This window comes from Hydra vulgaris, chromosome 04 (genome assembly GCF_038396675.1).
Source record: "Hydra vulgaris chromosome 04, alternate assembly HydraT2T_AEP".
Classification (NCBI taxonomy): Eukaryota; Metazoa; Cnidaria; class Hydrozoa; order Anthoathecata; family Hydridae; genus Hydra; species Hydra vulgaris.
The window spans coordinates 49,378,081-49,522,259 of record NC_088923.1 but is presented as its reverse complement, the minus strand read 5'-3'; the positions used below and the strand labels follow the sequence as shown (position 1 = coordinate 49,522,259).

General features: G+C 28.7%; 3 protein-coding genes and 1 long non-coding RNA gene across 10 annotated transcripts; all 4 read right to left on the bottom strand.

Annotated features, from left to right (window-relative positions):
* Positions 1-13,371: 13,371 nt before the first annotated feature.
* LOC136079481 (uncharacterized) lies at positions 13,372-14,034 on the bottom strand. Its single transcript, XM_065795220.1, has one exon. The coding sequence runs from the start codon at positions 14,032-14,034 to the stop codon at positions 13,372-13,374; it is 663 nt and encodes a 220-aa protein (XP_065651292.1).
* A 17,482-nt stretch (positions 14,035-31,516) lies between these two features.
* On the bottom strand, positions 31,517-109,748 carry LOC101235772 (nuclear receptor coactivator 7). Of its 7 annotated transcripts, none has more exons than XM_065796548.1 (16): positions 109,627-109,748; positions 109,206-109,270; positions 108,923-109,030; positions 82,505-82,642; positions 81,201-81,293; positions 72,884-73,071; positions 71,887-72,671; positions 69,450-69,621; positions 62,415-62,499; positions 56,445-56,486; positions 40,963-41,039; positions 40,235-40,301; positions 36,960-37,112; positions 35,977-36,075; positions 35,825-35,898; positions 31,517-32,260 (listed from the first exon to the last, which is right to left on the bottom strand). In XM_065796548.1, exons 2-16 carry the CDS (start codon positions 109,242-109,244, stop codon positions 32,125-32,127), a joined length of 2,256 nt encoding a protein of 751 aa, XP_065652620.1. In that variant the 5' UTR covers positions 109,245-109,270; positions 109,627-109,748; the 3' UTR covers positions 31,517-32,124. The 7 variants fall into 7 exon arrangements, with proteins under 7 accessions (XP_065652620.1, XP_065652621.1, XP_065652622.1 ...); XM_065796549.1 differs by having other exon boundaries at positions 109,206-109,271; positions 109,635-109,702; XM_065796550.1 differs by lacking the exon at positions 109,627-109,748 and adding an exon at positions 109,468-109,596.
* Positions 109,749-113,473: 3,725 nt separating this feature from the next.
* Positions 113,474-124,402, bottom strand: LOC136079883 (uncharacterized). Its single transcript, XR_010638304.1, has 2 exons — positions 124,268-124,402; positions 113,474-113,907 (listed from the first exon to the last, which is right to left on the bottom strand). It is a non-coding gene; the product is annotated as an uncharacterized LOC136079883 (long non-coding RNA).
* Positions 124,403-127,223: 2,821 nt separating this feature from the next.
* Positions 127,224-132,141, bottom strand: LOC136079480 (uncharacterized). The gene is made up of 2 exons (XM_065795219.1): positions 131,760-132,141; positions 127,224-128,116 (listed from the first exon to the last, which is right to left on the bottom strand). The coding sequence occupies exons 1-2, from the start codon at positions 132,139-132,141 to the stop codon at positions 127,224-127,226; spliced, it is 1,275 nt and encodes a 424-aa protein (XP_065651291.1).
* Between the last annotated feature and the right edge of the window lie 12,038 nt (positions 132,142-144,179).

The window sequence follows — 144,179 nt, the reverse complement described above, 5'->3', positions numbered from 1 at the left end:
GTTGACATCATTGCTTTCGAATCCTAAAAGTACGACCGCGGGTATAATTATTATTGTTAATTTCAAAAAAACAAGTTTTTTTCTATGCAAACCAAATTATGCATAATTTTGAAACATATGACTAAATCATGTTTTAAACGTCTGAGTTCCAGAGAATCCAAATTAAGCAACTGTAAACGGCTAGAATAGCTTAAACAACTAATATCAGCATTTTTTTTTGTGAATCGTTTTTGAATATTTTCAATAGATTTAATTAACATAGTTTGGTGTGGCGACCAAACTAGAGAGCAATATTCAATAATTGGTCTTATATAAGTGGTAAATACACGTACTAATATAATAGGATTGCGAGTTTTAAAGCATTTTAAGATTAGGTATGCTCTAGTATTTGCTACATGAATGACTCTGGCAATGTGTTTTTTGTAGTTTAAAAAAAAATACAATTGAGAAATCAAGCTTTTAAGTTTAAAAACATTGTATTCATTAAAAATTTCCTTAAACATAAGAGTTTTCTCCCTCTTTTTCTTTCTTCTTATCAATGTAACCCTTTCGGATACATCTCCTTTGCGTTCTAGATATTTTTTGCTTAGAAATTGAATTTTTAATCGTGTTCTTTACTCTCGATATGTCCTTCTTCCACGAGCCATAGATCATAAAACTTCCGGACAAGAGCTGCAAATAATTGAAAATTCTTGTGAAACCATCTTAATAATTTATTACAGCTGAAGCAACACCCAGATCTAGTTTCTTTTTAGTAACAAAATTTTTTTTGGACACTTTTTCAAATTGTCTGGTCGAAAGCTTCAATTGGATTTTGTGTTGCGCCATCCAGACATCTTGACAACAAATCATCTGACCGTAGTACCGAGAATGTGTCTTTAAGAATATTTTTAATAGCAAGAGGCAGATTAATTGATGGCTTATAATTTTTGTCATTCTGCCAATACTTGCACCAGCTTTTCTTTGCACGTGGACAAAATTGGTGTCTCTCTTTGCTGTTGCTTAAATTCGAGCAATGCCACAATACAGCCAAAACAGATTTTTCATGTTGCACAAGGCTATATTACGGTCTCCACTTCATGCTGCTAAGGTATTTTGCTTAATGCTCATGCCATAAAAGTTTTGCATTTTATTAATGATCTTGTCTGTCAACCTTCTTTTCCCTGATATAATCTTTCCATCATTTAACTTTTTACCCTTTAAGTCACATCGAATTTAACGTAGCCGAGTGCCAAGGCGTTTTTGAACATGACCAACGCACTCTATCTTTACTTGGACAAGATCATCTCCGTATGGCTTTGCCTTTACAACATTTTTATAGAATTCAGTATCTCCATCTCCTATATAATAAGAATAACGCACATTGTACTTTGCCAATGATTCTGTAAAAAATGATAAAGCTGCTGACTCCATGGCACCTGATTACTGAAAGTGGTTGAGGTCACAAACATGTGTATTCAAAAACTTTCCATAACCGCTTTTATTGCTCTTACTTTGCCACAAAGCACACCCACGACAAAACTTTGAAAATACTTAGTAACCAACAACTTTACGGTTAGTTTTTACAACAGCAGTGCATACATCATTTAGAGATGAATGACCACTGAACCGTCAATTCCGATTTGTATATCAACAATATCATTTTCAGCTGCAGTTGGAAAATCTTTGTTTCTAACCTCTGTCACAGCATCCTTCATGCTATCACAAGAAGCAGCTTCATAAAATTTTGATAGGTCAGAGTTTATTTCATTATACGAGAACAAACTCTTTGGTGGGGCATATTCAAAATAGATGCAAATACTTTCATTGCCTCGTAACCTTATCCAATTTATTTAAAGGCCATAACAATTCTCACATTAATTTCTTGAGATTTTACTCCTCTGGTATCTCTATCAGGCATACTAAATGCTCGTGATGAATTAAAGAAGTATGTCCAGTCACAAATTGCACATTTAATACAAAATTTTATTGAAAATCCCTTTGCTTTTTCATCAAGATATTCAAGTGCGATTTCCTTAGAATTAAATTCACCAGAGGATCCCATGCTACAAATTAAATCTTTAAATATTGAGAAATAAAAAAAAAAAAAAAGAAGAATTTGTCGTATTTAATTAAGGGTTGATCAGCTTTATCTATAGAAATGCTTAACTTTGTTGAACTAGCACATGGCAATATATTATTCCATCATTGTTTGTATCTTTTTCAGGCTGTTCAAAAAAACTTCAATTTTTTTCTTAGTATATCTATTACCTTAAAATATTCGATTAACTTTTCTTTTTTTTAAATTTTTATTCTTTGCCATAATAACTTTTTTTTAACAATTTTAAACTACCTCTATACATAACAAATAATATCAAAACATACTACTTTGCTTTACAACTCTGGTTCAAAAGTTTAGTTAATTATGCAGACCAAAGAAAATAAATAATTATTTAAATCTAGTTTTTAGGTTAATATATCTATAAAAATTGTTGGTTGCTATGCGCATCACTAAGTAAATTTTTTAACTCTTATCAACTAAAACAATTTTTTTACATTTCTTTATTTTTAAACCCATATCATGTTATATATTGTTGAAAAGCCAATTAAATTTCACGCCAAGTTGGCTAATAAACTGAAAAATACATTTTTTCACAAAAATTGCTTTTTTTTTTACCTGATAACCACCTTAATCTTATTGTTTACTGATTCAAAAATAAAATTATCATCGTAAATTCCATGTTCATCGTCTTTTGAATCACTTCCATTTTCTTTCAAGATACATGCACAACGTGTCGAATACATGTATGCGATACGTTATACATGTATCTTGGTGCACCAAGATGAATTGCATGATTAAAGCAAAACTGATCAACAATGTCCGTTAATTGCATGAGCTTCTTGTTGATAGCTGCGCCATCCTGAGTAGAACCTGTTACACCTCTTTTCATACAGACACCAAATGAATTCAAACGATCCAATTATTTAATTTTTTGAAAAATTATTTTCAAAAAATTAAATAATTGAAGACATAAGTGGATGAAGGCGTTATGTCGCAAAAATACAAAATTCCACTTTTTAAATTTTATATTAATATTCACAATTAAATATTAAATACACAAATACACAAAAAACATAAAAATTGGTTACTATATCCCTCCATAAATATTAACATATCTTTGCTATATAAAAATATCTAGAACAATATGTGTTCAAAACTTTAACTCCTGATATCTCAGTTCCATATTGGTGTAACATAACACCTTCATCCACTTATGTCTTCAATTGATAGAAACATCGTGAATTATTTTTATTACTTACCTATATGTTAATGTTTTGTTGAAAAAAAATATAAATTAAAAATATCCTTATGTTTTTTTAAGGAATAAAAATCTCTAATATAAAGAATAAGACATCCTATTTGAGTATTTGAATACTTTATTATCAAATAAATTTGCGTGTTTTAATTGATATTCGAACTTTTTTTTTTTGGAATACGTAACGGCATAATAAAAAGGATAGTTGATAGACCTCATTGTGACCAGCTATGTAAAAGCATTTTACTTGTCAAAACTGTAAACATTTGTTACATTTTAAAAAGTCTGTGAGTCTTATGCAAATTAAGGTTGACCAGTACCTTAAGCTACTATTTGAATAGATGGTATTCATCACTAGCTAATTTATGGAACTTAAGTTGCTGATTTTGCTTGAATGATTACCGTAGATAATTTCATTAACATTTTTTACGGGGTTTTTGTTTCAGTTTTTTTTTTAATACAGAAAGAGAAGAACAATTTTTCAGCTATTTAACAAAGTGTTCCATAAATAAGAACCTCTTATGGCAATAGAAAATTTGGTAGCCAAATAATGCATTTTAGGTTGCTCATAACTGTACTTTGAAAACCTTGTAGGTACATGTGATTAACTTTATTGAAAAGTGTACTAAATATTTTAGCTGGTATTTTATTATGAAGTTTGTACACAAAAATAAGAACTTGATAAAAGTTTAACTAAAAAACATTGAGTGTGTGATGATTTTTAAATAGTTCACTCCTAAAAACTTCAATGATGACTCTCTAATTATTTTAGAGTTGTCAATAAAAAGACCAGGAAGTTTTAATGGAATGTTTTCTTTATCGTGAAGTCTATAAAAAAACATACTTAGTTTTATTTAAATTTAAGAACAATTTGTTAGCCTCAAACCTTAAATCCGCTAGATTTAAAAACTCATTGTTTACTATTTTAGATAAAGGTTGATATCTCCATTAGAGTAAAATATATTCTTGTCATCTGCAAATAGAACTAAGTCTAAATTGTTTAAAAACTTATGGAAATTGTTTACATAAATAAAAAATAAAGGAGGATCCAGAATTGAACCATGGGAAACACTGCAATTTATAGCCACGTAGGAAGATTTTCCTTCTTCCTTCCTGCATTGTTTTCTATTATTTAGATAACTTTTGAGCCAGTCTAAATATGTGCTTTTAATACCATAACTTTCGAGTGTTTTTATAAGAATATGGTCTATGTTTTTATAAGAATGGTCTACTGAAAGCTTTTATGTTTTATAGATTTTAAGATCTATAAAAAATCCAAGGGTAAACTTATTTTCGTCAAATGCTTAAAATATATTACGAACAATATTAATAATGATATGATCAGCTGAATTACCAGGCTAAAATCCATATTGTTTATAGGGTGTCCCTAAAAACAACTTTTTTGAAAAAAATCTTCTCCCACCCCTTAAATGTGTTCTATATAATACGAAAACACTAGGTTTAAATTTTTTTTGAAAAAAACATATTTATAGAGGTCCCCCAAGACCCTTTAATATTTAACGGGTCCCTAATATTTTCAAAAAAAAAGTTTCTCAAAAATAAATTAACCTGGTACTCAAATGAAGCGCAATTATATAAAAATTTCAAAAATATTATTCATTTTGAAAAATAAATTTGAAGTTTAAACTTATTTATCACAATTATCATGAAAAATTCACTTATTTCATTTTTTGCTAAAAAACAAGATTTTTACGTAGTAAAACCTAAAATAACTTTATTATTTCAAAATGAATGTTATTTTTGAAATTTTTATATAATTTCGCTTCATTTGAGTACCAGGTTGACCTATTTTCGAGAAACTTTTTTTTTTTAAATATTAGGGACCCGTTAAATATTAAAGGGTTTTGGGGGACCTCTAAAAATATTTTTTATTCAACAAAATTTTAAACCTAGTGTTTTTGTATTATATAGAACACATTTAAAGGGTGGGAGCAGATTTTTTTCAAAAAAATTGTTTTTAGGGCCACCCTAATTGTTTATTATATAAAATATTATTTGTATTTAGAAAATTCAAAATCCGATTATACATAATTTGCTCTAAGATTTCAGAGTACCAAGTTTTGAAATTGGTCTGTAATTTTCAGGATTAGAAATGTCTCCTGATTTGAAAATAGGTATGACCCTCACAATTTTAAGTTTCTCAGGATAAACACCTTGTTTTAAAGATTAAAAAATATGTAAATGAGGGGTTGTTAAGTATTTTAACGATTTTTTAATTAAATTACTACTAATATTATCAACTCCCACACTTGTTTTGTTTTGAAAGATTAATTGCATTTTAGAGTTCCATCTCAGTAATTGCATAATTAACCATATTAGAGGTCCTATTATGAGTTAGATATGTCTTAAAGTTTACTTCAGTGGGTTTTTTTTTTTACGCTAAAGTGGAGCCTACACTGACAAAATATCGATTAAATTTTCGGCAATTAAAGATTTATTTGTTATAAATTTATTATTAGTAATTAAATTTATAGGAAAATTATTTCTGTAAGTGTGTTTTGTATTAATTACTTCCTTAATAATGTTCTGAGTATTTTGTCGATCATGTTTATGGTTTTTTAATTGCTCGGTGTAGTAGTGTTTATATATATATATATATATATATATATATATATATATATATATATATATATATATATATATATATATATATATACATATATATATATATATATATATATATATATATATATATATATATATATATATATATATATATATATATATATACATATAAACATATAAAACATATGTTTTTTGCCTAATGATTTACCAAAACTTTATATTGATGAAGTAGAAATAAAAAAAGATTCCGGTTTAAAATTCCAAGGTATTTATCTTGACGAAAATATGACATGGAAAACTCATATTGATTATATATCAACAAAAGTTGCAAAAAGTATTGTAATCCTCTATAAGGCCAGAAATTATTTAAATAAAAATAATTTAAAACAACTATACTACTCATTTATTCATAGCTATATAAACTATGCAAATATTGCCTGGGGAAGGACAGGTAAAAGTAAATTACAATGTCTTTACCACCATCAGAAACATGCAATGCGAAAAATACGTTTTTTAAATCGTTTTTCAAATACAAAACCTTTATTCAAAGATATGAATGTATTAAACGTTTTTGAACTTAACTTATACTTTATGTTTTACGGTTTGTTGTATGAACAACCCTTTATTACATATTTTTGAAGATACCTTTAAAATAAAGAATAAATATAGTTTGCGAAATAATAACTATTTAAAAGAACCCTTTTGTCAAACAAAGTTTAATCAATTTTGTATCGATTATCAAGCACCTATTCTCTGGAATAAAATTGTCCTAACTTTGATTCATCTATCTCTTTTTCTGTTTTTAAAAACAGATTAAAGAATATTATTTTTTCAACGGATAATATATTGAAATATTATTTTGAGATATTGTTTAACGATTTATTATTTCAAATGTTTTGGATTGTTATTTTGTTATAAACTTGTATTATTTTATATTATATTTAAATTGTAATTTTTATATGGTTCTGGCGAAAAGATCGTTATTATCATCTTCCAGATTCCAAGTTTATATATTTTTATATTTCATGTAAATCACGACATGTAAATAATGTAAACTAAAACTAAAACTTAAAAACTTAAACAATCTAATGTCATTTGAATAAATTCTCATGGTTCTTTCTTTTGTTTTAATTTTACAACCAGTTTTCTTTTATCTTTACTACAATGCTGTCCACAGTCCATAATTTTTGTTTAAATCAAATAAAATTTATCAATTAATAAGGATATTTTATTGAATTAACGCTAATAATAACCTTCATTAAATGTCAATTAAGTTCATTAAACAAAAAGCTGGTTTCAATAAATTCACGGCAAATATCAGATATGTAATTTTAACTAAACAGACCTAAATATAAACTGTTGGAATTCATAAAAAATTATAGTTTATTTTATAGGGTAACCCACAGTATTTTATAGGGTAACCCTCAGTAATTTTATAGGGTAACCCTCAGTAATTTTATAGGGTAACCCTTAGTAATTTGAATAAGGCTACCAATGTTATAACTCACGATGCTACCAATAAATATTATAATTTCCCTGTTAAACATTTCTACAACAATTATGTCAAAATTATTGGTTTGTTGTATATTAATAACAAATTAATATTCAAAATTTATTTTAGAAAGAATGACAAAGAGTGTTGTCTAAAGACATTATTACTACTTGTAAAACAAATTTATATGCATTGAAAATCAAAAGTTCAGACGCCGTAAATTTTATTCAAAAGATTATATTGATCAAAGTACGCTATTTTCTTATGTATTTTGTGCACTTTAAATTTTCAGGAAAAAATAATTAAAATTTTTTTTTATTGCTGTCTTAACTCAAACTCTTTTTTTTTACTCGATTTTGCGGCATTTCCTTCCATAATCTATCTATATAGTCAGTCGATGTATGTACTAAAGCCCCCACAGGTACCTATTGCAGTAAAGCGTCACTAGTGTGTATTCAATGCTGCATTCATATATGTAGTATTACCAATACTATATTATATCTTATTTCAATAATGTAATAACTTTATAAGTCTTAGGAAATATCAGAGTCTTATTTTGGAACTTTTTCACACTTTTAATTTGTATTGAAGTAAAAAAAAAAAGACAAGAAAAATAAGAATTTTCTTTTCCCTGGAAAAATGAAGCTGTTAAAAACCTACAATGTGGGCAAAAAGTTTTGGAAATGCATCCGATCTATAATTCGCTTCTCGAATTCGCAAATAAAAAATGGAAAGAGACAATATTAAACCTGAATACACTTTCCTTTAGAAACACTTGGAAACAACGTTTTAGTTGTCGTTGACTCATAATAATCGTTTAAAGAAATAATAGAGTATTAAAGAGTTAAAAAAAAATCTGAGTACTTGAATAAGAAATAGACAAAGCATTTATGCAAAAATAATGCGACTAAAATTTGTGTAAACAATTTCAAAACCTTGTTTATTATTACTATATATTATTGTTATTTTAGAATATTAACTTAAATTGAATGGTAACAAATATTTGACTTTTATGAGTCAAAACTGATTATTTATTTTAGGGAATGAAGAGGTAATTCACAGTTTAATATTTGTAAAAAGATCTAATAGTATGATTAAAGAAAGCGATTTGAATTTTTTTTGCTCTATTTAAAGGAAACCTTTTTTAATTTAAATTTTATAATTAATCCTTATTTTAACATTTATAACTAAACTTCAACTTTAACTGTTGCCTTCAATTTTATGAAACGGAATTTTTTACATTACATAAAAATAGAGATTAATTGTTTTAATGTTATTTTAATGACATTAATTATTTTCATGGTACTAACATTGAGAGTTAAAGCCGGAATGCCGTTCCGTGTTAGCCAATTTACGAAAACGTTGTTCCGCTTTCTTTTAGTTTTCTCAACACCGTTCCACCGTCACATTGCGATAAAGACTTTCAAAAACAAAATCAGAAATTTTAAATATTAAAGTATTAATGAATTTCTAGCCGTGAAAGGATACTAGTTAAACTCATTATCATGTTAAACAACCTGACTTAAGTTTTCCTACAAATAATTTTTTAAAAAATCTGTTTAACAATGTATTTATTGTATTAAATGTTTACTGTTTGTTTAGTATTAGAAAATGGCAGCGGATGTCATCTTTTTATTTTCTTATTTTTTTAAAGTATCTTTAATTCTTTATTAAAATTGTACCCTGTTAGAGCCTTTATGCAAAAATAAGCTTAAGCAATTCAAAATTACTTATCGTGCACCTCACATCTGGAATAAGTTTTTACTAATTCATTTAAAAAAATTGATTTAAAAAACTAAAAGAGTACTTTAAAGTATAAAAATTTCTGATTTTTTCTAAATTTATTCTCTGCAAGTTCCTTAAATAACTTAATATATATAATAAAATTTAATATATATAATTAAATTTCAGGGCAGTTTTACAGTGAAGTTTATTTATTATTTTATTTATTTATATATTCACAATTAACGAATCTTAGTTATGTAATTACGAAGTTGTATTATTGAGAAACAATAAATAAACTTGAAATAAAATAAATAATTTCAAAAAAATAATTTCAACAATATTCAGCGATTTAATTTCTGACATTTTTTTTTCTTTCATTCAGTGATAAAAAAACAAACAAAACAAATACAATTAATCTATTTATAGTTTGATTAACACCAGGCCCCTCTATGCAAACGAAAAAGAAAACACAGACGCTACAGACAAATTAACAAGTGTGTCTCTAAAAGTTACTTTGTCATGCTGTCTTTGAAAACATTGATTGATGGAGCGTTCACTGCTGCTTGAGAAAGCGCATTCCATGGAACAACAACTCCATTCGAAAAAAGTTGTCGTTCTTTACAGTTTCGTACTTGGTTTTACTCTTTAAAAGTTTTTTAGGTACAAAAAACTGACAAGTTCGAGTTGTCGCTTGATTTTAAATTGCTCGATACGGTCTGCTCTTTTAAGGCGTTTTTCAAGTATTGTTAGACCGAGCCGTTGGAGTCGATTTTCATAGGACAGGTGTTTAACAGATGATACTATTTTTGTTGCTCGATATTGGACTTGCTCGAGGATAGCAATGTCGGACTTAAGATGCGGTGACCAGGCTTGCACAGCAAACTCAAGGTTGGAGCGAATGTAAATAAGATACAGTGTGCGCCATAAATAAAAACTGCGACTGCAAAATGCTTTTTTGAATCGCCCTAGCATTTTATTTGCTATTGATTCGGTTGACTCTAATCACATCAAGGTCTTTGTCCACTCGAAATGCGGTTAACTTTAATTACACCAAGGTTTTCGAGTGGACAACGCGTACCGTCAACGTTAGCCATGGTGTATTCGTGTGTCGACTTGTTATATGCGCGGCCAACATGCATTACTTTGCGATTCTCTATGTTGAAATGCATGAGCCAAATATGTGACCATTCCATTTCTCTGTCAATTTCAGCTCGGAGAGTTATGCTGTTCGAGTCATTTTTAATTATGACAATAATTTTACTGTCATCAGCATGTAGTTTCGAATGATGAGTGATGCTGTCTTGTAGATCATTAATGAAGGTTACGAAGAGCAATGGACCCAAGACCAAGTCTTGAGGCACGCCACTAATAACCGCTTACCATTCAGATTTGATGTCGTTGATGACCACTTTTTAACTTTGGCTGCGTAACCAAGCTGAGATCCAGTCTATGAGTGCGCTTTGAATGCCGTAAGCTCTTATCTTATGAAGGTGGCGTTTATGCGGCACTTTGTCAAAACGCCTTCGTTTTCAAAGTCTGTTTATAAGTCGTCTACAGCGTGGCTGCAATGAATCGTTTCCGTCATGATGTCCCGTGTTTCTAACAGGTTTGAGACGCAACCACAGTGTTGCTAATGGCTTAATTTGGAGTAAATAAACCATTAGTAACACAGTGTTCCATTATGCTTGTTTGAAAAATACTTCCCATCATTTTGCATGAAAGGGATGTAAACAAGATCGGCTGGTAGTTTGATGCATTTAATTTACTCCCCTTCTTGAAAATACAAGTTGCATTCAATTTTCTTCACAAATCGGGAACTTCACCAGCCGTGAATGAGCACTTGTAGATAGGCAAAATTTACTGCACATTTATTAAGAACCCGTGGATGTAAGCCGTCGTAGCCGGTTGACTTTCTTTTATCAAGATGGTTAAGGCACTTTTGTGTTATATCTATAGAAACACTTGCTTGGTCAACGACACAAATTGCTTCAGTACAAATTTCAAAAGCTAAGATTGAGCATATGTTGCCGGTATCGGTGTTTTTAGCAATGTAATAGTGTTCCTGATGCTCTGTTTGCTTTGTACATGTGCATGTAAGCGTATAGGGTTGCTCTCAGACTCCTTTGCAAATTTTCTTTGTAGTTGTGGCTGGCAGATTTTACCATTTTTGTAACGTTTTTCAATGCGGTGAAATGTGATTTTTTGAGTAATTTGTGCGTATCGCAACCTGCATTAATGTATTTGGCCCAAGAGGCGCGTTTAGCCTTGACCGCCTTAATAAGATCTGGTATTTTGCAATAAGATCTGTTATTGATCTGCTCCTGTTTCTCAGTGATGGGAGTAGTTGTTGATGGGATGTGTAGTTTGATGGCTTTTTATACACGTTTACTAGGAGCTGGTAATTATTGTTTGAATTTAGACCAGTAAATTCTGACTCCCATTTAACAGCTGCAATGTGCACAGGTATCGCTGCATAGTTTGCTTGACTCCAAATAAATAGAGATCGTAGCGGAAAAGTAGGTGAGTTGTCAACAACAGCCTTCAACAGCGAATGGATCTACAATAAAGCAGAGTTACCTTTTTTAACAAAGATAGCACGGTCTGAATTATTTGTTATGATCAGATCAAGCGTGCTAGTGAGCTTGACGTATCAACTACTACAGTACGTTGGAAATGTGACAAGCTAAGTTAGGTGACACTCATCAAGGCAATTTTGGAACTTGATATTACTTTGACGCTTATCTCTCACGTGTGCAACTGTTACAATGCCACCGTTAACTTTGATAGTCTCATAAGATGTATGACTAAAATTGAAATCGCCATATAGTATCATTGCCAAACAGTTAATATTAGGCAGTATCTGCTGAGTGGCCGTGATCAATGTAATACACTGAGTAAGAACCTGATCATTAAGGTTGTGAAGACAATATAAGCAGCCGAGGAAAAATAATTTTTAACCAATTTTTATTTTTCGCCAGATTTGCTTAATTGATGTTGAGTTGAGCTTAGTAGAATTAACTTTGTTGACTATACTTTGTCGCCTTTTGTGTAAATGGCAACTCGGCCGCCCCTATTTTCTCTGTCTTTGGGATGTGGTTGGTAGAGTATATAGAAATGACTGATAAATCTGTGAACCAAGTTTCCGCAAAAACTATGACGTGTGGCTAATTAGATTTAGGCAGAGCAGATAGTCTGGCCAAGAGCTCTTGTGTAACTAGCGTAGTCAGCCAGAGGTCTAGCTTGGATGCAAATTCGTAGCACTGATTGAACGTTGACATTGATCCAACTGATGCGATCCTTCGATGTATAATATTCTGAAACAAGTTATCTAGAATGTTAGCAGCGGCGAGATTGTCGTTTCTTGAGCTGGGTGCGTGTAGCGTTGAACTCAGTTGAGGCAAGTACAACCGCCTCGATCATTAGAGCAATACCGTTTTGGTAACTCCTCATGAAAGTAGTTTTTAAATTCTTTATTTCTTCGATTGTTGATAGCGTTGACAAGTTTTCAAATTTTCAATTTAATTTAGTTGAATTAAAATTGAAACTATTTTAGATATTTTATATATAAACAATACTTCAATATATTTACATATAATAATAAATTTATCCATTTATAATTACTAATAATTATAATTACTAATAATAAGTAATTTGGTTTGTCAAACCTTAAAAATAAAGCATATTGTGATGAAACTTAATCTGAAAGCAAATAACAGATTGAAGAAAAAAAGTTGAACGCAACTAACAATATTTGAAAAACTTAAGAAAAGAAAAAATTGAACAAAATATGGGGTAGACCGAGGTCAAATGTATCAATTTAACTTTGAGCTAAAATTACCAAGAGGCTATTCAACATACACAAAAAGCAAATGTGTATTTGTATAGCTAATATATTCAGCTATTAAATGAATGTAATATGACGGATTTCAAAACATTACCAACTGATAAATAAAACAAAATTCACAAAATGGGAAAGTGACACAACCGTGCCGGACCCCGGGGTGGTCATGACCTTTTCACGGTTTTTCATTCTGATTTTTTCCTTTTCTGTTATATCTGTGTACACAGCCGACTTTCTTTTCTTTTTTCCTCTTGTGCTTTCCTTTCTAGGTGGAGCTTTCAAGAATGAGCGAACGCTTTCAGGATTAAAAACTGTTGACTTGGACGGTATTGGATCATCTGCAAAATTTTGTAGCCTGTTTTCTGACAATGGTGTCTCTTCTGGCATTTGTCTTTCGTTTATCAATGGACTGTCTTCTGTAACTGGTCTGTTTATAGAATTGGTCTATCTTCTGGCATTAGTCTGTCCGTAACAAATGATGGCGCAAAATCTAAGTCTGTAGAAACTTGTCTATTATATGGATAAATACCGGCACACCTAAACCCAGCATGAATATTAGTAGACGTGAATGCTATTGGTAAAGCCGTTTGAACAATAGATGGTATGTTATGTATGGTCATGGTTTTACCTGGATTATTTCGCATCCAAGCATCACTGGTGGAGTAAACAGCTTTTTTAAATGGGCCATATACAGAACGGTCCAAAGGCTGAAATTTGTGTGAGCAATGAGGTGAGAAAGATAAAACTACTATTCCATTTTCACTACAATAATTTAATGCCCGAATTGATATATGTGACGAATGATTATCCAAATGGAGGAGAATTTTTCTGTCTTTTGATGACGATGTGTACTTTTGAAAGTGTTTAAAAAATATCAGGAATTCATCTTCCTGCATCCAGCCACTGCTGTTGCCAGCGCCAATACTTCCCACTGGACCGTCTCTGACAAAATGATCCTGATATCTAATCCGAGAAAATACAAACATAGGGAGTTTATAATTTTCTAAATCATTCACTGCACATGCAACGGTAACCAGATTTCCATGTTCGGCAGAAGTTATGGCGCCAACCTGATGAGATCCTCTTTTCGTCATAATTTTATATGGTTTCTGCATCGTCGTAACACCGGTTTCATCTACGTTGTATATGTCTATTGGTTCAAATTTGTGTTTGTCTAAAAACTTTTCTTAATTTTCAAAAAATAAATTCACATTTGCTTCATTGAAGTTTGTAGTCCTTGCTAAGTTAGTTGGTTGGGTGCATTTTATTAACAATTCCGGGTGTCGTCTCATGAAACCGTTGAACCAATCTTTCTCTGCGCATTTGTTATTTTTCCATTGTAACGGCATATTGAGCTCATATATAGATGCCATTTCATATGCCAGTCTTCTTATTTCTTGCGGCGAAAATCCGTAATATATATCAGCTGCCTTCATTATATATTTCTTCATAAAAATTTCGTGGTCAGCAGTAAAAACTTTGTTCCATGCTTGGTAACCAACATTTACAGGTTCGTTTAATGTTTTTCTTTTTAATATATACATTCGTAATGACGCATACCACAAACCATGTTTTTGTGCAGCTTTTCTATTAGAAACTCCCTCTTTGACTACATCATTGTAGGCAGATTCGTACGAAGATTGGGTTTGGCTACCCCTATCTGTTCTTTTTATGCGGTTTCGGGGCATCCTGAAGTAGAAAAAATCCATATTAGTTTATAACAATGAATTTAATATGTTTTTCAATAAGTTTTTTTTGACATTTTCTGTGCTCTTGTCAACATTTGTTAATTATTATATAAAAAAAAACTTAAAGTATGAAACCTGTATACTTTGTTACCTACAAGTAAAATACAGAGGTACAAACCACTACGAACATAAAAAATATTTATTTTATCAGTTTGAATGCAAATAAACCATAAAAAATATTAAAAATAATATCCTGGGGTTGGTTGTATCGGTTCAATTGACCCGGGATTTTGTGTCGTTCATTGATTCAACCGCCCCGATAGGTTAATTTTCGTTTGGCATTGTATTTTTTTTTATTTAATCGTGGTAAAGATAATCTAAATTCACATATATTACGTAAAAATAACTATATTTTAAAATTACCAAACAGAATGTACTCATTAAAAGATGACATAGTACTTCGTATGTAGTTTATTTATTGTCTGATAGCTGAAAACGATCTTTCACACGCAAAAGAGGTTACAGGCAATGTTCCTAGAATGCAAAAACAAACTCTTAAATGTGCAAATTGATTGTTAGGAAGACTTTTAAAAGTACTTGAAATATTATCTGGTCAGCAAATTTTTTCTTGAACCCAATAGCTTTTCCACAAATCAAGTTCTGCGCCTAAAGAAATTGCACATGGCAAATCTGTTGAATAAAAGTTTACAAAAGATTGAAACTTAATTTTCCAGTCAATCTTCTTAGAAACATAAGACATCATTTTATTTGGAATAATAACCAAACTATCATAAGCAACCAAAGCATTATCACTAAATCTGTTATTATCTTTGAATAGGAGGTGATCGATAAGTGGTATGGTTAACGATTTCTTGAAATAATCTAAAGTCGAACAAGAAGGAACATTATTTCTAAATATTTGACAACTTGATACTCTTGGTTTAACTTCTGCAACATCAACTTTAAAAGCAAGACAAAGAATTGTATCATACCACTTTATGTGAGAATCATCTTTTAGATTTCAAAGTGTAAACATACAACTTTTTAAAACTGAAATAGAACTTAAATCATCACAAACGCCAATAGATTTATCTGCAATGGTAGAAATAGGTGGTTCTTGATTGGTGTTGTATTTATCTGTAAACATAGTAATTGTTAACTGTTTAGCACAATTACTAACTTTTTTACATAAAAATTTACGCTTCAAGCATTTCTCATCTGGAGCAAAAACTAGAGGTACATAATGATTGTGTTTATATAAAAGTGGAGGATTTGATCCTTTAAAAACAATAAATTCAGAACATCTGATGATGCAGATAAAATACAAGGTTCAATTTTAAGATTAAACATAAGTTTATATTTTAGGAGAGAACCAATTGTTCTGTAGTAACACTGAACTTGTTTAAAACACACAGTTGAAAGAGCAAGAACGCAGAGGAAACCAGACCATACGAATTCCTGACATATATGTAATGCTTCTTCCTCAATAAGATCATTTTTTAGTTTTCCTGAGTCTACAGAATGTGTGGACACAGACACTGCTAACAAACTATCTATTGATAAAAACTCATTTGGATACTTGAAGCACAAGCTGACAAACGATGGATGATTACTGTAAAATGAGGGATTTAAATATAAATCAATTGCTGTCAGAATTCGACAAATAGAACTAAATAGACAATTACCAGTGGATTCAGATCTGTAAAAAAAAAATGAATAAAGCTTTTTAATACACAGTAAAAAAGATCCAACACCAAGCCTAATGTAAAATAAAATTTTATTCAAGTATTTATATGTTTGTTAAAAAAAAAGCAAATCAATTAGATCAAAGCAAAAGATAAAAAAATGGTTTGCTTATGCTGACTTTCTAAAAGCAATTAGTTTGTTTATGCGACACAATGGTCGCAAAAAGTGACCAACGGAGCCGTCCAGTTACGTAGACCTGGGAGATGTGAAAATAGAAGTAGATTGTAGATGATATCATTGAGTGAGAATCATAAATGAATGTAAAGACTATTCTGCAGGAGGAATAAAATGTTAGGTCTCTGGGATAGGGTGAACAATAACTCACGCTCTAGTCATCCTAAACAAATGATGAAACAATGTTTAGTCTATGACTAAACAAGTCAATATAGATCCGCTGGTTTATACACGGCAACCATGGCTAAAGTTATCGCACCATACAAAAACAATAAAATAAAATAAGTAGATAACAAAATAATAAGATAAATGATCAAAAATGATAGTACGGGCAATATAAAAAGAAAAAATAGGCTAATAAATGTGCTACTATTTATGGCCTAATAAATATGCTACTATTTATACTCTAGATAATAAACTGAAAACTGATAATCACCTGTGTGAGATAAAAGTATATAAATGTCGTTAATGTAACAAATTCATAATATAAAGCTCACAAAGCGCTATAATACGTGGGTGTAAGAGGTAAAAAAATGTTGGTGCCATAGTAACCAATCAGAATTAAGTAGTGGATAATGGTGATCCCCCTCCTCAGGAATGCACTGCGATCACCAATGACGTTTCGGAGAGCCTGAGACCTGCACTAACGCCACTCGTCAGGGGCGTGTCCTTGCAACAGATCTCAATCAATCAATCAATATATTCTGAATTACACGATTTTACAATTCAAGGATGTTTACAAATAGTATAACTACTAATGATGCGTAAACACCTAATAATAATGAATAATAACATAAGAATAATAATATATTATTATAGTTATTTTTAACGTTAACAATAATAATAACGTTAAAAATAATAATAAAAATGCTATTAATAACATTAAAAATAATGGTATTAATAAAAATAATGATATTAATAAAAATAAAGGTAATAATAATAATAAATATTGCAATATAACAGGACTACACTACAAAAGCCAAAAATCCCAATCCCTATCCCAGTTTTTAATACAGCTCCAACATTCTTAGAGATCTCATGAGGGTGGTAAGGGATGCGCGTGGTGTGAATATAAGCAAATATGTTAATACATATAAATATCATGTACACTTACATTAGAAAAGACAAACGTGTACACATGCATGAATGCGTATGTATAAAAATAAACAATTTAATGTATAGAAATAACACAAAGCAAATAGAAAATAGAAATTAATATGAGTAACTTACCGTTTCGTTTATGGCTGAATTGTGTCTTATAAATATAATAAGTAAATATCACTAATAATCATCGAAACTAAGAATGTTTGTCGTTAGTATAAAAGTAGTTAGTAGAAAACATGGTAGAAAATCTGGTGACTCCAACAGTATAAGAAATATAAATCTTGCCTGATAAGTAGAGACAAAAGCTATCACACAAAACAGACTCAGATAAATTAAAAAATGATTAGCCAGAGATTAAAATAAAAAAAATACAGACATAATCAGTAGGCATAGAATAGTGAAAAAATAAACAGATGAGACAATAAATGCGATTTATTATTAATAGCTTATAACCACTGAAAAACGTAACGTTTAAAAACAATATTGTTGACAAAACGAACGTTAGTGAACACTGTATAGTGCAAACCGCAACAAACTAACTTTGCGACGTCAGATCAAGAAAACTAGATAAAAACAAAAAAGAAACAAAAAGCCTTATGAGATTGTGATATGTCTAAACTTATCTAGTGGTATAGTTCAGTACATACGAACCAAGAATACATTTGTTATAAAAATACGCTAATACGTAATTTTTGTGAAAATTTTTTTTTGCGCGTTATGCTTCTCACAAATATGCGGTCTCATTCACACGTAATAACACAAATCTGAATAAATATACAAGGATAAGGTCAAAAAAAGATTATGAACAAAAGTATATAATAAAGAACAAATATTTGATAAACTGATTTTAGAGACTGTTGATGTCTACAGGTGTGATGGTGTAGTGCATTAGTATGTATCGTTTGATCGTCTCGTCTGGTCTCGTTATGTTTTTGTTCACTTTCAAATCGGGTGAATAGAAAGCTAAACACACTCACTCCTTGCGCTTATGGGCTAGCACATCAGAGTCAGACGTCAGACCTACAGAATGGATTTCAATTGATCGAGTGCACACATTAGTCACCGTAGGCCACAAGCCATCACTCTTAGTCAAAAGAGCTACCGCCCCGTGCTGGTGTGGAATGATGTGCTATGGAGTGAGATTTTTATTGTGGGTCTTGTGGAATTTTTATTGATGGTGTAGTGCATTGAACACTCAAGGGGTGTTCAATGCACTACACCATCACACCTGTAGACATCAACAGTCTCTAAAATCAGTATATCAAATATTTGTTCTTTGTTGCATATGTTCAACACTCAGAGTGACTAGAGCGTTAGTTGTTCCTCGCCATACCCCCTTATCGTCAATTCTTCGTTTTTCTACTTCACAAAAGTCTTGCCACACATTTTATATTTTCTTATGATTTTTATTTTTTATTCAATGACACCATCTACAATCTGTTCTTATTTTCACATCTCCCAGGTCTACGTAACTGGACGGCTCCGTTGGTCACTTTTTGCGATCTTTGTGTCGCATAAACAAGCAATTTTAAGTCAAATTTATTATTATTTTTTTTAATGTTATTATTATTATTATTATTACTGTTATGATTATAATTGTTATTATTATCATTATTATTATTATTACTATTGTTGTAGTTGATATAAAGAATGAATTTTTGCTATTATTTTTTCTTTTACTTTTTTGAAATAAATAGAGAAATGCTTACTTCAACGCCATAGTTTTCCTTGAGTTCTGCGGAATGTCACACTCGACAGAAATATTTCACTTTATTGACTTTTGAACAGTCAATAAGTCATAAAGATCTGGTTTGTGAAGGAAATTAATCTGTAACGACAATTCGGAATAAACAGTTTGTAGATTTTCAATACAACCGTTCTCAATTAATTTTCTTACAGACAGTAAAGAAATGCAAGGCATGCTAAGAAAATGTTTTAATTTAGTCAGTTAAAAGTTTCTTTTAAAATCTGCAATCGACAAAAACAAACAATCGATTAACGTTAACTAACAAGTTAGGCGCAAGTTAATCGATTAACGATTAACTTGCGCCTAACTTGGCCTAACTTTCAAAATTCTGACAGTTTAGCTAGCAAATATTCATAAAATTCTAGTTTTTATGAACAAAATTAATAAAGAAACAATACCAATTACCTTCACAACATCATTTACCAAATTTTTTATAGACATCTTACCAACAGGTCAAACTTGTATTGCATTCTTGCCCCATTAATATAAATATATACCCAGTGTATTTGATAGGTATATATATATATATATATATATATATATATATATATATATATATATATATATATATATATATATATATATATATATATATATGTATATATATATATATATATATATATATATATATATATATATATATATATATATATATATATACATATATACCCAGCAAACATTGTTTTAACGGATTTGTAGTAAACCTATATAGGCATATTAAGCGGTTCATTGGAGTTTTGCTCATCGGTTACTTGGTAGACCGAGGGGCAGACACTATAAACAGCCAGCCGATAACTTTCCAACATGTTAATAGAAGCTAGCTGTCGGCTAGTCGTCTTTGTCGGCTGCCACTAATGGTCCACTAAGTAATCGATGAGCAAAACTACAGTGGACCACTAAAAATACCTATATAGGTACACTGAAATTTCGTTATAGAATATTTGCTGGGTAGCGAAGCTCGCAACATATTTCACTCGATCAATAAAGAAGGAGGCGTGAACTTCCTAGTTAAATGTTCTTCCGCGTTGCTTTGTGACAAGACCGTTAGGTCTTCTTAGGGCATCTAAAACAAAAAATTAAAAAAAATATATATATTGTTTACGCTGATATTTTTTTTTGAAGTCTTTTAGAAGTTTAAGTAAATTAGCAAGGTTGTATAAATTATATATACTATATAAATTGTCTGATTGAGCAGCACTAATAGTTATATATAAACCTGTATTAGCCAGATTGCAATCAAATAATTTAGGAGTACAATAGTACTTATATTTATTATTATTGTCTTTCAGAAATATTCTTAAGTATTATCTTCAATCATAATGTCCTATAAGAAAAGAGCTTCCTCTACTGAAAGAAACAAGATAATCTGGATGAAGCCACATAGAAAATGAAGAACTGTTTTACTAGAAGAACAATCACTGGAAGATAATAGCAGGATACAACTCAAAATCGAAATTGGTAATTGCTATCTGCTTTTTAACGTATCCATTAAAGGAAGGCGAGAACGCATGAAGCAAATTGAGAAAGACATCACAAGTTTATGGCAAAAGAAATTATTCACATTTATTAATTCAAGTTGTTCAAGCCAAACTCGATCAAGAGTTGAAGACAATAAATATGTAAAACAAAGAAAATATGATCAATTAAATGAAGTTTTTGACAACACAAAAAAGATGGTGAGTCAAACTACAGCAGTGTTTCACAACGTAGGGCGCACGCCCACCGGTGGAGCGTGCGCCCCACGTTGGGAAACACTGCTGTAGTTTGACTCATTATCTCACTTGCCCACTCACCAAAAAATATTAGTGGGCAATTCGATTGAACGGGGGCAATTAAAAAAAGAGGACTTTTTCAGTCTAAATTTAACCACATCGAATCTCTAGGAAATGTCCATTATGAAGTGCATCATGCAAAATTTTGTTCGCTGGAATGCATTCGGAAAACTAAGATTTGCTTCGGCAAACTAGGATTCGGAAAACTAATTCGGAAAACTAGGATTTGATTAGGAAAACTAGAATTTGGACTGGGATTATCAGTTGCTGGTATCGTTCTGTCAATGTGCGTTACCGTTAATTTGAAATAAAAGTAGTGCTCTGCTTATAAAAGCAGAGCTGTGCTTACTAGAAATAAAAGCAGTAGTTCGAATTTATCGTTGTTTTCAAATTTTTAATACACTTTATAAATAAATATAAGTGATATTTAAATATAATTGGTAAGTAAATAATTGTAAATATATTTAATTGATTATTTAGAATTTAGATGCCTCATAGAAAAATAAAGAAATATGTAATGATTGTTATAAAAGAAATTTCCTCTGGACAATAATTTCAAACGCTAGTTCAGAATAACCATTATAGATTGCGGAATAAGCAATTTCCTTTGGAGAATTGGACGAAAACTTATTGCGAAAGTATTTCCTTGAGAGACTAATTCGACACGAGGAATTTTTACTTAAAAGTCATAGCGCTAAACATAAAAAAAGTTAGAATAACAAGTCGAGAAGACAACACACAGTTTATATATAACTAGTTGTTTATAGTTTAATATTCAAATATATATAAATAAATAGAAATAGAAATATTCAAATATTTATAAATAGAAATAAATGTATACAAAAACCAACGTGGATTCTAATTCTAATTCTAACAAGTCCTGCTTGTCTAAGACGTCGTTTCGTAGTGGTTAATGAAATAGATTTTGAATGACTCCTATTAAAGCCTGAAGTTATTTCCGGGGCCGTAAGTCTTCGATTCCTTTTACTCATCAATATTATACTATTATCTTCTGCTTTTGTTGTTTTCCGTGGTCTACCAGATCTTTTTTTGTCTTCAAAAATGCCTGTTTCTTTCCATCGTTTGATGGTATCTTGTACAGTACTTCTGGCAACTTTTAATTTTTTGCAAATTTTACAAACTGAATAACTTTCTTTATGTAATGTAATTATTTCAGAACGTTTTGCAACCGTTAAAGAAAGTTTCTTACCCATATTTTTAGTTAAATAGTCGAATTATAAAATTTTAAAATTTTTTTCAAGATTTTTTAATGTAACCATCATTAATACCAAATGAAAACTAAACAAAACTAAATATTCTTAATCATTTTAGTCGGCTATCATTATATTATAAATATTTACTTCATGTTTCAACAAATAAATAACTTTAACAAGACCAAACTCTTAAGAGTAATGTAACGCTATATATCAAGTTAAAATAAACAATTAAAAAAAAAAACTTACTTATTTAAGTTTGAGGTCAGTAATACCCAATTACTGACCTCAAACTTACATAAACACTTAAAATTAGTAAGTTTAAGTATTATAAATTAATTTTATTGGTTAATTTAATGATACAGGATAGACTTTAGCTTTTTATATAAAAATATCAAGTGTCCGGAAACTTTTGGCCTGCAGTGTATATAGTACTCTAAAAAGTTACTTAAATGCGAATAAAATACCGATGAAAAATATAACGTCCTGTGCTGCTGATGGTGCTCCTAATAAGATGGGCAAAAAAAATGGTTGCTTAAAACTGATGAAAGATGAAAATCCTGATATGCTTCTTGTGCACTGTGTTATTCACAGGGAAAACTTGGTAGCTAAAAAATCTTTCTCCTGTTCTAAATAAAATAATAAACTTGGTTTTAAAATGCATTAATTTTATTAAAGCAAGTGCAAAACAAGAGCGCATTTTAAAATTATTTTGTGAAAAAAACAACGAAGCCCATACGAGACTTTAACTTCACTCTGAGGTAAGATGGCTTTCGAAAGGGAACTGTTTAAAAAGATTTATGGAACTGTTTGATACTCTTAGTGATTTTTTAAGCAACAAAACTGAAATTCAATATCTGTTAACAACTGATTCTAAGGCATATTTGAGTTATTTAACCGATATTTTTGAAAAACTAAATATATTGAATAAACATTGGCTGCATCCAACTTGGTTGATGCAGCCAATGTTAGTTAATTTATCTCATATTTCAAATATGCAGTACCAAGAAGAATTAGCAGAAATGCAGAACGACGAGTTAGTTAAAACTTTATTTAACATAAAAGGATCGATGGCATGGTTTTTTGAAGAGACCAAAATTAAATATCCAAGCACAACAGAATGTGCAAGAAAACTATTATTACCGCTTCCTTCTTCATATTTAGCTGAATGCGGATTTAACATAATGCCATAACTAATTTGTTACTTAAAAAAAGAAATCGTTTGGCTATAACACAACGGGGAGATCTAAGAATGAAGCTAAAAAAATTGGAACCCAATATAAAATCTCTTTGTAACCAGCATCAAGCACAAAGATCTCACTAAATTTCATTTATTTTAGACATAAATACCTGATGTATTTTATTTTATTTACTTATATATTGCTTACTAGATTTTGTTTACTTTAATTTTTTTGTTTATTAAATAACTTTTTGTGATTTCTTCCTGCAGTATATCATTTATGGTACTTTTGAAAAATTTATTGTATTAAAAATTATTCATATGTAGCATGGGGGAACATTTTAAGTTTTATGAGCTTTGGTGGAGCATGGCACTAAAAAGGTTGGGAAACACTGATCTACAGTAAGGACAAAAAGGTTGTACCATCTTCAAATTGAAAGCAAAGGACACATCCATTTAAAAAAATAAAAATGTCTTTGAACTGCAACAACAGTAACGGCAACAGCAACAAAGTTAACTTCCAATTCCGATTCTGAAACAAAATACCAAGAATCTGAAGATTCAGAAGAACAGCCCACGAGTACCAGCAAGAGCTACAGCAATTCCAATACTGCAACCAAATCAGTAACATTATCAAAGTTATCAACTAGCAAAGCAGAAACCATTTGTCGACAGTTACCTCAAGATGGGATTGTCACCACCACAGTCTGCTGTATTCAGATTAACAAATAAAGAAGCTGTTAAACTTAAAAAAGAAATAAAGAAAAAATATATTTAGAAAACTGTTCACTGCACTTTTATGGTAAACGTTTTAGTCACCAAGAACATCAAGTGTTAGTGTTGAAGAATAAACAAAGAGAAGATAAGTTACAAGCACTAGATTTACCAGACTTAAAAGCAGACACTGTTGTTAAAGGTACAACAGCTATCTTCGATGAATACAATTTATATAAAAGTATAAAGGTGATTGTAGAGGACACTACGAACTTAAAATGAACGAAGGAGTGGAATTGTCAGTTATAAAAACGTTTTACTGGGGGAAAAAAAATAGGAAGAACCACATTTCATTGGTTGTCAATATCATGTTCTTGACCGAATCCTTCGCATAGTAATGAATAAAGAACTTAGAGGAAACAAATTATTGCCCAATATCGAATATCCGTTCATCTTGAAACAATTCAGGAAGAATTTCAAGAATGGTAAAAAAGTGGTTACTGAAACAGCAAAATTACATGATGATATGAAATTTCTATTTCATTTAACTTGGATTTTTTCCTAAAGTGAAGTTCCAGAAAGTAACTAAATTAAATAGTGCAAGATGAAATTCCCGAGCTCTTTTGGAAATTATCCTACTAGTAGAGAGACTCCCTACTCATCATTGGTAGATTCTTCTCTTACAGATGGGCAAACCATTGGTTTACTGACTAAATATACAATGCAGATGATTATCAGAAGCTTTGTAGCAGCTTGCACGATCACGAAGACGTTTTAAACTCAGTGAAAAAGTTTGCAAACAGAAACCATCAAGACTTGAAAATCCCAAAGAAAATCAGTGAGCAGAACAAGCATTCTAGTCTCTGTAAGATCTTTTTGACATCTGTAAATAGAAAGAGAACCTCTAGCTAAGATTTATTTTGTCTAACAAAGCATAAGAATTGTATATTACGTTTTAAGTACTACATATAAAAACTTCACAACATTTTTTTGATGTATACAGTAGCTTTTCATACTTGTTAAATTGCTACTTAAGTTTGCAATTTTATATTTATTTGTAATTTAAAGTGTTATGATGTAGCAATAAACTGTTGAATGCTTAAAAACTACATAATATATCTCTAATTAAAATAATAAAAAATAACAATCATAAAATTGTTTGGTAAATTCGAATTTTTGGTTCTAAGTTCGAAGTTTTTCAACAAGAATATCAGACTAATGCTTTTTTCATAAATTTTTTTCAAATGTTTTATATTAGGATTCCTGAATTTTCAAAGATGCTCTTAAAAAAAGTAAATTTCTAAATTTTAAACTAAAGTTTTACCCTGAAAAAAAAAAAATACAAAAAAGCGAAGTTGAACTAGAAATGTAACTTGGTTCAGCCCCCCTCCCACCCATATAGCAAAAATTTTACCACAAACAAAAGTGTTTTTAAAATTGGTCTATAAACACTTCTCGCTATCTAATAAATTACATAAAATTTTTGATCGAAATAAAATTAAAGTTAGCTAAAGTTGCACAAAAAATATGGGAAGAATTATAAATGATTGCAATAATGCTTTGCTAAATAATAAAAAAATCCTGAACGAAAAAAAATAACAGAAAATTGTCCAATGAGTGGAAAGTGCTTATCAAAAAACGTGGTAAATAAATGTGTTGTTTCCTCTACGAATGTACCTGATAAACAATATATTGGTTTAACAGAGGGTGAATGGAAAATATGTTTTGTCAACCATAAACAATACATGACCATGCTGTCAAAATACTTTTGAGAATTAAAAGATAAAAATATTTATAATTTTATATTGAATTGGCTTATCCTTAAAACAGCAATATTTCCAAACTTTTTGACACACACACACACACACACACACACACACTTTGACACACACACTTTGTAACACACACTTTGATACACACACTTTGATACACACACTTTGATACACACACTTTGTGGCACACACTTTGAAACACACACTTTATGACACACTTTGTGACACACACTTTGTGATACACACTTTGATACACACTTTGAGAACAATTAAAAAACTTTTAATTCAGTTAAAAAGTTCGTATTTAATGTCATAGTGTTGCAATATAACCTATAGTTCTGGTAGTAGACTGTAGTAGAACGGTAGTCAAATGCTTTTTCAAAATCAATATAGATTGCTTCCACTACCTTTTACATAGTTGACGTTATCTATATATGGCAGAGCTCCATTTGTTTAATGTTGCCAATATTTGTATGCATGTGAGTCTGTGATTTAAAAACTCAAACTGATGATGTAAAATAAAATTATTTTTTAATGGTTATTATACTTTTAACAATAATTCCAAAACTTTGCAAACAATAATAATTGATTCCAAAACAATAAAGGTTATGGAAATATGTCTGTACTTGGTTGATAGAGAAGAGCTTCCTTTCTTAAGAATTGGACTAATTATAGCTGATTTATAGCATTTGTGTTGTTAATATTAGTCTGCTTTTAACATGTACCGAAATTCAAAATTATAAAAGGAAGAAAATTACATATATTACCAATGACCATATTACAATAAAAACATTTAATCGATATCGTTGACACATTTAGAAATCACGACTTGATCCTAAAGATCCAGTCATGTTTTACTTTTAGCAACGCAATATTAAGTGAAAGTGAAGTTTTTTTACTTTTGCAATATTTTAGCTTCGCCAGCAAGATTCCAAATAGAATAGAGATTAAAAGTACATATTCACGTGATTATATGACCAAAGATGTGTCATGATGAAAAGTGGCTTAGCTATAACAAGCAACAGTACATAAAAATTCTCCGTATGTACATAGTAATTTTCATCAATGAACATCATAAAAGGGAGATTTTTTGATCTAGCTTATTATTATTATACAAACAACCTCACCAATTTCCTGGAGTTGCAAAATATAACTTTTGTACCAAAGTTTAAAAATCTTCCAAAATAACATAGTTATTTTGGAAGACTTTTAAACCTCAAGTATGTTATTATTATTCAAAAATAACATAGTACATACACTGATTACTTATTAAGACTTACAGTTTTCCAAATGGAACCATTTTGAAAACTGTAAACCATTCCGTCTTCGCCTGTTCCATTATTCTCTCAACGTGAAACGTTTAGATAATTATTTTGAAAACTGTCGTGAATTTATAATTGTCGGGATCGAAGACTCGAAAAAAAGATTAACTTTCGATGATCATTTTTTTGACATCTGCGTAGGTACTTACGGACTAGTCAAAATGTAGCTTTATAAAAACTTTCTGCTCTTTCAAAACGTTTTCCAAATTTACAAACGCAGTACACTTTGGCCCAGCTGCATTCTTTTTTACGTGAATGAATACTTGCGGTTTATTAACAGGCCAGACTTAAGCATTTCTGATGGCGATAAAGAGGTTTTAAGTATTGAAAATTTAACTAAAAATGCCAAAAATATAATTTTAAGTTGTTGTTATCGCCCACCAAATGGCGTAATTGAGGATTTTAATGCCTTTTTACATAATGATATAATTAAAAAAAATTCACATGAAAAGAAATTAAACTACATAATTGGTGATTTTAATTTAAACTGTTTTGAATACCACACTAATACGAACATTAAAAAGTTTTACAATGACATTTTCGAAATTGGAGCGATACCGTTAATAAACAAACCTACCAGAATATCATCAACATCAGCCTCTATATTAGATAATAAAATTACAACTGACGTTTTTAACTTATCTTTAAAAAAAGGTATAATTAAAAGTGACGTCTCTGATCACTTTCCCATTTTTTTCTCCTTAAACACAAACATCAAAAAAATTCTACACCATAATAAACCTTTCATCAAACGTTTTTTTACGGAAGCGAATTACTCTGCTTTTAAGGAACAATTATCTTTACTTCATTGGAAACATATAGATTCTAATGATGCTAATTTAGCTTATAATTCGTTTTTAAAAACATTTTTTGAAATTTATGATATTAATTTTTCTAAACATAAAATACTAAAAAAAAAAAAATATTTCACGCCACCATGGATTACAAAAGATTTCAGAAAAAGTTCTAAAGTTAAGCAAAAGTTGTATATAAAGTATTTAAAAACGAGAACATTAGAAAGTAAAACAATTTATAAGAATTACGCTAAAAAATTTGAAATGCAAAGAAAAAATTTAAAAAAAAGATACTAGATAAATTTACTAGAAAAATATAAAGATAATTCAAAGCAAACATTTAATAGAAATTACAGGCAGTAAGAAATTGAAAGCTAGCTCTTTACCTAAAGCTATTAAAATTGATAATAAAATATTTGATGATTCAGGAGTGGTAGCTAATAAAATGAATGAATTCTTTACTTCAGTTGGACCAAATTTAGCAAAACAAATTTCAAACATAAACAAAACAATAAACAGATGTAGTTTTCTTTTAATATCTTATCTAAATTCTTTTGAATTGTCTTTTGATGAATTTGATAGAGCTTTTAAAATGCTAAAGTTAAATAGAGCAGTCGGTCCTGATGATATTAATGGAAACATTGTCATTGATTCATATGATATCATAAAAAATATCCTTTTTAAAATATTTAAATGTTCAATTCAACAAGGAATTCTTCCTGATGAATTAAAAATAGCTAGAGTTTCACCAACATTTAAAGGTGGAGACTTACTTAATGTTAGTAATTACCGTCCAATATCTGTTCTCTCTGTTTTCTCAAAGATTATAGAGAGAATTCTTTATAATAAAATTTTTAATCATCTTTCTCAAAATAATATCCTATACAAAAATCAATATGGGTTTAAAAAAAATAACTCCACTGAACACGCTATACTCCAAATAACACAATATATTTCTGAATCATTTGAAAGTTCCAAATTTACTTTAGGCATTTTTATTGAGTCGTCTAAAGCCTTTGATACGATAGATCATAAAATTCTTTTTAAAAAACTTAAATATTATGGAATCTCTGGCAATGTTTTGAAGCTTTTAAAAAGTTATTTAAGTAATAGAAAGCAATTTGTTCACTATGACATATCATCGAAATCAAACTTGTTAGATGTAACATGCGGAGTTCCTCAAGGGTCTGTCCTAGGACCTCTCCTATTTCTAATTTAATGACAATTATGTTTGCTGACGACACGAATTTTTTTCTATCTCATAGTAACATAATTACCCTATTTCAAAGTATGAACATAGAATTAATTAAAATTTCAGAATGGTTTAAATTAAATAAGCTTTTTCTTAAGATTGAAAAAACAAAATGGTCTCTTTTTCATCCATACTACAAAAAACATCTTCTACCAAGTGAATTGCCTGCTCTTTCAAATTAAAAGAGTAACGGCTACAAATTTTTTAGGGGTTTTTATTGATGAAAATCTGACATGGAAAAAACACATTGAAAACTTATCCTCTAAAATTTCCAAAAGTATAGGAATACTATTTAAAATAAGAAGCATGCTAAATAAACATACTTTAATTCAGCTTTACCACTCTTTTATTCATTGCCATCTAAACTATGCTAATGCGGCTTGGGGTAGTGTAAGTAAAACTAAATTAGAACCACTTTATCGCCAACAGAAACATGTTGCACGACTTATTAATTTTAAACATCGATTTTATCATGCTAAGCCTCTTTTAAACGAAATGAATATTCTTAATATATATCAACTTAATATTTTTAATGTATTGTGTTTTATGTTTAAATGTAAGTCTCGCACATCTCCAATTTCTTTTCACAATTTATATTCTTTAAAAGTTAAAAATAAATACAATTTGCGTAATGAAAATTTTATTCTTCAACCAGATTTCAAAACTAACTTTGGTAAATTTTGTATTTCATTTAGAGGAGCATTTTTATGGAACAAAATAGTGTTAAAACTTTTTGATTTCTCTCATGAATGGAACTTTTTCTTATTTAAAAGAAAATGAAAGCAATTCTTTTCTCAGTTGAAAACATTCTGATATATTTTTAAGTTTGTTTTGTTTTTTATTAATACTCTTAGGAAATATTTTATCGTAATTTATATATACGAAATCTTTTATCTTAACTTATATATATATATATATATATATATATATATATATATATATATATATATATATATATATATATATATATATATATATATAAACGTATATATGTATGTGTATTTGTGCGTATTATTTGTATGTGTATATATATATTGATGTGTAAGTATATTTATTTACATGTTTGTATGTTTAAATATGTATAAATAATTATATTTGTATTTATGTGTGAATATTTGTCTATGAATTATTAAAGGATTATTTATTATTTAAAATCTGTTTAGCCGGTTCTCGATGACAAGATCTTATGATCTTCTGCGAGTATCCGCGTTCTTGTTGTAACGTTAACAAAATTGTAATTCTGACTATACGTATTTTATTCATTCTTATATTGTAAAACTTATTTTGAATAAATAAAAAGAACAAAAAAAAAAAAAAAAAAAGCTGCAGTCTGAGGGATCTAAGTTTGAACAGAAGCATCTGGCGTGGATACCAAGTTTGCTCTAAATGCATTGATGGTTAAATTTTTTTGGAACAAAGTCATTTTTGTCAAGATTTCCTAAATTACGGTGCAATCTGCGTTGGCCTTCTATTTTCTTTTCCTGTAAGTAATGCTAACTGCTGAAAGAAAGTTAACTCAATTAAAAGTCACAAAGACCGATAAAAAAAAAACCTTTTGAAAAGTGTTTTGAAAGTCAAATCAAATGCTTTGGTAGGGCATAAAATGATTTTTACGCGATTGTGAGAGATTGCCTTATGTTTGAACTTTTACCCCGGAAATATCATTTTAAGTTAAGTGTTATTTTATATTAAATATGCGCATTTTATTTTGACATTTTAATTTTTTGGTGTTTCCAAAAAAAAAAGTAAGAACTTTTACATGATTTTGGGCAAAAAACGCACAACCTAAGACAAAATAGAAAATTTTGATCTTATTTTTTGTAAGATATTTTTTAAGATTTTTAGAATCTTATACTATAAACCTGAAAAGTAGAAACTTAGTGATTTCTATTTTTTTCAACGTGGAAGCACTGATCACAGCTATCGTAACTAGCAAATCAGTCACCAAAGATAAAACAGGTAAAAGAATATCTTATATGGCATATACTACGATATCGATATTTATTTAGTTAAGCAATTACTGATTAATAACTAATAAGTATAACAATGAATTATATTAATCTTTTCAAAATTTATTTAAAAATCAAAAAACAAAAAAAAAACTTAAAAATTTATTCAAATTAAATTTTAACAATTTATTTATTAACAATTTTTAGATGAGTATTTTTGACATCATGAAAAAAGAAAAAAAATGCTCAAAAATTGGTCTTCATAAAACATCTTAGAGCATAGTAGAGCAGTTTAATTGTTAAAAAATTTCAAACAACTTTAACAGAAGTTTAACAGTTAACAAATGTAAAATCGTTTTAATCTCATAAAGAATTGAAGTTGTAAAAAAAAATTTTTTTTATTGTTAAAACAATTTTTATAGATAACAATTATACGATATAAAAAATATTCTACACGATGTATATATATATATATATAGTATTAGAAATAAAATCTATAGAATTTATATATATATATATATATATATATATATATATATATATATATATATATATATATATATATATATATATATATATATTAAGAAGTATTAAGAATATTATGAAATAGTTTAAAAACTGTTTCAAGTTCATAAAAATACTCAAAAGTTATTTTTCAAAGTCAAGTTGCCCACCAATCGGAAACGTAATAATAAATAGTTCCTTATTAAGAAATGTCATGAAAAAACATTCAACCACATAACACTTTCGGTTTTATTATATCATCCCCCAAGCTTCTAGTCCAGCACACTTAAAGTCTTCATTACCAGATAAAGTCAAATTATCAAACGTTCGACAGGAATGAGATCGTCCTCTGTCAAGATCTTCATCAAGCCATAACCCAAAAATACCACTAAAAATATGTTATATATTTACATTTTAATTGACATCTTTAAAGAGTTTTCCATAATAGAAGATTTTTATTTAGTTAAACCTTTAATAGTCTACTATTTAGTCAAAAAAAAATTTGACCAAATAAATTCCAAATCAAATAAAAATAAACCGTCAAAAACTTTCGCAGTTTGATCACAAAAAAATAAAAAGGAAAAAACTTATTTCTTCATTTTTTTGCAATATACTTATTTTTGTTTTAACTATTGAAAAACGAAACTTTAGTATTAATGGTAACTTTAGTATTAATGGTAACTTTAGTATTAATGGTAACTTTAGTATTAATGGTAACTTTAGTATTAATGGTACAATGATGTGAAACAAAATATAATTTTTTTATTACGCGATCTAAGCGTGTTCTATAATAAAACGCAAAAAACTGATTGATTGAATATAACTCACAAAATAATTATAAGTCCAGGATAAATAATAAAAATCTGCAATTTCAGATTGCGCATTCTTAAACAAAAAACAGAACTAGAACTCAATAATTTCAAATGAGAACATCTACTTTGACCGAACTTTCATCATTTCAAATGAGAGCATCAACTTTGACCGAACTTTCAATACCATCTCATAAGTTCGGTCGCTATATTAATCCTAATAACGTATCACGTCAAAGATAATGAAACCTAGTTTGTAAATGTTGCTTTATTGTTTAATGGTGATATAATTTCAGGTAATACCAATATTCAAGGAGGGCATTGTCTCAGGCTCTAAAAAAAAGTCTTTTAGGGCGTCAAAGAAAACAACAAGGAGTACATAACGAAAGCCTTACATAAGGAGTACATAACGAAAGCCTTTTTAAGTATAAAAATTATAATTTTTAATATTTATTATAATTAGTCAACTATCTTATGACTTTACCCTTTATCACTTTTTTTTTTTAGATCCCCAAAGATATCCTTACGGACTTATCGCAGAGCACCGTGGACTTTCGCTACACCACTGGTTAATAAGATTAAAAAGATATTTTTCAATTAGGCTAAAAAGAATTTTTCAATTAACATAAAAAATGCTAATTTGCTTTTAATAAGTTTTTTATATTTAATGACAATTCTTGCACATAACGTCGACCAAAGTAGAATAGCAAGATCCACAAACCAATCGTCTCAGGATTCGCAACGCATCCATAATTGTTGTTGAGCCCCCAAAAAATGTCATAAGCTTTACATTTTTTAATTCAAAGAACCATCAGATTTGTAGTGTTGACATATAGAAGTTGCTTTAGGTTCTAATATAGTTGGAATTTTGATTAATTCCACTCGTTGCCGTTTCTGTTAATTAATAGTAGGTTTCTTAAACAAACCAGCTTCCATTGCCAAACGTTTTTGAGTCGTATTTGAATTAGCCTCCTGTTTTTTTTATCTCACGCAAAACCTTTCTAGCTAGTATTTTGTTCTTCTTATTTTGTGCCATTATTTTCTTATTTGTAAGTTCTATCAGCTTCCTTAGAAGTCATAATGTAACTTTTCAAGAGGCCCATGTTTTAATTAGAAACATTTAGCTTTGACTCTGATACGGATGCTTTGGGCATGCCAGCATGTAAAGCATTTAAAATTGATGTCTTTAAGTGCTCATAAGCAGTTGTGCAGCATGTTAAAGGAGGCCTTTGTTTTAATGAGCTCGAAGAAGTTTGTGTACTTGGAGTTCTATACTTTTGTATACTTAACGGAATTTCTGGAATTGCGGTTACTGGTATAAGCAGTGTTGGTAAGGCTTTAGTACTTTGTGCAAAAATTGATTCAATAGATAATTTTTTATTTAATTAGTTATTTTTTACCAACACAACAGAAAAATACCTATTGCTATTAAAAATCCAGCTAGATTGCGTTACACCATAGGTAACACCGTTTTGCCCGTCCTGAGAAACCATTTGGACATTAACTTAAAATATACCTTATAATTGACTGGTAAAATTTATTTCAAAACAGGTTAATCTTAAAATTATAAACAAATTTTTTATTCAAATAAAATTCCATGGCAAGTATCCATTATAAAAATGTCAAAATTAACTGGTAAATTTACAGGTAAAGTTCCCTGTAAATTTATGCAATCGCAACACAAGTTCATATTCACAAAGTCAAATTTTTCACAAATAAACATTTTACAACAATCTTGCTATTTATCTCTTTCGCTGTTTATCCATGAACGACCGAAGTTAGAGTATTTCAAAATTTTACTAATTTTCCTTAAAAAAAGTAGTTTATATTCAAAAATTATTATTATTATTTTTTGGAATTATAATTAATATGGTGATTCTTAATATTACTAAGATTAAACTTGATCATTTATTTGAAAACTTTGCTTATTTTAGATTTTATGAGTATAGTAATAAGAAATATTATTAGAGAAAAAAAAGTTTGTGCAATTTGAGTTTCGAATGCCTTTCTTATATTTTTTCTTAAATGACTGAAGTTATATGGTGACCGAACTTAAGCGATTTTACAGTACACACACACACACACACACACACACACACACACACACACACACACACACACACACACACACACACACACACACACACACACACACACACACATATATACAACCTAACCCCCAATACAAAAAAACTTGTAAAATCGCAGGCAAAAATTTCAAATATTGTATGGTTAATTTATAGATATTGCAACGTATAAAATATAAAACATATAATCAGATGTTACTACATGAGCTAATTAAAAAAAAAAATATTATTTCTAAATAATTCACAATATTTAAATTTCAAATTGTTGCATAAAATTAGAGTGCAAAAGAATATTATACGTAATAATATTATTAAGATATTTAACAATATTATAACGACAAAAGCAAATACAACTCATATGGTATAACATAAAATATCATATATAATAAATATAATATATAAATATAATATATAAATAAATACAATATATAAATAAATATAATATATAAATAAACATAATATATAAATAAATATAATATATAAATATAATATATGATTAAAAAGTGTTGAGACTAAAATAAACATCAAAATACATTAGAAATTTTACATCAATATTTAAAACATTTTTTATCATTATTTCAATTTAAGTAGAAGTTAATACAAATCTTTCATGATGGACAATGCAAAGATATCTAGTATGTTGTGCATTAGATGGAAATGTGTGAGGTAAGAGGTATTGCTCTTGATTTGCAATTTGCAATGGTCTTTGGATTATCTGATGTATTTTACCTCTCAGTATTGTTATATTGACTTTGTTTTACAAAAATATTTTAAATAAATTTTTAATTTGTATTTTAAAGCTAATTTACAGAATAAAACTATTAGTTAATTACAGCTAATTTACAGGAATAGTTTAAATAACAAATGAAACTTTTTATGTAATATTATTACTACATACTATTACTACTTTAGCATAACAATTTTTAGAATAGCAGATAATAAACATGATGCATCATGGGGTTTATACAACTAAAATTTACGCACCAACTTTATACAACTAACTTTCACATGCAAAAATATAAATAAATAAAAAAAAAGCAAATAAAAAAAACATACTCGCCACCACCAATAACAAAACTATTTTTTGAGCCTTTTATAAAAAAGTTATTTTTTCCAGACCACTTGTAAATCTAAAACAAATATTTTTTGTCAGTTAAAATTTTTTTTACACAAAAACTAATAAAATAATAATAATAACAAAAAAAAACCTTTAGTTTTCCATCTTTAAAAGAAAACAACATTGATTCTCCATTGCCGTAAAATCCATCACTAATTTTTGGAGGTTCTGACAAAAATGAACCAAATACCTGTATGTAATTGATTATTTTTAAAATAAAAAAACGTGCAAAAACAACACATGTGCAAAATACAAACTTTCAATTTAAATAACAACAACAAATATTTTTGACACATTTATTCAAATTTGACACATTTTTATTTGTGATTAAAACTTTTAACTTTTATGATTCTAATAATTATATCAGTTGCTGACTCAGCATCTTTCAAATTATTGACAGCATCTTTCAAATTGTTGACAGCATCTTTCAAATTATTGACAGCATATTTCAAATTATTGACAGCATCTTTCATATTATAGACAGCATCTTTCAAATTATTGACAGCATCTTTCAAATTATTGACAGCATCTTTCAAATTATTGACAGCATCTTTCAAATTATTGACAGCATCTTTCAAATCGTTGACAGCATCTTTAACAATCACATCAGTTATTGACAGCATCTTTGAAAAACATCTTTTGTAAAAATGATTGTTGTCAGGAATCATTTAAAAGTTTTTTATAATCAACTTTTTAAAACATTTCTTATAAGATTTGTTGTTGGAAACAACTTTTTAAATATTTCTTGTTGCATCAGCTTTTTAAAACATTGACAGTTGTTTTATTTCTTTTTTAAATCAGGTATTTTATTTTCTCAACTTAGGTCATAATGCCAAACCACTCTCATTGGTTTTTTTTATTTATGGCTCACTTAACTATCAATTTAACTCCAAGCAATAAACTTTTCAAACTCCAATCAACTTTTATTAAAAATAAAAATTAAATATACATTGATTAAAAATTTATTTTTATGGCTGGTTTTTATCATTTCATACTTAGTTTTTTAGTATTTTACAAACAAATGAAAAACAAACAAAAATTAATATATAATGAAGCAAAAAAAAAAAAAATTACCACATCTTTTTCATCTTTTATTATAATGAGAGCTGGAGATTCATATGACTGAAAATTTCTGTATAAAGTTAGCAAACTAATTCCGTGAACTGATGTACTATAAACAAGTTCCCAAGAATGACCTACTGCTCGTGAAGGAAGTCTACGGTATAGCTAAATAAACAACATATAAATATTAATATTAATATACTATTGATAGTATTATTTATTATAATAAGATACATTATTATGATTACATAAAAGAACTTATTTTTTGGTACTAAAAAAACAGAAATTAAATTGCAATCTGGAAATTAAAATTGAATTTCAGTCTGGAAGACAAAATTGTGCAATGTGCAGTGTCAGTGCACATTGCAAAGTCAGTGCACATTGCACAAAATACCTAAAAGATTGTGCATTGATATCTTTATGAAATATTTAAGGTATTTTAAACTTTTTAAATGTTTTATTTATTATCAACATAATTTTTATTAGTCATTATTACCTAATATATAAATTGTTATTACTCTCATTAATTCTCTTTATCTCACCCCCTCACTCTTAAATATACCCGATCAAAGACTATTATTTGAATATTGTCTTGGAATTTCTAAAGGATTTGTCAATCCCATATTTTTTAGAAGAAAAATTGATCCACCAAACAACAAAAGATGGTTGACTTGAGCAATTCGAATCATGGTTTTGTGTACTCATACTGAAGCACCAAGTCTAGATCATGTAAGGCTTGTGAATTTTATTGTACAAATGTATGCATACATTTGGTTTCTTATCAAAAGGAAGCAAGGTGAGGAAATACAAAATATTTGTTTTTAAAATCTAAAAAAAAATTCATATTGTCTAATGCCTTAGAACATTTTATATTGTATACTTAGAGATGAAGATTGTAACATAAAGGAACAGGCATTACTAGTCATTAAAAAACTCAAGATAAGTAAAGATAAAGAATGCCGTGTTACAAATATTGCTAATGTTGACATAAACTTTCAAGCAACTTCTTGGACAGAATTAATTGACTTAAAGAAAAGCAGTGAACCGGTATCAACAATATGGTTGAAGGATGACAAAATCGATGCACTAATTGCAACTAAAGAAGTTCCAAACCTTCCTGAATTTCCTTCTCACGCGCAGAGCATAGAACATGCTGTCAAATTAGTTACAGAGGCTAGTCACCAAGTATATGGCAGGAAGCTTGTCATAAATATATTTTGACTAAACTAAAATCCACGGAAATTCAACCATATTTTGAAACTAAAAATGACTTTGTGGTTTTTAATAAATTATTTTGCATTTAATGTTAATAAAACATCTTTATATGAATGTACTTGCTTTTACTTTTTTGAATGCGACGAATATAAAAGTGTGTTTAGGATTTAGGATCAATGCAGTCAAAATTAAATTGTGCAATTTATTAATCTTTTATTCATATCTGGTAATTAATAATTATTTACATCTAGGATAATCTTGAGGTCAAAATTACTCAAGTTGTTTGTAAACACTTTCAAGACCTATATAACTATAATTATCTAAATCTACTAGTATATAGTTATATAAAGTTTTCAATTAATTGTACTTTAAAAAACTAAACATGACTTACATAAGTAAACTTTGTATATACAGTTTAGTTTTATAAGTAATTTTAAGTTTGCTGTTTAAAACTTGATTGTACTTTATATTAATAGATGTGCGTTAAAATGAGGTATAAAAACTAGCTATTTAAATGTTTAAATGCGTATATTGCTTATATACCATTATATTAAATAAAATTTTTATAATTTATTATCAATTTATTTGTCCATTTCATAATGAATAAATTTACTTGAAAAAATAAACTTTTGACTGGTTTGATTTTTTTATTAATTGATTTTTTTAAATTGCAGAAAAACCTGAAAATTAAGAAAAATAGCATTTTTTTTGCATTTTTTCAAAGTCGATTTTTTATTTTAGATTTTTTTCATGAGCTCATATTTTACCCTGTTGAACTTAATTCCAAGTTACTAAAGTTGAATTTCCAAAAAAATGAAAATCACTCCACCCTAATATGCAAACAAAAAATTGATTAACCTATAAATGTAAAATGCTTTTCAAAAAAATTATTTATAATTTATTTAAAGGCATCATTTCCTCAATATATAAAACTGATAAATTAATTTATCAATATTATTTATACAATATATGTATAAATAATATTGATAATATTATTTATAATATATATGTTTTAAGAAATCTTGCCTCATTTATGGAGCAGTAAAAAAGGGTGGAACAAAACTGTATTTATATCTTGTATTTTAAACAAACAGCTGTTGTTTTTTTAAATATTATTAACTTTATACGCATAACATTGTTTCATGCTATGTATTGCTCGTTGGTGGGATGGGTGGGCAGGGTAATATACTACATCTACAAATAGAAGATGTAAATGTATTTATAAATAAATTTTTATTGCTTTCTTTATCAAATCTTGTTTGTAAAAATATATTTTTTTTAAAAATACAAGGTTTTTTTCTTTTTTTTTAATCGTAGGCTTTGTAAATAAATTTTGTTAAAAAGATATATATTTTGTTTCTTTTTGTTAATATTTTTTATTTTAATTATTGTAAATTTCGTTTTGTTAACAATTAATATTTTCTTTTAATTTAAATCTTTGTAAATAAATTTTGTAAAAAGATATACATTTTGTTTCTTTTTGTTAACATTTTAATAATTGTATATAAATTTTATTGGAAAGATTTATATTTTGTATAGTTTTGGTAACAATTAAACTTTCTTTTAATTTAAATCTTAGCAAACAAATTTTTTTGAAAAGATATATACTATTTTACTTTGCATTTTTTTTTAACTTGCCGTTTCTCCTTAAACCCTTAAAGTTATAGGAGAAGTAAGGGGAATAATTGCCCCCGTAATGTTTGGATTAATGCTATATAAAAATAAAATTGAAATGTGTTTTTTTAACAGTTTATTTCAATAACCACATTATTAGGCTTTAAATTGATGTAATTAAGAAAAAATTTGAACAGTTTTTGAAAATGTTATTTCACAACAATTACACTTAGTGAAAAAAACGGTTTTATCCCCATTGTGAGGCACAACCGCACCCTCACAAATATTCGTTGGGGGTACACTTTTCTTGGGACATTTTTTTTACAATTGTCACAGCTTAGATTATTTTTTTGATTTTGTTGCATGTTTGCATACTGTGTAGGCATTCCTTGTATTTACAATCTGAGTTTTCTCATTCGATATACTCTTAGTTTAATATTTAATCAAAAATTCATTACCTCATAAGATTGTCTTTTGGATAACAAAGCTGAGTTTTCAAATAACTCCAAATCTTCATCTGCATCACTAAACACACAAATGGTGGAACATATAATATATACTTAAATATAATAATATAACTTCAATTTTTATATTTAAGGTTAAAACAAATTAAAACAGTTTTAGAGAGTTTCATCTTTTAAGTTTTTAAACTTTTTAAACTTTACAAACTTTTTATTTTAAAACAAATACTTTTGATAGTACTTGTACTGTTAAATTCTGGAGAAAAAAAAAGACCTAAAACATTTAAAAAAAAATCATTTTCTTACATTTAAAAAAAAGCCGATTTGCAACTAGAAATAAAAATCAATGAAATAAAAACGTAGACAATTTCCTGCTTGATTATTTTTGAACCTTGCATGAAACATAGTTTTAACTATTTAAAAAAGGTTTGAGACTTCTCTTATTGACAAGGAAGAATAGATGGCATGTAAGAATTTAAAGATTTTATTTCTATATTTTCTTGATGATTAGTTACTTTCAGTTTTTTCCACTTTGCAATCAAAGAAAAACAAAATAAAATTTAAAATGTTAAACATTTGAACCAATAAAAAACCATTGTAACAATGGTGACTATTTATAACTTTTAAATTAAAAAGCTGTTTGTCTACATGGTTTTTACCTAGTTTGAAATTTAATAAATATTGTATATGTAAAATATTTAAAACAAAAAGAAAAAATTTCTCACCTTCTTGTTATACTTCCTAAACTGGCTATGCTTCCACTTTTGCTGCTTCTGTTAGATTCATCAGCCATTAACAAATTCTATAAATATGTATATATATATGTTAGAGTATTTTACAAAAGGTGTGCTCAATGCTCTTTAGGAACAGAGCAGTAATGAATTAGTAAGAAAATCATTTATCCTTTTTGCTGATGATTCTTCTGAATGTAATATGTATAATATTTGTATATAAAATTAATTAAGTTTTTTTTTAACCCAACTGAAGATGACTATAAAATAGTCGAATATATATATATATATATATATATATATATATATATATATATATATATATATATATATATATATATATATATATATAAATTAGTAGAAGTTTAAATTTTTTTAAGTTTTGTGATAATGTTTTCTGTTGATGATAACAAGTAAAAATTAATAAATGCCACCCCCCCCTCCTGTATTAAGCACCTAAGAGTTTCTACATTAAAACTCATAGGCAATAAGAGGGAGGGGGGAGGAGGTGAGAGGGAGTCAGGAAAAAGATAGTAGTTTTAGGTGTCCGACCTCTGTATTTAATTAAAGATAAAAAGTCAATTTAAAGTTATAAAGTGTTAATCGTTAACTCAAAGCCAAGATAAATTATTTTCCGTCTTAATTAATAGACTAAATATATATATATAGTAAAGTAAATAAATGGTAGGTATGAAACAGACCTAAAGTAACCCATTTTACGGATCCAGAAAGCTAGTAAAATGATTATTCTAAGATTCAAAAACAAAACAAAAAAGATCACAGAAATGAACACCACTCTCAATTTTCAGCAATGTGAAACAATTCTTGAAACTATAGCTATAATAAATTATTTTTTTAAATTTTAATTCCCTCCTAACAAGGCTGCAAATCCCTACTAACAAGGCTGCAAATAACCACCATTATCTAGGGAGTTACTAGAAAACAAAGAATAGAGTTAAAGAGTAAAGAAACAGTTGCCAGAAGATTTAAAAAGTTGTAGGCTGTATGAGTCAGGAAAACATGAAGATAGGAGAGATTTCCAAAAAAAACTAGATTAATAAAAGTTTTTCGGAGCATGCAGAAACAAATACAGTAAAAGGATGTGACTTTGCTAAATGACAAGTCAAGCAAGAATGTTTTTTAGTTGATGGAATAGCTTCTTTGAGCAGCAAAGATAATATTTGAGATAATGAGATGGAATAGCTCCTTTGAACAGCAATCGTGATTGCTGTTCAAAGGAGCTATTCCATCTAATTATTATCTCATTATTATGCTGTAAAAAAGAGAAAGAGATAAACATTTTGATGATGGGAGAGAGGCTAAAGTTTGGCAGATAGAGCAGGTCCAACTATGTTTACAACGCTTTATAAGACCTTGTCTAAAAGAAAAAGAGCATCATTAGAAGAACCAGCCCAAATGACAACAGTATTTCATACAGAGACAAATAAAAGATTGGTAGAGGTAGAGAATGGAGGCAGGAGTAAGATAATGGCAAGCACGATAAAGAAAAGCAACCTTTGCAGATGCTAACTTTGTAACCGATTGTATATATAATTTCTATGAGAGGTCAGTAGTGAAAGATAATCCAAGAAAACACGAAGAAAAAGACCCAGTGAGAGGGTTGCCATAATTATATAGAAAGTTGATTCCTATATCATTAATGATATAGGATTCAACTTCCTATATCATTAACGTTAAGTTCATTAATGAGTTGTCTGCAAATAGAGCCAAATAAATGTAAGTTTGTCAACAATAGAACCATGAGATACCCCAGAAGTTACTGAAAATGAATAAGAGTGTTTACCTTTAAAGATGACTTTAATAAAGTGGTTAGAAAGAGATGATTTGATAATCTCAAAAACTTTCCCAGATACTATATAAAGCAAACTTATGGAGAAGATCAGCATGCCAAACTTTATTGAAAGCTTAAGATATGTCAAGAACAAAAGCCCTTGCCTTGCCGCCTCCATATAATGCACAATAGTATCTTTTGGTCACAGCAGTTAGCAAGTCAGCCGTAGAACGAAAAAATCAAAAACTGTATTGAGTGTCTGATAGCAAAATATTTGAGTTAAGATGAAATGATAAAAATTTGTTGATCAAAGACCTTGCTAATAATAGTGAGGAGACTGATTAGATAATAGCTGGAAGAGTTGGAATGTTCTCCAGAGTTTTTAAATATTGGAACCACAGATACCATTTTTCCGCATGCAGAAAAACAAGTTTTACTCAAGCACTTATTAAATTATTTTGAAATAATTGAAAAGAGTTCTGGAGAACACTAATGTAAGACTATGACAGCTGTTTGGATCACAAGGAGTAGAAAAGTTTAATTGAGATATGACTTTAGCAACGGGAACTGGAGTGATGTGGATGTCTAACAATGAGATAACCTATTTAATTGGAATGGCAGGAAGATTATGGCCATAAGATTCAAGATTCAAATGAGATGGAATGTTAAACTTATCTTTGTTAATGACACTGTTAAAGATTTTTTAAAAGTCTATAAAGCCTAATCTTCAAGATTGAGATTTAATTAACTGAGAATAATACACCTAAGCATTAGACTGTACTTTTTTACATTTCTTCCAATAATAAAAAGTTTGTTTACAAAAGTATAATAATCATAATAATTATTTTATTTATCTTGACTAAAATTATTTTATTTATAAAACTAATTATAATCATTATTTTCTTTAGAAAGAAATGATTAGACGCACAAGAAGGTAAAAACCATGGAGTAGAATGAGGCTTGACTTAAATCCAACAAGAAGGAATAAAAGCTCCAATACCTGTCTGGGTCCAGGAGGTTATGTAGGAAGTCCAATTATCAGCAGAGAGAGAGAAAAGACATCAACCAAATAACCATTACAAAGAAAATTACAAAAAAAATCCCAGTCAGCTTTAGAATAGTAGTACTCTCGAGTCCATAATACAAGGGGGTGGGAATAAAAGGAGGAGGAGGGGGCTTTTAGTCCAGATTTAATAAACAGAAAGAGGTTGTGGGGGAAGAGGGAAAAAGGGAAAGGGGATTTAATAAAGGTAGGGGGGGGGGGGGATTTTTTTATGTTATGATGTAAGTATTTTTTATAAAAAATTTCAGTTTATAAATCCAAACTAATATTTTTTAAAAAACATGCATAAAACTATTTAAATTTAGTGTGGCTTGCAGTCAAATGCGCATTTTATAACAGCTGTTTTATAATAATTTCAATAGGATTTAACAAGTTTTGTACTTTGGTGAAAAATAAAAAGCTCATTTTTGATAAATCGGGATTTACTTGGTTAGTGATTTTTAAAGCCTGTTTACACGGAAAAATTTTGTTTTTATCGGTGACTGTAATAAATTTTTTCTAATTTTTTTTTTTTTTTTAATTGTAAGTAAAAATTAATAAACGGGGGGAAGGGGAGGGGTCTAAATAAGCTCAGGGTGGGTGGGAAAATTTTTCCAAAAATTATTAAACGCTCCCCCTCCTTCCTTGTATTTGGGACTTGAGAGTAAGTAGTCCGATAAAGAAGTACAAGAAGTATAAGATTTCATTGAAAGAGGTCATTTCATGGTCGAAACCACCTAAAGGAGAACAAGGAGAAACCGAAGTCGAGCTAGAGTCTGAGACAAGACACAAATCAAGGAGTGAACGTAAGTGATTAGGGTTGTCTGGAAAAATGTCACAAAGTTGACTATTAGAGTAAGAAATAGAGAAATACAGAAGTTATGGGCTTTTGTGCCAGCAGGGATAGTGTTGTTAGAGCCAAGCCATTCAGTGTGATAAGCATTATATGTAATGAGTCACCAATAATAACAATATTGGCAGAGGGTAAAGAAAAAAGGGCATGATCAACTTGATCAGAAATTACATCTAAAAGAGTGCAGTCTTGAGAAGAAGGAGAACAATAAATAACAAACAGAAAGGTGATAGAGTGCAGAGGTGCTAATTGGAAGCACATAAAAGAATGTTCATAGGATTTAAACCAGATTTCTCAAAAAATTGGTGAATTGATGCTTAAGTATACAGCCAAGCCAATCACATGACTATTGGAGTCTTTTGCAAATAAAACGGTAGTACCCATCAAAACAGAGATCAGAAGAGGCAAGAGCTGAATTTAAATTAGTCTCACAAATAGCAAGCAATTCTGGTGAATTTTGAAAGAGGTAAGATTCAACTGATGAAAAGCTACTCTGAAGACCACAAACATGTGTAAAAAATATGTTGTACCCTCATTAGGAGATAACAGGAAGAGTCGCATAGCCACTATCAAGGAGGCAAAAGTAAAAATCTATAAATTACAAAATTTATAAAATACAAGCTAAAGCTTGTATTTTATAGATTTTTGTAGATTCTGCTGGTCAACAGAATACTTCTGCTTAGGGGTAAGCAGAAGTAAAATATTGCCTAGAAGGCCTTCAACAAGAATTATTTAACATTTCTATTTAACATAACTTTTTTTTTACATTTAAGTAACCTTTAACATTTAAGCAACTTTTAATTGGCAAGTAAATCTTAAAACAGTTAAATACATGCAGATGTACATTTAATTTAAAAACCACAAAAATTATGACAAGTAAGTTTTTTTTAATTAATAATTTTAATTAATGATGTTTTCGTGTTTTTAACTTTATATAACGTTTTTAAATATATATTTCTTTTTTTTTTGTCGATGGGTTACTCTTAAAACCCATCAAAAAGACTATTAATATATTATTATAAAATCCAGACCGGAATTAAATTTAAATATAAAATCCGGACCAGAATTGTTAGCTGTATGGAAATAACTATTATTAATAGCTTAACAAAAATAAGCTATCAAAAAAACAAGAATAAGCCGATGAAGGTATACTTTTAAGTCCTCTAACTGTGAACTTTTGTCTTTTAGAAAATGGACCGGAGGCATTTCAACCAAAAGGAAAAGACATGTACAGAGAAAAAAACACAGTGAGTGAGAGGACCAAGGAGAATGAAACCTGAAAAGAAGACAATTGGAGCAAGGTAAGGGTATATACACCCTTCTATCAGTAATTTCTGAACATTTTACTCACATGAAATGTACACTCTAAAAACAATTTGTTAGAAAAAGCAAAGGATTTCTTTTTTCCGTTAAATTAACAAAGTAATTCATAACCAAATCACAAAATTAACGGAGTAAATCAAACTATTAACGAATTCTTCAAAATTTCATTAATTCAACGGATTAAATATTCAAATCTGTTGAAAAACAACTGAACTTTTTGTTAAAAAGGGTTTCTATATGAAATTTTGAAGTGCTTTTTCTGTAGATTATATTTTTAAGTCTTGTTTGTTTGATTTAGATTTGTCAATATTTTTGTTCTATATTATAGTTCTTTATTTATAAATGATAAAGTTTTAAAAGGCATTTTTTTTTAAACCACATTTAAGTTGTAGATAAAGGTTTGTTGCAGTAAGTTTAATTTGCCATTTTTTAAATAGCTTCACATTTCGACTAAATGCGAAACTATTTAAAAAAAGCGTAATTTAAATTGTGTTTATCAATTTGTTTTTTTTACTAAATTTTAGTAGAGAAAGCAAACGGATAAACACATTTTAAATCACACTCTGTTATTTGTAATTTCGAAGGTTGTTAAACTTATTTTAAATTTATATATATATATTTTTAATTTTATTTTATATGATAAACTAAAGGGTTAGTTGAACAATTATTTCTATAATTAAGACAATATGACTTGTATATATTCTTGTGTAATTTTCTATTTTAAACATGACATGTAGTAACTTACAGTATAAATTTAAATCAGTTGTAAAATTAAAAATGTTAACATTTCTTTTGATGCCATTAAAAGACCCATCAATGATGGGTATTATCATTTAGGTTAGTTGCAGCTATGTTTACACAGAGCTAGTTTATATAAGTTTTTATAATTTTCAATTTTAGACACGTGGCATGCAATATTACGCTGTAAGTTTCATCAGTTGTAAAATGTTTACTTGCATTTTTTTATGGGTGTTTATTTAGGGTAGTTATAGCAAAGTTTATATAGGGATTGTTTTAGTTTGTATATTTAAGTTTGTATTCACTTTTATGATTTGCTATTTTAGACATGTGTGATGCTATATCACACTGTAAGTTTAAATTATTTGTAAAACTATTTGTATAGAACTTGCTACTTTAGACATGGTTCATTCAGGCATGAGGTATCAAACTTAAATGTTTACTTGCATATATTTTAATGGGTATATTTATTTAGACTAGTTGCAGCCAGTTTACATATAATTTGTTTATATGCTTTTATAATTGACTATTTTATAAGTGTGGCATGCAATATCACACTGTAAGTTTCATCCTTTGTAAAATGTTTACTTGCATTTTTTTATGGGTATTTATTTAGGCTAGTTACAGCAAAGTTTATATATGGATTGTTATAGTTTGTATATTTAAGTCTGTATATGCTTTTATAATTTTAGACACGTGTCATGCTATATCACACAGTAAGTTGCAAAACTCTTTTTTTTTTCTTGCAATTTTTTTATGTTAGTTTATTTATTGGTTACAAATAAGTTTATATATTGCTTGTTTATATTTGTATATAACTTGCTACTTTAGACATGTGGCATTCAGGCATTAGGTATCAAATTTAAATTCTAATATTATACTTTTAACATGTTTATTATTACTAAATAAAATTCAATTTAATACATTGAAATGCAGAACTAATAAAATAACATAATTTTTATTAGCAATTTAGAAATAAAGAACTAGCAACAAATGTTTCTTACAGGGTTATAAGTAAAAATTTATTACCATTTTGTATTATGGTATATCATTTATATTCAATATTTTCTTTATTGTATTTTAAGGTTTGTTTATCTTTAAATAACCGACAACAGGTTGCTGGAATTGAAATGTGCACACACATGAATTTACAACAGTATTAAAAATTGAAATCTAGAATAGTAACAATTGTATACATGTCTGTGTTTTTTATATAAATGTTTTTTGACCTTGAATATAATAACTGTATTATTTAAATATATATTAAGAAACTTTTTATAAATTTTATAATTTTATTTAAATCTTTTAATTTTTGTTGTAATTGAAAGTTTCTATATTGAATTAAATTATTATAAATATTTAATTAGTTTCCAATTAAAAGGTTAAAAAGTTTTTAGAGCTTGCTAAAAAATCTCTCCAGATCAAGTTAGTTTGTATAAGTAGTACTGCTTGTATCAGATGTTGAATATCATAATAAAATAATCTTTATACTAAAAATAAGGGCTATTTTGTAATGAAACCTCAGTTTTATCTGGCTTAATTCCTTTCTAATTTTAATAAAGGGAATAATAAATTATGCAATATGATGACATAGTAAATTCTTTATTTTACCAAAACAGCAAAAGCTGCCCAGCGTAATAATATCGTTATTTTAAAGAATTCTTTGTTGCACGAATGGAATAAATCCGCAATTTCAACGGACTAATATCGACGAACTTCAATCCGTTAAAATTTTACTCCGTTAACATAACGGAAAACCCGTTGGTGCAATAGAACCAGATGCAGTTCATTGTATATAACGGATTTTTTCTTAGAGTGTACACTTATGCAGAATAAGATTTTAAATATGATAAAAACACAAGAACTGAATATTCCATTTTTTGTTTAGAGTCATCCTTTTCTGATGAGCCCACAATTGGAGTCTTAATTGTGTTTATATATATATTTTTTAATTTTTTCTTTGAACATCTTCGCTTCCAACAAGGCTGCAAGACACCACTAATTAGAGTTGGAAGTTACTGGAAGAGAAAAGATGAAGATTGTAGAGTCAGATAACAATTGACAGACAACTTAAAGGATTGCATATTATATGAATCAGGAAAGCAAAATGAAGGAAGCGAATTCCAAAGGACTGATGTTTGAGGAAAAAAACTAGACAAATAAGGCTTTTTGGAAATAGAGAATAGAATCAAGGGTAAGAAAGTGTCGAGCTCAATATAGAGATGCAACCTTAGAAGATGCTAATTTTGCAACAGACTCGATATAAGATTTCCAAGAAATATCAGAAGTAAGAGTTAATCCTAGAAGATGAAGGGTAAATGACTATAAATATAAATAATTTAGATCTTCCTATATTTATGAACAGTAATGATCGAGTACGTTACCGTTCATAAATATAGGAAGATCTAAATTATTGCGGTATCGATTGGCTGAAAAAATTTGGGTTTTATCTGAATTAAAGTTCACCAGCCACTATGAGCCCCATGCAGTAGCAGAAGTGAGATCCTTTTCAAGCTCTAATACCCGCTCCAAGCAATCAGAGAGTGTTGGGTTCTTATCGCGACAAGAATAAATGATAGTATCATCAGCGAACAATGCCATCTTAGATGTTAGAATATATAAAGATCGTTAATGTGAATTAAAAAGAGTATAGGGCCAAGGAATGAACCTTGAGGAAACCCTAAAGATACAGAATAAGAAGAAGAGTGCTGTCCATTAAGGAAAACTTTTATACTACGATTGGAAAGGAAGGATTCAATAATCTTAAAGATTTTACCAAATAAACCTTAACAAGAAAGCTTATGGAAAAGACCAGCATGCCAAACTTTATCAAAACATTTAGAAATGTCAAGAGCAATGACCTTAACCTCTCCACCTTTATCTAATGCACGATAAAACCTATTGGTTATTACTATTAGCAAATCAGCTGTAGTATGAGAAGATCGAACTCCATATTGATAATCAGAAAGTAAATTATTAGATTCAAGATAAGAGATTAGGTGTTTGTTAATAAAGATTCAAAAACCTTGCTTACAATAGGAAGAAGACTAATGGGACGGAAGTTAGACAAATCGGATCGCTCTCCAGAATTTTTGAAAATAGGGATAACAGATGCCACCTTCGAGCTGGCTGGAAAACAAGACTCTGATAAGCACTAGTTGAATAGTTTTGAAAGTAGAGACGACAACTCCGGAGAACACTTCTGCAAAACTATAACAGGTATATTGTCCGGGCCACAAGCTGTAGAAGAGTCTAAGCAGGAAACCACTTTAGATACAGAAAATGGAGTGATACGAATGTCAAGCAATGGATCAACCTGTTTGTTGGCAATATCAAAAAGTTTTTAGCAAACAATTCAGCTTTGTCTTAAGGTGGAATTACAGATTTGCCCTTATTATTGATACTATTAGAGATTTTCCAGAAGTCACGAGAGACTAATTTTTGAGATGAGATACGAGATTTCATGACCTGAGAATAGCGGGCTTTTTCATTAGACAAAACCTTTTTACAATGGTTTCTAGCAGTAATAAACAGACGTTTGTTTTCTGGAGAATAGTTTTGTTGATAGATATGGAAGTAACAGTTTCGATTGGCAATTGCAGCAGCACAATGCGAGGAAAACTTTAAAGAAGAGTGAGGCTTGACCTGGAATTGTAGAGAGGGAATAAAAGATTCCATGCCAGCCTGAATCTACAAAGTTATGTAAGAAGTGCATTTGTCAACAGGAAGACGAAAGATTTCTAACCAAGGGCCATCACGAAGAAAATCATGAAAAGAGTCCCAGTCAGCTTTAAGGTAGTTGTAAGAGGTACAATGATAAGGGGATTCTGATGATGAAGAAGAATGAGATAATAGTTTTAAAGAGATCAAACTGTGATCAGAAGCACCTAAGGGTGAATGTGGAGAAACTAAGCACTGACTAGGATCAGAAACAAGTTGTTGGAAAGTTGACTATTTGAGTTAGGGATTGAGAAAGGCAAAAACTGTGGGCTTTAATGCCTGCAAAGTTACTGACACTAGAGCCAAGCTATTCAGAGAGATAAGACTCAACAGAAGAAAAGTTACTTCGAAGACCACGAATATTAGTGAATGATAGGTTAAGAGAACTTGGTGATGATGATGGCTTTTTGTGCTTTATAGTTTTTGGTACTTTATTCATTTTTAAATTTGTTAAAGAACTTGACTCAAAGCATAGATAGTACTTAGTACACTGTTTAATAGCCCAAGCAATTGCCTCATTACTATTAATAAATACTAAGCTGTAACAAAGGGCTCCAAGTGTGGCCTTGGTAATGCACACCAAAAGTACAAGCAGTAACACCATCCATGCGCAACATGGCTCTGTTAATACTTTGATATTTTTCAGCTGTTGATGGGATCGCCTCTCTGAGGGAAACCTGACTACCAGCCGGCCTCAGAACCATAAAACTGAGTTTTAGAGCTATACCCTCATTATGAGATAATAGAATGAGTTGGCTAAAAACAGAGACATAAGCAAAACCCATGCATTGAGTCAAGAAGATCCAGCATTCAACATCCTAAACTGGAAACAATGTATTAAAAATACATCTGCGCCAGCCTAATAGATGAAGAAGGGGTGCGAGGCTGGTCAGCAGATAGAATCTGTTTACCCCTTAAGTTTTGCCTAGGAGGCCTTCTACAAGACAGTAGCCTTAAGGCAGGGGGTGTTTTAAGTCGGAGTTGACATCTCCTAGCCAATGCCTAAAAAAGCGTATCCTACAAGGCAGCAGGACATGAAGCAGATTGTACTGTTTAAAGATTATTATACTTTTATTAGCATTAGTCAACATTAAATATGGAAAGTTTGATTACAAAGCCAGTAAAGACTTACTTGACATATTTAATAAATTCATTTTTAATTGAAAATAAATATTAACATTTTATTGTATGAAAAATGTTTCAATGAATATTAAAACAATTAAATTTTTAACTAATTTTATCAAATTTATGGATAGATATAATACATGGATATATATATATATATATATATATATATATATATATATATATATATATATATATATACACACATATTTATGTATATATATACACATATTTATGTGTATGTGAATATAGTATATATATGTAAATATAGTATATATATGTATATATGTGTGTATATATATGTGTATATATATGTATATATGTGTGTATATATATATATATATATATATATATATATATATATATATATATATATATATATATATATATATATATATATATATATATATATATATATATATATATATTTATATACAGTATGCAACAAAAGTGTTTACTTGTTTTTGAAAAATATTCTTTTTTAAAATAAATGATTGAAATACATGTTTATATATCAATATATATATAAAAAAATAAAGGTAATTCATTGTAGTTTCATGTTTTGAGCCTGAATTTAAATGAATGAGAAGTGTTTATAGCAAATTATTTATTGAAACATAATGTCAGATGTAAACAGTTTTGTCGCGATTTATGCTATTATTAATTTTAATGCGAAATTAATACTTTGTGGCTATATTTTTAATTTGTTTAAATAAAACATATCTCAATTAGTAATAAACGGTTTATTTAAGCTTAAAATTCGTAATGTAAACAACAGAAAAATTATAATTGAAAGAATGAAGAAAGTGTTGAAAGAAATTGAAAATTTAGCTGTTCAGGAGCTTAAATCAGGATTGTCTCTTCGTGAGATAGGACGAGAAATTAATATATCTTATTGTTTAGTCTATAAAACTAAGAAGCGAAACGATATAGAGGAGAAATGCAACAAAAATGGACGCAAGAAAATTTTCACTACTCGAGATCAGAGAACAATTTCTAGATTAATCATGACAAATAAAGCAAAATCAGCACACGATGTAAAGAAACAATTAAATAATGCTCAAGGTACAGTGGTAAGTACTTGAACAGTGCAGAGAGAACTCAAGAGAATTGGATTCAAGGCAAAAAAGAAGATCAAGAAACCACTACTAACACCGAAACATCGTAAACAACGATTGGAATTTGCAAAGAAGTATGAAAACTAGACTTTTGCTGAGTGGAATAAGGTGATTTGGACAGACGAAAGCAAGATTAACTTGATTGGCTTTGATGGCATTCCATATATATGGAAAAAAGCTGGAGAAGGAATTTCTGATCGTGACTTTATTCCAACAGTAAAATATGGCGGCGGAGAGTTGTTGTTTTGGGGATGTTTCTCTTCGTCCGATCTTAACCTGATCGAGAATCTTTGGTCTATTGTGAAGAATCAAGTTTATAATTATGAAACAAGAGCAGCCAGTCAACAAGAATTATGGGAACGAGTTGAGTATGTTTGGAGTTTGATAACTGTTGAAGAATGCAAGAAGTTGATTGGTAGCATGCCTGCGAGAATTGCAGCAGTCATTAGAAGTCGTGGAGGCTACACAAAGTATTAATTTTGCATTAAAATTAATAATAGCATAAATCGCGACAAAACTGTTTACATCTGACATTTTGTTTCAATAAATAATTTGCTATTAACACTTCTCATTCATTTAAATTCAGGCTCAAAACATGAAACTACAATGAATTACCTTTATTTTGGTATATATATATTGATATATAAACATGTATTTCAATCATTTATTTTAAAAAAGAATATTTTTCAAAAACATGTAAACACTTTTGACGCATACTATATATATATGTGTGTATATATATATATATATATATATATATATATATATATATATATATATATATATATATATATATATATATATATATATATATATATATATATATATATATATATATATATATATATATATATATATATATATATATACAGTAGCGTCCAAAAGTAATTGGACAAACACTTTTTTGGTTATCTTTTTTCATTGAGTTAACATTTTTAAATGAAATTTTGCATAAGCAGGTTAAATTATACTACAATTATGAAAAAGAAATTTAAATCTAATTTTGGGAGTAATTACTCAAAATCTTAATAAAAGAATTGAAATGATTGGCTCAAAGTAATTGGACAAACTAAATATGATGTTTAAAAAAAAAACTTTCTCAACAAAGAATAAATTTTTCAGCATTTTTTATGAAGATTTCTGTTAAATAATATATGTAATGTTACATAGTGTTATATTCTGTTACATAATGCATATAATCTGTGCATAAATAATTAATTAAAACATCAATTGGTATTTCCTCCCAAGTGCGCTTAATCAACTCAAACAAATCATGCTGATTAGATGGTTTCCAAACACCAATTTTTCTCTATATGTCCCCAAAGATATTCGATTGGGTTCAGGTCCAGAGATTGTGACAGCCATTCCAAGATATAAACTTTTTGAGCCAAAAATTCTGTGACTAGATGGAGGTGTGTTTTGGATGGTTGTCGTGTTGGGAAGTCCAACCACGCAATACTTTGTCTTTTGCATGTGGCAGCATTATATCTTTGATTATTCCTTTATGCATGTTTTGGTCCATAATGCCTTGAACTCGATAGATTGGATCTACTCCATCACGGCTAAAATATGAACAAACCATTACTGAACCACTACCATGCTTTAATGTAGGAGCTTGGTACTTAACATCATTTCAAAGACCTATTGGACGTCGAACATATTTAATACCATCAGAACCAAACATATTAAACTTTGACTCATCACTCCATAGTATTTTCGACCATTGGTTTGCTGTCCAATTTAGATGTTCTTTAGCAAATTTTAACCGTGCTCTACAATTTTTTGCAGAAACAAAAGGTTTTTTAACAGGACCATGGCCAAAAAGGCTGTTTTGTCTTAAGCGATGCTTTACTGTTGCATAAGAGCAAGAAATTTGATGCAAATGAGTAAATTTTCTATGAATTTCTTTAGCACTCTTGCGCGGATCTGTCTTTGACAATCTTACTACAACATTATCTTGGCAAAAAGTTGTTGATTTTGGGCGTCCTGACTTTGTTGAAACTTGGAAGTGGCTTTGTGGCCGTTGTTGAAAAACTTTTAATGTATAACCGACTGTTGATCTCGGAATGTTCATATCTATTGAAATTTGTCACACAGTCTTTATTAGATGCTTGTACAATTAACTTTTTCACTGTCTCGCTTAAATATGTCCCATTGCAAATTATTGATCATTGAATATTTTTATAAAAATCTGCCTTCAGAAAAAGAAGTTAAAATAGAAGTTAAAAGTTATATCAATGTTGTTAGAACTTAGTTTGTCCAATTACTTTTGAGCCAATCATTTCCATTCTTTTAGCAAAATTTTGAGTAATTACTCCCAAATGGGGAATTTTTGTGTTTTGTTTTTCATAATTGTAGTATAATTTGACACGCTTACACAAAATTTCATTTTAAAATGTTAATTTAATGAGAAAATATAGCAAAAAAGGTGTTTATCCAATTACTTTTAGACACTACTGTATATATATATATATATATATATATATATATATATATATATATATATATATATATATATATATATATATATATATATATATATATATATATATATATATATATATATATATACACACACACACACATCTTTCTTTGCAAAGTATCCCTAAAAATCTTCTTATAAAAGTAGGGTAATTATATTTTGAAATATACAAAATATTGTTTATTAGCGCCATTCTAACAATCTAGAAGATGCGGCAGAGCATTTATAGGAAGTTAACTTTTATTTAGCTAGAGCTGGCATCAAACCTTGGACCTTAGGGTTCAGAGCTACTACTGCAGCACAGCTGCCTCTTGAATATGAAAATATTATTATGAAAGCAAATCTCACTTAACTGCCTAAGTCAGCTTCTCCGAATGGGCATTGCCCAGCATAAAAGTTATTGCAAGCATTAAAAAAGTTTAAAGTTGTTTTTAACGTTGTTTTTAAAGACTTTTTTTAACTCCTTCAGTAAAAAAGGTCACTAATACCACCAGTTTAATTCTTAAGTTTCATTGGACAATATTAGCCCTAAACTTTTTTTATAAATTATTAATATTAGTGCTTTTAAATAAAAATTATTTTTAGTGTTGCATTTAAATTTCATTGTTTAATGAAAAAATTTTTTTATCAACTTTTGTTGGTTTGAATTTTTTCTTCTAGAAAAAAAAATTTAAAGTTGTTAGCAAAAGACTTACAATTTGTAATTTCAATTTGTAATTTCAATTTGTATTTTGTAACAAAAAAAATCTAAGATTCTAAAATAATAAGTGAATTGTAGTTATTAAGTAATTAATATTAATCCACGTTACGCTTTGGTCGATGAAAGGATTTAATCTTTTTACCGAGCAAAAGCGTATTTATTTCAAAAGCGTAATTATTCCTTAAGTGTGCCAATTTAGGTCACCTACCCCATACAAAATACAGAAAAAATTGTTTTTGTATAATATTAATTTCTTACTATTTAGGACATTAATTGAAAGTTAACTTAACACTGTGAGCTAACTTTTAGAAATAAATATTTCTTGGGAAAAAAACTTTTTTTAAAAATGGGGTCACACAAAACAGAGCAATATCAAGTGAAATTTACATTTTGGAAAAGTTGATAAACTTTTTTAATCTAAAACACAAAAGAAATTAAATGAAGATCTTCAAAATTGAATATTGTCTTTAACATATAACTTATAGTATAAGGCTTATGTCTGCTTATAAATCTCTTTTTGAAATATTTACTTTAATTTTACCTTTTTTTTTGACACAAAAGAATTGGCATTAACAAAAAATACCTCAATAGCTGATGGAGATGATGATTGTGATGTTAAAAGATTCTAACATAAAAAATTATAATTTATTTAATAGATCATTTCATTTCAATTTAAATTATGTCATTAAAGCAATATAATTTATGTCGGTAACATATGTCATTAAAAAAAATCTAATTTATATCAGTAAAGTAACATGTCATTAAAGAAACATAAATTATATCAGTAGAGTAATATAGAGTAAAAGTACCACAAAGCCGACAGTGCACAAAACCAAAACACACAAAGTAACTACAAAAGGACACAAAGTAACTACAAAGGCACATCGTTTCTTCAGTTTCTAAAATCTCTATAAATCTAAATATGAATTGAACTTACTTAACTTAAAAGGTTAAAAATAAATGAGGAGACCAAATGATGTGTATTGGAAAAGATTGACAATACAAGAAAATTGAGTCCTTCTATTAAGTTAACCTTGGTTCACTTGCTTCATATGTAAGGTGTTTGATTTGGTAGATAATTAAATCAAGTTCAAAGTTTATTGATTATTTAATTGAGATTAAATGGAACCCTTGGTTGCAAATGGTACCAAAGTTTTATAAGTCAATGCCACTCAGAACTGAGCAACAAACACTGCATTTTTGAAAGCGTCATCAGCGTCACCAAAAAATAATTTGGTTGTATGGGAAAAAAAAATTGATTCATTAAAAGAAGGCCTCGGTAAAGCTATGCATTTTTGGAATGGAGATGAAGCTGGTTTTAACCCATTAACAGTCCATGCCGTATTATAATGCAAACTTAAAATGGTTTCCAAATGTCCATGCTGTAATATTACGGTTTTATGCATTTTCTTATATTTCCTTCTTGTTTTTCAGTAATTATACGATTTTCTATCACAAAATTTATGACTACATAATTACAGAGCTTTTGTTTCAATGATTCACTTTTACATGTGTTCACTTTAATTTTAAATATGACAAATAAGGAAGTTCTTTCAGTGCAAAAATAGTTATCAAAAAGTAAATATTTACTCACGAAAATTTTACATTTGATGAACCAATAATGAAAAGATATATTTGGTGAATGACTATTGAAAATGATAATGAAAGACTAATGCTCAAAGAAGGTGTGCGGTATGTTACAAACACATAATTCAAAAAGATTCAAGATATGAATTTGTAGAATGTGATGTAGGACTTGGTGCAACTCCATGCTTTTCCAATTATCGTACAAAAAGTGAATATTAGTGAACACATTTTTAAAAGTTTGTGTTTATGTATTATGATTTATACATTTTTAAATTGAATAATAACATTTTGTAGTGATATTAATATTAAATATAGTAAAAAAAACTTTTTTTTTCTTTTAGTAAAAAAACACGATAATTTCAAAAACGCGGAACATTTAGAGACCACTTCAAAAAAATAAGCTGGACTAATAGCAACCGTATTTAAAAAAACAAACACGGGACTGTTAAAGGGTTAATCGTGGCAATCAGGGTTTCTGAACACTGTTTAACAGTAAAACAACTGCTTATTTTAGAAAAATAAAAAACAGCAAAAAAAAAAACAGCTGTTTTTTAAATGACTGTTGTTACTGTTTTTTCAATTTCTTTAAATTAAAGTTAAAGAAACAAAAAAAATAAAAAAAATTTTATTTGCTGTAATGATAAATTTTAATTAATAATGAATAAGTTCCATTTTTTTAATGCTATATAATGAATAAGTTTTATTTCGATATTATAATGAGTTTTAACAGCATAAAGATTCATTCAAACCTGAAAATGTTAAAATTTTTTTGATTTAAACATTTTCAGATAAAAGTTTCAAACAACGTTTACTTTTATATGTCATATAGTTGTCCTGGGTTTCAAATTAAAAAAAAATGTTTCAGAATTGCTAATATAAAAGTTTCTTTAACAACATGTTTATTAAAACAATGGTAATTTGATTTGACTTTTTTTTAAATTTTATATATAAAACAATTTAACATAAAGTTTTTGGATAATAACTTTAATAAATAACTTTAGTAGGTAGCATTTTTTTTATTACAAAAAACTGAGCACACAGGCTAGTACTAGTTTAGCACACAGGTTAGTACTAGGTTAGCACACAGGTTGGTACTAGGGAGTTTCTTATTTTAATTGTTCTTTTTTACTAATCTAGTATAAAAATTTTCTTGAGAGTTTATTAAGTTATAAATAGGGCTTCTATAACCAGTTTCTTACTTACATTAATTTAAAAATAATTGCATAGTTACCAGTTATGAACTTTTTTTTGATGGTGGATAAATTTGAAGTATTTAAACTCCCCTTTTACAAAGGTGATGCAATGAAACTCCTGCACAAAGATTTTGATGAAAAGCAAAAAAAAAAAAGATTGACACCATAAAACTAAAGGTAGACAATAAAGGAGAGTTTGCATGACTGTTGATAAGGTGACTACTTTAGGAGGACAAAGATATTTTGTTAATATTCAAGATAAAACGTTTTAAACAAGATTAATTTGAATTTTGGGATTAAAAGATTAAAGATTTAAGCAACACCTGTGATAATGATAAAAATGAAAATAATTCTTTTGATAAAGGAACTAATTATAAATGATGAGTGTGAAGATGATAATGACTACAATGATTTACTAAGACACTCAAGTTGATAAAATACATCAAACTGTCAAGCGTTAGAAATCAAGTTTTCAATTCAAAGTCAAGGCTCTACTTGAAAAGAAATTGAACTTCATCTTGATGTAAAAAATCTCTGGAACTCAATACCAATAATGCTAAATACAATGCAATAATACCATGAAAAAGCAATAACAACTCAAAAACTTTTTTAGAATTTAGGGCAGATTTAGTTGGTTGGAAAAATTGCTGAAAATTAATAAATGTCTCCTCCTGTGTATGAAGCGAGTACTAATAAATAAAAAATTTTCAAAATTTAAAAAACAGTAAAACAGCTGTTAAAAGCTGTTTTTAAAAATTCTAAATCAGTAAAACAACTGCTTTTCAAAAACAACATTGACAAATGAAAAATACAAATTTGTCCATAATTTAACTTGTCAAAAATTTATTTCAAGTTAAAGTTTTTTTTATTTATTTTTTCTTAGAGTTCTATCTGTTTGAAGTAATATATATTTCTGTAAATAAATATTATATATTTCTGTTAATATTATGTATTAGAGTGGGTCGTTATATATAGGAAAAAAATAAAAGCTATTTGATAATATTCTCATAGTGATATTAAGTTGTCTTAGGTCTAAACAAATAAAAATTGTCTATAAAAAGTTAAATAAAGTCGTATCTTTAGCCTGCACACGTGATTCAAAGTTTGGGGTATTTTCGAAAAAACAACATTTGGTTAAATGTATATATTTTATTAAGAAATAGTTATATAACAATAGAAAATGAAGAAACAAAATATAGAATGCATAAACAATTAACAGTACTAAAATTTGGTATTAATATACATTAATATACTGTAAAATAAAATCTAACTGATTATCTTTTGACCCAACAACCTCGTTTATTTCCTGATTAGTGATGTTTCAAAGAATTGGTGGATCGAATTAATTTTGTTGCCAATTAATGAGCTCAAAATAACTATTGGCATCAAAATTTATTTTACATTTCGAACACACAAATTATTTTTCCTGTATGAGGTAAATTTTGTCTTTAAGTATCCTCCTGGCAGATAGTTATTTGTAATTTTTCACAATTTCTAATGATTTGCCAATAGGACCAACATGTGAGGATGGGCCAGTGGTAACATCGTCTAATCTGATAAATAGATGTTCCAAAGGACACTCATTTAAATGTAGCATGCAAATAATCCACTGTAAGAGGGGTTGAAGCCTTTTCTTCTGATTATGCCATTGAATTTTCCTGTGTTAGTGACCGTACCATCGCAACCAATAGCCATCAAATCATCTAGATTAATTTTTTATGACAAGAGAAGCCCATTAACTGATATTTCAAAACTTTTGCCAGTACCTCGAACTGGTGTAGCATAACCAATATAGACTGAATCTGGTTCTTTAACAACAGATATATGTTCCTCAATCACTGTCTGTACCTTTTTGCTCCTTTCTTCACAATATTTAGCGCCTTGTCTTTCGTTCTTCTTATGGTACCTCTTTTTCTCTTGGACAACAACAAAGTTGAATTTGTTTACATTTACATGAACAAATGTTGAATAGAACTTTGCAAGGCTGTATAAAATCAATTTTTTTATCAGCAGATAATCTTTTTAAAGATTTGATGAGGTTTTTGCACTTTAAATGATAAACCTTTAATAGCTGAATTACTCTTGTGTGTGAAACCCTCGGAAGGGACAATTTTCTCCAAACATCTTCTATTTTTTGAGACACAAGCTCAGCAATATCTAAAAATGATGGTTCTTTTATAGTATTTCTGCTAATTTTAAGTTGTAATCTATTCCATTTGTAATATTTCATGACATCTTCGTAGGTAGGCATTACATTGTCCTTAATATCTTGTACACTCCCGAATATAGGGCATTGATAACTTTGTTTTCTAGTTTCCATAATGATTTAGTAATTAGTGTAGAGAAAATTACGTAACAAATGCAAACGCACACACAACTGTATTCTTATAATATTTTTGTCCTACGAAAACCAAACTAAACAATTACGCTATAAGATAATGCAACACTTTTGCAATCACTTTTAAGTACCTTCTTAAAGTAGTAAAAACAAAACTATTTGTAAATAAGGTGGACTCAATAACACGATATTACTTAACAGTAACACAATAATGTGCGTTTAGTTCACAAAGTAAATTTTTTAAATGGTTTATGCTGTGGTGGCTTCAAACCACTTTTTTGTACATTTATATCAAACTTTGGGATCAATGCGTGGGCTGTTACACTAAAAAAAAAAGAATAATATTTAAAAGATTTGTAACTGAACCAATAAGTCAGCATATTTTCACTATTACAACTTGATTTGAGAAGAAAAAATTTTTCGACCCACCCTATTATGTATATATTTTAACATTGTAAAAAAAAAAATTTGAATTTATCAATTTATCTGTGCTTTTTTCATACAATTTGCAATTTGCTTTTAGACAATTTACTTTAAAGCGGACACAATGCAGAACACAAGCAGACATAATCCAGAATTGCTCTTATCAACAACAATATCATAGAAAAATTCTTTAAAATTTTCAATTTTAAAAAAGTTATTCAGCCTTTTGTGAAGAGTGTTGAGTTAGAAGAGTTGTTAACAAGGCTAAAAGTAGCAAGGTCAAGATCACATGTTACAAGGCCAAGACCAAGGCCAAAAGTTACAAGGCTAAGGTCAAGAGTTTTAAGGTCAAGACCAAGAATAAGAGTTTCATGACCAAGTCCTATGCAAACATTTTCAAGACCAAAGACTTAAATTTTTGCCTTACATTAAAGTCAATTATTAACAAAACTGTAGATAGCAAGTGCTGTGACAACAAAACCACATGTTGTGAAAATAGACTAAGGTTATGCGCAGAATTCAACGAAGTCAATAGGAAAATATACTTGCAGATACATATGAAAGTCAAAAACAAAAATACATTAAAATAAAGAATGACAACTTTCAATTCTTTAATTTTATGTATTCTAATTTTGAAGGCCAAAGGCCAAAACAATAAAGGCCAAAATTTTCAAGGCTAAGAATAAGGCAAGGTAGAGGCCAAGAACTAACAACTCTGCCAGTTTACTTTTACTCTATGTTATTAGAGAAATCTAATTAAAGTCAGTAAAGTCAATTACGTTATTAAAGAAATCTAACTTATGTTAGTAAAGCAACATGCATTATTAAATTCACATCAGTAAAGTAATATATGATATTAAAGAAAACTAAATTATGTCTGTAAATTAATACGCGTTATTAAAGAAATATAATTCATGACAATAAAGTAATATATGATATCAATGAAATGTAATATATATCAGTTATTTAATATATATTATTGAAGAAATATAATTTATGTCATAATTAGTACCTGATCAATATCATCCAATGTTAAATATGGATTTATTTTAAGATTAGGTGCCCAATGAATTAAAAACTCGTATAATTGATCCACCCTATGAGTTAAAACAAATATATAAAATAAAAATATAAAAATTTTTTTTTAGTAAAAACGATAAAAAAAAAAGAATAGAAAAAATACACAAGAGAAAAAAACAAAAAAAAGAAATTTCATTCAGAATTTTTAAAATATCAATAGCATGCATTCAGCAATCACATCTTAAAATCAACAACTAACATCTTAAAATATCTTTATGTGTTTGCCATGTAACACAATCCAATACAAAAGATTTGAAAAACTGTAAACCGTATGAGTCAGAAAAAAATGACAAAGCACCAATTTTTATAAGAGAAAGTTTCTTGAACATGATAAACGATAATTAACTCAAATAATAAATTTAATAATTTAATGATATTCCCAAATAATAAATTCAACAAATTTAACAACTTTTCCTAACAAAAAGAATCATAGAAATCCAACATGCCATATTTTATTAAAAACCTGTATCATGAGCAATAACAGTCATCTCACTACTTCCATATAATGCACAGAAGAAACTTCCATATAATGCACAGAAGAAACTTCCATATAATGCACAGAAGAAACTTCCATATAATGCACAGAAGAAACTGTTATTACAGTTAATAAGGCAGCAGTAAAAGGGACCAAAATTTCTAATCAGATAAGATATTAGATGCTTGTTAATTGACTAAAAACTTTGCTAATAATAGTAAGAAGAATGCAGCATGTTATAGAAATTATTGTAACATATTACTAGAAAATGTAACTAGTACAAATTAATGAATTTACTAGAAAATTACTGAAACTAAGTACTAAGTAACTAGTACAAATTAATGAATTTACTAGTAAATTACTGAAACTAAGTACTAAGTAACTAGTACAAATTAATGAATTTACTAGTAAATTACTGAAACAAATTACCGGAATGAATTACTGGAATAAATTATTGCAAAAAAATAAATGGAATAAATTACTGGAATGAATTAGTGGAACGAATTACTGGAATAAATTTCTGGAACAAATAAGTGAAACGAATTACTGAAACAAACTACTGGAACAATTTACTGAAACAAATTACTGGAACAAATTACAAAAAAAAATTACTGAAGTAAAATACAGAAACATTTAGAGATTAGATAGAGGGAAGATCATAGCTAAAATATTCTATTTATTTTAGTTAAATAGATTTACCAAGACACAAAAAATATGGGTCTTGGTAAGTCTACTATATACCAACCATTCCTATACTTATTCCTTACTTCAATACTTTTTAGTGGGCGTTAGAAAAAATATACATTATGTCTACCTTTCAAAGTCATGAATAAAAAATAATTAACTTTAAAAAATTTAAGACTTCAAAAAATTATATTCTAAATAATATTTTAAATACTCGTTCAAATGTGTTGATTAATTCCAATTGGTATAAAAAGTTTGAAAAACATTTGGATTTAGACTTAAAAATATGTGAAATAATGGACTTACCATGACCCCTATAATACCGGTCATGGTAAGTTTATTCCACACTGACCTTTTCTATACTTATCCTTTATATTGTATTTTTATTTTAATAATTTTTAGTAAGTGGTAGAACATAAAATCTGTCAGACCTTTGTTTTGAGTTATGTTTGATTTATGATTACCGATTAATGTTCAATACTTTATAACTTCTTAAAGTAAAATGTTAAATTTCTATAAAAAAAAAACAGACACAGACTTAAAAATTTTTTTCTTTATTAAGTTTCTATTACGTTTTTATTAATTTTTTTTCTAGACCATCTGCAGCTTATTAGGACCCTTGCCCTGTTAACTAACTTTGAATAATAGAAATAAATAGATATAACAAATAATAAGAAAAAAACAAGATTTTTCCTATAACAAAAAAAGTTGTTTCTTTAATGTGTGTTTAACATGCAGACTTAACTAATTATCTAAGCACTTAACTTAAGTATTTCTATCATGACATATGCACAAAAAATTTCTAACCCTGTATCGATGTTGATTGAAATTTTAAGCTGTTTAAAAATTTTTCTCTCTTTGTTTGTTATAGTATATAATATCTTTATATATGTTATGTATATAACATCAATAGAACTTTAAAAATACTTTTTTTTGTATTTTAAAAAATTGGAAAAGATTTATCAAAATAATAATGTGAAAGCTAGAGGATGTGAAAGCTAGAGGATTTGAACCCTCGCATCGTAAGTTTGGAAATACAGTGAGCTAACCGCTTTGGCAACTATGGCGCACTAACCCGCCAATTAATATTTAATAAACACTTTTTAATAAACAGTGACAAAAAAGTTTATAAAACGGCAAATAAATGAAAATAAAACCAAAATTAAAGGGATTTTGGAAATTTCTATAAAACTTCAAAAATGTTTTATTTTGTATTTTAAAAAATTGAAAAAGATTAAAAAAAAAAAAATGTGGCAGCACAAGAATTTGAATGAAAAGTTTGAACTACAGAAGGATCATAACCACTAAGGCATATTGTTTGATGAAAGTTTTAACACTATTTAATAAACAAAAGACTTTATAAAGCAACAAAGAAATGCTATAAACTAAAATTAAGGAAAAGTTGCTGCAATGCAACTTTAAAGTAAAATTTAAACTGTAAAAATTGATATTTTTTTAACATTACATAATTTGAAGTTTACATAAGTTAGATATTTGCATACACTTTCACATTTTCTTTTACAAAAAGTGCTGTGACTCTTTCTTGCCATTAACTTGGGTGTAATGGCAGCTGCAAGTTCTGTATAAACATGCATGAATAAAGTAACAGTAGCAGCAGCAGGAGCAGCGGCATTAAATTCAGTATGAAAATATTATAAGATAGAGAATAGCACAGGACTAAGGATGAAACCTTGAGACCTTGTAGTCAGGGTTGGGGTTAAATACGTTTGATCAAATACAAACACAAAAATGTTTATTCTAAATTTCCAAATACAAACTCAAATACAAATATATTCAATCAGCATTTTCCAAATACAAATATCAGGTCTTGTTTTGAAAATAAAAAAAATGCATTTGCCAAATGTGAATTTGACGTCATAAAATTCTTTTTATTTTTTAAAGACATAAATTTTTTTAAATTACTGCAAAACAAGTTAAATAGCCTTGTTATTTATTATGACTATTAAGTAATGTTTATTTTCTTTCAATTTTTTATTTATATTAGATAATTAAATTTAATATTGCATTTAAAAAAATGCTTGATATGAACAAATTTCTTTCTTTTCTCTACATTTGTAAAAATGAATCGAAATATATCAAATTTTTTAAATGATTATTTCTTAAATTTCTAATTGCGGCTTTGTAACTAAAACATGGTTTTTTATTTAAAAAAAATGAGCAAGTAACAAATAAAAAAAATCACGTTAACTTATTTACTTTATTTATTAAAATTTTATTATTTTATTAGCGATGTTGTGAAAGCAAAGATTATTTTTTCACACATTATTTATTAAAAGTTTAATCTATTTATTAATTTTAACTTTTATTATTAAATAGAAATTTATTTTTATTATTAAATAAAAAAAGTAAATTTTTTTATTTAAATCTAAAGTTGTATAATTATTTTTGTGCTCGCAAGATGATAAATACAAGTTTTTATTATACATATTTGTTTTATGGTTTCGTTTTAATAACTTCATATACAAAAAATATATTGTCACTAATTATAAACAATTTTTTTTTCTGTTACTAAATATTTCGATAGAATAGTTAGCTTAATAGAGATTAATAAAGATTAAGTTTTTGTATTTTTTAATTTGATTTCATTATTTTTCATTAGTAAATAGCGTTTATATCTAATATAATCGTCATTCAAACTTTTGTAACAAATTTTTTTACATAGTTGTCATTCAAAAGTTAATGTGGTTTTTTATAAAATGAATTACTTCTTTTATCTTACCGCTTATAGAATAATTTTAAAGTTAGAAAAAGTTAATAAAAAGTAGCTTAATGGAAATCGCTCAAGGCGTACGTAAAATTGGTTAACGGGTAGGTAAAATGCCAGCAGCTTAATGCTTTAAAACAAGGCCTGAAATATTTGTAAATTAGGTTTAAAAAAAAAAGATTTTTCAAGAAAATACTAATAAAATGGTTTATAGAAGAATAAAATCAAGTCTTCTAACAAATAACCCTTATAAACAAACTTTTTAAGGGTTATTTGAAATCAAAAAAAAAAACTATGAATCTTTTGGTATTTCCCAAAAAAACACTGGTTAACCTAGTTTATGGAACTGCAATCAAAAAACATGGAACATTTTGGAACATTTCAATCAAATAAAAATACAAACATTAAAGAAACTTATTTTATCGAATATAATAAGAATAAATATAAACCAAATTAGCCCACTTTTACCAAACACAAATACATATTTGTGTAGTAACCTAGAGGCTGCTGGAAATAAAAAGTGTTGCTTTAGGCAACATTAAAAAGGACTAAAATCAGTATTAATTGTCAGACACTAAGTTGTTAGATTTAAGATGAGATATTAAATAAAAACTTGAAGACATTGCTAATAACAGTAAGAAGACTTGTTTGAGGGGTGAGAACAATCTTTAGACAGAAAAACCATGTCATATTAAATATATTAAAAATTTACTTTGTATCTTAACAAATCTTTAATGGCAATTTCTTTTTTTATAGGAACTATATCTTTATATATTTAAATAGCATAATTTTTTTTTAATAATTAACTAATAATAAACTTTTTTTTTTAAATAATCAATACTTATATTAAATAAAAATTAATTTTTTTTTCCAAAGATACGAGGGTGGTCCCAGAACTACCTAGCCTAACAAAGAAAACACAAAAAATTTGATAAAGATTATTTTTATTTCTCAACAAAATCCCCTTTTAGCTTGATACACATTTTCCAGCAATGTTCAATTGCTTCGATACCTTGTACATAGTAAGAACCATCGAACTCTGCAAAATAGCCATCAACCCCAGACTCTACCTCTTCATTTATAAAAAATCTTCTCCCACCAAGCCATTTTTTCAAGTTTGAAAATAGAAAATAATCTGGTGGGACTAAATCTGGTGAACAGAATGCATAAGGAAGCAATTCAAACTTATATTCATTAACTTTAGCCATGGCAATATAACAGATGTGTAAAACAGTGCATTGTCTTGATGAAACAAACATTTCTTAGCCCAATGCGAACATTTCCCCTTGATTTCTTCACTCAAATGCAGCAATTAGTTTGCATAATATGCGCCATTGATGGTTTCTCCTTTTTAAAGATAACCAATGAAAATTATCCCATGCGCATCCCAAAAAACTGACCCCATAACTTTTCCAGTGGATGAAGTTATTTTTGCTTTCTTCGGAGCTGATTCCCCCTTTTCGCCCATTGTTTCCACAATGCTCATTTTGTTTCAGGAGTGAAATGATGAACCCATGTTTCATCCATAGTTATAAATCGACGCAAAAACTTGGCTATATTTTTGTGAAACATAGCTAAACAACTTATCAAAACATCCTCACGACATTGTTTTTGATTGATTGTGAGTAAACGCTGCAGCCATTGTGCACACAGCTTTTTCATGTCCAAACTTTCAGTCAATATGCAATGTACAGCACTTTTTGATATGTCTGCTATATCAGCTAACTCGCGCACTTTCAATTGACAATCATCTACTACGATTTTGTGGATTTTCCTAACCATTTCGGGCGTGGTGACCTCATTTAGTTGACCATTGATGGGTTCATCTTGACAGGTCATACAGCCTCTTTTAAACTCTGCAACTTAATATTTCACAGTTGCAAATGTGGGAGCAGACTCCCCTAGAGTAAAATCTAGCTTACTTTTGATATCGGTTGGACTGAGACCTTTTAAACAAAAATATTGAAAGACATAACAATGACTAATTTTCTCCATTTTAAAAATTTACTGAAAACGTTCACTTTTTATAGTCGCTAATCTGAAAGAAAAAAAAAATTAAATTTCACAGTTAATTAGGGTAGGGCTAGGTAGTTCTGAGAAAACCCTCATAGATTTAATAGAAAAAAGTTTTAAGAAAATTGAATTTTTAAAATAATTTTTTATCACTTTTAAAATATTTTTACCGCATAAAAAGGTCAAATAACAAACTTAAGATTTTTCAAGACATTTTAATTCCGTTGTTTCATAACAATTAAACAATCCAGTGGTCAATAAAACAAGCAATATTTAAGTTTAAAAATTTTAATACAAAGTGCTTTGATTGAAAAAATTATTTAATTTCATGAGCAATATTTTTTTAATACTTAAAAATCAGCAATTGCAATTTCTTTTAATTAAATAATTTCAGGATCATAAATTCCTAAAATTATTTAATTTCAGGAACTTACGATTATCGCAATGCTTTAATTTAACCCTTGATGCAGTTTCTTTTATTTATTAAAATCGTTAACAGTGATTTATGTGACATAAAAGTAAACATTTGTTATTTATGAGCCCAATGTTAGATAATGTATAGATTTTATTATGCAAAATACTAATCTAATAGCGCCCAAAATACTTATCTAATGAAAAAAATAATTTAAAAAAATATATATCTATTGAAAGTTTAACACTTTAAATCAGATAACTAAAGCATAAATGCTGTGATCAAAAAATTATTTGTTGATCATTTAAAGAATAAAAAAAAATTTTTTCTCTAAAAAAAATTATTATAAGATAAAAAGCCTAAGGCGCATGCACACTTACATATTGTTATCAGGGCTGTGGAGTCTGAGTCGCGACTTTTTTAGCGGAGTTGGAGTCGCTAAACTCCAATAGAATACAATAAAATGTACAAGTACAATAAAATGTTAACTTAATGTTTTAAGTGCATGTATGTTTTTATGTTTAAAAAACACCATCTTGATTATTAGTGTCAAGTATGACCAATTTTAGTTCAAATTTGAAGAAAAGGTATTTTTTTAAAAATACACAGTAATATATACTTTATACACTGAATTACAACAGCCAAATAAAAACCATACCATTCTTTGGGTATTGCAAACCAATGTTGCATCTTCTTTACATTGCGATTTTGTGCAACACCCATAATATTAACAAATTTAGAATCATCATGAATCCAATAATTCTTTCCAACACTTATTGAAAGATAAATCATTGGATCCACATAATGCTCAATTTGATTTTTTCTTGAAACTAAAAATTAAAAAAATAAAGAAAAATATAAGGATTACGTTTGTGATGGTAATACATGGCATATATATGGTAACACACCCAGTTACATATTGAAGTTATCACTATATGCTTAATACTTTTTTGATTAAAAATTTTTAACCTGTATATTTCATATGGACATCTTTTGTCTCTATGAAAGAAAAAAAAAAAGTTCTCCTATCTAAGTAAAATCTTGCTCATCACAGGCTCATTTTGAAACAACCGTTTTGTTTAATAATTTTTATAATTATTTAACAAATTTATAACAATTTATATATTTATATATTTGTCAGAATATTGATTGTCAAACTAATGAATGAAAAAAAGCTCTAAGGACTAAAGCTCTATGTATTTTATCATAATTTTCTTAGCGCAAAGCTATATTACAACAGCCATCACCACAAAATTAACTTTAAAATTTTTAATTTTTAAAAATTAAAACCTTATTAACTTAATAAATTATTTTTCTCCAAATCATAAATATAGCTTTATTATCATTTCTTAACATTATTATGACAAAAAAACTATAAAATTTATACTTACACAGATTTATAAACTGAAACAAAATTGTAACTATACAATTTTATAAACTAAAAAAATAAAAATAATTTTTATCTTTTATAATAAATAAAAATGTTTAGCAAATTCCATTTTATAATACATTCTTTTTGTGTTCAGATTCTCATTGAGCTGCTTTAAAACGTGTGCCTTGGACTTGCTGACATCCGATGTTTTGTAATTTCATATAAATTGTTTGCTAACTTATCTAGAAACTAGTCAGGACTTGTATCTAAAGAGCAACTTTTCTTAAGTTTAATATTTAATCATGAACAGGCTTAAAAAAAATAAGATCAAACTGTATAATTTCAGAAAGATTTACTTTTAGTAAAAGACAAAAACAAAATAATAGAAAAGGAAAAACAGACTCATAAACAATATATAAAATAAAAAACAAAATTATTTATAAATACTAATGAACAAAAAAATAAAACAAGTATTACTAAAAAATCAAAACATATAATAAAAATTAACTTCAAAATAAAACAAACTTAACATGATATAAATAAAACAAACTTAACATGGACGTAAGAAAAGATTATTCATTTATTTATAAAACATAACTTGTGAAAAGGTAAGTAATAGATTTCTCAGAACCAATTGAAATGAAAATGGAAAAATAATAATGTCAATATATGTATAACATTATTTATAATGTAATTCATAATGTATAAATATTCTCAACAAGAACAAAGTGGTTAATTATACTTCAGCTGTTTGTAACTATTTAAACAAAGTCCAATCTTCATTCAAATTCATGTCAAATAAATTTTCATGCAGCTTTAGTCAAATTTTTGAAAGACAATAGTATAACTTTAATTTTTAGCAAATAGTTTTTTTCTGTAATATCGAGATTGTTCTGTAATATCGAGTTTATTCTGTAATATTGTGTTTATTCTGTAATATTGAGTTAGTTCTGTAATATCGAGTTTGTTCTGTAATATCGAGTTTGTTCTGTAATATCGAGTTTGTTCTGTAATATCGAGTTTGTTCTGTAATACCAAGATTGTTCCGTAATAAAAATCTGTTATAAAGAATTGTTTATTATAGCTATTATTAATATTATTATATAGCTGGCAAATTGTAGGGTGAGGAAAATAGTTTTACCATTAATCATTTTACAGGTCATGGTAGCTATTTGCTGGTATTTTAGTCAAGTAAATAATTGGTAAATGACTGGTAAATTGATCTGGTAAATGACTGAGTCATTTACCAGATCAATTATTTATTAAGAATATTTGTAGATTAGTTTATTTATAGAATATTTTTATTTAATATGTTTTTATTTTATTATAAATTAATTTTATTATAAAACGCAAAAATTTCCTAGTGTGGGCAGGAAAGTATCTAATCATAACTAAGAAGAATTAGAATTAATTACTTGCACGCAAGAGAAGCATGGAATTTAAAAGCATTTAGTTAGGTAAAGAGAGAATTTAAAAACTGCCAAAATTATAACATTAAAACTAGTTAAGTTTAGAATGAAATGTTGTAAAAAATTGAAATATTATATGATTATTATAACAGTTTAAGAAACCACATTTGGGTCAGTTTGAATTTTTTATAATCGAAATAATCTAACCCTAAAAAAGTACTCCACAAAACCCAAAATCTGACACACATGAACATTTCATAACAAGACACACACAAATCAATTTCAATTTTTTAAATACAAATAAAATTACTCACCATCATGAGGTTGAAAGTCTGTATGAGAATCTATAAGTGAATCAGCGTATGAATTTAATTCTTTAGATTCATGAGCTTCATTGATTATAGATGAAGTGGTTTGCAACAAATGGTGTGCATCTTGGCTAACTTGGCTGCTATAATGGTGCATATCAGATATTCCACTATCTTTACTTATGTCAATATTTCTTTTATTTATATTAAAATTCTGATTTATTAATACAGGATAAAGTTTTTCTGTGTCAGAAATTTCGGTGCTTGAAATGCTTTGAGCAGTTAAATAAGCAGAATCAGGAGAGGTTTCCCCTGACTTCACAGAGTTTTTTTCAAGACTTATAAAATGTTTGTGATCATCAACAGACTTTCCAGATGATAAAAGTTTGATTTGATTTTTGCTCAAATCTTCAGATACATGTTTAAATTGAATTTCAATACCGTCTTTTTTTAAAGAATGTTTTGGTGTGCTTGATAAATTTCTATCTTCCATTAGAATTGAATCATTGTGGGAAGAACATACTTTTAGTACTGACGAACCCTGATGCATGTGTGCATCTTCAAAATCTTGAGTTTTATCCTCAGAATGCACATCATCTGTGTTTTTATTTTGAGTTTCAGTCTCAACACAATTAACTGGCAAATCATCTTGCATAGAATTATGTTTTTTATATGCTTTATGCATATCAGCTAAACTGAACTCTTTTCCAGTTTCTTCACATACAATTACTCCTGGATAAGCATGTAAGCCTGGGCTTAAGTTATTTAAATTCAGACATTTAGAAGGCAAACTAAAAGAATATAAACACATCATTAAACATCATAGTTTTATGAGAAAAAAAATTTGAATTATCATTTTCATAGTTTAAATATTTTAAATAGTAAACTATTTTAAAATATTTACAACTGTTTAACATAGTTTACAACATAGTTTAAATAGTAAACTATTTTAAAATATTTACAACTGCATTTTAATATTTCAAAACTATTTTAAAATATTTACAACTGCATTTTAATATTATCAGTAACCATATCTGCAATATCTTCGTAAAAAGAAATTTTTCTGATGGCTTTTATATCAAGTTTTATTATGTAGGGCTGTCTTCCATGCTCTATTACCAAATGATCAGAAACATCTGGGTTGAACATTACAGTTTGTTTTGTAATTAAAAACACACCAGATACAATACCCTTAAATAAAACAATAATTAAAAGTAAAATAAATATTTCTTTACACAAAATAAATACAAGTTATAAAAAATAACACAAATTATTCTATTAGAAGGAATTTATTTTCTAAACTAAAAAAACACTATTTTTAAAAAATTTAAGTTCTAATATGTTTATCTTCAAGCAACATTTTTAAAACACAAGGTTAAAAACTTTTAAATCCAATTAAATGGTGAAAATATTTTTAAGTTTACAAAATAAAACTATAAGTTTAATAAGAAAAACAAGGTACACTGAAAACAGTGGCTCAAAAAAATGGTGGCCCTAATCAATATTAAAAAGTTGCAAAAGGTACTTGGAACAAATTTGAATTTCAAAAAACTTGTTCATATACTTATTTGACATTAAAAGTATTTAAAGTTTAAACTTTCAAAAAAAGTTAAATTCATTTTTGTTGTTTACTGTCTATTTACTATGAAAAAAAAGTAAAAATTTTGTATCAGAGCAAAACTCTGGGTACAGAGTGGATTTTTGGGAGTTTAATGTAATAAAGTTATCAGCAATAGGCAATCAAAATTTGCTTCATAGTTATTGCTAAAAATCATTATGTCTGTTTCTTTCTAGACAGATAAGTACAGTAAATCAGCTGTAGTTTAATTGCCTAAGCTTCTCTTACCAATTTTCTCTTTTTCAACTATTGGTACAGTTTTAAACAAATTTTGTAAAAATTAAAAAATAGTAATAATGATATTAAAGCAAACAAACTTTCTAAAGACCTTTTTACAATATTTCAAAACAAAAAATTAACATTTTTCAATTTGACAGGGAATACATGTTTCCAATAATGTTTTTTGGGAGAGAAAAAGAACTTCAGAAGAGTCTTCTATTATTGTTGAAGATGCAAAAATCTTTAAATTTTGGTTGTATACATAAAACATGGAGGGTTTTAAGGTTAATATATAAATATATATACTATTGAAGAAAATATATATAGAAACTAGCTGCTTTGCGTGGGTTTTTGTCACACTTAAACTTGACCAAATTTATCTTTTCCAAATTTCATTGTGTTTAATGTGAGTTAAGTTGTTTAAATACTTTCTTTGAATGTTTGGGAAACTTTCTTTTAATGTCTGAGAAAACCTTGGGGCCGAGGGGGCCTAAACCCAGAGGCCGGAGGGGCTGCTGGTGGCCCAAACTTGGCTAAAACCACCACTCAGGCCTACTTAATGCCTGTGCCAAGTTTGGTATTGATTGGTCCAGAAGTGTTGACACCTATAGCTAACATCAAACATACAAACATTGCCTTTTATATATATATATAAATATAGATAGATAGATGTAAAAAAAAAATCAATATGGAAGCTGCAATCAAATTTTTTTAGTGTAAAATATAGACCAAAAAAAAATCTATATGAAATTTAGATGGTAAACTCTAACCCTGTTACTCATCATTCAATAAAGTCTGATCCTTTTACTGTGACAGTTCTTAAGTGCTCCAAAAATTCTTATTCGTCTAGTTTTTTTTCCTTCAAACATCAGTTCTTTGGAATTCGCTCCCTTCATCTTGTTTTCCTAATTCATATAATTTGCAATCATTTCAGTTGTCTGTTAATCTTGCTTTATAACTTTAGCTTTTCTCTTCCAGAGAAAAGATGATTTTATATGATGAGAAAAGTTATAAAGCAAGCTTAACTTTTCTTTTCCATATTGTTATAATAATTTATTCAAAACAAATACAGTTATATCTTCTTAATAAGACAACTATTGCAAACAATTTTGCTATGAGCCTTGCAAACAGAATGATCTAAAACAGAATGAATGTTGCACATTGCAGGTGAGTTTTCCTGTCATGAACACATAATTCTCTGCAATTGGTTGAGTTTGATTATGTATTTAGTTTTGAGGAATTTTCAATGAAGATCGTTATTTTTAAATATTTATAAATAATGTTTGGAGAAGATTACTATGTGCAACTATTCAGGGAAGTTTGTTATTTGCATCTAATTTTTAAAGAATACTTTTTGATAATTCTATTAAAAATCTCTTCTTCTATGTAAAGCCTCATTTTTATAATTTGGGTGAATTGATAAGAACAAAATAAAAGCGTAAGCTGCAATATCCAATATATTACAAAACATTGTAAATGGCTATGCTATTTTTTTTTTTTTTTAAACATCTTTGCTTCCAACAAGGCTGAAAGCAACCACTAATTGGAGTTGGAAATTACTGGAAGAGAAAAAATGAAGGTTGTAAAGCAACATAAAGATTGACAGACGACTTAAGAGATTGCAAATTATATGAATTAGGAAAGCAAGATGAAGGAAGCAAATTCTAAAGGACTGATGTTCGAGGAAAAAAACTAGATGAACAGTTTTTGGAGCACTTAGGAACACTCACAGAAAAAGGATGAGACTTAATTGAATGACGAGTAACACAAAAATGAATTTTAGTAGATGGCACAAGAGAAGCTAGCTCTATAGAGTAGTGTCCATTATAGTATCTCTAGAAAAGAGAAAGAGAAGCAACATTACAACCATGTGATAATGGTTGGAGGTTGGCTGCAAGAGCAGGTCCAATTATGTTTAAAATGCGTTTTTGCACATTGTCTAAAAGAGAAAGCGCATCATTAGAAGATCCGCCCCAGATATGGCAACAGTATTGCATACACGACTAGATTTGAGATTTATAGAGATAGAGAATAAAGTCTGGAGTAAGAATGTGTTGACCTTGATAAAGAGATGCAACCTTAGCAAATGCTAATTTTACAACGGATTTTATATATGGTTTCCAAGAAAGATCGAAAGTAAGAGTTAATCCTATAAGATGAAGGGTAGATGACTCATTGAGTACATTACCATTCATAAATATAGGAAGATCTAAATTATTGCGATAACGATTGGCTGAAAAAAATTGGGTTTTATCTGAATTAAAGTTCACCAGCCATTGTGTATCATGACAAGAATAAATGGTAGTATCATCAGCGAACAATGCCACCTTAAATGTGAGAATATCTGGAAGATTGTTAATATAAATTAAAAATAGTAAAGGGCAAAAGATAGAACTTTGAGGAAACCCTGAAGTTACAGGATAAGAAGAAAAGTGCTGTTTATTGAAGACAACTTTTATACTATGGAAAGGAAGGATTCAATAATCTTTAAGATTTTTGAATCCTTCCGTTCCATAGTATAAAAGTTGTCTTCAATAAACAGCACTTTTCTTCTTATCCTGTAACTTCAGGGTTTCCTCAAAGTTCTATCTTTTGCCCTTTACTATTTTTAATTTATATTAACAATCTTCCAGATTGTTAATATAAATTAAAAATAGTAAAGGGCAAAAGATAGAACTTTTTATACTATTGGAAAAGAAGGATTCAATAACCTTTAAGATGTTACCTGATACACCGTAAGAAGAAAGCTTATGGAGAAGACCAGCATGCCAAACTTTATTAAAAGCTTTAAAAATGTCAGGAGCAATAGCCTTAACCTCTCCAACTCTATCTAATGCACAATAAGACTTATTGTTTATTACTGTTAGCAAATCAGCTGTAGAACCAGAAGATCAAAATCCATATTGATGATCAGAAAGTAAGTTATTAGATTTAAGATAAGAGATTAAGTGTTTGTTAACTTAAGATTCAAAAACCTTGCTTATGATAGGAAGAAGACTAATGGGTCGGTAGTTAGACGAATCAGATCGCTCTCCAGAATTTTTAAAAATAGGGATAACAGATGCTGCTTTCCAGCAGTCTGGAAAACAAGATTGTTGAATAGTTTTGAAAGTATAGACGACAGCGGAGAACACCTCTGCAAGACTATAACAGGTATGTTGTCTGGGCCACAAGCTGTAGAAGAGTCTAAGCAGGAAATCACTTTAGATACAGAAGCTGGAGCAAGCAATGGACCAACCTGTTTGACGGCTATATCAGGTAGAACGCAACTAGTGGAATCAAGAGATGATAATGATGAAAAGTTCTTAGCAAACAATTCAGCTTTATTTTTAGGTAAGGTGACAAAGTCTGAATCATACAAGAGAGATGGAATTACAGATTTGCCCTTACTATTAAAGATTCTCCAGAAGTCATGAGAGCCTAACTTTTGTGATGAAATATGAGATTTCATGACCTGAGAATAGCGGATTTTGGCGTTAGACAAAACCTTTTTACAATGGTTTCTAGCAGTAATAAACAGACGTTTGAAATCTGGAGAATTGTTTTGCTGATAGATATGGAAGTAACGGTTTCGATTGGCAATTGCAGCAGCACAATGTGAGGAAAACTATGGAGAAGAGCGAGGCTTGACCTGGAATTGTTGAGAGGGAATAAAAGATTCCATGCCAGCCTGAATCCACAAAGTTATGTAAAAAGCACATTTGTCAACAGGAAGACGAAAGATTTCTACCCAAGGGCCAACATGAAGAAAATCATGGAAAGAGTCCCAGTCAGCTTTAAGGTAGTTGTAAGAGGTACAATGATAAGGGGATTCTGATGATGAAGAAGAATGAGATAATAGTTTTTAGAGAGATCAAACTGTGATCAGAAGCACCTAAGTGCTGGGTGAATGTGGAGAAACATAGCACTGACTAGGATCAGAAACAAGACATAAGTCGAGTAGAGAAGGTAAATCATTCGGGTTGCCTGGAAAGCGAGTTGGAAAGTTGACTACTTGAGTTAGGGATTGAGAAAGGCAAAAGTTGTGGGCTTTAATGCCTACAGAGTCACTGACACTAGAGCCAAGCCATTCAGTGTGATGAGCATTAAAGTCACCGATAACAACATTATTAGCTGATGGATAAAGAGAGGGGGCTTGGTCAAAACGATCAGAAATAGCATTAAAAAAGTGCAGTATTGAGATGAAGAGGAGCGATATAGAACAAGAAAGAATAAGAGAAAAGCAATAGAGTAAAATGATACAAAATACAAAAGCACATAAAAGAATAGTCTGTGGATTTAAACCTAGGTCTGGTGAACTTTGCAAGAGATAAGACTCAACAGAAGAAAAATTACTTCCAAGACCACAAATATCAGTGAATGATAGGTTTAGAAAACTTGGTGATAAATAAATGATTTAGTAAATATTTGCACCACTAAGTAATATAAGGTTTAGTAAATGAATGATAGGTTAGAGAACTAACTCTGATGACGATGGTTTTTTGTGTTTTGTAGTTTTTGGTACTTTATTTATTTTTAAATTTGTTAAAGGACTTGATTCAAAGCATAGATAGTATACAGTACAGTTTAATAGCCCAAGCAATTGCCTTATTACTATTAATAAACCCTAAGCCGTAACAAAGGGCTCCAAATCTGGCTTGGCAATGCACACCAAAAGTACAAACAGGGACACCCTTCATCCATTTACATTTAGTACAAATTATCTCCATTATATTACTTAGTGGTGCAAATGTGTCTTGAAAGCACCTTTGATTTCTAGTTTCTCTTACATCAAATTGAATGTATTGTCGCAAGTTAACAAATCAATCTCTTTGCATTTTAAGAATGGAACAGTAGAAGATATAAATAAACTCATAAAATCCAATAAATTCATAAAGCTCATTAACTCTTGTATTTAACCATCCTTCTAGTCTTATTCAGCATTATTATAAAAAGATTAAAGGCAGAATACAACCTTTTGTCGCAAACCTGAGATGTAAGCCTGTTTGGGCCAGTTGGTTGTCAAATAATATTGTGAGCACCTGGCTGAGTAGTATCTACTGAAAATTCACTTTAAATTTCCACACCAATTTTAGAAATCATAATTTGGTCTTAAGTTGGACTTTCAAAGTCAAACTTTAGATCAGATTAGATCCTTTGACAAAAATAATATTAGCTTTAACTGCAGCATTTCTAATTGGTCAACTCAATATATTTATTCTAAAAAAAGCAATTTGCTTAAGTGTTTAACAAACAAAAAATTTAAAAATAATGTTTAAAATGTTATAAGAAGTATCATTATTTTGTTTCATTAATATTTGCAGCTTAATTACAAAAATATCCAACCTCTAGTTGTTATAATGCCTAAATATATAAATAGTACCTAATATATAATATAAATAAAAAGATAAATACTACCCCATATCTATTGATAAGCAACTGAAGAACAAGTAAATGCACAAATAAACATAATAATTATTTACTACTACACCTACAGCAAAATGAATTAATGAGTAAAATGGCTGGGGTATAAAAATATCCTAGCTGTCTTAATGTAACTAAATTTTTAACTCTTAATATTATTGTTAAATGTGGTAGTGGTGTAGTGGTAGAGCACTTGTCTCATAAGCAAGAAGTTTTGAGTTTGATGCCCACCATGAACCTGGTAGTACCAGGCTCAACTTGTTTCTCTGTGCAGCAGCCTTGTTCGTGTTTCAGAGTTATAGAGTTGAGAGAGAATTGTAACCTCAACTAAAATAGCCTCCTTGATTGTAGTGGCCTTCATGGCCTTGGAGAGGTGGATTGAAATAAAAAAATTTACTAGTAAAAAAAAATATTTTATGCTAACAACTTCTTTATATAATACTAAAAGATGTTCTCAAGTGGTAGTTCAATTAGACAAAATTTGTGAATGTAGCAAATAAAAATAAACTCATCTGGGATAGTAAAATACACCATCCTTTAAATGTTAAACAATAACCAAAAATTAAAATTCACTGGTAAAATCAGTAATTAAAAAAAAAGCATAAAATCTTACAAATAAAATCGTTAAAATGTAAATATAGGTAAACTAAACACAATAAGATAAGTTTTGAGATTTATTTTTTAATTAAAAAATGATCTTTGCTGAAACCAAGTCAAATAAGTTTTCATTTTAAACAAATTTTTGTCACAAATAACCCAGCTGCAAAAAAGTTTACTCAGACTTTACACTTTGTTTGTTTTACACAAAATTTCAAGATTTGCAGTTCTTTTTCTAGTTGCTTCATAAATCATCATTTCTTTTTAAATGGAATTGAATTCATTGTTTTAATTAGTTTTGGTTGAATCACTTTATAATGCTTTTCTTTAAGTAAAAATAGATTTTGACCAAATTTACTGCACGATGCACTTCTTGAATAAACTTCAAATCATCTAGTTTGGTTAGAAAAGCTTAGACAGAAGGTTTTTTTGCTTTTAGTAACTTATGTTTTGAAAAAATAATTTTTTTCCAATTTTATACTGCAATTTTTGAAGTATAAATAAAAACAAAATAAAATGTTTGACTTTTTAATCAAAATCGTAACTTTGCAGGTAAGTTGTTTTTACATTTTTATTTATAGGAAAAAAAAAAGTAAATTTATACGCATATGCGTATAACTGGCTGGTTCTGTGGTTAAGGCAAGAGATATGATTCAATATTATAAAATAAATAAAAATATGGATAAAGTTCAATGAAATCATCCTCCAAGAATAATTAATTATGCAATAACAAGAGGTCATACGCAGAAAATACAAAAAAAACTCACACATTAAACATAAGATTTAACTTCTTCACAAACAGAATAGCTAACAAATGGAATAATTTAACAGAAGAGATAATCAATTCTGACAATGTGAATATCTTCAAGAGCAAGTTTGATCATTTCACCACATTACATTGTCTGTGTACAGCAAAAAATTTATTATTAATTATTGTTATTATTATATTTTTTAAGATTGTTTATCATTAAAATTTATACAATTATATAAATTTTAGTTAAAAAAAAGCCAGCTAACAAGCCAGTGTGGTCTGGTGAGGCTTTTGATGTAACCATGATTACATAAAAATAAACGTTTTTAATAATTGTTTTAACTTTTAGTTGTTCATTCATTATGTTTATATCAAATGTGATACCAATAAAACGAACTCATGTAGGATTTCTGACAAGACCATGATCTGTTTTACGCGTTTTTAACTAAATTTTTATCATAATTGTTGAGTAACATAACAAAATTGTTGCGTAAAACTTCTATTAGTACTATCCTAGTACTAAGTTCTTGACAAAAAATCAATGTGTGGTACTTCTACTTCTAAGTGCTTCTAGAGAATATTTGGTAGAGAAATTTATTTTGGCAAGTAATAATTTTATAAAAAGATTTTAAAGAATTCTTTTAAATTTATATCAGTGAGAATAGCTAACACATAAGTTTTTATATATTTAATAGAACTTAAGAAAAATGAAAATTAACAAATAAAATCTACCTGACCATCTGTAATTAATTTTGAATAAACTTTCAAATACTTTCTGGAAAGTTCATCATCATCTTTATGAAAATCAAATATGAAATCAGGACTCTGAAAATAAAATAATACCATTGTTTATAACCATGTTTACTGTTTATAATAATATTTACAGGAAAAAAAAAAACAATATTAACAATCTTTTCTCTAACACTATCTTTTCTATGTTAATTTATTTATGTTTTTTATTTTCTTTCAACGCCATTATTTTTTTCTAAATAAAATTAACAATTATAATAGATTTTTATATTATATATACATTTTATCTATTTCAATTTTTATTTATATTACTATATCTTATATATAATTTAATCCAATTTTTTATAATATGCTTAAAATTTTCCGTATAAAATTATTCATATATTTTAAAAACCTCTTTGACAAGTTTCTTAAAAAAGAAAAAAAAAACGCTTAATAAACTCAATAAATAAATAATAAAAATTAATAAAAAGCATCCAAGTATAGCAAGTATATATTTTGTTTAAAAATTAAAACTTAAAATAATTGAAGGTATTGTCAGAATTTATTATATACAAAATAATGGACAACATATCAACTTTATATTAATTCTTGCATCTTAAGGTAGACATATTCTAAGCATTTTTGAGTCCCACAACATCTTTTTTTTTTTACCAATGCTTTTATTAACTCCTTGTCTCTGTTATCAATTTTGCAAACAAACTCTTGCTTGGTGACAATACAATATTCAATAATTAGTTTTGCAGTAAGTCAATTAATTTTGTTGATTATAATCGAGGTTATTTTTTACATTAACTTTTTAAAATAAGTATATTATTTGTACCTACTTATATGCGCATTTAGCTTATTAGATAAGGCGTTGACTTCATAAACAGAATGTCTGTGGTTCGAGACCTCCCTCTTTCTGAACTTTTTTACAAATGATTACAGCTGAATGTTAATCAAATAGAATAGTAATATCAGAAAAAATTGGTGGCAAAATTTGTGTTTTGATAACATATAAAAAGCTTTGGGTTTAAAAATTTGCTTTTAATTTTACTTGTTGCTGTTCCACAACAAGTTATCAGGATTCATAAAAAGTGCAGGACCTTACTGACCTGTGTTACGACTTGTCTGATTAATATTACAATAAGTACAAAATACAGATAAAAAGTAAAAAAAATAATTTGTTTTTATTACTAATAAATTTATTTGAAAATAAAAAACATATTTGATTAATATAAAACATATTTGACTAATATAGAATAAATAATAAATATAAAATATGAATGATTAAAAAAACTCACTTCATCCATTGATGACTGAACAGCAGACTTTGCGGAATGAGACACATTTTTTGGAATACTATGAAGGTAATTTGATGAATCTTCTAACTCAACATCCGAAGAGTCTTTTTCTCTACATCCCTTGGGTACAAAAAGTGACTAAAAAAAATATAAATGATATATATATCAACCCTTGAAATTAGGAAAAATGAGGTTGGCAATAATTTGCCAACCTCAATCTTTTTGGATCAGCATCAGGTCAGCAAAAAAAATTTGATACAAAGGTCTTACCATAAAACATAGAAATGAGGTCAGCAATTTTTTGCCGACCTCAAACACTTTAAGGTCAGCATTGCCGAATGCCGACCTAAGTATAACTACTGGGTGTAAAAATATATAAATATTAGTTATAGGAAAATATATAAATATTTTTTATATATGTATAAATATATATATATATATATATATATATATATATATATATATATATATATATATATATATATATATATATATATATATATATACACACAAAAAGGATTCTAGGCATTGTCTGCTATATAAAGACTATATGGGCTATTTCACTTGGTGCAATAGCTCAGACCACAGTATCACAAGATACAGCATAAATTGATTCAAACATGGATAGCTATAAGTTGGAAGGGAGTTGGAGATGAGGGGAGATGTGGAAGGGAGATGAAAGTTGAAGAAACTCTCATTTTCTAAAATAACTTTAATGATAAAAAAATAAAAGATAAATGCATGAAATAAAAAAAAAAAAATCTTGTTTAATAGAAAATGTGTTAATTCTATAATTTTTCACAATTTAAGCATTATAGAGATGTAATTTCAAGTAATGCTAAAACAGTAGATCCCAGTACCTCCAGTAGATGCAATAATAGTGGATATTTTGCAATACTTCTTTTGTATTATATATATATAGATAAATATATATATATATATATATATATATATATATATATATACATATATATATATACTATATATATACATATATATACATATATATACATATATATATATATATATATATATATATATATATATATATATATATATATATATATATATATATATATATATTAGTGATGTACCTAGAGCACATTTGTGGCCGATGCTGATGGATAGGAAAAAGCGGGTGAATTAAGTAATTATTAAAATTTTGGAAGTATAAGATATAACTTTATATTGTGTAAACTTTTTCATGGAATCAAAACTAGTAAACAAATACTTAGACCCAAATCAGAGCTAAACCATTATTTTAAAAGATATTAGAAAAACTCAGTTAAAAATATATACATGTTTTAGTGTTTTTACTATGAAAAGAAAACTTCCAAAAAATTAATACAATTTTAGAGGAATGCTTTTTATTTCAATTTTAAAAAGAAAATGGTATTTAGATAATCAGTTTACTTAGAATTCTGTAACTTTATATATTTATTAGTAATTTAAATATCTAAACAATAATCATATAGAAATATAGAAGGCTATACTTGAATACATATAGATAACAATACTTAAATAGGTCACTTTTAGGTATAGCAATAGAACAACACAAAATAAAATTTGTCTTCAAAACAACATTATGTTAATAAAAGTACATTCAGCTGTTAAATTAAAGCTCATAAACATCATCTTAAGAACAAACAAATTTGTTAGTAAAGTCAATATAAACAATTTCTAAAGTAAAGTCAAAAGTTAGTAAAGTCAATATAAACAATTTCAAAAGTCAATATAAACAATTTCTCAACAAAACTCTAATGCATAAAGTTTAGTTTATTTATTATTTAATCATTGTCATAATGCAGGATAAAAATATTAAAATGCCACTGGTTTGAAAATCAGTAAATTAATAAAAAAAGGTTGATGCCGATACCCAATTTTGCATGTGCATTGCACATGCAAAATTGTCCAATTAAGTTGATGCCGATGCAGATTAATCGGTACATCATATACAAGCCTTCCCAGAAAACGTGTGCGATTTTTCATATTGTATGTCCATGCATGAGTATTTTATTTTGGACAACTTGGTCACAGCCATTTGCAAGTTTTATTATATGTGTTGCTGAAAAAAGTTTCAAAAACAAAGAAAGCAAATCTAACAAAATTGGAAATTAAAATAAACTTAAATAGAAAATAATAATAATAATTTATGCACTGTTTTTATTTTTGTTTCTTCATAGTGGTTGTTATTTTCTGCAACAAAACTCAGAATGATTTTCCAATATTTTATTTGTTTTTTTTTAAGAGGAAATTGAAAATATAAATTGTCATCTGTTTTTAAAATATATTTGTATAACTTTAATGTAACAATTATATATTTTCCCTATAAAAGAAAATGCCTATGTGATGCTTGCATATACTTTTATATATAACATTTTTATATTATATAACTATATTTATTTTATCCTGAGTAAACACACGTTAGCTCATTTGGATAAGACAAACCCCCTCGGTTACGACGTCTTTTTTACCTCAGCTACAACGATTTTTGTATAGTTTTATTGAATTTTACAAAATCAGTTTCTCAAAAAACATAATAACTATATATATATACAATCATATGATTAACAGTATATTTTACCTTTCTCTTATATATCGAATTTATATAATATAATATATTATCGATTACTTTTTACTTTATTTTTAATTAGTTTAGTAAAGTTATAATTTTTTTATGATTTTTTCAATTATTATATTTTCAATTAATATCTAAGGTTCACAAAAAGATCATTTGCAAATTCCTCAGATTTGAAATTTTTGAAATTTTAAAAAACGAGTTATCTTCAGATCTAGATGACCAACTTAATATTTTGCAATCACAGTTGTGTCTAAGAAGAAAAATTTGTTTCTAATTTTCAACAGATGATAAAAAGAAACTAAAAAATGTATTGACAAAATTAAAAATAAAATGGAAAAGTAGTAACCGAACAAAAAAAATATTTTTGAAGACACATGACACTTGGTTAAAAGCCTCAACAAATATTTGTGTAAGTTATTTAATGCTTATCTCTATTAAAGTTTTAAACTTTTTCATATTTACTAAACATTTAAATAATTTCAGATTGTTCAAGCACGAAATAAAGAGAGAAAAAGCCATAGTGCAATGGGTCGACCACCTTTGAATTTTGATGAAGCTAGTGAACGAACGAAACGGCGAAAAACAGAGGAAATGCGTTTGACATTTAGTTCATCCGAGTTAGCATTTGCTTCTCAGATGAGTCTTCCGGCTTCAGGAGCATGCAATGCCGGAGTTACAGTTAAAGATTTACCTTCAACAATTCAACACCGAGTCGCAAACTATATAGAGAGCCTTAAATTGTCCCAAATTTCACAAACATCTGAACTATGTGCTGAAACAGCTCTTTCTATACTAATGGAAGCAAAGCTTTCTAAACATCAATATTGCATTATAAGAAGTGCTGCAATTGCGAATAGCTCTTCTTTTTTACCATCTTACGAAAAACTTAAAGAAGCCAAGAAAATGTGTTACCCTGAAGATATAACGGTAACTGAAATAAGAGCCGAAGTAAAACTGCAATCTTTATTAAATCACACTTGTTTAAGAATTATAAAAACTCAAAAAAATGTAATTGACTCCTTGAATGTAAATATTTTATCAAATTTTATTTTAATTCTTAAGTGGGGGTTTGATGGCAGTTCCGGTCATAGCAAATATAAACAGAGATTTGCCGATGGAAGAAACTCAGATGCAAATGTTTTTCTGACTTCACTTGTACCATTACAACTTTTGTGTACAAATTCAGTTTTAGGTCAAGATATTATTCTATGGAAAAATAGGACACCCTCATCTACTCGATTTTGCCGACCTATCAGACTTCAATTTCTTCACGAAAATGTCCATACAAGCATTAATGAAAAAGACTATATTGAAGATAAAATTAAATCACTGGTTCCTCTCATCATTGTTCAACATGAAATAGAAATTAAAATACATTATAAATTGGTTATGACAATGATTGACGGAAAAGTTTGCAATGCAATAACATTGACGAAATCAACAATGCGGTGTTATTTGTGTTCTGCTACTTCAAGTCAATTCAATAATATCAATTTCGTTAAAGAAATAAAAGTTGACGAATCAAAATTCGAATATGGTTTATCAACGTTGCACGCATGGATTTGCTTTTTTGAATGTTTTTTGCATCTTGGGTATAAACTTGGAATAAAAAAATGGCAAGCACATTCTGACATTAAAAAAAGTATAATATTACAACAAAAATTGTTAATCCAGAATGCTTTTAAGCTGCAGCTAGGGTTAATAGTTGATCGACCGAAACCAGGATGCGGTAATACAAATGACGGAAATACAGCTAGAAGATTTTTTTAAAAACTCACAAGTGTCTGCTGATACTCTAGGAGTGGATTTAGAACTAATAAATCGGTTTCATATAATTTTACAGGTATTATCTAGTGGCTTTCCAATAGACGCAGACAAACTCGATAACTATTCTACCGAAACTGCACTACTTTTTGTTGAAAAGTATCCTTGGTACAACATGCCTACAACAGTACACAAAGTACTTATTCATGGAGCCTTAATAACAAAAACAGCAATACTACCCATAGGACAACTTTCTGAGGATGCACAGGAATCGAGAAACAAAGACTTAAAAAAATATCGCGAAGATTTCTCCAGGAAAAATTCCAGAAAAAATACAATGCATGACGTTTTTTGCAGACTTCTGGTTTCGTCAGATCCTGCAATATCTTCACTTTTAAAATCTCATGCAAAAGTTAGCAGATCTTTGTCTTCTCAAACTTTACAAATGTTATTACCTCCGGAGATTAACGAAAACTCTGAAACTCATTCGTCTGTGATTGAGTTTATTAACAATATTTCAACAATAAATGATTCAGATGACAGTGGTGATTTATTTTAAAGTAATATAAATGAAACAATTATGATAAATGATGCAAATAAAAGTTTTCCTTGTTTTCCTTGAACAAATAAATAAGTAGAATGAATAATGAATTTTTCAATTTATTTTTTTTAACATTGCGCCATAATAATACAGTCATAATACATTATATATCGGTATTATATATAATGTTTATATATGTAATGTAAATAATACATTAGTCTATTGAACTTAAATGTCGAATTAGAACTAATTGGTTAAACACGAAAGCCCAAAGCCATTTCTAATGATTAATGTTTTTAAAACACCGCCATTTTGGATCTACCATTATTGAATTTTGGTACACTTATGTCAAATTCAAAGTTGGGGATTCAAAAAAATGCTTTACAGAAATTTTCCATTACTTATAATCATTTTTTAACTTTTGGCCAGGTTTTTTGAAATTCCGCCCACTGTGCAGCGTGTTAAAAAAAAAAAATCAGGAAGAGGTTAGTATCAAATCAAGGAGAATCTGTTTACAAAGTCTGTGCCTTATCCAAATAAGCTAAACGAACATATATTTAGGAGGAGAGGTTCCGAGTTCGATTCCCACCACGTCCCTGGTGATACCGCGCTCAACTTGTTTCTCCGCGCAGCGGCCTTGTTCGTGTTTCGGAGTTATAGAGTTGAGAGAGGGTTATAACCACAAGTAGCCTCCTCATCTGTAGTGGCCTTCTCGGCCTTGGGGAGGTGAATTACAATAAAAAGAAGAAAAAAAATTATTACATAATAAAAAAATTATTATATAACAAAAAAATTTATACATAAAAGTAAACGCATTTATTACATAGACATTTTCATAAAGAAGCAATATATACTTGTTCAAGGGTTGAATTAAGCGATCGCGATTTGAAAACTTCAGAAAAATATCTGGTCTTCAAAATTTTAGTTTATGCAAAGTCGTGTACTTTGTTTTCAAGGAGTAAATTATTATAAGTTTGTCAAGCGAGAAAGTTATAAAAAATAAAACAAAACAATAAACTTACGACTACAAAAGTAATAACACTCTAGTCACTAACTGCATTATAAAAGTAATAAAATATAATAGTGTTACTACTTTTGTAAAGCAATTATAACTTTTAATGTTCATTCTTTGTTCAAACAACATTAGCAATTTCAAGCTTTAATTAAAGTAGAAAAGCATCTAGAAAAAATAGATTTTCAAATAATATTTTCAACTTATTAAGGAGCTTAAACAACTTTATAAAAATGTAGTAGTCCGTAAAAAAGTAGTCCGTAAAAATGCACATTAATTTTAAAATCAACTAATAAAAAATTTTTATTGGTTGATTTTAAAATTAACGCGCATTTTTACAGACCATTAGAAACGCTTTTCATAATGCTAAACATTTTATACAATACATTATATACAATACATTAATCAACATAGAGTTGTTCAAGTTCCTTAATAAGTTTAAAATACTATTTGAATAGCGACTATTTTTTCTAGATGCTTTTCTACTTTAATTAAAATTTAGGATTACTTATGTTGTTTGAACAAAGAATGAATTATAAATGCAGGGGCTATTCTAGACCAATTTCAAAAGCGTTGACCATATTTGGGCACCGCCCTAATTAAAATTTGAGGACTTTTGTTTTTTTGTTTTTTACAGAGACATTTTCTCTCAATTGGCGAAAAACAAAGTTTTTTTTCCTAGAATACCTCCTTAAACTTTATAAGTGCATTATAAAAGTAATAACACTTTATAGTGTTATTACTTTTATGATGCAGTTAGTTACTAGAGCGTTATTACTTTTGTAGTCGTAATTTATTGTTTTATTTTCTATAACTTTTTCACTAACAAATTTAAGTTGATTGAAAACAAAGAACAGGGCCTTGCATAAACTAAAATTTTGAAGACCAGATATTTTTCTAGATTTTGCATTTCGCAATCGCTTTATTCAACCATTGTTGCTACATTAAAGTTATACAAATATATTTTACAAACACATTGCAATTTATATTTTTGCTTTCCTCTTAAAAAAAAAAGTTAAATAAAGGAAAATCATTCTTTTTATTGTAGACTTACAACTGTTTTTTTATTTTCCTCGTTTGCTTTACCTAATTTTGTTGCTGAAAATAACAACCACTCTAAAGAAACAAAAATAAAAACAGTACACAAATTATTTAAATTATTAATTTATTTTTTTCTGTTTAAATTTCTTTTTATTTCCTATTTTGTTAGTTTTGCTTTTTTTGTTTTTGAAACTTTTTCTGCAATGATTATAAAATATAAAACTTGCAAACAGCCATGACCAAGGTGTCTAAAATAAAATACTCATGCAACACTCGGAAATAGGAAAATTGAGGTCAGCAATAATTTGCCGACCTCAATCTTTTAGAGGTCGGCATCAGGTCAGCAAAAAAATTTGATACAAAGGTTTTACCATAAAACATTGAAACGAGGTCGGCAATTTTTTGCCTACTTCAAATACTTTTAGATCGGCAGTTAGGTCGGCATTGCCAAATTAATTCTGAGGGTTGCTCATGTGTGGTCATTCAGGACAAAAAACCGCATGCATTTCCTGGAAAGACTTGATATATATATATATATATATATATATATATATATATATATATATATATATATATATATATATATATATATATATATATATATATATATATATATATATATATATATATATACATATATAATTAAAATATGACAAAAAACCGCATGCATTTCCTGGAAAGACTTGATATATATATATATATATATATATATATATATATATATATATATATATATATATATATATATATATATATATATGTATATATATACATATATAATTAAAATATGTAATTAATATAAGTAAATTAAAAATAAAATAAAACTCAAAAAACTCAAAGTTAAAATTACTATTTGTTACATTTTTCATTGCATTTGAAATAAATTACTTTATATCTTATCTTTTGAAACGCTTTTATAAAGTTAGGGATTGTTTATAAATTATGCAACCCAAAATATATTAAAAAAACAGAAGTAGGACATATTAGGCTCTTTTAATTTATATATTATTGATTAAAATTAAAATATGCACATATTAGCAGGGTTGCATGGTTTTAACCATTGGTTTAAACCATGGTTTAAACCAATTAAAAAATGTTGGTTTAAACCAAATTAATGTTTTTTTAAAAAGATTTGAACTTACAACAGGAAACTTAAACATGGTTATGTTAACAACTATAACTAATCTTCAATATAGATATTTTTTTTAAATCCATGATTTTTGTTTCTGTTTTTTCATAGAATAGAGTCCTCACTGTTCTTATAGAACAGAGTAGTAATAAATTAGTAATAACACTTATTTATCTGTTTTCTTCTACAGGCTGTTTCTCCTTCAATAGGTTCATCAAGAAGAATTGCTTCCTGATGAACTTATTTCAAAACTTCCTGATGAACTTATTTCATCAGGAAGTTTTCTTAATAATATATATATGTATATGTATGTGTGTGTGTGTATATATATATATATATATATATATATATATATATATATATATATATGTATATATATATATATATATGTATATATATATATATCGTTAAGAAAACTTAACAATATATATATATATATATATATATATATATATATATATATATATATATATATATATATATATATATGTATATATATGCAACCCTTGGAATTATGAAATTTGAGGTCGGCAATAATTTGCCGACCTCAATCTTTTAGAGGTCGGCATCAGGTCGGCAAAAATTATTTGATACAAAGGTCTGACCATAAAACATAAAAATGAGGTCGGCAATTTTTTGCCGACCTCAAATACTTTCAGGCCGGCAGTTAGGTCGGCATTGCCGAATGCCGACCCTTATTCGGAGGGTTGTATATGTGTGTGTATATATATATATATATATATATATATTTATATGTTTAGCAAAACTATAAGTAGTTCTAACATAATTGATTGATACCACAAAAAATGTCTCAAAAAACTGGGCGCAAAGCAAATGTGATATGATTTGGTTAAAATATACACGAATGACTGTTCCAGAAAGAAAGGGGTGTAGAGCAGGTGTAGAGTAATGCGTGTAGAAAAGAAATGGAAGGTCAAATTCAAAGGATGCATAAACATATAAAAAAGTGCAAGCAATCACAACTCCATGAAATTATGGAGTCAATGGAAGATCAACAACTTCTTGAATGTAGTTAAATTACTGCATTGCCATTTTAAATTTTAAACTTTCCCTAAATTGTAAACATATATATTTAAATTATCACGTATAGACATATTAACTTAGAATAATTCAATAAACTGCAATTTCATTTTAAAGGTAACTCACCATCATCATCACAACAACAAATGAAAAGGTCTCAGCCCAATTCAACATCAGCTGATAAATATTTGAAAATTGATAAGTTTTTCACCATACAAGCCTCAAAGAGAAAGATTTATTTGATCTGCAACTTGGTAGATTTATGTACAGTACAAACTCTAGCTTCAGAACAGTTGAACACAAAGAATTTAAAAAATTTATCAATATGCTTCATTCAGGATACACTCTCCCTAATAGAACTCAAATTGGAGAAGAAATATTAGATAGGGTTTACACAGAAGAAATTAAAAAATGTAATGTATTGAATGGGAAAATTGTAGCCATGTCTTTAGATGGCTGGAGTAATGTACATAATGAACCTACAGTTTGTATCTCTGTAATTACAGATAAAATTAACATTTTAGTAGAAACAATCAACACTTCTGGTCATTCACATACTGGTGAATATCTTACACAATTAGCAAGAGAAGCAATAGATTCTGTAAGATGTAAATTTGGATGCACAGTAAAAAGCTTTGTGACTGACAATGCAGCTAATATGAAATCAATGAGACAAGTACTGTCATCTGAAAAAGATATTATCATAACTTATGGGTGTGCTGCTCATATGCTAAATCTTTTAGCAAATGATCTTAACATTGAAAATGTGAGCAAGCATGTTACACAAATAATAAAATATATAAGAAATAATCATCAAGCTGGAGCAATTTATAAATTAAGCGGAGGATCAAAATTGCCACTTCCTACTGAAACTCGCTGGAATTCTGTATGTGATTCACTTGAAAAATATGTCAACAACTGGAGCATCATTTTCACAACGTTTGAAAAAAATAAAGACTTAGATCCCATGATTGGTAAAAAAGTAAGTGATATACAGATAAAACGAAACACAGAAGATTTATTAAAAATATTAAAACCAATTGCAGTAGCTCTAGATAAGTTGCAAAGAGATCAAACAAAATAAATGACACTGTTGAAATTTTTAAAGATTTGATAAACAGTTTATCATTTTTAACAAACGAAAAAAAAAAAAAATTGAATCTAGATACCTTCAGACTGTCAGTGATGCTCAATTCCTGCAAACACAATAGATCCTATATATATGTATATGTATGTGTGTGTGTGTATATATATATATATATATATATATATATATATATATATATATATATATATATATATATATATATATATATTTTTTAGATTTTATGTAATTTTTTCTGAAAATGAAAATGAAGCTGCCATGAATTTCGCAGATAAAGAGTTCAAGAATTTGTTACCAATAATATTCAAATTAAAAGCCAAATCTGCTCCATTTGATAAAAGCTATTTGTATAGTGAATCTGTTTTAAAAAATATAATACCAACAGAATGGTGGAAATCTCTAAAAATAGTGGATTGTAACATAATGGATACTGAAGGTTTATAAAATGCACCAGCTTCTAGTGGTGGAATTTTTTCAACTTTTGGCCTTGTTCATTCTAAGTTAAGAAACCAATTGGGGGTAGAAAAAGCAGCAAAGCTTGTATTTATATAAAGAACATTAAACAATGATGTATTGAATAACTTTGATGAAATATTACAGTAATATTGATAATGAATATAGTTTACTCAAATAAAATGTGTTATGCTTTTTTTTAATTTAAAAGGATAACTAAATACGGCATTATTTAATAAAAATCTAATTTTAACCAAAAAAAATCATGGTTTTTTTTTTTTTTTTTTTAAAACCGATGGTTTTTTTTTTCTTTCAAAAAAACTGGTTTTTTTGCAACCCTGCATATTAGAGATATGCGCTAATTTAATGTTTTAATTATATTAAGACTCTGCGAAGGAAAACTTTTGATCTGTTTTGTTTTGTTTATTGTGAAAGTTTGCATTTCATAATTTATGGGTAATCTCTTTCGTAAAACGCTTTAAAAATAACTTTCATTGATTGTTTAATAAATGAACAAGTTTTATTTAAATTACTAAAAAGTGAAATTAAATTATTGAAAAGAAAAAAATATTTTTAAGTTGTATCAACATTTTTTTCAAAAACCTGCAAAAAAAAAATTATTAAAAAAAATAAAGTAGTCCTTTTAAAATAGTATATTTTAATCATTTCATGCTTTGATTAGTAAGTCAAGTTTAAAAAAATCTTTTAAACAATTCTTTGTAAAAATAGAAAAAATAATATTTTAAAAGACTTTAAAAAAGACATGGAAAAATAGTTTCAAACATTTAAATTTAGCATAAAAATCGTTTTAAAAGGTGTCAAACAATTCAGACTAATTTTTTCACTATAGCTTAGGTTAAACTCAGAACCTATTATATTCAAACAATTTCACACTTTATTTTAAAGTTCTTTAGAAACTGACTGCATAACATTAAACTTTTTGTCTTATAACTGTAATCTTTCCATTAATTTACTCTGAAGTATTTTCAAAAGCTTTATTGAGTCCAATATATCTTCACAATGCTATTCTGCAATTATTCTTATTTTTGCAACACTATTAAAGATCTTTATAGCTTTCTTTGCTACTGTCATGCCATTATATCAGGTGCTCACATTATATCACCAACTGCTCACATTATATCACCAACTGATTTAAGACCCATATTCAAAATTTGACAAGACTTGCTCAGTAGGATTTCTATGAAATGATAAGGAGTAATGTGAGCAGCACACAAATAGATCAAGAAATAAAAAAGCGAAATCATAGATAATTTAACACTCATGTAGATCACTCTGTTGTCAGGACAGATAAACAAAACTTGCTAATAAAACTCCGATATTTTTTCTGGTATATCATTAACCAGTGACACAGATGGAATCATACTGAACCGTGTGAAGTCATGATCACTAACCTGAAACAACATTTTTCCATGAACAAGAACCTGGTAACCTCACTTGGCCAATGCTACTAGACATGAAGGTACTTTAATTTGATGCTTGCCATCTGCACAAACCAGTATAGATACATCCCATGTTTTCAAAGCAAACTCACATTGATAGCAAAATATACAAGCTGCATAATGAGAATCAGGGCGTTGTTTACGCCATTGTCTTTGCTGTAACATTCTTTTCACATTCAAAATCCTTGTGTACCTCCACAAAGTTTTTGTTTCTTTTCTAGCTGGCATAAACAGCAATTGGATATATGATTTAGATGGAAGAGGGGAATCATTAGATAGTTTGGCTGCAATTTGATCTTAGAAATTTCTAACTGAAACTGAAACTGCTTTTGCTAAATGCACAACTTGAGAATGTCGCCAATCATCTACAGCAGTACCAATGTCTTCTTAAAGAAATTCATTTGCTTTAACCCAAAAAGTAAGAAATTGTGTGTGCCTACCAGAATAAAGTTCATGAAAATCGTATATCAGGATCTTTAAGTTCAAAAAATATATCTACTTGATTATCAACTTTGGCTTGGGATAATGTGTCAACAGTTGAAACATCATCAGCTAGATCTTTGTACATATGTCTTAAAATACTTTTCTTAACAGAGGGAGTAATCAGACCATATTTAAAAGCACTCTTTCGCATAGCTTTCTAGTGATATTTGGAAACTTATAGTTTAATTGTTTCAATTAAGGGTTGGCTAGAATGAAGAGCAGAATTAATATCTATAGCAATGTATGCCAAATCCACTGTAGGTTACATAAGTTACTTCCTGGGAAAATAAGTTACTAATATAGTAGGTAATTTTAAAACTATTTTTTTACTTCTTCTATATACTCATATCTTTGATGATGATCATTTGAAAGAAGGTCTAATTCTTCTAATAAATAGATTTGATCAATTTCTCCACTGGTTATTATATCTGACAGATCAGTGATATCTTCAGATGGTGTGTGTCGCGCTGGAATGCACATTATATTCAGTAAGTTGCTTATACATCGGACTTGTTCATTTGCATGATGATTTATAAGAACTTGGCTTCTTTTAGATTTTATAGGATTGCAGTATTTTTAAAGCTTTTGAGTCAGCATATCAACTTCTTGGTTAAAAGGTTTCCATTCTGGATTATTCCAAAAACCAGTTTGAAGAATACCAAACAATCTTGAATGTGAATTTAAAAAATCTACAGAGAGTGATGATACATATCTCTTTCTATGATTATATCATTCAGGTTTATTATAATTAGTAAAGTAATAAAATACTATTGGTAACCCACAATATGGCTTAGCAAACTTTTCATAATGCCCATCAATATACCATAATACATCTCGTAAAATATTTATTGTGTTAAAACCCATATTTGAACTTATTTCTGAAAACATTTAAATTCACTCTTTACGATACATTTTATTAATGAACTATATAACACATCTTTTTTATTGCATGGATTATTGAGTTCTGGAATTGTTCTTGTTGAAAGGATTTTTGAATTACAACCATCACATCAAAAGCATTTTTATTTGTATTTGTAACATTGCTTTCACTTTCGTTCCTATAGAGAAAAAAAAAAGCAAGTTATACTTTTTTATTATTTGTGCTATTACCATTTTATAGTTTTCACATATGGGTAATTCCATGTCAAATCAGCAGAAAAAAACAAAAAATGTCAAAAAATGTTTTGGATTTTGCTAATTTTTCTATATGTTATAGGGTTTATGAAAATTGAGAAAACCTAAAAATTGGAACCTCCAACCCCTTATGGTTCTTGAGATATTCAGGATTCAACTTATTTATGCTGACTCAGCTTTTTTGCAAAATACTTTTTTGTTGTTAAACACCAATATTTTATGAACCAAATGAGGTATCATCCTGAAATTTTGTACATAGACAATCTTCCACATGGTGGATACAAATTTCAAATTGAAAATATTTTTGACCACCATAATTACATGTAAATTAGATAATAAAGGCATATATTTTGGGGTATTTTGACAGTCAAAATGGCAAAGTCGCCTTGATAATTTAATAATTTTTGAGGCATTGTTATAACTTACAATATAGGTATCAAACATCACTATAAATAAAAAATATATTACTGCATTTTCAACTTTTCTAAATGCAGCCTTTTAAGTAAAGTTTATATATTTTATATATTTATTGCTAACTTATTTATGACAATTATTGAATATAATGAAATTAATATCTTAATTTTATGTTGTAAAAAGATATTGTTAAAGTCGTTTTGAGAGCAATAATAAATTTATACTCAATCTTTTTTTTTTTTCTACCTGGGGAGGGCGCATGGTCTAAAGGGGTGGGGGCTATTACCACCACCACCACCCCTTCCCTTTTTTTTTTTTTTTTTTTTTTGTTAAAAACATAAAGACAAGTGACTAGGAGAACTTTGTAGCCAAATTGTGCCAATTACACATACTCACATAAATCTTAATTAAATTTGAAAAAATAACATACAAATATAAAAATAATAATGCATTAGAAATTTTTCTCTAAATCTTTATTATTTTTTTCAATAATTTTTTCTAACTCAGTTTCTGAAATTTTATATATGCAACCGTTTGTTGTAGATGGTGGATCAATGGTGCATAAAACATAATTTGATGGGACCCAACACATATCTTCTATGCTGGCCAAAAAAAACTTGGGCTAAGACCATGTGGATGCATAAGTTGAATTTTATAATCTCCTTCTCTTTCATCTTTTTTGGTTATAATTCCAATCCACCAAAAATTGTCATAGGGGAAAGTACGCCACCCTTGATCCTAAAATCCAGGGGGAAAAAAACTAAACAAAAATTTATGAATGACAAAATTATAAAACTATTTTAGAGTTTTCTATATTTATGGTTCTAATAAACTTTAAGAAAGTATATACATTTTTTTTATAGTTAATTTTAGTTTTACAATTATTATTAATTTAGGAGAATGTTATTAACATAATGCACCCTAAGGGTGCATGCTTTCCCCTACTTGCAAGCTAGATAATCCATATGATTATAAATAACCTGCACACAACTAGCTCATTTGGTATCTGCACAAGCTTAAATGTCTGAACATCAGTTTGTTGACTCTTTTTTAAAGAAATTGTATATTTATTAATTGGTATAAAATGGTGGAAGCATCTTATTCCTGGCAAGGTTTTTTCAATAGTAAACCTTGGTTGTAATGATGATCGAACTTTGTTTATTTCTGTTTTATTAACCAAAACGAATTGAATGTTTTTTATATTGGTTACACAAAATTCAAACATCTTATCTACATCTAAAATCTGCCCAGTTATTGTCCTTTTTAAACTGACTTACCAGATTTACCATGGATTGTGGCAAAAAAGAAACCATTCAGCATCAATATCAAAGTCTTCTTTGTGATGGCAAAGATTAATAAAGTTCTTAAAGTTTTTATATTGTGCTGCATATCCATCAGTGAAGTATTTAATATTACTAATTTGTAGAATGTTTGCTTTAAGGTAATTGATAATGAGCTGTTGTATTTTATATACAAAGTATACATCATACTCAACATCATCAGAAAGAGAGCAAAATGACTTAGATATCAGTTTACCATTTGATTCATAATATATAATAATAGGTTGAAGTGTACATTTTGGTTTATTCTAGTGGTAACTTTGCACCTCATCCAATATTATACACTCATTGTGATTTAATAACTCTTTACAGTCTTTAAGGTACATGGCCTGACAATTTGCTTATCTATTGTTAGTTTATCTATTTTATTGCATATAAGGTCAATTACATCTTTAATATTGATTTTTTATTTGATCAGTTTAGTTCTATCTGTACCATGCAATTGGTTAATTGCTATTTCTTTGTCAATATTGTCAAATTTTACTCTTAAGAATTCTTTTAAAGCAGTGATACCAGAACATAGCAGACATCGATGTAACATGCACTCTGCATTATCCCGATAGCAAACAATCATTTCCATTAACTCTCTATAGTCTTTGTCAATTTTAAGAGCATCAGTTAACAACTTAACATTCTGATAATAGATACAGACACAAACACTGTAAGCGCCAGACGAGTTTGTTGTTACACACCATTTTGGGTAAAGGCTGCAAAATTTTGAAAATCCAACATTTAAATTAGAGTGTACAGATTTAAACGCTACATGAAGTTCTTTTAAATTAATCAAAATTAGTCATTTTTGCATGTGTTGCCTGTACCCTATACTGACAAAATCTTTTTTTCCAGGCATCATTAGAGTGTACTTGACACTTTGATAAAAGCTATAAACTAGATCAATGGTTTCATTAAAGCAACTTTCCTTTTTTTGATGATGTTTATACAAAATTCCATGTATTTTTTAGCTTTTCTAGCCTCTCATATAAGGTAAATAGATACATTAAAAAGTTCTGCAGATTTTGGGAGTGACCATGATTCTGGAGTTAATGTTGATATCTGTACTTTTGCAGAGTATAATGTCACATTTTTTAGTTTATCTTTTAATTCATTTAGAAGTAAGTTTAGATCATCAACTTTATGGTTATTAACTGAAGAAGTTAGTGGTGTACAAGATGGCATCAATCTAATCATAGGATCAATATTGTTATTAGTTTATTTTGTTTGTTGTTGCTTCAGTTATTTGATTAAGTTTTCTTTTGGCAGCTGGTAACTGTTGGTATTTTGCCACTGATTTAAGCTTAATAGGTGACACACCTATGGATTCAAGACTTTCATTGACAGATGCATGTTGTTCATTTTCAGACTCAACCTTCCTATAGCATTGATCATTTGATTCTAATTTTTTATTTATACTCTGTACCCTCTTGTAACAACTACAGCATAATTTCAACCCAGGTACAACAAGAATATCTAGTGTTTTAAGAGTTATTGCCATTGATAACAATATCTTCACATTTCCTATATAAAAAAAGAAACAATCATATTAGTATATTTACTAATTTATAAAATAATTATATTTTAAATTTATAAAAATATTTACATTTTCTTCTTAAAAAAGTATTTAATTGTCTTATTATTTCTTTAGTTTATTTAATTACTATTTAAATCACTCTAATCATCAAAATATTATCAAAATTGCCTTTTACATTTTTCTTTTGATTTCCATGTTTTTTAAATTGATTACAGCATTTCTAAAATTTTCTTTCAAATGCAACTCCAAAGTGTTCTCTATGATAATAGCAAACTATTATAAACAATTTTCCATAACCAAATAAACCAGCTTTCCATAATAACTCATGTTTTTCATCACTTAAAAATGTTAATAGGTCTAAAAGACTTTGTTTTCTTGTTAAACCTTGCTTGTGATAGCCAACATTACATTCTTTTTTTTTGTTTTTTTTTTTGTTAATTCACCTGCTCAAGGTCGTGAAGGCCACTACAGATAAGGAGGCTACTTAATTGTGGTTATAACCCTCTCTCAACTCTATATCTCCGAAACACAAACCTTGAGGATCAAGGCCGCTGCGTGGAGAAACAAGTTGATTTTAATCCAATAGATATAATTGAATGTGCCATATTATATGACTTTCTCTTATACATGATTAAGGGGTAACTAATTTGTATTTTATTTACAGTTCATATAGTAATCATTTAACATTTATTAATTAGCTAAGTAAATATAAAAATTCTGCAAAGTAACAATACTAATATTTACTAATATTTAGAAACTAATATTTACAACATGAAATCAAAAGCAATAATATAATAATGAGGAAATAAAACGTTTCATTTATAAAAGAAAAAAAAAATGTCTTTTATAAATAGAGTCTTTTACAAAAAATGTCTTTTATAAATGCATTTGGATTACAGCCTAGTAAAGTTTCTATACTTAAAAAAATGTTGGTCTTTTACAAAAAAATTAGATTCAATAAATAAAAATTTTATTTCTAATTATTGTTCCATAAGGCTTCCAAAAAAGCTTAAAAGAAAATTTTTAAGAAAACAAAATTTTCAATTTTGGAAAAACATTTAATTTGGAAAATATAACTTTTTTTTTTTGGTGGGGGGAGGGGAGGAGGAAGGAAAAAGTCCAATGGACTGACCCCCCCCCCCTCCCTCTCCATACTTTAAGCCTATTCTAGGCACAAAAAAATAAAAATAAATTGTAAATTTATTATTGCACTGAAAAGACTTTAAAAATATCTTTTTACAGCAAAAAATTGAGATATTAATTTCATTATATTCAATAATTAATTGTCATAAATAAGTAAGCAATAAATTTTATGCTGACTCAGCATAAAATTTATATAAAATATATACCCTTAACTTAAAAGGCTGCATTTAGAAAAGTTGAAAAATGCAGTAATATATTTTTTATTTATAAAGATGTTTGATACCTATATTGTAAGTTATAACAATGCCTCAAAAATTATTAAATTATCAAGGTGACTTCACCATTTTGACTGTTGAAATACCCTAAAATATATGCCTTTATTATCTAATTTACATGTAATTATGGTGGTCAAAAATATTTTCAATTTGAAATTTGTATTCGCCATGTGGAAGATTGTCTATGTATAAAAATTTCAGGATGATACCTCATCTGGTTCGTAAAAAATTGGTATTTAACAACAAAAAAGTATTTTGCAAAAAATGCTGAGTCAGCATAAATAAGAAAATTGAATCCAGAATATTTCAAGAACCGTAAGGGGTTGGAGGTTCCGATTTTCAGATTTTCTCAATTTTCATAAACCTTATAACATATAGAAAAATTAGCAAAATCTAAAACATGGGGTGACACGAGCCTGCTGATTTGACATGGAATTACCCATATATTATATATGTCTATCTAATATATATATATATATATATATAATATATATATATATATATATATATATATATATATATATATATATATATATATATATATTTAAACATTTTTAAAAAGTATTCTACACAATAGAGTGCTCAATGTTCTTAAAAGAACAGAGCAATTATATATTAGTAGAAAATCACTTAAAAATTTTTTCCATTCAAATTCAATTCAGATTTCTGATGAATCTTTGTTGATGAAACACAGTGTCAAATGGAAAAAATTTTTGTTAAGTGATTTTCTACTAATATATATATATATATATATATATATATATATATATATATATATATATATATATTTATATTTATATATATATATATGTATATATATATGTGTGTGTGTGCGTGCGTGTGCGTGTGTGTTTGTTTGTGTCTGTTAAAATCTAATAGGTGGTTCATTTGTCTATTTAGTTTAAATAGAAAATATGTACCACTAAATAAATATTAACATATTAAAATTGACTTACTGAAACCATCCACTGAGTAGAGGTTTTCTGGAGATATTCTTACTTTGCACTTTTCCAGAAAATGGTTGGATAAATGAAAATTAATTTCATTGGAAGAGCTTACAATCATATCATACGACCTTTATACAGTTAATTTTTCATAGTCTACACAAAATATTTTCCAACATGCAAATGTTTCTCCACAGTTGGAGTCATGTATGCAGCAATTCACAAGAGTACTTTCATATTCTTACCGCTCAACTTTTACTTTTGAAGTTTTTTAAAAAAATTGAAAAAATACGCAAAAAACAAATAATGGACAAAATCATATTATTTTAAAATATGAGGCTGCCAGGAAAAGGAAATAACTTTAAAATTATGTCATTTGATAGTATGTTATGTGTTGTACATGGTGACAAAATACAACAAGTCTAAACAAATGTTTACAAAATGACAGATACAAACGGCACTCTTAGTTACAAATACAAATGGCACTCTTAGTTGGAAAAAATATTAAAAACTTAAAACTTCAACCCTGATTTTCTCAGTTTGACTTGTGGCACCCTTGATCTGGGTGTATGATATGTTAATATGTATTAATGTATCAATCTTTTGTTAAACTAAATGTAATACAAAAAGTAATTAAAAATAGATTAAGGCATAAAAATCAAATTAAAAAAAGAATTAAAAGATATAATGATTAAACTATGATGGAAGAATTAAATAACAAAATGGTGATGTTCATCATGACTGAAGTTTTATTTTATTATATTTATAATGCCTTGATTCAAAATTACTTTCATAAAATACTGATAGTAACTATGACAACCAATACTTATACACAATTTAGTCAGTAAATATTACCTTTAGTAATGGACATAACTTATTTTCATAAAATGATTTCATTGATGTCTTTATAGAAACAAAGAAATCTTTTTTTAAACATTCTTTCATAATAATTTAGAAAAAAACATTGAGAGAAATCTATAAGATCAAAACTGCATTTTGAAAATCATTCAATATGCTAAAAGTATCTATGCTAAAAACATTTCTGTAATTCATAAAATATTTATTTGTACTTGATTTATTATTAAAAATATCAAACAAGAATCCCAGCAAGCTTTACAATTTACTTCATTGGTATAAAAAATGTTTCCAATAAAATAAATAAAAATTGTAAATTTAAAAGAACATTAAAGATAAATGTTGTTATGACAACAACATTTAATACAAACAAAAAAAATCTTGAAGGTGATGAAAAACAGGAAAAAAAGTCAATTGAACCTTTAAACAGTGTGCTAATCCTCCAAAGCAGCTCTCTTTTTGACAAATGTTTATAAATAATGATTTTCTGTAATGCCCATGAAAATCATTAGCCTCAAAATTATTGACTTGCAAATCATGGCATGCCACCTCAACATATGTGTGTTTCATTGCACATGACAAACTTTAAGTCATAACTGTAAGTCATCTTTTATTTAACTTAGAGGAATAAAACTTCTTTATAAAAATATGTAACTTCATCATTACTTTCACTACATCATGCTGAACTTGAAAGCAGAATTAAACATGCAGAAAGAAACACAAACAAGTTGAATGGGCTTAAATGCAACATAAAAACTAAGCTTAAACAGAGCAAACATTTGATCTTGTATAACTATACAAAGAAGAGTATTATACAGAAAATACAGAGGATAGAATAAATACAAACAATTTAATAAAATTAAAACAAAAAAGCTGACAATTTATAAGAGCTATTTATAAAATATAAATTATATATTTTAAATAAAAAAACATAAATTTTTTCCATACTTATAAATTAAATTGCATACATAAATACAACCCATTGTCAATCTCAAATATTGGTATTTAAAACTATAGCTTTGAGAAACTTAAAGAACTAAGTTTTTATATGCACACTTAAAAAGCTTTTTAATGGGTTAGTGTTTAATTTCCTAAAAATAGAAAATAAATATTTACAATAAAAAAATAATAAACCACTATTACATCACAACTAGCTAGTTCTAACCAATAATTAAATTATAATTAGAACTAACTTATTGTAGCAACCAATTAAAATGGCTGTGAAAAATATTTACAACAAGTTTAAAAAATACAATAAAAAGTCTGAGACAAGTATTCAGAAAACAGGATAGCAAAAATATTAAATTATATTATTTATTATTATTATAAATTATATAAGATACATTTATAAACACAAAATACATAAATGTGTGTGCATGTAAAAACAACAACAACAACAACAATTGCTACTACTACTACTCCTGCTGCGGCTGCTGCTCCTGCTGCTAATACTACTACTACTACTACTACTACTACTACTACTACTACTACTACTACTACTACTACTACTACTACTACTACTACTACTACTACTGCTACTACTACTGCTACTACAACTACTACAACAATAATACTACTACTACAACAGCTACAAGTAGTATTAATACAACAACTACTACTACTCTTTTTACCTATAGGCCAATTAGGCTGCTGCCTAGGGCCTCACAATTTTTTTTTTTTTTTTTTTATGGGGGGGGGGGGGTCAAATTGGGTTTAAAAATGTTTTCTTGGTTTTTAGGAGTTATTAAAAAATATTATTTTCATGATTGCAATGACTACACAAGAACTCCCTCATTTTAATTATTAACAATTTGTTAACTTTGAGTTATTGATATTTTTTAAGCAAGGGCTTCTGTTAAAATGCCACTTTAAAATTTTAGATTTTAAAGTGGCATTTTATCAGAAGCCCTTGCTTAAAAAATATCAATAACTCAAAGTTATGACATCTACAAGTTCATACTATGGAGTTGTTACACTTTTTTAATGTTAATTCAACTCCCCAAGTCAAGCACTACAGTTAAGAAGGCTACTTTAATTGTGGTTACAACTCTCTCTCAACTCTATAACTCCAAAACACTAATTTGACATGGCTGCTGCATAGAGAAACAAGTTGAACATTACCTGAACATTAGTCAAGCTAACAATGCTTTAGTTTTGGTTTTTATTGCTTTTAGCTTAGAGTAATATTTACAAGATTAAAACTAACTGTAGCATATTATTATACTTAAAGTTTTGTCAACCAAGGTGTTTTAAAAAATATCTTAACTATAATAAATTATAGTGAAGAAATAGGATAAAAATTAATACTCCTGATATGGGTGCCATCAGCCGCCAATGTGGTGATATTAGCTGTACTAAAAATGGTAAAATTTCTAGTTTAATTAAACACTTATTTGACCCAATTAGCACTATTTATTTTTTAGGGGATGTGTGGGTGTGCAAAGATTCAAGAAAAATACAATCTCTTATCACCAGTTATAGATTCAAAACACCTGAATAGGCTCCAGGTCTGGTCAGGTTTAGGATCATCGCGTTCATCTTGCTACTGGTATTACGTAACCCAGTACTACCTGCCCCATGCCCTGCTCTCTTGTAAAGTGTGCTTTTCTAGGCAAAGACTAGGAGAAACAAACTCGGACTTAAAAATCCCCTGCCTTGGTGCTCTTGGTTGAGTAAAGGCCAGAGATGGGGTTGAGATAGAAATACTCATCTTAGGCAGATGTTAACTACATCCAGCTGAAATTCCCCTGCCTAGGGGCTCTTGGTTGAGTAAAGGCTAGAGATAGTGTCTCGATAAAATACTCATCTTGGGCAGATGTTAACTGCATCTAGCTACTGTCTTGTAGGAGGCCTTCTAAGAAAACACTTTAGGGGTAAGCAGAATAATTCTATTGACCAGCCTCAAACCCCTTTTTCACCTATTAGGCTGGCATAGATGTAAACCTGTGTTACATTGTTTCCTGCCTAGGATGATGAATGCTAGATCTTCTTGACTCTTCGCATAGATTTTTGCTTTTGTCTCCTCGATAATGGCTATGCGACTCTTCCTGTTATCTCCTAATGAGGATAGAACTTTAAAAACTCAATTTAATGGTACTGAGGCCGGCTGGTAGTAAGGTTTCCCAACTCTGTGGTAGCTCTTAGAGAGGCTGATTCCATCTAAGAATCTCTAAGAGCTTTTAAGAGCTGCAAAATAGCAGAGTATTAACAGTGCCGTGTTATGCATAGATGGTGTCTCTGTTAATGCTTTTGATGTGCATTGCCAAGGCCACATAAGGAGCCCTATGTTACGACTTATTACTGATTAAATTAACATTGCCCACTCTTTTTACTCCTTTGCCAATATTGTTGTTATGGGTGATTTTAATGCTCATCACATTGAATAGTTTGGCTTTAATGCCAATGACCCTGCTGGCATTAAAGCCTATAACTTCTGCATCTCAGAAGTTAGGCTCAACAACATCGTTAACAAAAGTAGGTCTAACATTCCATCTCTCATTCATGGGAGCTTATATTACCTTTCCCAAGGATAAGGCAGAACTATTTGCAAAGAACTTTTCTTCTAATTTGACTCTCAAATCTTATGGCCATTCTCTTCCTTCCATCCAATTAAACAGGTTAACCCATTGTTAGACATTTAAATCACACCAGCTTCCATAGCTAAAGTCATATCTCGATTAAACTCTTTTACAGCTTGTGGTCCAGGCAACATTCCTGTCATAGTCTTACAAAATTGTTTTCCAGAACTCTCTTCAATTCTCTCTAAACTAATTAAGTCTTGTTTTCCTGCTAGCTGAAAAATGAAATCTGTTGTTCCAATTTTCAAAAACTCCAGTGAACATTCTGACCCCTCCAATTATTGTCTGATCAGTCTTCTTTCTGTTATCAGCAAGGTCTTTGAATCTTTGATAAACAAATTTCTCACATCCCATCTTAAGTCAAATAACTTACTGTCAGACAATCAATGCGGTTTTTGATCCTCTCGCTCTACGGCTGACTTCCTAACTACTGTGACTAAAAAATTTTTATCATGCATTAGATGGAGGCGGAGAGGCTAGAGCTATTGTTCTTGACAAATCTAAGGCTTTCCACAAAGTTGGGCATGCTGGTCTTCTCCAAAAGCATGTTTCATATGGTGTATCTGGGTAAGTTTTTGAGATTATCAAATTCTTTCTTTCTAACCGCTTTATTAAAGTCATCCTTGAAGGCCAACACTCTTCTTTATTTCCAGTAATTTCTAGGGTACCTCAAGGTTCTATCCTTGGTCCTGTTTTTTTTCTTAGCTACATTAATGATCTTCCGGACAACCGACAGCTCTTTTTGTTGATGACTCAACTTTATACTCCTGTCTTGACAAAAAGTCTTCTCTTTTCAATCAATTAGAGCAGGCAGCCTATCTTGAATCTGACCTCACTTTTGTAACAGATTGGGGTTCACAGTGGCTTGTAAATTTTAACTCCAAAAAAACTCACTAAGTGCTCTTCTTTACGGCTTTTTGGATTATTGTTTACTACTGACCTTTCATGGAACATACAATCGATTGCTAAATTAGCATCTGCTAAGGTTGCTTCTCATTATTGTGCTTTTTGTGCTTCTCATTATTGTGCATTTGTATGACCCCCTCTATCTAGTAAATATGACCTTCTTTCCAATGCCATAAAGTTGCATCTTAAACTCTTTTCTACAAATACTATCATGGATGCTGCTCAAAGAAGCTATTATCTCCATATTTAGTAATATATTCTTTAAGTTGCCCATCAACAGAATTTTATATTTTCTTTGTCCATTTTAGGACCAAAAATTTTTAAATTGGTCCAATATTTAAATAGATGATAGATTTAAGTATATAAAACGTGGAAATAGAATTATCTCAAATTGTTTATTTTAGTGACTTAGCACATTTCACAGATGGGCTCCTCAAGTAGAATAGCTATTAAATGGACTAAAATACTGATTTTCAAAACATTTGCACTACACTATCAATACTTTACCTACCTCTTGCAATGAGATTTATTTTCAAATGTAATTGGTTTCTACAAAGTGTTGATATATTAAATAAATTGAATTGGCGATAAATAAATCAAATTATTACAGTAAAATCTCTCATATTTATGCATAATGGTATTAACTTAAAAAGTATGGTTGCAATACAAAATATGTAGATAAAAATGAGGGTACATATAATCAATACTGGCGAAAGTTCTGCATTCTGCAAAATAATCAATTTGTATTATATTAGTGAGATATATATATATATATATATATATATATATATATATATATATATATATATATATATATATATATATATACATATATATATATTATATGTATGTATATATATGTATATATATATATTTATTTATTTATATACACATACATATAATATATATATGTATATATATATGTGTGTATATATATATATATATATATATATATATATATATATATATATAAATATATATATATATATATATATATATATGTGTGTATATATATAATATATATATATATACACATACATATAATATATATGTACATATATATATATATATATATATAATATATATATATATATATATATATATATATATATATATATATGTATATATATATATTTATTTATATACACATACATATAATATATATATGTATATATATATATGTATATATATATATATATATATATAAAATATATATATATAAATATATATATATATATAAATATATATATATATATATATATATATATATATATATATATATATATATATATATATATATATATATATATATATATATATATATATATATATATATATATATATATATAGCCCTCGGAATTGGGAAAAATAAGTTTGGCAATTTTATGTTGACTTTAAACTATTAGAGGTCAGCATCAGGTAAGCAAAAAAACTTTCACACAAAGGTTTTACCATAAACATAGAAGCAAGTGATACTTAATACATACATTACTGTTAACAAGTAACAAGTTTACAGTAAATTTACGAAAAAATAAGATATGCAATTTATCAAAAACTGCTACGACTTTGTAATTTTACAGATAAATTAAAAGAATTAAAACTAAAACATCTGCAATAATATTATTTTTGTCATATTGCATATTCACATAGAACAAATTTCAAACAGCTTAAAATCCTACAAAATAATTTACCTGTCCAGGCCACAAAAGATATGAATTGAGATGATTCAACCTGGAGAGCTCTGATGGAGTAGTGTTATATCGTAAAGAAATACTTGCTAATGTATCAGTGGTTTTTACCTTTAATGAAAACAATCTGTAAAGTTAATGTAAATAAAATCTGTAACGTAAGTGTAAATAAAATTTCATTAACAAAAATACAATTTAGATTTTTAGATTTAGGTTTTATATTTTTTTACAATATACCATAAAATATAGCAACCTCATATAATTAACATATTTTTTAAATACTTACAATATATTGAACTGTTCCTGGAGGTTGTGCAACTTTCATTTTTACAGATTTATTAAGTTGAACATCTGATTGTAAAAAAAAAAGTTGTGTAATTGAAGAAATCAATAAATTTTGCTTTATTTACAACGAAATTTTGATGATAATATAAGAATAAGAAAATTGAAAAAAGAAACTGTACACATTATTTCAATCAAACCCTCAAATCGTTCTAAAAGTTCTATAATTTGATTTCTCAATAACTATTACTTTTAAAACTGCTTACATATATAGTCTTACTTTGCATGATTTTATATAAATAGAAATGTGTATACAAGTAGCGCATTTGGAACTTAAAAGATTTTAGTGTGGTCACAAACAAAGCTTTCTGGCTATTGACAAATATTTGTAATAAACATTAAACATATCATTTAGAAAAACTCACAATTTTCCGCATTTCCGTTAGCGTTGAACTTAGGAATCGGCGTTTGACAAATTTGTAAATCTCAAGTTTACTTTAAATTAAACAAAGTTATGGAACAGTTACACTGCAACATTAATGGAGTTGCCGAAAATTATAAATCGGTGTAACAATATTGACAGTGAGAAAAAAGGTTTGCCATACTTTTGAATATTTCAATAGATTGAACCTGTTTATTATTTTTATGACCGGACGATTAAGGCATGGAAACAGTGGTTTGATCGCTGGACCTCAGATGCTTGAGCCTTAAGTTTAAATCTTGCTAAATAATGCCGACGACGCTGGTTTCAAAGTAGAGGGGCACAACCGTCAATTTTTAAAAAGATTCGTCGGCTCTGTATACAAGAAGTCGTGGCAGTTTTGGTGTTTAAGATTTAGGTATGTTTATATCAAACAAGGATGCTTTGCGAAAAAATTGCAGTTGTTATAATTTGGAAACAATGAAAAGTCTAAAGCATTTCCTTTTAAGTAGGAGCCGTTTGTTTGATGGTGCAGTTATAAGACAAGGTTTTACTAAATTATTTTTTCACTACGTTAATAACCTATTATTGAAAAAGTGTACGTAGCGTAAATTAAAGTTATTTTAATATTTGAGTTTCAACCATTTGCAACGGAAATGGATGAAATGTTAATTAATTTTTCACGTTAATTGTGTTGTTGTTGATATTTTATTTAAAGAAAATTTAAACAGAGCCAAGTAAAAGGTGATTAATTACAATGTTACTTTTTACAATTATTACAAATTGTGTGATAAGAGTATTATCAGCTTTTGTGGACAACCTTTTAATTTAAGGATAAAAATGCATACGCACAATTAGGAACAACTTACCATCAGTTTATTGTTTTGTATTTCATTGTAGTGACGTATAATTTTTATTGATTTATCACATTTCATAGAGTGCGTTTTCCGAATTTCAATGAAAACTAATAACGACCAAATATATATTAATAAGAACTTATTTTTGTATTATTCCTAATATATATTTGATAACATCAAACAAAACACTGCGGACAGTGTGGAATATATATTTGATAACATCAAACAAAACACTGCGGACAGTGTGGAATATATATTTGATAACATCAAACAAAACACTGCGGACAGTGTGGAATATATATTTGATAACATCAAACAAAACACTGCGGACAGTGTGGAATATATATTTGATAACATCAAACAAAACACTGCGGACAGTGTGGAATATATATTTGATAACATCAAACAAAACACTGCGGACAGTGTGGAATATAACAAAATCAAGTAGTACTCACTGGAAAAATTTATGAAAGTTTTTAAGATAATCCATTGAAAAAAGTTCAACATAAAAGTTTTTTTATTTGTTTAAAATTAACTTGTTATATTTTCTACGAGTAAAAGACATGGAATACTTTGTGGGATTTATTTTTTGAAAATTTAGGGGTTGTTCTCATGTATAAAAAATATCCTACTTAACCGGGTATTTTAAAAATAATTCTTAAAACCCAACATCGTGTTAACACAAGATGTTGAGTTTTTCACCCCGATTTTTATCTAGATTCGAAAAATTCCTTATTTGAACATGAAGAATTCCTTATTTGAACACTTGCTAAATTTCAATCCGGTTAGACTAAATTCACCCCGGTAAAACTAAAATCGCCCCGGTTAGACTAAACAGTTTTGTAGTAAAAGACAATATGTATGTGCTACATTTTAAGTTGAAATTTTTCAACATGTATCAACATTCTAGAGCTGATAAAAAAGCTGGTGTCCAAGAGCTGATAAAAAAGCTGGTGTCCAAGAGCTCAAAAAATGTTGGTTGACTTGTGACCTGCAATATGAAAAAAAACTCATGAAATCTTTTTATTTAGAACTTGGTTTTTAGCCCGCAGCCCTTGCCAATTCTCTACAAATCCTTCTTCCTTACATTGTAACAAAACCTGGCCAGTGGCGTTGACCCACGGATTTTTAGCTTCTAGAGACAAGCGCGCTAATCACTGCGCTACAGCCAGTATTCCTAGCTTTTTTTCCTAGCTGCTTATAACATCTTAAAAATAAAAAAGCTAATTTTTAACAGGCGAGGAGAAATTAGTTACACAAAAATTAACTTAGTTTTGCTTGAAATCCATAATATTATATTTTAGCATTCGAAAGTAATTTTTAAATATTCTAGTTTTATTCAAAAAAATTATTCAAAAAAAATGTTAAACGACAAAGAAAGAGCAATTCTTTAAAATAATGTCAAAAATTATTTTGTAAAAAATCTAAAAGCTACCAAAGCTGAAGCTGCTAACCATTTTATTAAGGAAGGAATCTATCGCAAAACAGCATATAATTATATCAATCGACACCTTACAGGACAGTGTTTAAAAGTTAAAAAAAGTTCTAGACGCCCATCATCGTGGACTCGAGAAAAAAAAGCAAAACTTTGCAGGTTGACCAACAATCGAAAAGGTGTAAGTAAAAGAAAACTCGCACGTAAACTCAACGTTGATTTAAAAATTTGTACACAATTGGCAAAAATGAACATTAAGTACCGTAAACGTGAAAAACACCCAAATACAAAGATGGACAGCATCTAAGGGCACAAGAAAGAAACCGAAAACTTGTAAATCAACTCTGTAAAAAACAGTGTTTTTTTTTTTTGACGACGAAAAATACTTTTGTTTCCGCGACAATGAAATGCCTGGAAACGCCGGATATTACACGGACGACAAAGACAAATGTCCAGATAATGTTCGTTTTGCGGGAAAAAAAAAAATTTCCAAAAAAAATTTTTTGTTTTAGATAGCACTATCTGAGCGCGGAATGTAGAAACCACTCTTTCGGTCAACAACATCGGCTGCAATAAAATTAAGCATTTATATCAAAGAATGCATAGAGGAACGACTTTTACCATTCATCGGTAAGTATCATCAAGACCTAAATTAAATTTTTTGGCCAAATTTAGCTAGTGCTCATAGGTTTAAAAAGGTCATTTCCTGGATGGATGAAAATATCAATTTCGTGCCGGTCGAAATGATCCTTCCTGATGTCCCCAAAGCCCGGTTAATCAAAGATTTTTGGGGAGTATTAGCTCAGAATGTGTACGAAGGTGGATGGGAGGCCAAAAGTTCATAACAATTGATTGGGCGTATCAATGCGTGTTTGAAAAAAATTGATGCAACATTTTTACAATCACTAATGAAGGATATCAAGACAAAATTGAGATTAATAGCCGACAAGGGAGTGCTATCGGTTTATAAAAAAAAATTTTTAAATAAATATTGTATTAACTCAATAAAAATATTTAAAAAATTTTGCTTTTATTTCTTTAAAAATACAAGGTTTTGATTTTTGTAACTAATTTCTCTTCACCCGTTACCATAGTTACTAATTCACCCGTTAATATCGTACAGTTATTATAAGTCTTCTAACAAACAGCAGTCCAATAAATACGAACAAAATTGAAATTTATATCACATTTAATAAGACTTAACTTTGCTCTGTCTATATAGGAACTCCTAATTTGATGCAACCTAATCAAACGCAAAGACAGTTAATATGAAAATTCACATAATTATCGACGAATAAAAACTAATTAGATATTGTACTTAAGGAAGTATAAAAACTTGCTAAAGTCAACTACCATTATATCTTGTTATGATATGCTGTAATAACTAAATAATAATTGAATAAAAATTTATATATTTATTTGATATTGTTGTTGGATTTTAACAACATTTAAGATAATCGTAACCAAAAGACAAAACGTGAATTACATCTGTACTTTAAATTATAGTTAAGATCATGCGCTGAAATTAAAGTAAACGATTGCTGAAAAAAAGAAGAAAGTTCTTGCACAATATTATTTACACTAAATATTTTTGACAATTTAGTGAACATTTAAAATGATACAAACAATAATACAAATAAAAGCAAAACAAGCACCCTTAAAATAAGCACCCTTAAAACAAGCACCCTTAAAATAAAATTTATCTAAAATTTAATATTGTAAAATCTTGTAAAAAGCACAACTTCATAATTTTATGAAATCGTAATTCTTATAAAATATAAAATAAATACAGCTTAAAACCCTAGAAAAGAATTTAAATTAATGAAACTACTTCTTTACTATTCCCATAAAATTAAACTTTTTTACATATCTTGCCATTTTTAATCGCATTTTTTCTTACTGGCGACAACAATCAATGAAATCAACAAAATCAAACAAAGTAAACACAAACCGACGATCAACGCTTTCCATTTAAATGGCAATTGGAAGCGTACTAAAAATATTAAAAAGTATAAACACAATTATATAAACTATAAAAAATATAAACTTAATTAAAAACAACTAATAAAATGTATTACAAACAAAATTATCATAATTAAACCTATAGAAATAAAAAGATGTTAAGAGATTAATTCTAAAAAATGATTAAAAAATATTGTTGTGATATTTTATTATGGTCTAACAGATTTAAAAAAAAAATTATTTTAAGTTCAAAGTATCTTATTATGTCTTAATGCCAACTTATGTCTTAACATCTACTTGTTAAATGATATGTAGAAAAACAGGCCTCCCTGTGTCATGCATATGTCATGTCTTCTACATTGTCCTGCAGGACAAGAAAAGATTGAGACTGTTAATATACAAACATGGGTATTGTAGCGTGAACTCAGTTTATTTTTTCTCTAATTCAACTAATTCTTACAAGAAAATAACCATACAATCAACTATTATTAGCTATATCTTAGAGAAGTAGATAAAATCATATCTTTATCCCTTTGCATCTCACTTGTAAACTTTAATCTGACACATTTATGCTGTCTGAAAAACACCATAATTTAATCACAAATCAAATTTAACATATGTTAGACATATATTGGTGCATATGGGGTGTTTTCCTTTGTAGCTTTTTATTTATGAATTGTACCTAGAAAACAATGAACTTATTGACATACTCATAATGAGGCCCATTTTTTTATCTCCATGGTCAAATGAATAAACAAATTTGTAAAATATAGGGATCCAAAAGAATAAGAACCAGCATTTGTCAAAAGAAATATTTGGTTTTGACATTTTAAGAAATAAACAACAAATTTCAAAGAATTTGTAAGCAATAAAATAAAAATTTTGCTATTTTATTGATAAAGCTGAATTTTTGCAGCTTTTTCTAAAACCTTTCAAGTGTTTTTGGAAACAATGTTAATTTTTAAAAACTTTTATTTCTAGAAATTCCTCATTTTTACGGTAAAAATTGATAAAAAACAATTCAAAATTTTTTTTCTGGCTGAATTCTTTTTTTTTTTTTTGTATTAACTGATATACAAGTTGATATACTATGAGAACAACTAAAAAAAAAAAACACCAATATAGCAAAAATTTTCAAAATACTACAAAATAAAAAGATAACTTTTAAGAAATTTTTCAATTTTTTAATTAGTTAACTTAATTTACTAAATTAAAATATTTCTAGTGAGGTTATTTGTTAAATTTATGTCTGAGTCATCTGCTAAGTAAACATGTTTACATGTGGTGTTTTTTTAAGAACATTAAAAATATTTTAAACATAACACATAAGTTAAATTTTAATCTTTTTTTAATGACTAACTGATTGAAAATAAATAAATTTAAATAAAATATTTTGGGTTACTCTATCTTACTGATTATTCATACTGAGGTCATTACATTAATATAGTATAAAAAATGAAGTTATATCTATATAAGCTATAGAAGGTAAATATATATATATATTTACCTTCTATAGGTTATATAGATATAACTTTTATATTCTATAGCTTATATACTATATAAGCTATAGAAGGTAAATATATATATTTACCTTCTATAGCTTATATAGTATAAAAGCTATAGAATATAAAAGTTATATCTATATAAAAGTTATATCTATTTACCTTCTATAGCTTATATACTATATAAGCTATAGAAGGTAAATATATATATATTTACCTTCTATAGCTTATATAGTATATAACATTTTATATACTATATTAATGTAATGACCTCATACTGAGGTCATTACATTAACATAGTATATAAAATGAAGTTATATCTATATAAGCTATAGAAGGTAAATATATATATATATATTTTAAACATTGTTTCCAACAGGGCTGCAAGCAACCACTATTAGAGTAGGAAGTTACTGGAAGAGCAAAGATGAAGTTTATACAGCAAGATAATGATTGACAGACAACTTAAAAGATTGCAAATTATATGAATCAGGAAAGCAAGATGAAGGAAGTGAATTCCAAAGAAATGATGTTCGAAGAAAAAAACTAGACGAATAAGAGTTTTTGGAGCACTTAGGAATAGTCACAGAAAAAGGATGAGACTTAATTGAATGACAAGTAACATGAGAATGAATTTTGGCAGATAGCATAAGAGACGCTAGCTCTTTAGAGCAGTGCCCAATATAGTATTCGTAGAAAAGAGAAAGAGAAGCAACAATATGACAATGTCATAATGGTTAGAGGTTGGCTGCAAGAGTAGGTTTAACAATGTTTACAATGCATTTTTGCACCTTGTTTAAAAGAGAAAGGGCATCATTTGAATCCATACAAAGAATTTGTATATTTATAGAGATAAAGAATAGAATTCAGAGTAAGAAAGTGTTGAGCACGATAAAGAGATACAACCTTAGCAGATGCTAATTTGATATATGATCAGAAGTAAGAGTTAATCCTAGAAGATGAAGGGTAGATGACTCATAGAGTACATAACCGTTCATAAATATAGGAAGATTTAAATTATTGAGGTAACGATTGGCTGAACAAAATTGGATTTTACCTGAATTAAAGTTCACCAGCCATTGTTAGCCCCATGCTGTAGCAGAAGTGAGATCCTATTCAAGTTAAATGCCCCCTCCAAGCAATCAGAGAGTGTTAGCTTTTTATCATGACAAGAATGAATAGTAGTATTATCAGCGAACAATGCTTCCTTAGATGTCAGAATATCTGGAAGATTGTTAATATAAACTAAAAAGAGTATAGGGCAAAGGATAGAACCTTGAGGAAACCCTGAAGTTACAGGATATGAAGAAGAGTGTTGTATATCGAAGACAACTTTTATACTACGATTGGAAAGGAAGGATTCAAAAATCTTAAAGATGTTACCTGAAACACCGTAAGAAGAAAGCTTATGGAGAAGACCAGCATGCCAAACTTTATCAAAAGCCTTTAAAATATCAAGAGCAATAGCCTTAACCTCTCCACCTCTATCTAATGACAATTAAACCTATTGTTTATTACTGTTAGCAAATCAGCTGTAGAACGAGAAGATCAAAATCTATATTGATGGTCAGAAAGTAAGTTATTAGATTCAAGATAAGAGATTAAGTGTTTGCTAATTGAAGATTCAAATACCTGGCTAATGATAGAAAGAAGACTAATGGGATATACAAAGCTATCTCAGGAGATGCCGGCGCTTGCAAGCCTTTTATGACCATGCATACAAATTTTTTTTGACAACTTGGCCACTGTTTTTTGTATATATTAATAATTTGCATGTTTTAAAAAATGCACTGAAAAAACCCAACTAATTTAAATTATAAAATTAAAAATGATAAAATAAATAAAAGATAAACCAGAGAAAAGAAAAGCATAAAACTAAGATATTTTTTAATTTAGAAGCATCTTAATTATTAGCTCAAACTTAATTTAACTTACAAGTGTTTTAAATAAGAGTTTAAAGCTAATGATTTTTTGCAAATTGCCATATTGATGTAGTGTCTAGGCTGAATAATTTACGACGCTCAACAGTTATGTCAGCATTGGATAAAAGTCCAGTCCTACTAATGGATAATTTATCTTTTTAATATTTTATTTGCTTTGTAGACATTAGAAAATATCAAAGTTTTAAATTTTTAAATAAATAAGTATCAAAACATGTAAGTTTCGATTACATAACTTTGAAACTTCAATTTTTCTAAATTCTTTGCAGTGAATCACTTTTAAATTAAAATAAAAACATATATTAATTTTTTCCTTTAATTTTTTGGTTTATTTTTTATTCATTTTATCATTTATTCCAGTTTACACTTTGTTTATTCAGTGCATTCTTCAAACGCACTAACTTAAAACATACAAAGAGCCATGACCAAGATGTCAAAACAAAATATTATATGCATGGTCAGATAAGGTGTATGACTTCACGAACCTCCTGAGAACACTAGATACATATATATATATATATATATATATATATATATATATATATATATATATATATATATATATATATATATATATATATATATATATATATATATATATATAAGTATATATATATCTACGTATATATATATATCTACGTATATATATATATCTACGTATATATATATATATATACATATATATATATATATATATATATATATATATATATATATATATATATATATATATATATATATATATCAGGCCTTGTTACGAGATTTCGCTGCGTAACGAAAACGCGTAATGCATTTCTAAGTAACTCAACTCATCAAATATATTTTGCATCGTTGAAGTTATATTGCGTCACTAGCGTCTTTTCAATTATTTTATTAACGCGTTAAAAATCATACAAACAGTTTGTTTTTTTCTCACTATAACAAAAGTTACAAATAAAATCTAAGTTCTTATTAAAAAAATCATTTTTATTATTTTTTTCAAATATGAACTAAATTTTATTTTGAAAAAAATATTTTTTTCATGAAACGTAAAATATTTGTTTATTTTCTTATGATTTTATATTTGGTTTTTGGTTATTTTATTAACTGTTAATACATTTTTTCTTATTTAATTTGTGAACTCTTTTTAATAATGTTTTTAAACAATAAAGTTTTTTTTTGTTATTTATCAGTTACCGATAACATATTCGTGATCATAATTTATTTTCATAAATTAAATGAACGTCATTAAAACTTTACGTTATTGAATTAACAATAAACAAAATATCTTATTAATAAAATATTTACATCAAAATAAATCGTGCATTTTTTAAACTTATTATGACTAAAAATAATTTTTATATTTAAAAGGAATTTATATATTTAATTCCTTAAGATAAAACTTAAAACACTTTTTTTTATTAACTAATTTTTAATAACAAAAAAAAAATTATGAAACAAACTGTTTCTTTAACAAAAAAATCTATTATCTTACAATTGCGGTTAAATGCTTTTACTTACAACTTTATGTCTTCTGAATAAACGTCACGTTAACGGTAATCAAAAGATAATTTAATTATTCTAAAAGATATAAGTTTTTGCGTAGCGCAAAACTGCTGAACGCGTAGGCAAATCGCCTTTTCGCAAGCAAAATGCGAGCTGCGTAGCGCTTCTTAACAAGGCCTGATATATATATATATATATATATATATATATATATATATATATATATATATATATATATATATATATATATATATATATTATAAACACCCCCTGCCTTGGGGCTCTTGGTTGAGTAAAGGCTAGAGATAGTGTCTCAATAAAAATACTCACCTTGGGCAGATGTTAAATGCACCCGGCTACTGTCTTGTAGAAGGCCTCCTTGGCAAAGACTTAAGGGGTAAACAAATTCTATCTGTTGACTAACCTCGCACCCCTTCTTCATCTATGAGGCTGGCGCAGATGTATTTTTAATACATTGTCTCTGGTTTAGGATGTTGAATGCTGGATCTTCTTGACTCAATGCATGGGTTTTGCTTGTGTCTCTGTTGTTATGACTAGGCAACTCATTCTATTATCTCCTAATAAGGGTACAGCTCTGAAACTCAGTTTAATGGTTCTGACGCCGGCTGGTAGTCAGGTTTCCCGAACTCTGTGGTAGCTCTCAGAGAGACTGATTCCATCAACAGCTGAAAAATATCAAAGTATTATCAGTGCCATGTTGCGCAAGAATGGTGTCCATGTTTGTACTTTTGGTGTGCATTGCAGAGGCCACATTTGGAGCCCTTTGTTACAGGTTAGGGTTTATTAGTAGCAATAAGGCATCTGCTTGGGCTATTAAACAGTGTTCTGAGTACTATCTATGCTTTGAGTCAAGTTCTTCAATCTAATTTAAAAATGAATAAAGTACCAAAAACTATAAAACACAAAAAACCATCATCATCACCAAGTTCTCTAAACCTATCATTCACTAATATTCGTGGTCTTCGAAGTAACTTTTCTTCTGTTGAGTCTTATCTCTTGCAAAGTTCACCAGACCTACTTGCTCTTTGTAAGACTAATTTGAGTTTGGCTGTCTCATCTTGTGATCTTAGTGTTGATGGTTATCTTCCTCTAATTCGTAAAGACTCCTATAGTCACATGCTTGGCCTCGGCATTTACATTCGTAAGAATTCACCCACATGTCGTGAAACTAGGTTTGAATCCACAGACTATTCTTTCATGTGCTTTCGTTTAGCACCACTTCACTCTATTGCCTTTCTCTTTCTTCTATATCACTCTCCTTTATCTCAAGACTGCACTCTTTTTGATGTTATTTCTGATCATATTGACCAAGCCCTCTCTCTTTATCCATCAGCTAATATAACTGTTATCGGTGACTTTAATGTTCACCACTCTGATTGGCTTGGCTTTAGTATCAGTGACTCTGCAGGCATTAAAGCCCACAACTTTTGCCTTTCTCAATCCCTAACTCAAATAGTCAACTTTCCAAGTCGCTTTCCTGACAACCCGAATCATTTATCTTCTCTACTCGACTTATATCTTGTTTCTAATCCAGTGCTCAGTTTCTCCACATTCACCCTTAGGTGCTTCTGATCACAGTTTGATCTCTCTAAAACTAATATCTCATTCTTCTTCACTACCTGAATCCCCCTATTATCGAACCTCTTGCAACTACAGTAAAGCTGACTGAGATTCTTTCCGTGATTTTCTTCGTGATGGCCCTTGGGTAGAAATCTTTTGTGTTCCTGTCGACAAATGTGCTTCTTACATAACTTCGTGGATTTAGGCTGGAATGGAATCTTTTATTCTGTGTTGACGATTTCAGGTCAATCCTCATTCTCCTCCATGGTTTTCCTCACACTGCGCTGCTGCAATTGCCAATCAAAACCGTAACTTCCATATTTATCAGCAAAACATTTCTCCAGAAAACAGACGTCTGTTTATTACTGCTAGAAACAATTAAATAAAAGTGTTTTGTCTAACACTAAAGCCCCCTATTCTCAGCCCACTATTCTCAGGTCATGAAATCTAGTATCTCCTCTCAAAAATTAGGCTCTCGTGACTTCTGGAGAATCTTTAATAATATCAATAATAAGGGCAAGTCTTTAATTCCACCTCTCTTGTATGGGTCAGACTTTGTCACCTCACCTAAAGACAAAGCTGAATTGTTTGCTAATAACTTTTCATCAATATCATCTCTTGATTCCACTAGTTGCGTTCTACCCGATATTGCCAACAAACAGGTTGATCCATTAATTGATATTCATATCACTTCAGCTTGTGTATCTAAAATGGTTTCCTGCCTAGACTCTTCTACAGCTTATGGCCCGGACAACATACCTGTTATTGTCTTGCAGAAGTTTTTCTGCGGAGCTGTCGTCTATACTCTCAAAACTATTCAACAAGTGCTTATCAGAGTCTTGTTTTCCAGCCTGCTGGAAAGCGGCATCTGTTATCCCTATCTTCAAAAATTCTGGGGAGCGATCTGATTCGTCTAACTTCCGTCCCATAAGTCTTCTTCCTATCATAAGCAAGGTTTTTGAATCTTTAATTAACAAACACTTAATTTCTCATCTTGAATCTAATAACTTACTTTTTGACCATCAATATGGATTTCGATCTTCTCGTTCTACAGCTGATTTGCTAACAGTAATAACTGACAGGTTTTATCGTGCATTAGATGAAGGTGGAGAGGTTAAGGCCATCGCTCTTGACATTTTAAAAGCTTTTGATAAAGTTTAGCAAGCTGGTCTTCTCCATAACCTTTCTTCTTATGGTGTATCCGGCAACATCTTTAAGATCATTGAATCCTTCCTTTCCAATCGCAGCATAAAAGTTGTCCTCGATGGACAACACTCTTCTTCTTATTCTGTAACTTCAGGGGTTCTGTATCCTTGGCCCTATACTCTTTAATTTACATTAACAATCTTCCAGATATTCTCACATCTAAGGTGGCATTGTTTGCTGATGATACTACCATTTATTCTTGTCGTGATAAGAAACCAACACTCTCTGATTGCTTGGAGGGGGCATTTGAGCTTGAAAAGGATCTCACTTCTGCTATAGCATGGGGCTTACAGTGGCTGGTGAACTTTAATTCAGATAAAACTCAATTTTTTTCAGCCAATCGTTATCACAATAATTTAGATCTTCCTATATTTATGAATGGTGATGTACTCGATGTGTCACCTACTCTTCATCTTCTAGGATTAACTCTTACTTCCCATCTTTCTTGGAAACCATATATCAAATCAGTTGCAAAATTAGCATCTGCTAAGGTTGCATCTCTTTATCGAGCTCGTCACTTTCTTACTTCGGATTCTATTCTCTATCTCTATAAATCTCAAATCCGGCCTTGTATGGAATACTGTTGCCATATCTGGGGAGGATCTTTTAATGATGCCCTTTCTCTTTTAGACAAGGTGCAAAAACGCATTGGAAACATAGTTGGACCTGCTCTTGCAGCCAACCTCCAACCATTATCACATCGTCATAATGTTGCTTCTCTTTCTCTTTTCTTCAAATACTATATTTGGCACTGCTCTAAAGAGCTAGCATCATTTAATTAAGTGTCATCCTTTTTCTGTGACTGTTCTTAAGTGCTTCAAAAACGCTTATTCGCCTAGTTTTTTTCCTTGAACATCAGCTCTTTGGAATTCTCTTCCTTCATCTTGCTTTCCTGATTCATATAATTTGCAATCTTTTAAGTCTCTGTCAATCGTTATCTTGCTCTACAATCTTCATCTTTTCTCTTTCAGTAACTTCCAACTTTAATTAGTGGCTGCTTGCAGCCTGGTTGGAAGCGAAGATGTTTGAAAATAAAAAATAAAAAAATATATATATCTGATTGAATAATGACAACAAGATCATGTTTGAAATCAGTTAGTTTTAAAATGTGATAATGATTCTTATCAGAATTATGCATTATATAAGTGGTTCAATATTCATTTTTGCCGATTGCATATTGGTTAAAGAAAAAAATTTCATTTATTATATTTGAATTTTGTTAGCCAGATTGATGACCACTCCATAAGATAATTTATAACTGCTAGCAGTTTTAATGGATCATCCGTCATTTTTATAATGTTTAATGTTTTACTTTTATCTGGAAATAACTTTATATAGTTTTGGATATTATTAGGTAGGTCATTAATAAAGATTAAGAACAAAAGTGGCCCCATTTTAAGACATTTATAACATGATTTAAGTGGAACAAGACTACAAACTTAACTTCTTCTTTTAACTGCAAAAACCAAAATTTTACCACACCTCTGAACTTTCTCTACAACAAAGTCAATCATCAACAAATTAAGCCAGATACTGAGCAACTTTCTATTCCAAAAACTACCTGAATATTTTGATATAAAATCATTGAAGCAAACTATTGTTTATTTTTTTATATCAAAAAGATCCCTAATTTCTTTAAGAAAACTAACACTTTAGTCAAAATTAAAGCATTCCATTTACACTCATGTATTGAAAAGTTTATTACTGTCAAGATAGATATTGACAACAACAAAAATTTATTGATGGCATCTAGTGTTTTGAGATTACCAAAAAGGAATAGGCAATATTGTACCTGAGAATTTTAGTTGTTTTCTTCATCAAAGTCATCCAGGTGTCAACAGAATGACTGTATTTGTTCATTTTTGGAACCTACTGTTTTCAGTATATGACATGAAATCAATGACAAGCAAACTGTCGAATAATATAATATATATATCATTGACAAATTTTCTCCATAACCATTAATTTTTCAATTTTCTTCATATAAAGGGTGAAGAAATAAAAAGTTAAAAAATGCATTCTTGTTTCTTTATCTAAATTTATAACAAATATTTTAATTCAAAACAAAAGACACTCAAACAAACATCTAATCCAATCAAAATCAAAGCAAAAACAAATAGGTCAGCAAAAAAAAAAAAGTAAGCAAATAACTTATTTGAAATAAGTTAAATAGATAAAAAAAATTTTAAATTTACAAAAACTTTTTTTTTCAATACAATTTTAAAAATTTTAGTTAAAAATAAAAAATTAGTATTTTATTTTATTTTTAACAAAAAATTTTTAAAAAACTTTGAAAAAATTAAAATAATATTCAGGAAGGATAATTTTTAATAATGCAAAAAAAAAAAACTTCTTAGAATAATGATATTTGATTAAAAAAAATAAAAGAAATGCATAAAAATGATGACAATAGAACAATGAGTACAAGAAATAAATAGGCAAATTTAAAACCAGCACAATTTAAACATATTTCAAAAATGGTGATGAATGTTAGCCATTAAAACCATGTTTATTCTTTTAAAAGATTTCTTATCAAAGATTAAGCTTAGTGTCTTTGAGTTGGCTATAAAGTATTGAACTATGTATTTTTGCTTCTGGTTTTAAATTGTTCAAATTAAATATAATGAACATAAATTAATAAATGTTAATATTTCCTATTATTTCTACAGGTATCTACCTGTTGTTTCAACAACTCCATCTTCATTTGATGTAAGATTATCAGTGGCAGTTGGCTGGTAAACATCATTTTTCATTTTCAATTCAGAATCAATTTAATGTGGCAGTTGTGGCTTTTCTATATAAACTAACAAACCGATATTATATTTGTATATATAATGCGTGTGTATATATATGTACGTATATATATATATATATATATATATATATATATATATATATATATATATATATATATATATATATATATATATATATATATATATATATATATATATATATATATATATATATATATATATATATATATATACATACATATATATATATATATATATATATATATATATATATATATATTATATTATATTATATTATATTATATTATATTATATTATATTATATTATATTATATTATATGTAAAAATACAATATATTAAATAATAAAAAATTCTGCATTACTTTCTCAAAGTTCATTTTTGAAAAAGCTTATGCTCAAATAATTCTTATCATAGATAACATTTTTCTTCGCAAAAAGCCTTTAATTTTTGATAATATCAAAAATTAAAAGCTTTTCGCAAACAAAATATTTTATATAATACTTTTATACTATATTATTATTTCATTTTATCAATGGCATTCTTTAAAACTTATTCTCTTAATTAACTTATAAAGAAATAATAGAAAAATTGTAAGGAATTTTTTAAAAATAAATACCACATAGTTATACAATACTATTTGCGCGTAGTCATAAAAAGAATTGATTCTTATGATCATATGGTTAATGGTTATGACTATATATCAGTCTTAACCATTTATTATACGGCGAAAAAAGCCCATAACAACGCTTTAAAACGAAAGAGAAAATTATCGTTGTGAAAACATAAAGATTTTAATTACACAATTAAGACATGTGTTTTAGTTGCTAACTAAAATACATACAATCAATTATTATTTGGTAAATAATAAATATCTTGTTGACAATATGATGCTTATTGAACAAAAGGTGTATAGTAATATTTTTTTTTTTGCTTTATATTACTTGTTTCCTAATAATTTTAAATTAGTAACGTCAAGTATCGGAGGAATATTAAGGATTTACATAAACAAATGTAAGAAATGTACAATAAAATGAAGCAAAGCACAACCGTGGTGATTCGCAATCGCAATGATTTTATTTGCGATTAAAAACAAATTGAAGACCTGAAAAGCGTAAATGGGTATTTTTTGCTATGTTTTGACGACAGCTTAGTAATAGTAATAGTAATATATTTAAATAAGTCCTCGTAGATAAAATGACAAATAATTAAAAACCAAACAAACAAAATTATACAAAAATTTATGGTTTGTGAAATATAAACTTTAAGTAAAAAAAAAAGCAATTGTTGTTCATAGCAAGTAAGTTGATATCAAAATTGGGAAAAGGGAAAAAAGATTGCTTTCATTTAATTCAAGTTTACATCTATGACAAATAGTATCTAAAAAGCCAATATTTGTAGCTGCTAAAGCACGAATTAATTAATAAACGTGTAGCTCATCTTCAGTAAAAGATGTACTGTTTGCAGCTGGAGAAAAAAAATACTTGTCAATTCTATTCTTAAATGCGTTAACTGACGGAACCTTTTTGCATGCTGACGGCAAGTTATTCCAATCATTGACAATACGATTTGTAAAAAAATTGTGACGAGCATTATTATATGTGAATTCACGCATTAGGACATTGGAAGATGATCTGCGAATTGGTGGATTATGCCAATTGATACTCTCAAAACCGTTTTCTAGCTTAAACTGTTGGATTAAGTCGCCACGTCTCCTGCGAGTTTCCAAAGTAATAAAATTGAGCCGATGACACCTTTCAGCGTAAGGTAATCCTATTAAATCATGAGGTACTTTTGTTGCTTTGCGCTGAATTTTTTTGATTTCTTTGATTTCACCTTTTAAGTAAGGACACCATACCGGAATAGCGAATTTCAGGTGCGGCCTAACATACGTAGTGTATAACTTACTCCAAACTTCCATATCTCTTGATCTAAATGTCTTTTTTAATAGGCCAAGTATCATACTCGCTTTACGTGATGCAACCTGTATGTGTTGATTCCATTTTAGATCATTAGATATGAAGATACCCAGGTCCCTCTCAATATCCGTTGCCTCAAGAGTAAGTGATGCATTTCCATCATTCATTACATATTCATGATTACTATTTCCATAACCAAGGTGCATAACTTTACATTTTTGAACATTTAACTCCATCAGCCATTCCTTTGACCATTCTGTGACAATGTTTGAATCATTTTGTAGGATCAGGCAATCAGCATCGTGAAACTCAGGTCTTATTTCTTGTAACAGTTTAGTATCGTCAGCATAGATTTTATGAACTGATTTTAACTTATCCGTTAAGTCATTTACATAAATGATAAATAATGTTGGACCAAGTACAGACCCTTGAGGAACTCCGCTTAGAACATCGGTCCAGTCGCTAGAGTGTTCACCTAAAACAGTTCGCTGTTTTCTACTTATTAAAAATGACTCAATCCATTTTAGAACATTGCCATTAATCCCATATGCTTTTAATTTATGAAGTAGTCTACGGTGAGAAACTTTATCAAACGCTTTCGCGAAGTCCAAAAATGCAATATTGACAAAATTTCTTTTACTTAACGCTTTCGTGATGTAGTCGACACTCTCCATTAAGTTAGATGTGCATCCTTTTTTGGACATAAATCCATGTTGATTATGTGAGATGCTGCTCGTTTTTTCAATATATTTAGTTATCTGTTCTCTGATAATCTTTTCCATTACTTTGCATGGAGCTGATGTGATAGACACTGGTCTGTAATTAGCGGCATCAAGACAACTACCTTTTTTAAACAACGGTGTGACGTGTGACTGTTTCCAAGCTGTAGGTGTTGAGCCTTCGGACAGTGCTTTATTGTAAAGTAAAGTAAGAGGGTAAGTCATTTGAGCTGCGCATTCTTTAAGTACCTTTGGACTAAGTTATCAGCACCAATAGATTTATTCGGGTTCAAACCTTTCAAATAAGCTAGCGTCGCTTCAAAGTTAATAGTTATATCGCCTAAGTCTTCTTGATAATGCCTTCTCTCAAAAATAGGTAACTGACTACTTTTACTATCATCTACAAAAACTGATTTGAAGTGCTCGTTAAGTCTGTTTGCGATATGTATTCCCTCTGTTAACGTTTCACCTTTTGCATTAGATATAGCACTAATAGATACATGAACATTCTGTTGCGCCTTAGCATAAGCGTACACCCTTTTAGGATTACTTTTATCTGATGCTAGTTGTGCTTCAAATACTCGAACACGACGTTTACATGTTTTCTGCACTTGACTTCTTAGTTTCTTATATTCACGATTCAGTGTCGCTGATCGCCAGTTAGTCGCAGATAAGTAATTGCCCAGTTGTTTTTTTTGCTTTATCATAGCCAGTACCTCCTTTTTCATCCACGGCGCATTACGGGTGGTATGGACTTTTTTTAACGGAATAAATTGCTTGCTGAGTTTATTATATTTATTGCAGAAAAGTTCATAGCACTCATTAGTGTTTTTATTTTCAAATAATTGCTTCCAGTTAGTTTCCATAATCTTTTTACCGAAAATTATATAGTCACCTTTATTAAAGTCATATTTTTTGTTTGAGAAAGTAGTCTCATTTTTAGAAAGGACGACATAATCCCAACTCAGTATGCGATGACCTTGTGACGAATTACCTAACGGCAGAGAGCTAGATAAGTTGATTACTCTTGTTGATAAGTCTGTAATATTTAAATCCAAAATGTTTTTTGCTTTACCAATAGATGCTTCGAATGTTGAGAAATCAACTAATTGTTCTAGGTTATGATTAGCCAAAGTATCAAGAAAAACACTTGCCGCACTATTTTGACCACTTAGTAATTCGATCCTGTCATCATCGTGCCATTTCGGTTGACCAGCCTCGCACCCCTTCTTGTTGACCAGCCTCGCACCCCTTCTCGATCTGTTGACCAGCCTCGCACCCCTTCTTCATCTATGAGGCTGGCGCAGATGTATTTTTAATACATTGTTCCCAGTTTAGGATGTTGAATGCTGGATCTTCTTGACTCAATGCATGGGTTTGCTTGTGTCACTGTCTTTATGACTAGGCAACTCATTCTATTATCTCCTTATGAGGGTACAGCTCTAAAACTCAGTTTTATGGTTCTGAGGCCGGCTGGTAGTCAGGTTTCCCGAACTCTGTGGTAGCTCTCAGAGAGGCTGATTCCATCAACAGCTAAAAAATATCAAAGTATTAACAGTGCCATGTTGCGCATGGATGGTGTCCCTGTTTGTACTTATGGTGTGCATTGCGGAGGCCACATTTGGAGCCCTTTGTTACGGCTTAGGGTTTATTAGTAGTAATGAGGCAATTGCTTGGGCTATTAAACGGTGTTCTGAGTACTATCTATGCTTTGAGTCAAGTTCTTCAATCTAATTTAAAAATGAATAAAGTACCAAAAACTATAAAACACAAAAAACCATCATCATCACCAAGTTCTCTAAACCTATCATTCACTAATATTCGTGGTCTTCGAAGTAACTTTTCTTCTGTTGAGTCTTATCTATTGCAAAGTTAACCAGACCTAGATGCTCTTTGTGAGACTAATTTGAGTTCGGCTGTCTCATCTTGTGATCTTAGTGTTGATGGTTATCTTCCTCTGATTCGTAAAGACTCCAATAGTCACATGCTTGGCCTGGGCATTTACATTCGTAAGAATTCACCTGTTTGTCGTGAAACTAGGTTTGAATCCACAGACTATTCTTTCATGTGCTTTCGTTTAGCACCACTTCACTCTATTGCCTTTCTCTTTGTTCTATATCGATCTCCTTCATCTCAAGACTGTACTCTTTTTGATGTTATTTCTGATCATATTGACCAAGCCCTCTCTCTTTATCCATCAGCTAATATAGTTGTTGTCGGTGACTTTAATGCTCACCACTCTGAATGGCTTGGCTCTAGTGCCAGTGACTCTGCAGGCATTAAAGCCCACAACTTTTGCCTTTCTCAATCCCTAACTCAAATAGTCAACTTTCGAACTCGCTTTCCTGACAACCCAAATCATTTACCTTCTCTACTCGACTTATGTCTTGTTTCTGATCCTAGTCAGTGCTCAGTTTCTCCACATTCACCCTTAGGTGCTTCTGATCACAGTTTGATCTCTTTAAAACTAATATCTCATTCTTCTTCATCACCTGAATACCCCTATTATCGAACCACTTGCAACTACAGTAAAGCTGACTGGGATTCTTTCCGTGATTTTCTTCGTGATGGCCCTTAAGTAGAAATCTTTTGTGTTCCTGTCGACAAATGTGCTTCTTACATAACTTCGTGGATTCAGGCTGGCATGAAATCTTTTATTCCCTCTCGACGATTCCAGGTCAATCCTCATTCTCCTCCATGGTTTTCCTCACACTGTGCTGCTGCGATTGCCAATCGAAACCGTTACTTCCATATTTATCAGCAAAACAGTTCTCCAGAAAACAGACGTCTGTTTATTACTGCTAGAAACAACTGTAAAAAGGTTTTGTCTAACGCCAAAACCCGCTATTCTCAGGTCATGAAATCTCGTATCTCATCTCAAAAATTAGGCTCTCGTGACTTCTGGAGAATCTTTAATAATATCAATAATAAGGGCAAATCTATAATTCCACCTCTCTTGTATGGTTCAGACTTTGTCACCTCACCTAAAGACAAAGCCGAGCTGTTTGCTAAAAACTTTTCATCAATATCATCTCTTGATTCCACTAATTGCGTTCTACCTGATATTGCCAACAAACAGGTTGATTCGATGCTTGACATTCATATCACTTCAGCATCTGTATCTAAAGTGATTTCCTGTCTAGACTTTTCTACAGCTTGTGGCCCAGACAACATACCTGTTATTGTCTTGCAGAAGTGTTCTCCAGAGCTGTCGTCTATACTCTCAAAACTATTCAACAAGTGCTTATCAGAGTCTTGTTTTCCAGCCTGCTGGAAAGCGGCATCTGTTATCCCTATCTTCAAAAATTCTGGGGAGCGATCTGATTCGTCTAACTTCCGTCCCATAAGTCTTCTTCCTATCATAAGCAAGGTTTTTGAATCTTTAATTAACAAACACTTAATTTCTCATCTTGAATCTAATAACTTACTTTCTGACTATCAATATGGATTTCGATCTTCTCGTTCTACAGCTGATTTGCTAACAGTAATAACTGACAGGTTTTATCGTGCATTAGATGAAGGTGGAGAGGTTAAGGCCATCGCTCTTGACATTTTAAAAGCTTTTGATAAAGTTTAGCATGCTGGTCTTCTCCATAAGCTTTCTTCTTATGGTGTATCCGGCAACATCTTTAAGATCATTGAATCCTTCCTTTTCAATCGTAGCATAAAAGTTGTCCTCGATGGACATCACTCTTCTTCTTATTCTGTAACTTCAGGGTTTCCTCAAGGTTCTGTCCTTGGCCCTATACTCTTTTTAATTTACATTAACGATCTTCCAGATATTCTCACATCTAAGGTGGCATTGTTTGCTGATGATACTACCATTTATTCTTGTCGTGATAAGAAACCAACACCCTCTGATTGCCTGGAGGGGGCATTTGAGCTTGAAAAGGATCTCACTTCTGCTACAGCATGGGGCTTACAGTGGCTGGTGAACTTTAATTCAGATAAAACTCAATTTTTTTCAGCCAATCGTTATCGCAATAATTTAGATCTTCCTATATTTATGAACGGTGATGTACTCGATGAGTCACCTACTCTTCATCTTCTAGGATTAACTCTTACTTCCGATCTTTCTTGGAAACCATATATCAAATCGGTTGCAAAATTAGCATCTGCTAAGGTTGCATCTCTTTATCGAGCTCGCCACTTTCTTACTCTGGATTCTATTCTCTACCTCTATAAATCTCAAATCCGGCCTCGTATGGAATACTGTTGCCATATCTGGGGCGGATCTTCTAATGATGCCCTTTCTCTTTTAGACAAGGTGCAAAAACGCATTGTAAACATAGTTGGACCTGCTCTTGCAGCCAACCTTCAACCATTATCACATCGTCGTAATGTTGCTTCACTTTCTCTTTTCTACAAATACTATAATGGGCACTGCTCGAAAGAGCTAACGTCTCTTGTGCCATCTACTAAAATTCATTCTCGTGTTACTCGTCATTCAATTAAGTGTCATCGTTTTTCTGTGACTGTTCCTAAGTGCTCCAAAAACGCTTATTCGTCTAGTTTTTTCCTCGAACATCAGCTCTTCGGAATTCGCTTCCTTCATCTTGCTTTCCTGATTCATATAATTTGCGATCTTTTAAATCGTCCGTCAATCGTTATCTTGCTCTACAATCTTCATCTTTTCTCTTACAGTAACTTCCAACTTTAATTAGTGGCTGCTTGCAGCCTTGTTGGAAGCGAAGATTTTTAAAAAAAAAAAAAAAAAAAAAAAAAAAAAAATTTGATTTCCGGAAAGTTGAAATCACCTGCTAGTAACATACAACTATACGCTTTTCTATCAACAGCTTGCTTAGCCGATATAATTGTTTTATTTATATCATTTATATTCGATAAAGGTGGTCTATAGACACAACCAATAAGAACAATTTCGTTATCGATTTTAATTTCACACCATATTTGTTCGGAGTTGCTGTTGTTTAAGATCTCTCTTAGATGACGATCAGATACCTCATTCACGACTAGATCACGCTTGATGTAGATAGCAACACCTCCATCGTGATTAATTCGACTTTTCTTTACTGGTGAGTAGTTGTTCAATTGAGAAGCAGATATTTCAGTAAACCATATCTCAGAAATAAAGATTAAATCATACATGTTTATGTCACAAAGTGCAGATAATTCGTTCATTTTATCCGGATTAAGGGAAGTTGCGTTAGTATAAAAACATTTAAAAAATGTATTTTTAGGGTTAGGTTTAGCAGATTTTATTTTCGTATTTAATGCATTTAAATAAATATTCGCAGGTAAACACTTTGATTCATTGTGTTTTTGCAATTCTGGCTGCATGTGCATCTTTCCATTTGATGAAAGGATGCTTTTTACGACCATTGATTTCAACTTCCTGTGAGACATCAATGCATCGCAATTTATCTTTGCGGATGACAAATCTAAAGGGCTTGTCAAGTTTTCCAAGCTTGTCAAGGTCAGAATTAGCTGCTTTTCTTTCTGAGTTTAATTTATTGAACTCACTTTGTTCTGCTGCTGTGCGGTCAGGGCGTATGAATATATCTTTAAAATTGCCCGATGCTAATTGTTTAGCCGATGCTATAACATCGTTTCTGATAGATACTGAATCAACTCCAATCATAAGAAGAGCAGGTTTACCAGAATTAAAGTTTTTTTTTTTTTTTTTGAAACGTTCAACTCTAACTATATTGACTGATTTACTTAAGGACGCCATAACCTTTTTGAACCTTTTTCTGCGGTGTCATCTTTAGTTATATCGCTTGGTTGAGTTTTTACAGATTCAGGTAGACCAAACACAACAATTCTCTTCTCTCTATTAGTCACGTCCCTATTATGCTTATTGAGCGCACTCACTACAGCTACGTTTGCTAATGTACCGGGTTTGTTGACTTGTTCAACTAATTTAGATAACAAAGGCTTTTCACTACTTTTGCTATCTTTCAGGGACTTTATTTCAATATCCTGCTAATCAATTCTATTAGTAAGTTCATCAATTCTGGCAGTAAGTGATTTAATTACATGAAGAGCTTGTTTAAGCTCTTCTTTGGCAATTTTATCAGCGTTTTCCAGAGCGTCTTTAAGCTGTTTTTGTGTTACCATTTTTAGCAATTACCAGTGGAAGCAATTCTAAGGCGTATATATATGATTTCTTTTAACTCGATAAATACTCTTTGATATAGTTTATATCCTTTAAGTTTCAATAAACTTTTTTTTGAAAACTTTTTATTTATTTTTATTTATTTTTATTTTTTTGTTTTTTTACGTAATAATATTATTTTTTTCCGTGTTATAACAATTTATTTAAAATAATAAAAAAAAATTTTTTTGGAAAAAAAAAAAAAAAAAAAAATGTAACTAATTTTCCGGAAATATATATAATAACGGATTTATTATATAATATATTAAGTATGTTTTAAAATTGTCAAAGCGCAAAATAGAATAAGATATATAAAGATCTGAAAAACTAATGTTCAAAAAATGAATAAACAGATTAAAAATCAGGTGCAACGCAACGCAACGCAACGCAACGCAACGCAACTATTGAAGGTAAGTTTAAAACTATTAAAAAAGAAAATATTAAAAATAAAAATAACTTGAAAAGATTTTAAAACTTGTCAAAACTCTATAAAAATAAAAGCGAAGTGAAGCATAAATATTTGCTTATAAATATATTTTTTCACAATAATTTATAAAGTTATATATAATAATATATAAATATGTGTATATAATTAAAACAAACAATAAACAAACTATATTTGAATAAATTAAAACACGCCGAATCGGATGTAGATAAAATAATATATGTATTATAATTTTTTTAAAGTAGAAAAGTAAAGGATAGTAAATAAGCTTATAAGATGAAGCAAATTGCAGTAGAAGAAAGTATATGTAGATAATAAAATAATTGGAATAAACGGAAAAAGATTATGAAAAAAAAAATTCACTGAAAACTTACGCTTAAATAAACACGTCTAATCGACTCAAAAAGCTTACACCAAATTTTTTGCTAACAAAATTGCTTTGTGTTTAATTTTATATTGTTTCATATTTTTTTACAAACTTTTAAACGTTAAATATTCAGTTTCTATCCCATCTACAGTTTTTAAAATTTTGTTGCGAGTTTATATGTTACACTTTATGAAATAATTGTTTTAAAAGTTTTTTTTAGTTAAAGCTCCTGCAAAATAAGGTGAGATTGGTAAAAGTAAAAATGTCAAAGATTGGAGAAAAAAAAAAATTGATTTTGTAGATGTTCAAATTATAACTTGATATCAATGAAATGATTTAATCATCTGCAATATTAGGACCATTAATCCTTATAATCTGTTTTAACTTGTTATGTGTTAATAAACGCCACGCGTACTTATATTTTAAAAAAATCAGTTGTAGAATCTTTTTTTTTTTTCAATCGTTAGTATTACGAAATACCAACGATTGCGAAAAATAAAACGGTTGAATTTACAAAAATACTGTTGGTAGTGGGCATAATTGTGTCCTCGCAAGTGTACTTTTTACTGTGGTGACGCTCCACAATCCCATTTTCTAATGATTTATATGCACTACTAAACATCGTTTGTTCACACCATTTCTCACACATTTTCAAAAACTCATTCGATCTGAATACCGTTCCGTTTGCCATCAACCATTCTTGTGCTCCTTAAATATTAATCTATATAAGTAAATGCATTTTGGTATCATCGCGAGGCATGTTTCTCCACACTGCAAATTAACTTGGACCACAGACAATAATTGTTAGGTGTGGTGACTTTTCATAAAGAGTTACATCACAAGCAATACTATACCATGTATCCATAAAATCCAACACTCTGTGTTTCCATTTTATTTACGCTGGGTAAATTGAATTAGTTTATTCCAACGTTTGCAACACGGCTTTTAAAAAAGTGCTGACTTTCTGGATAACTTTTGATTAGTTGGGATTTTAGACAGGTCATTTTTAATTAATTATAAGTTGAATTTGATGAGAAAGCGTAAACGCACCAACGTTTTTTAACTAGGTTTTAAACAACATTTTAATTTCTTCAACAGCGATTCTTTGTGACAAGACCTGATGGTTGTATTTTATAGTTTTAAATAATTTATTTTTTTAATAATTTATTAAATAAATAAATTATTTAAAACTATAATTCTTTGGTAATATAAAAAAAGCAAGCTTATTGCTCTGCACATCACCAAGTAAATTTATTTTGTCTCATCAATGAAATCAGATTTTTTACTTTTTGTAATTGAAATCTCTTAATGATTTTTTTTGTCTTTCTTCTTCTGGCGCCCCTAATATCTTGGCGCCCGGTGCATGCATGCCCCATTTCCCCCTCCTTTTCGGTGGACCTGTGCTTGTTCTTAACTAATTAAAATTGGACACTAATGTTTACTAAATAAGTTTAAGAAAGTTTTTAAAAAGTTTTTAGTTATTATTTTAGTTTTTATTATAAATTAATAAATTATTCTTATAAATTAAAAACTTATTCTTACATAAAATAATTATATCAACTTTTATATAATTATTCTTAAAAATTTACATACTTTTATATTCTCAGAGAAAAAAAAAGTATGTTATGAAAATTTGGTGCCTTTGAACCCTTGGTGCCTGGGTGAAAATTACCCATTGTACCAGCCTTCCGCCTGTGTACATAATTTGATCCTATAACACAAATGTCCTATGACGTTTGCATATAATTGATTTTTTTGAAGTTTTTAAATTTTTTTTTAAAAGAAACCAAACACAAAATTAATCTGAAAAAATTCTTTACCTGTTGAAGATGCAGTCAAACGTGTTCTTATGGGTATGTCAATTCAAAATTTATCAAAATCTACAGAAGGTAGAGCTGTGGCAAAAAAAAATGGCAAGATCTCTGAAGCTGCAAGAAAATTTTAAATAGATTGCAAATGTAAAAAATTCACGCTTCTGATGAAAGTGCTCTTGTAGATCACTTGCATATATTTTCAAATATGTGTTACGGTTTAAGTAAACTACAAACTAGGCAGTTAGCTTACAGGTATAGTGTTGCATTAAATTCAAAAAATATACCTGATTCATGGCACCTAAATACAATGGCAGGAAAGCAATGGAAAATGTCAGCCTCGTTTGTGTAACTGCCTCATGAACATTCTGTATCCATGTTTTTTATAATCTGTTAGAAGTTCAATTAAAGTATAAAGTCAAACCTGAATGTATTTTTATTGCAGATAAGACAGGGTTATTACTAGTTACAGACCCTCTAAATATTACTTTGACTGGTCGAGCTAAGCGAGTTTGTCAAGCTGTTTCAGTAAAAATAGGGTCGTTGGTGACAATATTGGTTTTCGTGAATGCTGTGGGTAATACAATTCCACCTGTATTTATATTACCGAGAGTAAACTGCAAGGATTTTATGAAAAGCGGAGCACCAATAGGAAGCTTAGGGTTGTTTAACAAAAGTGGTTCAATGACAAGTGACAACTTTTTATTTGCAATAAAGCACTTCCATACTAAGTCCATATTATTCCGTATTCCATACTAAGCCATCTGTGTATCATAAAGTGCTGTTATTAATTGTCAACCACGAAAGCTACATTTCATTTGAAATAATAAAAAAAGAATTAAAAAAAGAATTATAAACATTTATAATTTGCCTCAACTAGCGTGCACAGCATATAATATGTCAATCACAATAAAAAATGTTTGCAGAGGGTTTCAAAAATGTGGGACCTATCCATTTAATAGACAAATATTCGGGAAAAGTGATTTTATATCATCTAGTGTTAGTGACAGACCTCTTTCGGTCATGCAATTAAAAGTTCAACAACCAGATAATCAACATTTATACAAAAAAACAATCGAGCTGATTCTTCAGAATCATTAGTCAAAATAGTTAGTCCGAAAACTATTCATCCGTACTATAGCACCTCCCAGAAAAGATACTAGAAAAAGAAGACAACAGGGTAAAAGTAGGGGAGACCGGGGCTAGTTAACCGCAGGGATAAGTTGACGAACTGCGTTTATCTTCAGAGCTTTTATCAGAAAGTGACTAAAATTACACAGAACCTTCCTAATTAACCATTTCATCATTCACTTTAGTATTGTCAGGATTTGCACATGCGCATGGGAGATATTAATATTTATGCGTTTTTGGGACATAAACGTAACTTTTGGAACATCACTTCCTTTTTACTTTACAAAGAAAATAGTTAATCGTATGAAAAAAAATTATTGTAAAAGTTACAGTCACAATTGGTTTACTATATTCATTCAGACTTTTTTTCAAAGTTGCCGATTTTCAGGATCTATAGACTGTTTATTGAAAAAAATCTTTCGGGGTAAGTTGGCAAAATTTTATCGTTGCAAGTTGAATCGAAAAAAAAATGCATTTTTATAAAATCAATTTTTTATTTAAATTTTTAACAATATTTAAAAAATATATTCTTACAAAAAAATTTACAAAAAATTTATTTTAGGTTTTTTTTTCACAGATAAAAAGTGGCCTACTGTTTTGGCTGTTATACGGACTAATAATTGGTACCAGCTAAAAGTAATATTAAATTTTGGGATAATTTTGTTGCCAAAATTAATGATAAAAAAATTTCTATTAATTTTGCACTTAATAGTACATCAATAATCATTTTTATAGTTTGCGCCAACTTACCCCACCAAAATTGCGCAGACTTACCCCGGAAAGGCTCTAAGAATTTTTTTTGTAAATGAATGCAAATTTTATAAGTTACTCAAGTTCATACTCTCTAAGACTACACTTTAATATTTTCAAAAAACATACTGTTAGGGCTACAGAGCTCATAGAGTAAAAACCGAGCCAACTAGTCCCGGTATCCCCTACTATTTTAACTAAGACTTCAAAAAAATGTTGAAACTGGTAAAAATAACACAAAAAAACAAAAAAGAAAAATTGACTTCAGAGAGGTGTAAGAAACCAAGAACAACAAAATACTTGCAAAATATGCAAATGCAACTGGAAAAACTTTCTTGGGCCTGCTTGGATTCAGTGTTTCATTTGTCAATGGTGGATATGAGTGTGAGTTATGTGAAGTTAACTGTTAATATCTTTTACGCTTCCTTTAATAAACTTAGGTTTTATTACTTAGTATTTTGCAAAAAGCAACAAATGTTGTTTTTAGTGTGCTGGTTTAGAAAATAAAATAAAATTTTTTATAACTAATAAATTGCTTTGTTGTTGAGTTTAAAAAAAGTAAATTAGATACTTAATAAGCTAATAATTAACTTATGTTAATGGAAAAATATCTTAGCTTTAAAAAAAATATATTTATATTTTAAAAAATATATATCTTTTACACTTGGTTTTACACTTAAGCTTTTACACAACACTATTTTGTTTTACTTAAAAAAATCAAATATTGTATTTTAAATAAAATTCATTGAGTAATTTTGGTTTTTAAAATAAAAATTTGTTAGGTTTGTTAATATGCAGACATAAAAAATTCTTAAAATAAAAATTTCTCATGACACTCCTATTGCCATGAGAAATATGTATACCATATGCATAGTCTTTTAGGCACTTTCAAATAACTTATTTGAAACATACTACTGGCCTCTTTTCATTTTTCAGTTTTTTAACTTTGTGTATTCAATAATTTTTTGTTCCATTCCATGAGTAGTTCTCAATGATAAAAGCCATGTTCCAATAAATTGCTCTTTTTACTAATAGGAATATGCGGAGCTGATTTTTTTAGTTTGGTATATCATAGTGCAAGAGTTAATTGAAATATGACTAATTTTTTTATCAATTAACACCTTGTTTCTTTAAAAAAAATGTTTTTTGCAATATGCTTAATAAAACACTCTTGCCCGGTTCAAAAGAGCTATAATATAACTGGAGGAAGAAAAAGTAAAAGATTATTTTTAAAGAAACCGTCATTTTCAAGGAACCTTCTTTGTAGTAACATAACTTTCAATAAACTATTTTCTATTTTTTATAGTTTATTATTTCAATAAACGCGTAACTTTCATAATTTAAAGTTAACCGATCACATTCTACTTTTAAAAAACTCTCTATTGATATTGTTTTAAAACGTCATACGCTTTGCAAATTAAAGATAAAAGTTTAGAAAAATTTGCAAACAATATTTACTGATTTAGAGTTGACTTATAGTTAACTACAATACAAAATAAAACCCTAAAGAGATATACTAAGTTTTTTGCCAAAAAAACGTTTTTTAAGAACGATTGGCACCGTTTTGACTTGCCGCTGGAATAATTATACTACAAATACTATACCATAATTTAAAACCATTTTCAGCTGCGTTTTCACTTTAGCTAGTCTATTATACCCTTTTTCCTGGTTTATTACATCCTACAGATTGATAAAAATAAGTTTCACCTGGCAATCCAATCACAAAAGTCCTTTAGAACAACTCTTCATTTTTAATTTTATCCAGCTCAATAATTTAAAGAAAATGGTTATTTATTACATCAACGGGTTTGCCTCCTTTCCATCTCCGATCCATGAACCGCTTGTTCGCTTTAAAACAATTTCTCGCAACGCGTTTAAGAGAGTTTTTTTAATATCCGTAGCGGAGGTTTTCTTGCTACCATTAAGTTACTCATTAAAGGCGGATGTGCTTCCTTTGAGAGACAATAGAGTTATCAAAGAGAAAGTGATCTTCTTTTTTAGTTCTCGGAATCATTTTTTCATTAATGAAAAACATCATTTGAAAAAAAGATTTTTCAAATAATGTTTTTCATTTGCAAAATTAAAACAATAAGGTATTGCAACATCTTCCCAAGAGCTTCTTTTTTTTTTCTTTTTTTTTTTTTTAAGTTTACATTTGTTGTCGTAGTAAATAAATTACTTTCACAAACACAAACAAGGTTTCTGAAAGAAGATCGTACTTATCTTATCATCAGAACCTTTTACAAGCATAAAGTTCATATCTTCTCCAATTAAAGTTACGTAGTCGGTCAAATATACTAACCTTTTTTCTTTCTCTGCTAGGCTGTCTGATTACCGGTGACACGTCATCACCTGTAGCTTCTATGCGTCTTCTTTGTAATCATCAATCAAGCTATTAAAAGAGTATTTAACTATTTAATGAAAAAATAATAATAGAAAAGAATAAAACAAAAAACAGAACAGAAACTGAAAACGGTCTCTACCAGCAAAAAAATATTTTTTTAGTTGTCAATGATTATTTCAAAACCAAAGACAATATCAAGGAGGGAAATATAATCAAATCCTGATTTTTTTATTTATATTTAAACAAGAGTTTTTTGATTTCAGAGAATGGCTTTTGTTTGGATTAGTGTAAAATTTCATAGAATTTTGGTGACTATTACTATTATCATACATAAAGAACATTAGAATTGTCTATAAAAAAGACAAATTCACTCATGCTGAACCTTTGTTAAAACTCCTTAATGCACTAAAAGTCTATAGAATAAACATTTATCAAACTTATTGTTTATGCTGAAATATAAACTCGGGCTTGTCCCATCACATTTCTCAAATGATTTCTTTAAAAGCAATAGAAATAGATATGACACTCGAGAAGTAGGAAACTTTAATATACCGTTAAGAAAAACAAAACTATCGCGTTTCACAATTTCATATCGCGGTCCCTATTTCTATAATAAACTGATATCCAGAAATGCCATAATTACAAAATTAGATAACCTAAATTGTTTGAAAATCTTACTAAAAAAATTCGTTTTAAATATAAACAATTATACGAACTTACACTAAACTAATACTGAAACTAGAGCCAAAATTAATGTTGAAACGAAAAAACTCCAATAATAAATATTAATATAAAAAATATATAAATCAAAAATAATTTTATTTATGCCTAATCATATATTTATGTGTACAAAATCTAGCATTTATCAATTATTTATTATCTTACATTTTATTATATGTGAATCCAATATAAAATGAACTACCATTATATTTTGTGAAACTAGAAACATGTAAAAACAAAAATACAAAAAATATTACTAGTACAAGCGGTTTCTTGATGACAAGACCATCTGGTCTTCTGCAAGTTTCCCGCGTTCTTTTAATAATAATGATACCCTGCAGTTATATTTTTTGTATTCTATAAAGTTGTGAGATTTTATTTTTTCTCTTACCATCATATATTTTATAAACATTGTAAATTTGTATCAGTTATATAGATAGAATCACAACATTTTAAAGATAAAAGAACAAAAAAAAAAAAAAATGCGATAAAAATAAAGAACATACGTGAGGGTATGTTGAAAAATGTGTTTATCTAAAATACATTTATAACTTTCATGCATATTGATAATTTTGCAGTAATATTATAGACTAGAAATAGTAAAAGGCTGAGGGTAAAACTTTGTGAAAAAAAAACAACACAAAATCTTTATTGAAATAGAATTCAGGTTGACTGCGTAAAGTGATTAGTCAATCAGGAAGGTTTTAATTCAAAAAATTATTTTGTTTCTTATATCATAGTAATTTTTATTTATATAGAATGATCTAGCATGTCAAATCTTTGAATATATTTATAAATATTTTCAAATTAAAATATTATTTTTTTATTTATTTGATCAATTCGTTAAACTAATTCTCTAATCCAAGTGGGCACGGTGCGTATTTTAAACGTTCTTTGGACGTCTTTATAAGGTTTTATCGTCCAAAGCAAAATAAAAACGTTTATAAAATGTTTAAAAAACGACTTAAAAAAACGAATAAGATAGGGTTATTAATTTATTTATCTATTTTAAGTGTCCCAAGAAGTCCTTACGGTCTTATCACAGAGCACCGCGGAAGAGCGTTTGAAAGAAAGTTCACGTCTCCTTCTTTACCGATGTTATAAAAATTGCCTGAGGTGGAGTTGAGCCGCGGATCTCTAGCTTCTGAGGCAATAGCGCTTGTCGGGATCATTTTCTGGGCCACTTAAGAGTTAACCTTTATACAAACCGTTTTTGATTTAATAATAATGTATGTTGCAAGATAATTACCAGCTGCATTAATGCAGCACTAAACTGCATAAGAAATTTTTTCATTGTTGCAAACTAATTTTAATGACGTTTAGCGCCACACCTGCAAACTTAGTGTTGCTTGGTTTGATCATTAGGAAACCCAACTTCACCAAGGTTCCACAAATAGGGTGAAGTGTTTTCATTAATACGCGCTAAGATAACTTTGCTTTGCAGTGTGTTGAAATGCCTGCGACTATTTCTTGATTGCAAGTCGTGGCTTTGAGTGATAAAATGTTGCGGGTAATGTTTTACTACTCAATGCAATGACGTTATCACACTTGTGATATATATCTTAGGAATTCTACCAATAATATTATGATGCGTTGCAAGTTGATAAGATGCGTTAAGTTATGAAATTAATTAGTTATTAAGATGCGTTGTAATTCTAGTTAATATCCAGTTTGGTTAATTTGATGAGTGTTTTTACATGAGTTGATTCAAGTCGATGCAACAGTGACACACCTGTGTCACCTGTAAAGCGTTGGTAAACTAAATGGTTTAGCAGTTTTGCTCTATAAAAGTTTGCGCTTTGTACTTTTGTCCATTTTTAAAAAAAGAAAAAAAAAATTATTACGAAAAGGAAAGTTTTACCAAATTTTTTTTTAACTGTTTATTGATTTATCAAACTCGTTTGACAGCGCTAATTACTGTATTCCCTTAGAAAAGCTAAAATGCTGTGAGAAAAAAAAAGGATGTTACTGGATAAAAAGCTGCCGAACTACTAGAAAGAGATATGTGCAAAATAAAAAATCTGGATTACTGAATTTTCTATGTGGCGTGCCTGTAGGATCAATTCTAAACCAATTCTTGTTTTAAATTTATGTAAATAATTTTAATGATGCACCAGTTAAACTAAATCATGTTTGTAGACAATACAAATCTTTTCTTATCTAATAATAATATAAACCAACTACAAATGGGCGTGAATATGAAAATTAAAGAAAGTAAATGATTGATTTAAGTCAAACAAACTTTCTCTAAACATCGAAAAAATACAACATACTTTGTTTCTGTTATGGTCCATTCTAGAACTTTCTAGATACAACAGAACATTCGAGAACCTTCCATAGAACCCTCTAGATATATAATAACTTTCCAGAATATTCTGTATCTTTCTAGGAACTTTCTATTGTACTATAAATATTAAGTTTTGATATTATTTGTATTGGTATTCTTGAATCGAAAATAAAAGCTTTACTAAAATCGAACTTTTTTTTGGATCTGTCAAGAAATATAACAGATTTTTGGCGACGAAAATCTCTCTATTTTCTAAAAACTACTCATGGAAGAAAAACACAGTGCTACTCTGGTAGCGATATTGGCAGAAATGCAGAAGCTGCAAGAAGCTAGCCAACGACAACTAGCCGAACAACAGCGACAAATCAAAGAGCAACAAGACGCCATTGTCATCTGCTTGAAGCCAATGAATCAAAGGTCACTCAAGATTTTGCTGCTTTTGATTCAACAGCGAAATTATGGGTCGACTATTTGAAAGATTCGAAACATTCGCTAAAGCTCGGGGTATAGCAAGAAATAATAAAGCTGCTTATTTTGTGAGTTGTCAAACCCCAGTCATCTACAAACAGTTATGCAATCTTGCAAGCCAACAAGAGACTCCTTTGACTGTCAACCATCTTTCGTATGATCAAATTGCTCAATTCATGAAAGAACAACATAATCCAACCAAATTCCTTGTTCGTGAAAGATTCAAATTTTGGTCAAGCATTGGTCGAAATCAAGGTGAATCTATTCCACAACTGGTTGCTCGAATTCGACAATTGGCTGCAACATGCGACTTTGCTAACATCACAAATCCACTGGATGAAGCTCTTCGAACACATTTTATCTGCTCTATTAAAAATGAAGCAGTGCTCAAAGCTCTTTTCAAGTACAAAAACGAAGATCTAACTTTTGCCAAGGCCGTAGAAATAGCAACCAAAACCGAGGAGGCCGCCAAGGTAGCCAAGGAAACTGCCGTTGGTCCCTCAAAGTCTCCGATCAATAAGTCGATCAATCAATAAGTTGGGGCAACATCAATCGGAATCCAAATCCTCAACTTTTCAACAAAACAAGTCTCAGACTGAGTCAACCGCTTGTAGAAGTTGTGGCAAATTGACCCATGAACGCGAAAATTGCCGTTTCAAGGACGCCGAATGTAATTTTTGTGGTAAAAATGGTCACATTGAAGCAGTTTGTTTTAAGAAAAAGGCCGAATCCCGAAAGA

What these genes read in the sequence shown, in the direction of transcription:
- LOC136079481 (XM_065795220.1), bottom strand. Translation starts at nt 14,034, where the DNA reads ATGACGAAAAGAGGATCTCATCAGGTTGGCGCCATAACTTCTGCCGAA.
- LOC101235772 (XM_065796545.1), bottom strand. Translation starts at nt 109,527, where the DNA reads ATGCGCTACTTGTATACACATTTCTATTTATATAAAATCATGCAAA. An exon ending in CCAAAAGACAATCTTATGAG is followed by an intron (nt 37,113 to 40,234) that starts GTAATGAATTTT and finishes TTGTTTATTTAG; the next exon opens with CTATACCGTAGACTTCCTTC. An exon ending in TTAAAGATGGAAAACTAAAG is followed by an intron (nt 35,899 to 35,976) that starts GTTTTTTTTTGT and finishes TATTTGTTTTAG; the next exon opens with ATTTACAAGTGGTCTGGAAA.
- LOC136079480 (XM_065795219.1), bottom strand. Translation starts at nt 132,141, where the DNA reads ATGAACGAATTATCTGCACTTTGTGACATAAACATGTATGATTTAATC. An exon ending in TAGTTGTATGTTACTAGCAG is followed by an intron (nt 128,117 to 131,759) that starts GTGATTTCAACT and finishes ATCATAACCTAG; the next exon opens with AACAATTAGTTGATTTCTCA.